This window comes from Heptranchias perlo, chromosome 33 (genome assembly GCF_035084215.1).
Source record: "Heptranchias perlo isolate sHepPer1 chromosome 33, sHepPer1.hap1, whole genome shotgun sequence".
Classification (NCBI taxonomy): Eukaryota; Metazoa; Chordata; class Chondrichthyes; order Hexanchiformes; family Hexanchidae; genus Heptranchias; species Heptranchias perlo.
In genome coordinates, this window is record NC_090357.1 from 14767921 (window position 1) to 14912099 (window position 144179).

Here is a 144179-nt window from a genome sequence, read left to right on the forward strand (position 1 = left end):
GTTATGGTTCATCAGAAATGGAAACTGTTGTCAATCCAATTGCATCAGGAAAACAAAAGGGAAAAACTGCAAATGCTGGAAATACACAGCAAGGTACAGCTGAAACATTGTAACAGGTCTTTTCTCTTCACAGCTGCTGACTGGTCTGCTGTGTATTTCCAGTGCTTTTTTGTTTTTATTTCACAACAGGTTTGCAAATAACCTGAACTGTAGCAACTGGTGGGATAAATCTCACTCATAAACTGAGTAAGTTGTTTAAAGTTTCAATGAAAATAAAATATCACAAGCTAATGGCAATATTATGAACACAAGAACTGAAAAAGAAGATGACGAGTTAGAATTGGTACAAAAATACTGGTCTATTTGCTTACCAATGTGCGTGTGACTCCCTCATTGCCTTTGCCTCTGATCAATTAACTCAGCATAGAACATGCATTGACCTGGGCTGTTCTTAGTATGGCACTATGCCACACTGCCCAGTGCATGCACCTACTAAGCCATTGTGATAGCAGGATATTCAGAGCAGCCCTTAAGGTGTAGGACTTGGAAGTACCATACTGGTGTACATTGCGAGACAATGTCATATCAATGTTCTATCAGTTGAAGCAAGCCATAGACAATGGGTGTCCTGGTGTCTGAAACTCTATAGTACCTTAGTGCATGTGCAGGCATACCATGAATAAGTGCATGATCAGTGGCACTTTGAGTTTCAGAGGACATTACTATAAAACTTACAGCACACTTAAGCATTGTTTAATAAGCCTTGCCTGGTGTCCTGAGGCACCTATAGGTGTAACAGCAGCATCAGTGTTTGGACAATCCCAGTCTGGACATGACCATCAGAAGAAAGTTCTGATATCAGTTTCTAGTCATTGTTTATGAATACCACTCACCACTGAGATATCGCACAACCTGATACTGGAGTGGCTCCCTCAAAAGATATGTTTTGTAAATAGTGTAAATCAATGTCCAAAACATGCTTCGGATTTTCAGTTCCCATTGTTTTATTTATTTATAAATGATGCATCCAGTTATGGCAGGGTATATAGGATTATCCAAACTGGAATTTTCTCTAGTGAAGCTCTCAAAGTACTGGGTATTGAAATGTGTTCAACAAGACCTTTCCAACTCCAAGACATGGTCTGAATTCAGCCTAGAAGTGAGAAGATGAAAGCCTTCTCTTTCTGACAGCTGTAAAATAACTCAAAACAGATCCCAGGGCAAAGACCCACAATAACAGTTTTCTTCAGATTTCACTCATTTTCTCAGGAAATGTTCCTTTTTTATACTAGTTTTCTTTCCTCCTCTCCCAAAGGCACTGCCTCATACTGGGTTTGGTTCTATGATTGTATGCTGCCCTCTAGTACCTCACCCATCCTTCAGCTGGGAGCCCAGGCAGCAACCTATTCTATCGTGGGGAGCACCAAACCAAGCCTAATCCTGCCCTCCCTGAACATTCACACACTTTCCAGAAAGAGTACCTGGAGAAGCAACCCTGGCTAATTTTTCCTTCCATAGCCCAGGAATATAATGGCCAATTGTATTGCCTGTAATCCTGCCCCCACTCAAGTCAATGAACTCAGTATAGAGGAGAGATTTAATCTGGGAATGTTTTGGTCTGTTTAGCCAGGAATGCACAAACAAATGTCTATATTCTGAATTTTAGATGTAGCAATCAAAAATGTGGCTACCAAAAATCCAGACCAAAAAAAAAAAATCGCAAAATACAGACAAAAAGTTAGAAATTCAGATCTCAGAAATCCACAGTAAAGATCACTTTTTGAAGTGATCATCAGAGAATTCCATCTGGTGCCCCTTTAAACAGCCACTTGCTGTCTGACCTAAACTGGTCTAACACTCATCATTCAGCAGCATGCACAACACATTTTACTGCCATAAAATCAGGAAATCGCTCTAGTGCTTATCATGCTAATATTGCCGTGCATTTACTGGTTGAATTTTAGTCCTCGCACGTTCTGTGCAAGATCACTTCAGGCTGGTACACATGGGAATCCGGCAAAATGCATATTCACCAGTTCGTGCTTGCCCATTCTACACCAGTACCACTGCCATCCAGAGTAAAAAGTGTACCCTGATATGCTAACATATTTATAATACATGATAAATATATCTGGGGTAGAATATTATTAGTGGACCAATGTTTTCTCCACTTTAACTCTTGAGTTTAATACTAGACTATAGAAAATGGGATATGGGACTTTAAATGCGCTCCTAGATTCAGAATCCCAGATTAGCAGCACTTCTCCTATAGTTACACTTTCAGGTCCTCCACATAACATAAAACTGTGGCATTATATATACACTTAATCATCCTCACTTACCAACTCATGCTAACAATCACCTCCACTATCAGACAAAAACAACTTGTATGTGTATATCAAACATGCGTACAGTCCCATAGTTTGTCACACCCAGGCTATCCTCCTCTTCTCACTTCAATACACAGTCCTAAAACCGAATTCAATTTTCCACAATGCGACAATTATATTGATATTCCACTGCTCAGCACTGCAGCAATTCCTTCACACTGACATCAATAAACATTCATCCATCCATTAGCAGTACTTCTGCGTGGCACTCACAATATTACACTAAAAACAAACACCAAATACATACAAAACAATTCAAATAACCCTTTTCTAAAAAAAACCCAGCTCCCCTGGAGTATATTGCGATTTTGAGTCACACTTACACAGCTCGCTCATGTTTGTGGTACTAGTGAGTTGTTCAGTCCTCTTCAAGTGTGGGATAAATTCAGTGACTGACTGTAAATGTTCTCCAACCACCCATTGAAAAAACATATTATTAAAGCAACTCACACACAAAAATGGAACAAGAAAACCTCCATTTCTCCAGGCACTGCAAATAAAACCTGTTCCCAGTTGTGACTAGCATTCAAATAATCTGACTATGATTGCTGGATTCTGTGTGTCTGATAAGTATGGAGACATGATTAACATTCCAAACATCTTAAAATTAATACTTTCAAGGTGTGATCTTGATTGATGACATTCCTTGAGCTCAGAAATAAACCAGTAAAATGAGCTTCAGGTGGTGACACACAAGTTAGTTAACAGTCAATTTTAAGTTAATGAAGTCAAAGGATGACAGTGCCAAGGGGTTTAACATTTTTCATCTTCATCCATATTGATATCAAACACTCCCAATTTAGGTATTACTGCTATAGTGATGGCATTTTCTAAGTGATATTACTGAGTTAGTTCCAATCAGTACAAATTTCTGAATATTTAACCATTGCTTTTATTAGAAAACACAAGAAGAATTTAGCCCCACAAGCCCATTTTTAAAAGCTGATCTTAACCCCAAGTTCTCACTGTGTCCTTCTATTCTCTCACATTCTCACTGTGTCCTTCTATCCTCTCATATTCTCATTATCCATCGATTCTCTCATATTCTCACTGTGTCCATCTATCCAAATAAAGGAATATTGATTGCATGATTTTGTTTTAATTTCTGTTGGACACAGTTAAGGAATATAGGGACATTCGGGACAGGAGTAGGCCATTCAGCACCTCAGGTCTGCTCCGGCATTTAATGAGATCATGGGCTCTATTTTAGCATCCGCTATCGGGTGCGTTCCCCGTGGGGGGGGCTCCGAAAATCGGAGAATCCTGGCGCGGTACCGGAGCCCGCCCCGAACCCACGCACTTCCGGGTTCCCCGCTGACGCACCAGCGTGCGCGCGCAGCCCCCGCTGGTGGGAATCCCGCAGGCAATTAAAGCCAGCGGGATGCCACTTGACAGTATTTATGTTTCAAAGACCTTCAAAGCATCCGACGCACTCTCATCCCACGTACTCCCCGTGTGGGAGACTTCTACTGCCTCCCAAAGATACACAAAGCCAACACACCCGGACGTCCTATCGTATCAGGCAACGGAACCCTGTGTGAGAACCTCTCTGGATACATCGAGGGCATCCTGAAACCCATCGTACAGGGAACCCCCAGCTTCTGTCGTGACACTACAGACTTCCTACAAAAACTCAGTACCCACGGACCAGTTGAACCAGGAACACTTCTCACCACGATGGACGTCTCGGCACTATACACCAGTATCCCCCACGATGACGGCATCGCTGCGACAGCATCAATACTCAACACCAACAACAGCCAATCTCCGGACGCCATCCTACAACTCATCCGCTTCATCCTGGATCACAATGTCTTCATCTTCGATAACCAGTTCTTTACCCAAACACACGGAACAGCCATGGGGACCAAATTCGCACCCCAATACGCCAACATTTTTATGCACAAGTTCGAGCAGGACTTCTTCACTGCACAAGACCTCAAACCAACACTATACACCAGATACATCGACGACATTTTCTTTCTATGGACCCATGGCAAGGAATCACTAAAGAGACTACACGATAACATCAACAAGTTCCATCCCACCATCAAGCTCACCATGGACTACTCCTCAGAATCAGTTTCTTTCTTGGACACACGAATCTCCATCAAAGACGGGCACCTCAGCACCTCACTCTACCGCAAGCCCACAGACAACCTCACGATGCTCCACTTTTCCAGCTTCCACCCTAACCACGTCAAAGAGGCCATCCCCTATGGACAGGCCCTGCGAATACACAGGGTCTGCTCAGACGAGGAGGAACGCGATGGACACCTACAGACGCTGAAAGACGCCCTAGTAAGAACGGGATATGACGCTCGACTCATCGATCGACAGTTCCGACGGGCCACAGCAAAAAATCGCATAGACCTCCTCAGGAGACTAACACGGGACGCAACCAACAGAGTACCCTTTGTCGTCCAGTACTTCCCCGGAGCGGAGAAACTACGCCATGTTCTCCGCAGCCTTCAACATGTCATCAATGACGACGAACACCTCGCTATGGCCATCCCCACACCTCCACTACTCGCCTTTAAACAGCCACCCAACCTCAAACAGACCATCGTTCGCAGCAAATTACCTAGCTTTCAAGAGAACAGCGTCTACGACACCACACAACCCTGCCACGGTAACCTCTGCAAGACATGCCAGATCATCGACACAGATACCACCATCACACGAGAGGACGCCACCCACCAGGTGCATGGTTCATACTCCTGTGACTCGGCCAACGTTGTCTACCTCATACGTTGCAGGAAAGGATGCCCCAGAGCATGGTACATTGGCAAGACCATGCAGACGCTGCGACAACGGACGAACGGACACCGCGCAACAATCACCAAACAGGAGGGTTCCCTCCCAGTCGGGGAACACTTCAGCAGTCAAGGACATTCAGCCACCGACCTTCGAGTAAGCATACTCCAAGGCGGCCTTCGAGACACACGACAACGCAAAATCGTTGAGCAGAAATTGATAGCCAAGTTCCGCACCCATGAGGACGGCCTCAACCGGGATCTTGGGTTCATGTCACGCGACACGTTACCCCACCAGCGAACAAATGTTATCTGTTTTTAATATAACGGGTCAGTTGCTGTCTTTACTATGTTTCTACCTCTCTATCTCTGTTTATTTTTGTTTGTTGTTTTTTTTTGGTGATTTGTATATTCTGAGACCTTGCAGGTAACACCTGTCTGTCTGCACACTGATTGCCTTGGCAACGGGCAGTTGAAAAAACTGTCTGTAATCATCAAGCATTGTTCTGTGAATTATAAATGCGATTTCATTTCGAGGATTTCATTTCCACATCGCTCACCTGAGGAAGGAGGAAGCCTCCGAAAGCTTGTGAATTTAAAATAAAATTGCTGGACTATAACTTGGTGTTGTAAAATTGTTTACAATTGTCAACCCCAGTCCATCACCGGCATCTCCACATCACAGTATTTATGTAGGTATTTCAGGTCATTAACTGACCTGATTAAGGGACTATGTGGGATTTTACAACAAAGTGGGACTGTTTCCCACACTGGGGGAAACACTCCCAGGTCAAATGGACGTGTTGCAGCTGTCAGCCTGTGGCAGCTGCAAAGGTCCATTTGACAGGTGGTTGGGGGAGACCCTCACCCATTGCAGGAGGCCACTCTGTCCCTTGGGACAAAGTTTGGCCTCCACCACCCTCCTCCTGACAGTCAAAGTCACCAACCTGCACACTTACCCCGGGGTCCGGAGACATGTACCTACCTTGCGGACCCCCTCAGATGTACATATTGCGGATGGGGGCCGCCGTAGCTGCAGTCATGACCTCCTCGGAGGGCGAACAGCATCACCAGCCTCGCCATCCACACCGTCCACCTCTGACATGTGGAGCTCCACAACAGAGTGCTGTGACACATCCACCAGTACAGCAGGAGGGAGGGCTACCGCAGAGAGAGATGTGTCGCAGAGGGCACTACCCTCGCCACAGGGTCCACAGACCGAGGCTCAGCCTCCTGGACCTCTCTGAGCAGCAGTGCACACGGAGACTCAGAGTCACTCGACATGTAGTCGTGGACATCTCCAGCCTCTTTCATGCCGAGCTGCTCCTGGCTGGCCCGAGCACCATCTTCTTACCTGTCGCTGTCAAAGTCACCACTGCTCTCAACAACTTCTCCTCCGCATCCTTCCAGGGTGCAACCGGGGACAGCGCCGACGTCTCTCAGTCGTCTGCGCAAAAGAGCCCTGCAAATACACCGACACCCACTCTGCAGTGGGTGGCATCAGTTGTGGGTCCACATAGTGATCCTCAGGAGAGGGCATTATTGCACAAACCAGACAGGATTCGCGAAGACATGGCAGTAGTGGTGCCAATATAATATGTAATGTGAGTTGGTCAGAAATTCAATATAAGTAACACCCATGACAAACCCTCAAACACCTTTGTGCATCCCCTTCATGCTCACGACACGTTTGCCTTACGCTGCCTACTGCACATATGTGATGCATGCCCTGTGGCTGCAGCACAGGTAGTGGCAGGTTGAGTGAGGCTGGCCGTGAAAGAGATGCACAAGAGGGTGAGTATGAGAGAGAGCCATGAGATTCTATGAGGATTGGGTTGAGTGGTAGTGGCGGGATGAGTACTGGCGAGGTGAGTAGGTGCAGGTAAGATGAGGATGAGGTTTGAGTGGGTATGAGGGGTGATGTGACAGAGTTGTGTTGGCAGTGCTGAAGGAGATGTGGGGTGGGGGCAGTGATGTGGCAGACGGAGTGTAGGGGAAAGACTACGTGTACTCACTTTGGCTGACCTACTGAGGTCATTGGAGCGCCTCCTGCACTGTATGCAGGTGGGCGATATGTTGGTTGTGCTCTGCCACCTCGAGCCAGGCCTTCCTGGTGGCAGAGGCAGGCCACTTCCTCCCGCACGCCAGGAGGAGGATCTCTGTCCTCCCCCTCCTCCTCACCCCATGTATTGATACCTGGAGTGAGGCATCATTAAATTGGGAGCAGCCTTCCCCCTGGGCTGCTCCATGCTGTAATTTTTGCTATTTGTTGCAGCATCTGTCAGTGGAGGACTGCCCCTTTAAATAGAGCTCCTCCAGCTGACAGATCTTACTGCGCATGCGCAGCCCGCCCGACGTGCAGATCAGCAGTGGGGAACCCGGAGGAGCAGGTAAGTGGATCCAATTAGTGGATTGGATCCTACAATCGCGCGGGAAACTGACTAATTTCACCGGGCGCGTGGGGGCCCCCCCGCCAAGAACCTGCAGAACTGCTAACATCGGGCCCCATGGCTGAACTCCACCTCAACTCTATTTATCTGCCTTTGCTTCATATATCTTGATACCCTTACCTATCAAAAATCTCAGTCTTGAAAGCTCCAACTGGCCCAGCATCCACAACCATTTGGGAGAGTTCCAGATTAATACTACCTTTTGTGTGAAAAAGCACTTCCCGATTTCGCTCCTAAATGGCCTAGTTCTAATTTTAAGATTATATCCCCTTGTGCTTGATTTCTCACCAGAGAAAATAGTTTCTTCATATCTACCCTTTCAAATCCTTTTAAAATGCAAACAATCTTTTTCTTCGGCATTACCGAGCTCGAGGTTATGATTTATCCAATTTCTGAAATGTACTTTGTTTCCGTGTAAAACAAGAAAACACTGTTCCAGAGAATGAATTCTATTTTAATGTCGTTCTCCTGTGAATAATCCGTCATAGATGGATTTAGTTCTTCTATGGTCAGAATAATAATTTTGATTATAATGCAGCCGTGTTAAGTATGCCACACTCAAGACTTTGCTCTCACTCAAAGAATGTGATTGTTTCCTGCAGCCACTTGCTAATCTTCTAAATATGTGATATTCATTCACACAAATCAATATGCAGCACCAAGGCAACCCACTAGCTTTAAACTAATAGCCCAAGCTCGTGTCAGTGGAATTCAAAATGTCACCAATCAGCCTCAAGCAATTGTTCAGTCAATAGAAAACAGAAATAAAAAATAGAAAACTGGAATATGATCTCAAAATCCTAATGAATTAAAGAGAGAAGAACAAGTGTTTTTATTTTTGCGTGGGTGTGAACAGATGCAATGATGATTGTGAGTTGCCATAGGGAGTATAAGGTCAGAGAAATGCATCATCCACCTGTATGTAATTATCCCAGTGAAGCTTTTAAGCCCCCTAATGTTAGGTATTTGGTTAACATCTTATTATTCTCGGTCCCATTGACTATTACCCTTCATAAAGCTGAGCGAATTTTTTTTTCTTTTACAAAATTAATATAAATAAAGGATCTGCAATGTGTTTTTGGTATCAGTTTCAATGCACATTCGTTGTACCATTGATTTGTTTATTTTTTCATGTATTGTGAGTTTTTTGAGAAAGATACTATCATCCTGGTATCTATGTGGCATTAGTTATGACAACTGTTGGTCAGGGAGATGTCACAGCTTCTCAGTTACACTAACCAATCATAGAAAACCTAAAGCTACAAGCTGTAAAGTCTGCTCTGTGAGTCATACGGTTTATAGCCTCTCTCTCTCAACTTAATGATAGAACGCGAGTAAAAATTCTTAAAATACATGTTTTTGTAGCTATGATCCACATTACTGCACTTCTTTACGTATGGTAATGTGCATCCGATGTTCCTCACAAATCATTTTCTTTTAGTTCTCCAAATATTATTTTTCATTGTTTATTCTATTTTTTCTTTTTCCTTTTCCCTTTTTTTCTTCCCATTTTCAAGTGTCTTGAGAGAAAGCATCATTGTTGGTTTGCGAGATAGAGGGAACACAGTTGTGGCCCAGGGAGGGAACATTGCTATATGAATAAGAGGGAGTGAGAGCATAGCAGTGTTGGTGGGAGGTTGTATGAGTAGGAGGGAGAAGGAACATAGTTGTGAGTCCAGAAGGGAGAGCTCATAGCTCTCCATCTGTGAGGGAGGGCAGGCAATACTGCAGGTTCCACAGGGAGAGGGAGGGTGTCAGCCAGTCTGAGAGGGAGAAGGAGTGAGCTGGAAGAGGGAATGTGCTGACTGAAGAGAGGATGACAAACAACCCTTCAAGAAGTATAATGTGTCACAGCATGTGGAGATATAGCTATATAACTGGGACTCTCCTGAATCGTTCTATAGCAGTTGAACTAAAATAAACACCTCACCACAATACAATTGACTCCTCCAATCTCACAGGGGAAATATGGTCAGTAATTGTACCAGTGTTAATGCATTAAAAGTGCTAGTTCTCAGCACAGTACCTCCACATCGGGATATTGCATTTATTTAGTTTGTATACAACATGTAGAATGGAGCTAATCCAACAGCTAAAAGTGATGGGATGCAGCTTGTGGTGATTGATACAGCACCTTTCATGACCTCAGAACGTGCCAAAGCAATTTACAGCCAATGAAGTACTTTTGAAATGTAGTCACTGTTGTAATGTAGGAAACATGGCAGCCAATTTGCACACAGCAAGGTCCCACAAACAGCAATGTGATAATGCCCAGATAATCTGTTTTAGTGATGTTGCTTGAGGGATAAATATTGGCCAGGACACCAGGGAGAACTCCCCTGCTCTTCTTTGAAACAGTGTTATGGGATCTTTTTTGTCTACCTGGGAAGGCATCTTATATTACATTATATTAAATTATATCTTAGGTAATGCTCATTAACTCATTATACCACTCATTTGGAGTGAAACTCAAATTGTTTTTGTTTAAAAATTAGCCCAATTTAAAATATCCTTCCAAAAAATAAACTTAAATGAGTTTTTATTTTGTCTCACTCTTTCTGATCATAAATCTTAACATTTCTCTAATGTTGACAATTCTAGTAGTCTGTTTCCTCTATATTCCCAGAAATACCGTTTCCCTCACACACAAACACACATGCACACAACACACTCAGCGGAAATGGAAGAGTAAGCCTAATTATTATCAACACCAGCCAATCTCCTGTGGCATTACTCATTAGTTGTCTGGGGTCTGGACACCTGCCGCCTCCAGGATACCAACAACTTTTTCGGATCAGGGCAGAACAAAAGACCACTGTTCAAGTAGTCCCTGCAGACAAAGTATTTGTAGCTGCTTGTAAATCAGAGAACAATGTAAATTCCTGCCTTCGGGTCAGGGGAACTTGTCTTGAAATGACTTGCTTACTCTCTCTTTTCTTATATGATTGTTTGGTATTTGTAACACTGTGAGACACTTTGAAATGTGGGGGTAAATTTTCCAGTGGTAGTGTTTTCAGGCAGCCAACCAATGGGGTGCATCGCCACCAGTGAACAAAATGTAGAACAGAAGAAGATTTGCTAAAAGAGAGACAGTCAGTGTAATTTATTTCAATATACAAATATCGGCATCAATCTCTACATGTAATATATTAATAGTTTTTCATATCATGGGTGCTTCCTTTAATTGTCACACTTAATTCCTGCAACACTCCCAGATCCATCTCCAAGGCACATCATGCTGTTCATAGCAATATTCCTACCTTTTTTTTCCTCACTTTTCATTTTCTCGTTTAATTTTGGAAGGACAGGAAACCCAGAGCGGAGCTAAACATGAACGTACCAAATATCGGGGTTTTACCCCAGTGTGACATTCTATTTTAGTTGAGTCTATTTTTCTGCTAAAAATAGCGAACATGGGAATGGTGGATTATGATAGTATTGGGCTTAACTGTGATGTCTTTCATAGTCAAATAGCTCATCAGCACTGACAATCCAGATCACACCTGGTGGGATGATGACTTGAGCAAACCGTCAGAGAACTGTTGCTTCCCGTCAAACTGTCCCAACACTTGTTACCATCTTCAAAAGAGAAGGGTAAGGTGGGGTAATTTTTTTAACATTTTTAAAAAATTACCACCTGTTTATTCTCTGATTACACTTCTGTGATGCACCTTGGAAGGTTTTCCTATGTTAAAGGTGTTATATAAATATTAGTTGTTGTTTCCTAGGATTGGTGACAATTACAGTGTGATATGAATAACAAAGGGACCATCAGGATGATGGAGGAATTCACACTGAGACAGCGTCAAGTGACAGGAAGCAAAGGAAAACCAAGATTTTGTCGTGTTTTCTATCGGTTGTATACTGTTTGTGCTAGTTCTCCATAATCTGCTGAAATACCCAACATTGTTATACCATACTACCTGTCACTTGGTGCTGTGATTCTTCAGACCAGATGTTAGCAGCTGTTATCCTTTTATATGTTTACCATTTTTTCCACCGTTCTCATTTTCCCAATGCTACAGCCTCCGTTAGCCCATCAAAGGAAGCAATTATAAATTGCAAATTACGGGAAAAAAATCATTAGATACAAAAACTGTGAGATATTGACAATCTTCTTGTTCCAGTAAATAACTTCTTTGTCAAATCCTTATCTCCAGTCCTACTAGCCAAAACGCACAGCTGTTAAACACCTGGTGTCCTGGTTTTCCTCACTGCAGCAGGACCCCTCAGTAACACTGGCAGTCTATTGATATACGACACAAAATACTATGATTGCACAGACATTTTCTCTGATGAGGCTTTCCCATCTAGTGAATTCAGCTGACCTTTGATAATACTCATAAAGCAGGTCAGAACATTGATTTAAGTGCTGACCTGCTAAGGACCTCGATCCAGGATTAGTTACAAAGCTAATGGGTCATATTACCAGCATTTATATATGGAATAACAGATTTCAGCAAGTATGATATGATATCAAAGGATTCAGATGATATCACAAATTGTGAGATTGAAGTGTGAATGGAATGAAAGTCTGGGTGGGTTCTATAATGGGCAGGCGATCGGTTCCCCAAATTATCGCCCAGGCAGTGAAGATGAAAATGTCCCCCTGTATATTTACACCCCACGACCTCTCTTCCTCCACATCCTTCAGCATCTTTCCACTGGATGTCTATTCCCATTCCTTGTTTCCCCCACCCCCACTAAAATGCTTCACCTCACACTTCTTCACATTAAATTGTAACTGCCGCCTGTTTGCCCATTCCGCTGACCTGCTCATGTCCTCCTGAAGTTTATTACAGTCCTGTTTGCTGCTCGACAAACCCCTTTCATGTTGTTAGCAAATTTCGATATTGTGCTTCCTACGCCTAAGTTCAAATCATCTATATACACAACGAGAACAGCAATGGACCCAGTACTGACCTTGGGATACACCACTTCCAGCCCTTCTCCGATCCGAGCAACATGGATTAACCGTAAAAATTTGTTTTTCATTCATCAACCGACTTTCTATGATGTTATTACATTTCCCCTTGTAACATATCCTTAAATTTTGTAACAAACCTCCTCTGAGACCTTTTCAAATGCCTTCTGAAAATCACCACAACTACTGCCTTCCCATTATCAATACAATCTGTCATTTCTTAAAAAAACTCTATTAAATTTGTCAAACACAATTTGCCTTTAACAAATCCCTGCTGTCAGCCCTTGATTACGCTGTGCCTCTCTAAATGCTCCATAATTTGATTTCAAATTACGGATTCTAGTTGAGTACAAGTGACAACTGAGGGATTATACGCATTTTCCCAGCAAATTATGGGAAATATGTGACTGTTTTCCAAGCTGTCTGATGAATATGGCAAGGCACAGTCCCAGTTTCCACATTGTCGATGGGTTAATTTTTCTTTCACGGTTCCCTTTCATGGTTTTAAGAGTCAAATTAATTTGCCATTTAGCATCAGATCTGACAGAACTGCTGTGCACTTCAGAATATTTGCATATGCTTGACAAACCTTTTTTGTGTTGTTAGCAAATGTCGATATTGTGCTTCCTACGCCCAAGTCCAAATCCTCCATATATATATATACAAGAGAAATGGACCCAGTACTGAACCTTTGGCTACATCATTTCCAGCCCTTCTCCGATCCGAGGAACATGGATTAACCCTAAAATTCTGTTTTTCGTCTACCAACCGATGATGTTGCTACATCTCCCCTTACACCAAGGGCTCGATTTTAGGGGGGCAATTGCAGGTGGGTGGGGGGCGGGGGGCTCCGAAAATCACGGAAATCCCGTTCGGGTTCGGAAGCCGGCTCCAACCCGCCAACTTCCGAGTTTCCCAGGGATCCACCTGTGTGCGCGGGCGACCCGAAACCGGAAGTCCCGCTGGCAATTAAAGCCGGCGGGATGACAGTTAAAGAGCCAAATGTACCTCATTGAGGTACTTAAGGCATTTTACCTGTGACAGATGAAGTAATTGTGACGATTTTCAACTTACCTGGGCGGCTTGCCCACCGCTTCTGATTCACGCCTGGTGAAACCAGGGCCAGATCAGGGAAAAAGAAACCAAATAAATTACATAAAACACCATAGAAGGAAGTTAAAACACAAAACGAACCTACCTTTGCACCCTGCTCTGAAGTCTCCCTCTCCAATGTCCTCCTCTTCACCCCCCGACGTCACCCTCTTCACCCCCCCCCGATGTCTTCCTCTTCACCTCCCTGATGTCCCCTCACCCCCCCGATCTTCCCCTTTCACCCCACCCCGATCTTCCCCTCTCCCCCCCCACCCCGCAACCCCGATCTTCCACTCTTCCCCCGGATCTTCCACTCCCCCCTCCCCGGTCTTCCATTCCAGCGCCGGATAACGTCTCGCTCTCTCTCTTTCTCTCCCCCCCCACCTCGCGTTGCAGCTCCTGACGGCAACCAGCCTGTCAATCAGGCTGGCTGCCGGGCGCGAAACCCGGAGAGGACGTTAATCATCAGCAATCAACATGCGGTCGCTTCGGAAACAGTAAGTTTTGTTCATCGGGGTTTGCCACGCGCATCTTCACCCCCCCGCTGCCAACCCGCCACCATTGTAAAATCGACCTCCATGTGTCTGAAATGGATCTGTGCAGGATAAGTGAACAGACATTCTTGCCACACAACCTCATTTATTTTCCATGCTGCATAAGTAAAAGGTAATGAAATAGACACCGTGCAGTTGATGCAATAACTAGCTCAATAATTGCTCGAATTCAGAGCCGAGCTATCATCAAAGCAGCAGGTCCCTGGGGTCAGCAGGCTTTCCTCTGACATGTGTAATGAAACCCAGGTCCCCAGATCAACATTCCAAGCGGCTGTGAACTCTCATTGACACAGCACTGGTAGAAACATGTCATACTGCAGTGTGGACTTAGCCGAACTATTGTGGCCTCTACCTTCTCTGGGTCAGAATAATTACCAGTGCATTCCGGCCTATTATCAAAGACGGAGAGGCCAACTGTTAAGAAAAATACATGTTTTTTTTCAAAGGTGGAGGTATAAGTTTTTGATTTGACTATGAACAAGGAATTAATGGATTACATGAGAAACAGAAAATGGTGGAATTGCACAGCAGCTCAGCCACAGAAAGAGAGGTTAACATTTTGGGTGTTCCCACCAGCTCGAGTGAAAGTGTTAACCTCCTTTCCAGCTGCTCACTATGTCTTTGCAGTTTTGTGTCTCAGATTTCCAGCGTTCACTGTTTTTGTTATCTCTACATTGACAATATTCTTTGTAAATATTTTCTCAGCCGTTTGGTTATGGGGTAGATTTTCACTTTCTGCAGTGGCAGATTGATCGCCCATTATATGTCCCGACCGAATTTACTTTCCAAAGGGATATCGGCCGGAGTGTGTAACGGGGTGGTCAAAGCCTATTCTCCGCCCCCGCCAAATGTGACAATCACCCCCTTGTTTCTGACAACAACAACTTGCCTTTAACGTAGTAAAATGTCCCAAGGCACTTCATAGGAGCGTAATCAAACAAAATTTTACACCAAGCCACATATGGAAATATTAGGACAGGTGACCAAAAGCTTGGTCAAAGAGGTAGGTTTTTAGGAGCGTCTTAAAGGAGGAGAGTGAGATAGAGAGGCGGAGAGGTTTAGAGAGGGAATCCCAGAGGTTAAGGCCTAGGCAGCTGCCAATGATGGAGAGATTAAAATTGGGGATACGCAAGAGGCCAGAATTGAAGGAGTGCAAAGATCTCGGAGGGTTGTAGGGCTGGAGGAGGTTACAGTGCACTTAATCTTCTGAGTATCAGTGGGGCCAGCAAGGTCAAACCAATGCTACTAATTTTGTGTCTGCTTTTAACATGCTAATAGGTTGAGTGACAAGCAGCCAATGACGTCATCATCTCAGGGAAAGTGTTATATTTCACTCTTATTGCACTGTAGATTGCTCGTGTATGAACATTTAACCTATTTTTCTGCAAATCCCCCCTCTGCTTTTTCTGCTGATGGCATAACCGATTTAAAATAGGAGAGAGAAAAATTTCAAACAAGCATTAACGGGTTGGATTTCAGCAGGAATTCTCCCAATTGTCTGCCTTAACTTTGGGACAAGAATTGCACTGACCCCGGAGAAACCACATAAAGCCGTTTACGCCACTTTTCTGGGGTTTCCATGAATTTTCCACCAAAATTATGGGGGGCGATTGGGAGAACCCTCATGGAACTACTATCTTTAGGTGTTCACGTGCTAGTCGACATCAGTGGAATTTGAAGGCCCAGGTTTCTTCGTGTCCTTCTGAGAACCTTCTTAAGTTTTACAGTAAAATCAAAATGAAAATCAAGGCGTACATTTTCCCAGAGATCATTTTAACTTGACCGATGAATGATGCATTTTCATCAATAAATGGTTTTAATAAAGCTGTTAAATAAATCAAGTTGAAGAGCACAGGTTAAACCTCAGGATATCACAAAATATCCAAAGAATATTATAATCACTGATACCTTATTTGGTTCTAATTTACAGAGGATGATTATTCTGATAGCATCCAGGTATCGGGCTCAATTTTGCAATGGTGGCGGATTGGCATCAGTGGGGGGGTTGAAGGTGCGCCTGGCAAACCCATATAAACAAAACTTACCGTTTCCGACACGATCGCATGGTGATTGCTGTTGATTAAAATGCTCTCTGGGTTTCACACCCGTCTGCCAGGCCTGATTGATGGGCGTGAAACCCGGAGAGCACGTCATCTGGCTCTAGAACAGAAGATCGGGGGGGGGGGGGGGCGGGGGGAAGAGTGGAAGGTCGGAGTGGGGGGGGGGGAAGAGTAGAAGTTTGGGGGGGGAGAGAGGAAGATCGGGGGGGGGGGGGGGGAGAGGGGAAGGTTCTGGGGGGAGAGTGGAAGATCGGGGGGAGAGGGGAAGATTGCGGGAGGGGGGTGAAGAGGGGGACATCGGGAGGACTTCGGGGGGGTGAAGAGGGGGACATCGGAGAGGGAGGCATCAGACATCGAAGCAGGGTGGAAAGGTAGGTTGATTTTGTGTTTTAACTCCCTGCAATGGTTTTTGATGTACTTTATTTTGTTTCTTTTTCCCTGATCCGGCCCTTCACACCTGGTTTCACCAGGCATGAATCAGAAGCGGTGGGCAAGCCGCCCAGGTAAGTTAAAAATAGTTATAACCAAGTAATCTGTCACAAGTAAAGTGCGTTAACTACCTCACATTTGGCTCTTTAATTAAAGCCAGCGGGACTTCCGGTTTTGGGGCATCCATGGGAAACTCGGAAGTCGGCGGGTTGGAGCCGGCTTCCGAACCCGAACGGGATTTCCGCGATTTTCGGAGCTGCCCCGCCCCCAACGCACCCGCAATTTCCCCGTAAAATTGAGCCCATCGTGTCCTCCCTAGGGATGCAATTGTTCTTGTAAAGTCATTTTGTTCACAGTGGCATAGAGGGAATCTAATGAATAGTTTACAGTAGATTGAGTGTAAAAACAAATACAGGGAGGTGTCTTCCATAGTTCCTTGATGAAAGTTGGGTTTCTGCATAATTGTTCAACTCTGAGGTAAAAATATTCCCAGGCAGTCGTCCGGATATTTCACTGGTAAACTATTTTCCTACTCCACAATACAGTAAACAAACAATTGAGCGGGTCAGCGATGTAATGTGCTGCTCTTTAATCTTTGGGACCTGGGTTCAGATCTTTTCCTAATGCCTGTAGAAACGAGATTTTCTTTGTTCTGTGCCTAGGAGCACTGAATCACTGGAGCGCTGCAAATATCTGAAAATCAGGCAAGTTCCTTTATACACGTGTGCTCCGACCCACCTCGGTTTCCAATATTTGCTGCGTTGCTGCAACCTATTTAAGATTTCAATCCCTCATTAAGATTTCAACCAATCCTGATGGGTGAAGGAAGTGCCCAGCCCAATTGTATCTTACACAGATGGAAAATCAAGCTCGGTGTCATTTAAATGCATTATAATATTTAAATCGATATGGCTCCTTTCCAGCAAGTCCACTTTAGCTAGTCTGAAAGGCCATTGGGCAATAAAGTGGCTCACATCTGGCTTTTACACCTTTCTATTTCCTGCACCATTGGCCCTAGCAACAGGAAAATAAACCCAACAGTATCCAGCTTTGTGAGAATTGCAATATTGGAAAATGACTTTAAAACTATTTGCTGCTTAGTGAGCAAGACTCTTCTTGAATTACCAAAGTGAGGAGGGATGGACGGTGAGTGATCACAGTAGATCAGACACATCAGGGAAAGAAAAATAAATACGTTTAGAAGTAGAGAGTTAAACGCGCCAATGGTACTGGTAAACTAGTGAAATATTTGATCTTTCAGCTCACCAGGGCTGGAAAGTAACTTGTTCCAGGCCAGCTGAAGAGTGCAGTTTAGGAATCTGTGCTGTCAGCCTGATTTCTTGAATAAAACTATGTGGAAGAAACAGGAATTATACCAAGGACATGATGCCCTGAGTGATGGATTAAGCTCAGTAAGTTAGCACTGTCGATGTCAAATTATCTCAGGTCGGTAAGGCCCAGCAGTACCTGCCTTTCGTTGAAAAAGATACACATATTATTTACCAGATTGGCATTCAGGATACATTGCAGCTGGCATTGAGTTATAAGGCAGCAGAGTGGTTTTAATGATGCTATGGAATTCACTGAACCATAAGATTGAATTAGTTTTAAACTCAATAGTAAATATGTCAGTCTATATTTCAAATATTTTTTCTTTGCTTCTTGGACATAAATAAAAGGGTTGTAGTGATGTGGGAGCAAATGCCATTTGGTGAGATCACATAAGCTTTGTTCTGGTATTTTTATGGCAGATAATTCCAGGTAAATAAAATATTATGGAATGGTTGGGTGTGAGTAATAATGTTTAATTTAATGAATGGGTTCAGATAATTTCATAAACTGCAAGATGAAGGAATTCATCCAAACCCAGAATTAAATTACAGCCTTCTATTGCCTCTATTGTGTTTTTTATTTTTATATATGTACACACACACATTATAAATTCCCATGTCTATGTTTATAATGGAGACAGCCTCTGTCCGATTACAACCTTCTATGGATGTGCTGCAGCACCACTGCTGGCAAGAGGGTGTAATTACATGACAAGTTTACATAGGCAGTGTTTGTTCTCAATGGGGACAAGGGAATTTATAATGAAAATATTTTTTAAAAGAACAGAATGTAGGACTTTGAAATGGGGACTAAATTATATTTCCAAACCTCTGTCCAATTACCCTTTTCCCTTTCACTGCTTTTTACCTGAAGAGTATTTTTTTTGACTCCTGTGTGCAATACCACAGGCCATTGACTATTAGATACATATGTATAAATCTTTCTCTCAATGGATATGAAAACACCAATGACAAACATTAGTGCTGAAATTACACTGATTGAAGATCAAGAGGCTATTATGATGCAGTTCCTGCAGAATAATACTGTCCCAGATTTACATGGGATGTGGAAAGTGAAACTTCCTGCAACTCTATCGGAGTTTTCCATTATATTATGGATCTATTGTATTAGCAGCCCTCCAGTATGTCACACCTATGTGACCAACCTTTATGTATAAGCCTAATCAGAGAGTGTCAGGCTATTCAATTGGGGGACATCCTGGTCAAGCTTGTTCCTGTCCTTCCCTGAGATTCAGGTGGTAGGAGTTTGGAACTCTCTTCCGCAAGCAGCAGTTGATGCTAGCTCAATTGTTAATTTTAAATCTAAGATTGATAGATTTTTGTTAACTAAAGGTAGTAAGATATGGGGCTTAGGCAGGTATATGGAGTTAGGTCACAGATCAGCCATGATTTCATCGAATGGCGGAACAGGCTCGAGGGGCGAAATGGCCTACTCCTGTTCCTATGATTCACATGCCTGCACTTTCCAATAGCTGTTATAGGATAGCAATCAGGAATGGGAACACTTGTCTGATTGTCCCTCTCTCTAGCCAAGAGACACTGAAGCTAATGGCAGCATCCATATTGCACCCTGTCCGAGAACAGCTAACTCAGCGCAGAACTTAAGCCTTAAGCTGTTGGAGAGCTGTGCAGGATCCATGAAAACAATTCACTCATGTGATTTATCCCCAAAGTCCACTAATACAAATGAACTATGTTGAATTTCTGATGACAACAACTTTGTTCATTACGACTAAAGTACCGAGCTAGCACTGGCTTTAGAGCTGATCAGTAATAACTGGAATGGCATTGTGCTTTAAATCTTCAATTATGTAACAAGAATATTAAAACTGTAGAGCAGAATTGGCCCCTCGTCTACAATGCATTAGGGCAACATTCTTCATCAGAACAAAATTCATTCCTAGTTATATTAATTAACTGAATTAATCATTAATTATTAATAAATATTTTTAGACATTAAGGGTTGGATTTTCCTCCCATTGGCAGGTTAGTGGCAGGGCAGGACATTTGCTGACCTTTTCCCGAACCTGCTCTAGTTTCCTAAGAAGGGGCTAATTACTTCTGTGGAGTAGTAACGTTTAATTTAATTAATGGTTTCAGATAATTTGATAAACTGCAAGATGAAGAATGTCATCTGAACCCATTGATGACATGGGTAGAAATGCTGTTCAATGCTGATAGTGAGGGAGATTGAGCTCTGCTGCAGCATTTAAAAAACCCTAACCCCAATGTAGCATTTGAAATGCTGCAGCAAACACTTTTCTTTAAATGGAATGGCTGAACAAGCCATGATGACTGATCTGCATGAGGGGGGGGGTGGTCAGTCCCAGGAAGAGCTCTCAGGCTTTGTGATTCATCTATGGATGTGTTATTGCAGAGGTGGGGGCTAGAAGGGACGAACTCCTGAGGACTAAGAACAGGTAGCCGCATAAGAGGGCGGTATTAACATTACAGAGGGGGATTGCTGAGCCAGTCAGTGTACAGCGGAGGAAGAGGTTTAACGATCTCACAAGTTTGGCCAAGATAAGAGAAAGCCGTGTCGCCCACGCACAGCCTGTAACACCAGCCTGCTTTCAGGCCCAATCTCGGTGTTGCGCGAGCAGTGTGCGTCCAAACCAATTGACCCTAGGATCGATAGAAATTGGTCAGCGGCAGTGGCCCTCAGGTATGTCCTGGTTGGGGGGGTTGGAGCATACTCTGAGGGTGGGGGCGCGATTACAATGCTTGTGGAGTTTGGGGGAGAACTCCTGCTCCTCCTCGCTCCGCAGGAAGGATTTTAAAAAAATTTAAACTTAACTTTAGTTGGCGACCATTGCAGAATCCTGAAGGTGTTGGCCCTGCACCGCTCATCGATAATTAATTTTGTAAAGGGGTCGTACAATAGGTGGGAGGCCCCTCATTATCACATTCAGGGAGCCTAAAAGATGGGCCCCACGAATTTAGCAGTGGAACCAATGCTTGCACAGTTTGACTGCAAGCCGTCCCACTGCTAAATCGGCATGCTTTGTGCCCATTTTTTGGGCATTAAACGGGTGCATCAGTTACTGACTTCTACCCCAATGACTTCTGTATTATGGAGGCACAGTGCAGAAGCCTTTGAGAATGCACGTCTTTGTGAAACAGTTCTGTGTAAGGGGAGGGGATGTTCCATTCAGTTTCATAACATATATTTAATGAAACACGGCTGCTGGCTTTCCCTGTCCTTCAGGTGCACCCTCCTCGTAGCGTGGGATAAAGGACCGTCTCACGGCACGGACACGATGGGCCGAATGACCTCCTTCTGTGCCGTAACTTTCTATGATTCTCAATCTTCTTCATCATCATCATCATCATCTCCTTCAACTTCAGGAAGTACTAATCCTTTCTGTATACTGATATTATGCAGAATGTAGCAAGCAATTATGGTTCTGGAGATTTTTACTGGACAGTACTACACGGCTGCACCACACTTATCCAGGCATCCAAAACAAGACTTCAAAATGCCTATGATCTGTTCTATTAAAGTTCTTGTAGTCCCATGGGTCTTATTATATTTTTCTCCTCCTGTCTGCAAAACCCTGACTGGAGTTATAAGTTATGACCGCAGGGGATATCCCTGATCGCCAATTAACCATCCTGATATGTGGTTTTGAGTCATCAAGGCTGCTGTGGTGAATTGTCACATGACAGAATTGTCATGACTGCTTCCAGGGTAGCACGCATTAATGCGCATGATAATGTGATTGGCACATACACTTGCTGGATGCTTATTGAATGCAAGCCTTTCCTATTAATGAAATTGAGGGGGTTGTTGTACAGGACTTTCAATGTCACATGTGTTCTGTCAATTGCTCTTTGTACCTGTGGGAACTCTTCCAATCAATAGAAATTGACTGCTCACTCTCCTTGTTTTGCAGACTCCCTGAAGAAGGTAAGGAGCTGCGAGGCCCACCTGAATAAAACATCAGTGAGATTTTGTCGAACTGATGTGCTGCTGCATGACTAATATGAGAAAACAATCAGACAAGGTTGCCTGGAAGAACACAGTGTCAAAAAAATTCACTGTAACGGTTACTTTCACTGCTTCAAACTGTTCACTGCACACTGTTTTCCTGGTAGAAGTGGGTTGCAGGTATTCAGCCAACAGCCGGCATAAATTCCCAATACCCTTTCGGAGGGGGTGGGGGTGTGGGGGTGGTGGCGGGACTGCAGCCTTCTGGGGCAATGAGAAATCAAAATAAACCCTGTGGAGTAGTTATTGATGTATTGGAAACAAACATCTTCTGTGATGTCTCGCTGTAACAACCTCCAAATTAGCCTCTTCCACATCCTCCTCCTCCTGCCCTTCACTACACAGGGATAGGGAGATTCCCATTTTCAAAATCCATTTCCCCAGTCCAGAAATATAATTTATCAAGCGCTCATAAAACCTGTCAGGAGAAGTCTTCAGAGAAGTTTCAGAGCAAGAACCAACTGCAAAACACTGTAAAGGCAAAGTTCCTTCATGCTTCAGTCAGGAAATCCATAAGAGCCTCCTCAATACGAAAGTCACCTCAGGGATACTGCTGTGCTGCTCCTACTGCCACTTAAATAGTAGTGGTTCTTTGGAAGGTTGGGTTAAATATAGAAGTTGGGAGAGATGGCGCAGGAATGTTGGCGAAGCCTATCTGCCTGCACTTACATGCAGATGGCCGGGCTCTTGTAAGCAGAAATACCAACGAGCGATTTTATTGGTGGAAGATTTTGGTGGCCATTTTTTAGGGTGGGATGGCGGCAATCAGCTTAACAACTCCAATTGATTTTACGCCTCAACATCAGCTGAAACTGATCAGTTTTTCAGAGGAAAATGCAAGTCTGAGTGTCATTAAAGACTAAAGAAACCAAAGCTTTGAAATTGTAGTGACACAGTAGTCCAAATTTTCTGATTGGGATCATCCAATTTGTGTGCACAAGTGGGAGGGGATCCATTTCTGCTTGAAGTCAAATGTAATTTTTTTTTTGGGTGGCGGTGGGGTGGGAAGAGTAACAGAGAATGTCGTCAACAGAAACCCCTTTCTCAAATCGGTGGGAGCTTCAGTTAAGTTTTAATATGAGGAAAGAGATTCCCGACACATTATTGCCTCACATTCTGGTGTGCAGAAAGTCGTTTCATTTTGTGCAAATGTGAAACAGGTATCCAGGGTTGCTAGGTGATGGGAAGTATACATAAGGGCATGGAAGAGACACAGCGATTTTAAGATAAGTGTTTTTCAGCTGTTTCTTCTTTGTTTTTGCTTTGTTTTTATTTTCTGCTGGCACTGAGGTTCACTCGAGCATTTGTGAAAATTGTTTTTATTTTTTTTGCCTCCGTCACCATTACTGGCATCAATAGGCTTCCCAATAGAAAAAATAGAAAGAGCTTACATTAATATAGGGCCTTTCATGACTGTAGGATCTCCCAAAGAGCATTACAGCCAATTAAGTACTTTTGAAGTGTTGTCACTGTTTTAATGTAGGGAACACAGCAGCTAATTTGCAAATGGCAAGATTCCACAAACAGCAATCAGATAAATCACCAGATAATGGGGTAAATTTTCAACTTGCCATCTGGACATTAAAACTGACATTGCAGATCGACTGCCCGAATTAGAAACCGCCTGATTTTTATTTCCATGAACGGAAAATAAATTGAGCACTTTCTACAATGGTCGACTGATCCACAAGGCCAGTTTTATACCCAGACGGCAAGTTAAAAGTATTCCCCACTCTGTTTTAGCGATGTTGGTTGAGGGACAGATATTGGCCAAGACTCCCTTCTTCAAATAGTACCGTGGGATCTTTTACATCCGCTTGAGGAGTGAAATGGTGCCTCAGTCTAACTTCTCGTCGAAAAGGCAGCACCTCCGATAATGCAACACTCACTCAGTACTGCGCTGAAGTAACCTCCTATTTGAGGTGATCTATCTTCACAAAGTGTGGGCCATCAAAGAATCACATGCACAGCTGTGCCATCTGGTGCAAGGACACTTGCAGCTATCATGCAATGCAAGACTGGCAGAGCCAGTGACAGTAACCCTCATCTGTGGCCTGTAACGGGGCACGACTTACTTGCAGGCATGTTACAATGCTGACCTATTGGGATGGTGCCATGGAGTGGTATAGAGGGCAATCTTCCTTGCAACCATCTCATGCAGAACCACCTTCACTTCAACAACTGATAACAGATTGTGGTGTCTTTTAATTCTTTCCAAAGGCTTATAGCATTCTTGGAACACTCCCCTTTAATTGTTCCTATCCCTTTAAATTTCACTTACACCACTAGTATGCTTTCTGCTCAAGTCTAATTTGATTTTACAATTCTCATCCTTTTTTCAAATCCCTCCACGGCCTCGCCCCTCCCTATCTCTGTAACCTCCTCCAGCCCTACAACCCTCCAAGATCTTTGCGCTCCTCCAATTCTGGCCTCTTGCGCATACCCAATTTTAATCGTTTGACCATTGGTGACCATGCCTTCAGCTGCCTAGGCCCTAAGCTCTGAAATTCCCTCACTAAACCTCTCCACCTCTCTCTCTCCTCCTTTAAGAGGTTCCTTAAAACCTACCTCTTTGACCAAGCTTTCGGTCCTGATATCTCATGATGGTGCTCGGTGTCAAATTTTGTTTGATAACGCTCTTGTGAAGCGCCTTGGGATTTTTTACTACGTTAAAGGCGCTATATAAATGCAAGTAGTGGTTGTTGTACCTCTATGCGTAATTATAATTATAAGCTAATATCAGAACATTGAATGCAAATGGCTCACTTCCATTCGTACCAGTGCATAACCTGTTTCTAACCATTCAGGGTAGATGGCACCCATATCGGAAAATCTCCTTGCTAATTGGCTCATATACAAAACCTGTCACCATTCAAAGACAGTACTCCTTATTGAGTTTTTGTTCTCTTCTAACTTTCACTGCTGTTGTTTGTGCACCAGGTATATCATTTGTAATCATTAATCTAAGCAGAAATCAGCACTTGAATAATTCACCGTGTCAACACAATTTGTTCTGGTTGTTTATATTGTTGCTGCAGTACTTATTAAAACAAACTTCAATGAAGAAGATGAGTGGGCTCACACAGAAATAGATGGTCATTACCATCAAGAAGCAGTAAAACAATTATAATGACTTCTATTTAAAGTAAGAAATACACGTATTCTGCACACAGGGTCTAATATCTAGTTATACTTACAGTGAAGATTACTTGTGTGCAAATCCATGCTGTATGCTTATTTTTTTATCTATCTTGATTTATTTATTGTAATGCCTCTTATAACCAAGTCTGGCTATTGTATCTTTTTTGGTTTCGCTCAACTTATTGGATATAACAAGTCTCCAGGGTAGTATCGCTGTACTGGCAGAGAGCTCTACTTAATGGCCTGGGAATGCTATATTATTACAATTCTACAGAGGCCTGGTCTTTATCTAAATAATATTTTCAATGATTCATTTGTTGCCATGGCTATGGCTGAGGCTGTGGAGACTAATGCGCGTACATAGAATCATAGAAAGGTAACAGCACGGAAGGAGGCCATTCGGCCCATTGAGTCCATGCTGGCTCTATGCAACAGCAATGCAGCTAGTCCCACTCCCCCGCCCTTTCCCCATAGCCCTGCAATTTTTTTCCTTTCAAGTACTTATCCAGTTCTCTTTTGAAGGCCATGATTGAATCTGCCTCCACCACCCCCTCGGGCAGTGCATTCCAGATCCTAACCACTCGCTGTGTAAAAAAGTTTTTTCTCATGTCACCTTTGGTTCTTTTGCCAATCACCTTAAATCTATGTCCTCTGGTTTTTGACCCTTCTGCCAATGGGAACAGTTTCTTTCTATCTCATCTGTCTAGACCCTTCATGATTTTGAATACCTCCATCAAATCTCCTCGCAAACATCTCTGTTCCAAGGAGAACCCCAGCTTCTCCAGTCTATCCACGTAACTAAAGTCCCTCATCCCTGGAATCATTCTAGTAAATCTCTTCTGCACCCTTTCTCAGGCCTTCACATCTTTCCTGAAGTGCGGTGTGCAGAACTGAACACAATACTCCAGTTGTGGCCGAACTAGTGTTTTATGAAGGTTCATCGTGACTTCCATACTTTTGTGCTCTATGCCTCTATTTATAAAGCCCAGGATCCCGTATGCTTTTTTAACCACTTTCTCAACCTGCCCTGCCACTTTCAAAGATTTGTGTACATATACCCCAGATCTCTCTGTTCCTGTACCCCTTTCAGAATTGTGCCCTTTAGCTTATATTGCCTCTCCTTGTTCTTCCTACCGAAATGTATCACTTCGCATTTTTCTGCGTTAAATTTCATCTGCCATGTGTCCGCCCATGCCACCAGCCTGTCTATATCCTCTTGAAGTTTATCACTATCCTCCTCATTGTTTAATGCACTGCAGCCTGATGTTGGCTCTCCCAAGCAAATGCCTCTTCAACAATGCTAGGATGTTTGGTGCTTTTCTATCTGTGTCAATCACAGGAGCCCAGATATCATGAACAGTTGAGAAGAACTTGGAAGAATTTAGAAGAAGAATTTAGTGTACGGTAGCATAGTGTTCAACAAATTTCTTCCAGCACCAGGAAAATAACCACGAAACCGCCCAGATTTTAGAAAAACCTAACTAGTTCACCATTGCCTTTTAGGGAATGAAGCCAGCCCTCTCTAACTGATTACACGTGACCTTGATGTGCCCTTACAGGTGTGGAACACCTGCCCCAATCATGTTATTGTGATTCTTTTGCGTGTCTAATTCATCACACTTTACTGCTTTTGAATAATGGATGAAACTGTTCTGACTATACCCCAATCAAATAGGAAATATAAAGTTGGCAGATCCCATTTGGTCACACTCCAGTCCCAGCATGCTAGGGGTGGCCACAAACAACTCCTATTAGATCATTGCCATGCAAGGATGCTTAATAGTAATTATGGCATGTTTGATCATTTTAAATTATGGAACCTGTCTGGTTCTTTTTGATTTCTTTGTTTTCATGTATTTTTTTTGTTGAAGTTTACCAATTTTCTTCCCCTTTCATTAGCTTTTATCGCCAAACAATTCTCCTTCGGCTTCGAGACAAAGTAAGCAGGAATGTTCCCCACAACTTCCATGGTCAAGGTTCAGTCGAAAGGAAGTGTTCTTATCATTGGGAGTGAGGCTTCGTATCAGAAGACCAGCTTAGAACTGATTAATCTCATTATGAGTGTGGGTTGTAGATTTAAGGATTTGTTAGCTGAGACTTAAAAGCTAAATCTATTGTAGTACAATCTCTACACTAATGGACCACAGGCTCTTAATGGGTCTGCGCTGCTCAGCACACATCATGACCAAAGGGCCTTCTAATTAAACTGACTATCAACTTCGTTCAATGAGTAAAATATTGTGCTTATTTAATAGAGTGGTCTCCTGGAAATATTACCAGGGGGAATATGAATTAATAGAACAGGAAAACACTGGGGTAGACTTCCCCCCCTCCTCCCCGTGTGCTATTTTGGCACCACCCCTCTGCTTCTCCTGGCCCCACAAAAATAAATTAAAACATCTTCTGGGCTCATTTTTGGCTGGATCGGCAGTTGATGATGGGCAGAGTGTGTCCAGTCGCGCTCCACCCAGTACTGTCCTAAAATGGCAATCGGAGTCCTACGTACATCATAGGACCCCAATTTGTACATTGAAAGTCTCACTGTCTGACCCAGGTGGGCACTCCAGCTACCTCGCGGTAGGCTCTGGGGAAGATAGGGACGGCCACACTATCAGCAGGAACGGGGCGGTGAGTCCTTCACCACCCATTTTCAAGATGTTAACGCCCCATTTTGCCGGGCTGGAGGCCTCAAAATCTTCCCCCATTGAAGTACTGAAGAGTTAATACCTAGCACAAAGGAAGATGGTAGTGGTTATGGTAGCCAGTCAACTCAGCCCCAGGACATCACTGCAGCAGTTCCTCAGGGCAGTGTCCTAGGACCAACCATCTTCAGCTGCTTCATCAATGACCTTCCCTCCATCGTAAGGTCAGAAGTGGGATGTTCACTGATGATTGCACAGTGTTCAGTTCCATTCGCAACCCCTGCCGTGCCCGGATGCAGCAAGACCTGGCCAAATCCAGGCTTGGGCTGATAAGTGGCAAGTAACATTCGTGCCAGACAAGTGCCAGGCAATGATCATCTCCAACAAGAGAGAGTCTAACCACCTCCTCTTGATATTCAACAGCATTACCATCACCGAATCCCCCACCATCAACATCCTGAGGGTCACCATTGACCAGAAGCTTAACTGGACCAGCCACATAAATACTTGGCTTCAAGAGCAGGTCAGAGGCTCGGTATTCTGCGGCGAATGACTCACCTCCTGACACCCCAAAGCCTTTCCACCATCTACAGGGTACAAGTCAGGAGTGTGATGGAATACTCTCCACTTGCCTGGATGAGTGCAGCTCCAACAACACTCAAGAAGATTGACACCATCCAGGACAAAGCAGCCCACTTGATTGGCACCCCATCCACCACCTTTAACATTCACTCCCTCCATGTTACACCATGGCTACAGTGTGTACCATCTACAAGGTGCACTGCAGCAACTCGCCAAGGCTTCTTCGACAGCACCTCCCAAACCTGTGACCTCTACCACCTAGAAGGACAAGGCAGCAGGCACATGGGAACACCACCACCAGCACGTTCCTCTCCAAGTCACACACCATCCTGACTTGGAAATATATTGCCGTTCCTTCATCGTCGCTGGGTCAAAATCCTGGAACTCCCTATCTAACAGCACTGTGGGAGAACCTTCGCCACATGGACTGCAGCTGTTCAAGAAGGCAGCTCACCATCACCTTCTCAAGGGCAATTGGGGATGGGCAATAAATGCCGGCCTTGCAGGAACGCCCACATCCCATGAATGAATTAAAAAATAATCAATTCTGAGAGGGGCAAATTTTACCATAGACCAGAAAGTATGTCTGAAAAGCTATCTTTTACAGCACAAAGAGCAAGAGAGCTCGAGCACTCAGGTGAGACAAATAATTTTAAAAGAACCAAAGACACTAATTCCCAATAGGGGAAAGAAATCACTTCAGTCTTTCAAACGACAGCTAATGAATATTCATTACTGTGTCCAGCTCTAATAGAGCAATGTACATTTATCACCTTCATCTGGTTGCCAGGGCACAGTGCGTGTTGAGTCATAGATCTAAATTAAAAGGGACAGAACACTTAAGAGGCATGACCTATATCTGCTATTCAGTACAATTGTCTTCTCCCCAGATGATTTAGGACATTAATGTAAGGGATGTAATACTTTTAAGAGACATTTATTTCTATTTGTTTCCTCTTTCTTTCTAAGCATTTTGTAACTATATTACCTTTGAAAACATGTGTCTGTGACAACAAATTTTCCTCCAGCTTATAACATCAGTGTCCTGAGATCAGTGGGTGGTGTTTAGTGAGTATAGATTTGAAAAAGAAATGACAGTGTGTTGGCTGGCAGTCATTTTATGAATCTTTATTAAATGGGTGGCAGTACGAGTGACTGAATCATACAGTTCTCGTAACACTAATTGAACGTAATTGGAATAAATTTCATTTATTTCATGTATGATTAGGACAATGATTTGAAAATATCTGCTCAGAGAGTGAAATTCATCAAAATTTCAGTCATTGAGGATCAATGGATAAATACTTGAAGGGAAAAAATTTACAGGGCTATGGGGAAAGAGCGTGGGGATGGGACTAACTGGATTGCTCTTACAAACAGCCGGCATGGGCTCGATGGGCCAAATGGCCTCCTTCTGTGCTGTAACCATTCTATGATTCTATATAGTGCTCAGAATCTTGCAACATTCTGAAAATATAAATAGTCTGTTTTCATTTTTGTTAATCTAAAATGCTTGGAACATAATTAAGCTGATCTAAGAATATCAATTAGAACCCTGAGATTAATTTAAAATGCTCAGAAATCTAAACCTTGTTAAAAATGTACAGCTTGGACAATGACTGTAGCTCTCTGCAAAGATTTTAGTGCACAGGGGAAATGATAATCTTATTGGTAGTTTGAGGAAACTGGTGATGCATCAAACTCTGCTCCTTGAGCACTGATGTCACATGATGAAAATAAACAACCGCTGATTAGGCCAGTCAAAACATCATTGCTTAAAACAAACCACAATCCTGGCATAATTGTACACACAACATCAGCTCAGCAATATAGCAGTTAAGCTGTTTCCTTTATACCACTGTGATTGTCGGTGCACTTTCATATGATGTCTCCCTATCTCTGTTACCTCCTTCAGCCCTACAACCCTCCGTGATCTCTGCGTTCCTCCAATTCTGACCTCTTGCGCATCCCCGATTTTCTTTGCTCCACCATTGCTGGCTGGGCCTTTAGCTGCCTCGGCCCTAAGCTCTGGAATTCCCTCCCTAAACCTCTCCTGCTCTTGACCTCACTCTCCTCCTTTAAGATGCTCCTTAAAACCTATATTTTTGACCAAGCTTTTGGTCACCTGTCCTATCTTTTTATGTGGCTCGTGTCAAATTTTGTTTGATAACTGCTCCTGTGAAGCGCCTTGAGATGTGTTACTGCGTTAAAGAGCTATATAAATGCAAGCTGTTGTTGTTGTCTGATGCGCCTCACATCAGTCCAGCTGTTAGGTGCAATCGGAGAACTGGAAAGGGCCATTGCAGTCTTAAAGGTCAAAAAACCCCATTCCTGTAAAAATATTTCTTATGTCTTTTAATTACTTGGCATGGCAGTTAAAGTTCATAGGTAAGAACAAGAGTGAGTATTTTAGCTAGAGAGCACCAATTATAAATCTGAAGTTGCACAATTTCAATAGAAGGTGACACAGATATTAATGTTTAATACTTTAGTGGCTTAAATCATTTTATAAAAATGTTCTCACTAGAGGAAATGCCCATGTTGAGGGTTCATTAATAAGTAATTCTACTCTATTAAACTATTCTTTAATAATATAAATGCAACTTTGAAAGTTGCCCTTTCTGGAGTACCTCTCAGTGGGCTGAGAGATGTTGCATGTAATATGTTGCGGAACAGGTATATTAGGGAGTGCCTGATATTGCAGCGTCCACTTGAGCCTCTGTAGAACTGATAACAATTGTCTTTCAGATTGGGAGGCCAGCCACAGGTAAGAGTGTTCCTGCTATTAATTTTTTAAAGTACAAAGTGCATTATCCCTTAGACTGCCAGCATGTCTAACGAAATTTCAGTCTCCCTGAGGCAGTCAGGTTTTCAGCTCGCATGTCATGAAATAATTCCTCAAATCCATTCAAATCTTGAGTTAATTTATAACTGTAATACTATCTCTATACAACTGTGTACTCAATTTTAAATGAAAATAAAATATATTTATTTTTGCTGACCCTGGATTCTCCTTTTCCTATTTTTCTCTTCTTCATTATTGTCTCCCCCTTTTATTATTTTAACTTTACTTTTAACTAATATAACCTATTTTAACTTTTTAAAGCATTTTTCTCAGATAGGAGCAATACTGGAGAAAAAAAATTAAAATCTTATTACCTGAAAACCAGCTCCAAAAGTTGTTTTTATCAGCCAACTAAAGCCTCAAATTCGGAAGATTGTATTGCTCACAGCTTTGATGTGACCAACTCATCTGTGTCAAATAGAGACCCGCTATCTCTGGTGGATTATTTTCTCTGTGCTACCAGCAACATAATTACACTTGAATGGGATAATGCATCCACAATACATTAAGATTTTATTTTAATAAACAGTTATGGTCTTAAAGAGCAAATTCTGGGTCCACCATTCCTTCCTTCCCCAAAAAAATCATAATAAGGGAACTGCTAACATAATCGAAGGAACACACAGCATCGAAATGTGCAGTTCCTGGGATTGTGATTTTGTTAAACCGTAACAATAAACTAGCAGCCAATCCGAACAAGCCTGCATGATGGTACTTAAAGATTTCTCAAACATCTAATGAGTCAGGTTAACTTACTCTAGCTGTGGAATGCACATTTTTATATAAAATGGCTCAATGAAATTTAAGAAATGCACAATTTACAGAGAAGGATTTCCATAGCCAATACTGGTATCCATTTTTATGGAGAGCACAAAGCGGAGTTTTTGGTGGGGAAGAATGGGTTCTGAATACCAAAAAAGTACCAGGTTCGTCAGTATGTCACCCAAAGGGTAAGCTCACTGTTATCTAATATGTAGACCTGGATAAACATTGATAAGAAGTTGCAGGACTTAAAGGAGAGTACGAAGGTAAAGCATAAATCTTACTATAAAGTAGCAGTACATAACATATATGGATGTGAAGGAAAATAGCAGTTATTAAAGACATCTGCAAAAAAACATTACTGACACAGAAAAATGTTGGCAAGGATGTAGCAAGCAAGATACTAGAAGTGAAAATTAACATGGTTATTCAAAGTATAAGTGTTACAATCAGAAAGAAAATATACTATAAGAAGGAATTTTAATTGACCCAATCACCATGTTTCAATCCTCACTGCTCTTCTGGCACATAACAGAAGATCATAGCATGACATAGGTAATGGACCAATCGACTTGAAATGGCTGATTTTATTCTTGAGGGAGTCTTAAAGACATTGCAACTATGGAGGTCAGCAGGGTGTACAAACCTACTGGTTGTAATGTGGTAATCTGCATTTCTCATAATTACATTAGATCAAAAAGCCATTGATCAATATTGAATGGATTTTGATTATGGGAAATATGTTTGTGATGAATATCGTGACCCAGGGTGAATTAAATAATTAACACTTTAGACAACCAATGGTGTCTGCCCCAGAAACTTGCACCTGTGGAGACCTCTCCAGTCAACTTGTCTGCTCTGAGCTGATGGCTTTTCTGTTGAAAAGTACACTGTGTGACCTTGTGTGTAAATACCTTATTTGCTTTTTCTTGCAATAAAAAAACACAAGTTAACAACTCAACACAGACAAAAAGTATATTTATGCTACATTCTACAAGCTGAACCTAAAAAGCAGCACACACACGAGCACTAACCATCACCACCATTATTTGAGGCAGACACCAGCACAGATACACACACACAATGGGAGAAGTAGCTAGTGATGTTATGGAGTAAGCACAGGGTAAGTCACTGAACACTAGGGAAAAGGGGATGGCAATAGTGGTGATTGATGACAAGCCACCTAGTTCAGTGAAAAATGGGGCTACAGCAAGTAAATGACTCTCCTCATTTGTATGGAGATACAGACCTTAAAGAGTTTGATTTCAAACAGAGACTTCTAGAGTAGCAGAACCTTACTGCAGAGTCTTTGCCTCCTTGTACACAGCACTGGAAAGTGGACCTTCACAACCATTGAGAGATGGTTGACTGTCCTTGCAGGTTTTCTAGTATCAGGTGGCGTACTACAGTGCCAACCTGTCCTATAATCTTCAGACTCCTCATTTACTGCTCTTCCACTAAGCTCAGGTAGCTGATTCTGTTGGGGTTATACCCACTACCTGGGGAAATAAGTGCTGCAACTTATATACTTGCTACGCACTCTTCTCCTGCCCTATATTAATACCTAGAACAGTTACTACACCCGTGCTTTCAGGCAGAAAATTCCTTTATTGCTGTGGTGATATATCGGGGTCTCTGAATCTGTTATAGTGCATTCACTAGTGTATTCCTTTAACTGTAATTTTCCACTAATACTGAATGTTTTGGTACACAATAATACTTTGTTCTAAATTAAAGACAGATATTAGGGAGGATTTCCCATGTGCTATGTGTATAAACCCATTGGTTATAAATAGGTTTATGATTTTGTTACATAGAGAACAGAGGAAAACTCCCCCAATAAGGTATAAGGTCATTATTTTATTATCCCCTATTTTTATTAGACCATGAGTATATTGTGAGCCTTTTATTATGGGACAATGGGAATGGATCAGGTACTAGAGACATTCAATGGGATGGAAAAAAAACATCTTTATATGTAAAACAATATGCATTTATCAGAAACTTAATTTAGCAAAGAAAGGAGACATCTTCTGTGCACAAGTCAAAATAACTTGCCTGAATAATTTGCCTGTATCTAATTTAAAATCTATCCACTATAACATCAGTAGATCACTCACTCAGAGGATTAACCTTGTTTGAGTACTAATTTCCTCAAAATGAATACGTTGGAGTGAAGTAAGAGTTTGAGTTAATTTGCTATTTTCCTTCCATCTTTTACTGTCCTCCATTGTCTAGCTAAACCTATGTAGTGAAGAGATCACAATTACTGTCCTCTCCAACAGCCACTCAACATGAACAATGAAATGTCATATTTTTTTTGTGAGTAATTGCTTGAATTTCATTTTTCAATCAGACGGCTCAATTGGACAGCATGGACTCGCAAAGCACAGACTCTGACAAGACTGTACAGCAAAAATGGGAAGCTGGACCTTAAAGGCAAAGGAAAATCCAGGCGACAGCTTTGCATTCAAAGAAATCTCACAATATCTAATTAGGGAAATTATAAATACAAACATTTGTCATTATTCCAACTTGCTAAAATTTTTAGAGTTCATATAGACCTGTAACTTGCTCCTAGGCCACTCAAGTGACTTCATCACCTTTGTTCTGGAGCATCTCCATTAATGGAGGCTGCCACTTCAGACCAGCTCAGAGGCTGATTTGGAAGAGCTCTACCTTGGGAAAACATGAGTAGGCTGTATACTCTGCCAGGTTGTCAAACACCTCGTGCGCTTCTTTCCTGGCATTGTATGACAATGGCAGACACTTAAGCTGCTGTCCCAGTGCTGAGGGTGATGAAACATCAGGATTTGAACCTATCAGCATTCTATAAATACAGTGTCTGTCACCAGGGGCCCCAGTTTATAATGTGCATTGTGTGCAGAAACACGTGATTGGAGAGGTTATCTGGAAATATTGTAACGCATTCAAAACACATTGCCAAATACACTGTTATTTCAATACTAAACAAACACTGAATGTTTACTTGCAGCCCTAGTTAGAAGGTCAGTTGGGACCAACTAACTCTCATACCCTGGTGGGTGACAGACTGCTGTTTGTGGTCAGAACTACAAGATTACAATGTTAAATTGCATATTATTTTTTTAAATGTGCTTCTTATATTAAGTAATTTAGTAGGAGTCAATAAATTCTTGATGGTCAGTCAAGGGTTATCTGGCTCATTTGTGAGTTTACATAAGAAACATAAGAAATAGGAGCAGAAATAGGCCATACGGCCCTTCGAGCCTGCTCCGCCATTCAATAAGATCATGGCTGATCTTCGACCTCAACTCCACTTTCCTGCCCGATCCCCATATCCCTCAATTCCCTTAGAGTTCAAAAATCTATCGATCTCAGCCTTGAATATATTCAACAACTGAGCATCCATAGCCCTCTGGGGTAGAGAGTTCCAAAGATTCACAACCTTCCGAGTGAAGAAATTTCTCCTCATCCAAGACTTAAATGGCCGACCCGTTATCCTGAGACTGTGCCTCCTAGTTCTACACTCTCCAGCCAGGGGAAACAGCCTCTCAGCATCTACACTGTCAAGTCCTCTCAGAATCTTATATGTTTCAATGAGATCACCTCTCATTCTTCTAAACTCCAGAGAATATGGGCCCATTCTGCTCAATTTCTCCTCATAGGACAACCCTCTCATCCCAGGAATTAATCTAGTGAACCTTCATTGCGCCACCTCTATGGCAAGAATATCCTTCCTTAGGTAAGGAGACCAAAACTGTACCTAGTACTCCAGGTGAGGTCTCACCAAAGCCCTGTCCAATTGCAGCAAGACTTCCATACTCTTGTACTCCAACCTCTTTGCAATAAAGGCCAACATACCATTTGCCTTCCTAATTGCTTGCTGTACCTGCATGTTAACTTTCTGTGTTTCGTGTACAAGGACACCCAAATCCCTCTGAACACCAACATTTAATAGTTTCTCACCATTTAAAAAATATTCTGTTTTTCTATTCTTCCTACCAAAGTGAATAACCTCATATTTCATCTGCCACCTTCTTGCCCACTCACTTAACCTGTCAATATCCCTGTGCAGACTCTTTGCGTGCTCCTCACAGCTTACTTTCCCACCTAGCTTTGCATTGTCGGCAAACTTGGATACGTTATACTCAGTCCCTTCGTCTAAGTCATTAATATAGATTGTAAATAGCTGAAGCCCAAGCACTGATCCTAGCGACACCCCACTAGTAACAGCCTGGCAACCTGAAAATGACCCGTTTATTCCTACTCTCTGTTTTCTGTCCATTACCCAATCCTCTATCCATGTTGATATATTACCCCCAACCCCATGAGCCCTTATCTTGTGTAACCACCTTTTGTGTGGCACCTTATCGAATGCCTTTTGAAAATCCAAATATACTACATCCACTGATTCCACTTTATCTACCCTGCGAGTTAAATGCTCAAAAAACGAATAGATTTGTCAAACACGATTTCCCTTTCACAAAACCATGTTGACTCTGCCTAATCATACTTTGATTTTCTAAGTGCCCAGTTACCACATCCTTAATAACGGATTCCAGCATTTTCCTGAAGACTGATGTCAGGCTAACTAACCTGTAGTTCCCTGTTTTCTCTCTCCCTCCTTTCCTGAATAGCAGTGTTACATTTGCTACCTTCCAATCTACTGGGTCTGTTCTAGAATCTAGGGAATTTTGGAAGATCACAACCAATGCAGCCACTATCTCTGCATACACCCCATTTAGAACCCTAGGATGAAGGCCATCAGGTCCAGGGGATTTGTTGGCTTTTAGTCCCATTATTTTCTCCAATATGTTTTCTTTACTAATACTGATAGTGCTCCATGCACTACAACCCCCATCACCCACATACCAACAAACTCTTTCCATCAGTACTCAACCTTCTCACCCTGACACATTACAACCGTTGCAAAATTGTTAAAGAGGGAGAAAATAGAATATGAGACTAAACGAGCAAGAAATATAAAAACAGATTGTAAGAGCTTCTACAAGTGTGTAAAAAGGAAGACAGAAGCAAAAGTAAATGTGGGTCCCTTAAGAGGCTGAGACAGGAGAAATTATAATGGGGAATAAAGAAAAATGGATAAATCCCCAGGCCCGGACGAAATGTATCCCAGGCTACTGTGTGAGGCAAAGGAGGAGATTGCGGGGGCTCTAATACATATATTCAGAACCTCTCTGGCCACAGGGGATGTGCCAGAGGACTGGAGAACCGCTAATGTAGTACCATTATTCAAGAAGGGGAGTAGGGAAAAACCGGGGAACTACAGGCCAGTGAGCCTAACATCAGTGGTAGGAAAATTATTGGAAAAAATTCTGAAGGACAAAATTAGTCTCCACTTGGAGAAGCAAGGATTAATCAGGGATAGTCAACATGGCTTTGTCAAGGGAAGATCATGTCTGACTAATTTGATTGAATTTTTTGAGGGGGTGACTAGGCGTGTGGATGAGGGTAACGCAGTGGATGTGGTATACATGGATTTCAGTAAGGCCTTCGATAAAGTCCCCCACAGGAGACTGGTCAAGAAGGTACGAGCCCATGGAATCCAGGGTGCCTTGGCACTTTGGATACAAAACTGGCTTAGTGGCAGAAGGCAGAGGGTGATGGTCGAAGGTTGTTTTTGTGACTGGAAGCCTGTGGCCAGTGGGGTACCACAGGGATCGGTGCTGGGTCCCTTGCTGTTTGTGGTCTACATTAATGACTTGGATATGAATGTAAAAGGTATGATCAGTAAGTTCGCTGATGATACAAAAATTAGTAGGGTGGTAAATAGCGAGGAGGATAGCCTCAGTCTGCAGGACGATATAGATGGGTTGGTCAGATGGGCGGAACAGTGGCAAATGGAATTTAACCCGGAAAAGTGCGAGGTGATGCACTTTGGAGGGACTAACAAGGCAAGGGAATACACAATGAATGGGAGGACCCTAGGCAAGACAGAGGGTCAGAGGGATCTTGGTGTGCAAGTTCACAGATCCCTGAAGGCGGCGGAACAGGTAGATAAGGTGGTAAAGAAGGCATATGGGATACTTGCCTTTATTAGCCAAGGCATAGAATATAAGAGCAAGGAGGTTATGATGGAGCTGTATAAAACACTGGTTAGGCCACAGCTGGAGTACTGTGTGCAGTTCTGGTCGCCACACTACAGGAAGGATATGATCGCTTTGGAGAGGGTGCAGAGGAGATTCACCAGGATGTTATCAGGGCTGGAGCGCTTCAGCTATGATGAGAGACTGGGAAGATTGGGTTTGTTTTCCTTGGAGCAGAGGAGGCTGAGGGGGGACATGATTGAGGTGTACAAAATTATGAGGGGCACAGATAGGATGGATACTAAGGAGCTTTTTCCCTTCGTTGAGGGTTCTATAACAAGGGGACATAGATTCAAGGTAAAAGGCGGGAGGTTTAGAGGGGATTTGAGAAAGAACTTTTTCACCCAGAGGGTGGTTGGAGTCTGGAACTCACTGCCTGAAAGGGTTGTGGAGGCAGGAACCCTCACAACATTCAAGAAGCATTTGGATGAGCACTTGAAATGCCATAGCATACAAGGCTACAGACCAAATGCTGGAATATGGGATTAGATTAGACAGGGCTTGATGGCCGGCGCGGACACGATGGGCCGAAGGGCCTCTATCCGTGCTGTATAACTCTATGACTCTATGACTCTAAATGCAGAGATGTTAAACAAATATTTTCTAAGTGTCTTCACAGTAAAAGACGCAAAAAACATACCAGAAGTAATTGGGAACATAAGGTCTAATGAGAGTGAGGAACTTGAAGTAATTAGTATTGGTATATTTTGCTGGTTTCTAATACTCTCCCAATCCTCAGGCTTACTGCTCTTCATGGCAACATTATAAGCCTCCTCTTTTAATCTAATACTACCCTTAACTTCTTTAGTTAGCCACGGATGGATCACTTTTCCCGTGGAGTTTTTGTGGGAAAAATTGGATAGGGCCTGTTTTTGGGCGGGAGTAGCACGATCTATTATTACCCCCTGCCCAATGGTCCCTGCGCAGGCAGGACGAGACTTTTGTCAGGCCTGAGGACTGACCTGCAATCTGTGTTGGAAATCAGCGTTGAACGAGGATTCCATGCAATTTGCACTTTCCACCAGCAGGGGGAAACTCCAATCTCTTAAAGCCAGGCTGTCTGTTAGAAATCTCTTAAAGTACCTGTTATTTGCTGAATATAACAGCCTGCTGTCTGCATGGAGTCTGAATGGAGATCAGACATTGCACATGTAAAGCACAGATGCAGGTCCCATTCCTATTTTTATATACTGATGAGTTATGTTAAAACATTGAATAAAGGTTGCGCACCACTAAATCCCACATCCTCCAATCTGTCGATCTGAGACTCTGTGCACCAAGGTTCTCTGCTGATGCATCAGAGACCTTGGTGCAAGATGTGGACAGAAAGAGGGTCATCCTACATCCACGGTGGGGGTGGGGGCGGAACAAAAGGCCCTCCAGACATACACCCAAAAGGTAGTCGGGGATGAAGTTGATGCCAGGCGCACAGCATCATGAACATGGATGCAGAACAGGAAGAAGTTCAATGCTTTGACATGAGTGGTCAAGATGAGTGAGGTCAACTGTCAAGTGGCGTCTCCTACCAACTACACCACGCACTACACCCCCCATCTCCCACATACCAACAAACTCTTTCCATCAGTACTCAACCTTCTCACCCTTACACATTACCACCGTTGCAAGCCGCCCACCCACAACTAACAGGCCACACACACGGGCAGCTATTCAACCATGACAGGCACATCACCCAGACACACGTCCCGCTTTCTTGCAGGAGAAGCTGGCACATATCAGGAGCCAGAAAGTGGCGGTGGCATTTTGCCCCTCAAGCCTGTTCCACCATTCGATCAGATCAGGGTGGACCTGTGACCTAACTCCATATACTCGCCTTAGCCCCATATCTCTTAATACCCTTGGTTCACAGAAAACTATCAATCTCAGATTTAGAATTCTCAATTGAGCTAGCATTAACTGCCATTTGCAGAAGACTGTTCCAAACTTCTCCCACCCTTTGCGCGTAGAAGCATTTCCTAACTTCACTCCTACACGTCCTGGCTCTAAATGTTAGGCTATGTCCCCGCGTCCTAGTATTCAAGTGTAGCAGACCTCCAAAAACAGGTACAAATGTCTCGGCAGCCAGAAGCAATAATCCAGCCACAAACTTGTAAATCCCTTTAAATAGCGCCAGTGGGGGGTCCTCCAGGCACTCTAAGACACGTTCAGATGGTCGGAGTTAGTTCTGTGCGTTGAGTTGAGCGTTAAGTCGTAAAATGGTGTCTATCACTTTAAATCAGCCTTGCACACTGATTGAAGCTATTTTCTTCCTACTTTACATGATTCCAGCGTTCGTTACCTACGCCTGCGCTAACTCCTATACCAAAATGGCGCCTGGCGCACGTCACGCTGGAAACGTACTTGCGCATCCAAGACGCCATCTTGGATGTTGAAGAGGTCGTGTTGCGCTGTACGGGCACTACGCGGCCCAATTTAGCGCCCAGTATTTCTCAATGGAATGTATATTTGTTGAGAATTATGAAATATTTCTTTAAATGTTCGCCATTACTTATCTACCGTCATATCTTTTAATTTAATTTCACAATCAATCTGAGCCAACTCACCCCTCATACCTATGTAATTAGCTTTGTTTAAGTTTAAGACCCTAGTTTCGGACTTAGGTACGTCACTCTCGAACTCAATGTGAAATTCTATCATACTACGATCACTCTGCCCCAGAGGATCCCTTACCATGAGATTACTAATTAACCCTGTCTCATTATACAAGACAAGATCTAAAATAGCCTGATCCTTGCTTGGTTCTACTACGTATTTTTCTAGGAAACTGTCCCGAATGCATTCCATGAACTCGTCCTCCAAAATACTTTTGCCAATTTGGTTTGCCCAGTCTATGTGAAGATTAAAATCCCCCACGATTATTGCATTACCTTTGTTACAGGCTCCTCTTATTTCTTGATTAATACTCTGTCCAACAGTATAACTACTGTTAGGGGCCTATAAACTACTACCACCAGTGTTTTCTGCCCCTTGTTATTTCTTATCTCCAGCCATACTGAGTCTACTTCCTGATCTTCCAAGCCAAGATCCTTTCTCACAACTGTCTTATTGGTGCTTTGCATCTAATTCTCATGCACTCATGTTAATACTTTCTGGTGCTCTGGGTAAGCCGGGTGAGGGGGAAGGGGGCCTTATTGCCTAGTGGTTATTAGACACCATGGCCTAGAAATTCGGCCATTTAGCGCCAGTTTTTCAAGAGCTAAGCGGCCTCCTAAGTTCCCAAAATGGCGGGCAGGAAGAGCATGCGACCGGAAGTGTGCCAACCGCTATATTTGGTAAGGACAAACAAGAGGCGTTCTTTACCCACGCCTGAAGCAGGCATAGCCTCTTTTCATGTGCAAATAAGGGGCCTAATGCCTGCTTGAGGTCCCCACTGCAAGATTGGTTTGCCTCGAGGCAGCCAATGCCATCGCCGGCTGTACTCGGGGAAACCAACCCTGCAGAATGCCTACATCAATAAAGGTAAATTACTTACCTGAACATGGAGCTGGGAGGAGCAGGAGTGCTCCTTCTGACCCCACACTCAACCCCCTCCCGATCAGCAGCACTCCTGGACCCTCCGGCTCAGAGACCCCCGACCTCCAGGCTCCCCGAACCCCGATCTCGCTTCCTTTCAACTCCAGCCTCCAGGCACCCCAATTTTCTATCTCCCTCCCACCCAGGCCCACGACCCCCCCTCCCAAGGCCCGCAATCACCCCCGAACTTCCATCACTTACCTTTGTGGCCTCCTCCTGCAACGTCGTTGAAATGGGAATGAGGTCCAAGGACCAATATAAGGGCCCCTCGGACCTTACCATTCATGTGCAGGCCCATACTGTTTGATCCCTAGTTATTTATTCTTAAGGCTTTTGGATGAAAAACTTGGAGGAAAACAAACAGCCTGTAAAACAGTAGAATAGTAATTTGTGGGTGTTGATTTCTTCAAACTGAGCATAATGGCCGATGCTGGTTCAAGATTTTGGCTGCATATATACTCCTCAGCAAAGCACCCAGACTGGATTTCAAATCCACTGCCAAGTCCAGAGTCAATCCAAGTCAGAGCTGCTGTTTTTCCCTTCTCTCCTACATGACTCTTCAAACTCCAGACTCAGGTATATAATTTAGGAGGAGGGGAGAGATGAAGAACTGAGACATAGGCAGCATGATTGATAAGATAATGCAAGATGCACAATATCAGTACTTCATCTTGTATAGCAAAATTAATCTTTCCATCATAGAGACCGATATGAACTCTTTCATGCACTCAACTGACTTTACATGGAATGCCTCCAAATCACAGTCTAAGCCTTTCATTGAAACCATTCATTGTGTGTTTTAATTGAAATCCTTTGATTCTTTAATCAATGCCCAACATCATTAGGTGAGGTAATGATAACAAAGAACAGAAAGACAGAAGTAATAATTGATTCCAAATTTGTATCCTAAAAAAAAATTCCAATTGATTTATTACTCTATTTAGTCCATGAATTCTTACAGCAAATCGGTTTTATTTTGAAGTTGATAGCCTAGTTCCGATCAAACTGGCCTCTGAACTTAAGGCTGGCTTTCTAATTACCACCTCACTCGCCTTCTGAATTCCTTTGGGTCAGAGTCTCTGCTCTGTTCAGTACGGTTCCTACTGGTATAACTGAAAACATTTGGGTGAAGAGTTAACGTCCATAAATGAGGAAAACCTTAATAAAAATGTTGCTCAGATTTATTTACGTTAGGTGTGTGTTGGGTGTATGGTGTCTAAAAGAGTGATAACTGAGCATGCTCTTTCTCTATGCAGGGGCACAAAGTTGGGCATAATTGCTTCTGGTTGACTTGCATCCTTATGTAACAGAGGCTCCTAATTCCTGGGCACCGGGAGCGGGAGTGGAAGATTTATCCCTGGGGAGGGGGGCAGGAATTTGAGCAGAACCCAGCTCGGACAGGATTCTGTCCCAACAATGTGTGTTAATCCCAATTTTGCTACATCAGTTCTAGGAACTGGATGAAGACATCTCCAAAATCATTCCGTATAAAACCCTTAGAGAGAGGAAGCCTTTATATCTTCAATATTGGCTGGATTTGTACTCCAAGAGTACAAAGGCAAGGACCTGACAGATTGCACCAACACTTTCATGTTCATTATATGATTAGTTAGTGAGTGGATTAGTAACTAATCATATAATGAATATGAAAGGCTTTTATGCATCATGATTTTGGGGACGTCTTTACCCTGTTTCTAGAACTGCTGCATTAAATTTGGGATTAACACAAATTTTTGAGGCAGCATGGAGGGTTGTTTACTAATCCATTACTATTTCAGTATTGGAAGTGGCTGATTTTGAAACTGAGTAAGAAAAATGCAAAAAAATGTTACATTGCCGAATACTGATGTCCTTAACTTCATAGAATCATCGAATCTTACAGCACAGAAGAAGGCCATTCAGCCCAACATGCCTGTGCCAGCTCTTTGAAAAAGCTATCCAAATAGTCCCACTCCCCTATTCTTTGAGGGAAAACTTCACCACAAATTCACTTTATCAATGATTATTGTTTTCTGCCTTGGCCTTTTGGCAGTAGCTGACCAAGTCCAGTTAGTGTCAAGTCATCAGCAATTTTCCAAAGCACTGGATGCTAATTTACTGCTGACAGTAATTAAAAAAAACCATTGGGAAGTTGGTTGAAATTATCCAACTTACAGTTCCGACAACTGGAAATAAGCCACCTGACCTGTGCAAATGAGCATGACTTACACCACTGTGGCAGTAAAAGGCAGAAAATAACAACCCAGTACAAGTTATGGTGCAATCATTTCTGAAAAATGTAATTATATATTCTGCTCAAGAAATCCATTAAGCTAAAACATGCACTTTTATGACAGAACAGCAGGTCACCAAAAGGCCCAGACTGTTACAGTTGAGAAAGGCAAGCAACCCTCAAAAGTATTTTGTGCTGTAGAGGACAGTGGGAAAGGAATCAATGTTCTTCATCTTGATGATAGATTTGAAATTACACACAATAAAATGGAGCATGGTGCAGATAAACTGTCTGTCCAAAATTCTCCTCCTAAAGTCTTTAGTTTCTGATAAGAGGTAAAAAGGGGAATAATTACACACGTCTGAGAATAATGGTTGGAAAATCATGGGCAGTGCATACCCAAACTTCCAATTTGTACTGTGGGTGGGCAAGGCAGACCACTGGTATTCCAGACTTGCAACATTACCCCTAAACTATCTTACTTTACCAATATATACAATAAACAAGAACAAATAGTCACAATGTTTGATACTTTTGTATTATTCATGCCAACAACAAGTAGCAAGGTCCTAAAAATCTTACCTATGGTGTTCTTTAGTCTTGGGATTACATCTTTATGCTATCACACAAATGTTGGTATCCCACAGAGCAACTTCAAGGCCATGAGCCACAATCACCTGCTGTACATAAAATATATAAATTGGAGGTTTACAGTCTTCTGGAACAGTTTTATTGCATCAATATCTTTAATTCATCTATAGTCTGAAAACAGTTAATATCATGCTAGTAAATTTTAACACATATGCAGGAATGTTAAAATACATAATTTATATTGTACCATGACAAATTGGAATACACCACTACAATTTAAACAAGCATTTTAAGTGGAAAATTCTGCCATAATTTTTTAAAAAGCATTGCCTTAAGTCTGTCACCAATAATAAAACCTGGTTGGATTGTGATTTACAGCAACATGAGAAAATGGCAGATCCTTTTGTAATCTGCCCACATAATTGGCTAAATTGGTGTTTTTGGTTCACTAATCCTGATCCGTTTAATGGTGCATTAAACCCACATCAGAAAATGCAGACTAATAATAAAAGTACAATTAGTAAAGCCTACTAACTAAGGTGTTATTTTACAATCATTGTTAAGAGGATAATAAAATCACTAACAGTTCAAAAGTGACTTGAAAATGTTTGCATTGCACACTGATCAAACTATTTTTATGTTCTTTTATTCTGCAGTGTTTTAAAAAGAAAACAACTTGGGCTTTTTTGAACCTACTGAAGGGATTATTGAAAGAAGTGCACTTTGCACTGATTTGCCTCAACCTGAATTGTAACAGACCTACTGAACTCCATCACTACCTCACCAGCAAACCTGGGGAGGAGAAAGTATGAGGAGGGTGAAATCCAAACATAAATCTAAAACACCAATGACAGTTATTCTATTGTCAACAAAGTTGGAATCAAGAATTGATGTCTTCATTTGTATTCAATAGAAATTTTCCGTTGCATTTTATATGAACATCCTGAGGACTAATGGTGCCAGGATTAAATCCAAGAAATTAAAAGAGTTAATAAATTGCCAGACTTTTCTTCTAATATGAAATGTTAAATTGCTGCTTAATGTTTTTTGTGCCAGATGTGTGCTTTGAGTAGCTTTGAAAAATTAACAAAAGCCAATAGATGAGACTGAGGGGATAGTCACAGTATCTTTAATATGCATTGGCAGTGGCTAACTAGCAGTGTGAGACTGATATAAAACAAACTGGAGCTGTAGGCTGGGGTCTTCTCCCCTCCCTCCACCAACTTTTGGGAATAACTGAGGCAGGTAAGAGTGGACAGGGATGTACTCGACTGTCCCTGTCCATTTAATGCCCCACTGGTCATCTTCCATACACCCACCTAAACATGGATGGACCCATTATAATATCAAAATGACGGGATACGTCATATGTTCCATCATTTATACCATAGCACCGTTGGACAAAATTAATTCCAAATTGTATAACAGAGGATCTGTAACTATATTTTTGTATAGGGTACATATATTTATCATAAAGGAGATGCATATCATTTATGGGTCTACTGTACCTATTAGAAACAATTTTACAACACCAAGTTATAGTCCAACAATTTTATTTTTAATCCCACAAGCTTTCGGAGGCTTCCCCCTTCCTCAGGTGGGCCACACCACCTGAGGAAGGGGGAAACCTCCGAAAGCTTGTGGGATTAAAAATAAAATTGTTGGACTATAACTTGGTGTTGTAAAATTGTTTACAATTGTCAACCCCAGTCCATCACCGGTACCTATTAGAGATATTGGTCAATTCAATCCCAGTCCAATAATTGCTCACAAAGTTTAGAGCATACAGTACAGGAGCTGACTCTGAGCTACATAGCAACCATATAGTGCTGGATGTAAGTAAGATATTTTAACTTTTACTTGTTGTGTAATGTGCTTTCACACTTTTGTCCGACCAACCAAATGCGTACACTTTAAGCAATATGTTGCTTTATATTCAGTTTTAAATAACATGTTGTTCTGTAAATCAAACTTTTAATTGTGGTATCTGTTTCTTATTTAAGCTCATTGAGCAAAGCTGATTTTCAAATGAAATGTTTATTTTTTTCTAGAGGGTAAATTGCATGGAACTATTTAGTTTGTTTGTATTGGCAAAGGACTTCAAGAGTAAATGTATCACTTTAATACCAACATAATGGGCAAATGTGCCCACTCATTTTTAATAATTGATTTTGGAAAGACAAATCCTTCTGATTGAAAATCTTAAAGGTATTAGAGTGTACGGTTTTAAATAATGCAGGTGAGCATTCTGAAGCTAGTTGCTACTTTGGATGTAGGGACAGTTAAATATTTTAAAAACTAATAGAACATATAAATGGAAGACATCCATGTATTGCAAATTAAATGAGACAGATTCTATGATCAGAATTCTAATTTTCTTAAACTATATTATTAAAAAACATCAAAATGGCAATTTCTCTCCTTGCTTTTTTTAATGAAATCAAACTGAAAGTTAAAAGAAAAAAGCCTATCTTTGAGGAGAAAAGATGTACAATTTGGTAAGTATTTAAGACATTTTTGCTTTTGTAATATGCTGCTGTTGGTAGAGTCAAGATAGCTCATTGCATCCGACTGTGAATGAAAAAGCTCATGACAGTAATATCACATTAGGCCTGTCCTGCAAGTTGTAAGCCTGATGATCATGATCTGCAGAATGAATTGAGTATTGTACAGCTTAAAATTAATCATGGGAAAATCAGGATTGTCATGAATGAGGCATGCTGACCTCCACACTCATACCTCTGATACATTGCTTCAGTTGAGCAATGTTCCACTGTGGGAACAGTGATTCGCTAAATTTACCCTTACAAGTATAATAGCATCTACTGATGTTTTCCAAATAGAATACTGTAATAAGTTTAACTTCCATATATAGTCACATGGCTGTTACTGGAAGTTGCATTCAACATTATGATAAAAAAAAGAATCGTTTCCAGTCAGAGCAGATTTTCCTTATGTTTCCGTAAGATGTGCTGTTGAATTGTAATAAAATTATTTTTTTTCTGAAAGTTATGTTTTCTTAATTAATTTTACATCAGAAAAACAGTATATACATATATCTTCTGAAGTTACTCAATAATTTATCATGTGGCACACAGGAATATATTGGTACACAGTGGGGGTAATTGAAACATTGTGCAACCATTCAGAACAGCAGTGTTTGGGGGTCCAGATCATTTGATGATAGGATTTGGCTGGATCATGAAGCATCATGGGTCTTACAAACATTATGATGGGCCTTGTAGAGTTTGGGTATTGTCATTCATGTAGCAAGAGGATGGGGGTTGTTAGTTTGCAGCAATATTTCACTTAACAGTAAAATTATTGACACCTTGACTATCTGGCCAAATTCCTCACTACAGGAGACAGTTGTGGGAAAACTGTAAATCACTATCTTCCATTGCTCTTAAAAACAGTCAGTCGAGGAAGGTGGTTTTTACATTTTTGGCTTTTGTGTTTGATGTTCTACTCGGATTCAGGACTACCCTACAATCCAGGGTGTGCCTCTACCTGCCTAATATCTACATGGTACAACCCAGAGATTGATCAGAAAACCCTTGCCACTTGCTTTACTGGAAAGTACCACAGGCCGCCATGTGCGTCTTCCTGGCTTCAATAGGTGGATTGAAGATACATTCGATCAGACTGAGGTTCAGGTTATAAACCAACCGACATTTATTTAACATAGAACAGGTAAATGAACTGTATTCAGTACAAAACAGTGTGGAGCAGATTTTCCAGTCATAAACCTGGGCATGTTGGATCGTCTGGAGAAAGCAAATAGAGGAAAATTGGGCAAGGAGATTGCATGCCTTTAAGGGAGCCCACCCAATTTTTCATCCACTCATTTAAATGAATGAAAAAATCAGGATAGTTCCATTATGTATGGACTTCCTCGCTTGATTTCTCTCTGTTCACTACTCCCAGATCATCCAATGTGCTCAAACACAGGAAGATGAAAATCTGCCCCAATATGTTACAATAATTGCAAAGTTTACTATTATTGCTGTTATACATCAAAACAATAAATATTTTTCTCCCTGATCTATCTCCCAATATACATTGAACCTTGAAAAAAGATGCTCGCCTCTTAAATGGCAAAGCACTACTACTGAGTCACTAACTTAGTCCAGTATCTCTGCAGGCCTCAGACTGACTGGACACTCACAACCTTAGATATACACACACTAAAAACTTCCGACTACAGCCTGTCATTTACCCTGTCCCTTCTCACAGGTCAATCAAAACCACTACTCTAGTCTAGCTTGGTCCTTTTATCTGTTCTAATTTGAATGATTATGATGTCTGGCAGTTAAGATGTTGTCCAGCCAACGATCAAAGACACTATTCAACAAAACTACATCCAGTTGACATTAATATAGTAATGCCAACTTTGCTTGACAGAATCCAAGTACTCAAACACATATTCATTGACTTTGACCTGCCAGACTGAAATGGGTTCCTGTACCTGGCAGAAAAAGCTAAAAGAGACCAATATTAACCTTGCGTGTTCTGTATCTAACAGTAATGAAAGCAATCAATAAACTAACACAGCAAAAAATGCTTCATTTTTGTTGCAGTAGTCATATCGTGATAGGGAGAAAAATAGAAGTCAAAATAAATCTTAGGAGAGTCGGCCAACAAACAGTGAGTGAATTGAAGGCTGCCCTGACAGGAAATTACTTTTCACTGATTCCTCAAACTATACACTGGGACAACAGATGGCACTTTAGAAGATATGAGTGTCATATGTTCTGGTTCATATGTCTTCTCTTCCAGCTTAGCACAGGGTAAGATGCTATGAAGATAAAAACACAAAATGAATCTTGTTTTACTTATTTACAGAGTGCACAGCGCACAGACGCACCAAGCAGCACTAATGTGGTGACACAAGAAGAATTTCATTCTAAACTCAAGCAGTATTCAAGGGTATTCTGCGGCGAATGACTCACCTCCTGAATCCCCAAAGCCTTTCCACCATTGACAAGGCACAAGTCAGGAGTGTGATGGAATACTCTCCACTTGCCTGGATGAGTGCAGCTCCAACAACACTCAAGAAGCTCGACACCATCCAGGACAAAAGCAGCCCGCTTGATTGGCACCCCATCCACCACCCTAAACATTCACTCCCTTCACCACCGGCGCACCATGGCAGTAGTTTGTACCATCTACAGGATGCACTGCAGCAACTCGCCAAGGCCTCTTCGACAGCACCTCCCAAACCCGTGACCTTTACCACCTAGAAGGACAAGAGCAGGAGGTACATGGGAACAACACAATCTGCATGTTCCCCTCCTAGTCACACACCATCCCGACTTGGAAATGTATCGCCGTTCCTTCATCGTCGCTGGTCAAAGTCCTGGAACTCCCTACCTAACAGCACTGTGGGAGAACCTTCACCACACGGACTGCAGCGGTTCAAGAAGGCGGCTCACCATCACCTTCTCAAGGGCAATTAAGGATGGTCAATAAATGCTGGCCTTGCCAGAGACGCCCCATCCCAAGAATGAATAAAAAAAAGGCTATGACATGGAGTCACTTGGTTGCTACACTGTGGATTGCTTAAGCAAGAGCCATAACGGGGTGGGATTTATAAAGAAAACAATTCCATTATCTGAAGACTATGGGGTCGATTTTCAGATGTCCGAGCGGGTGCGTTCGTGGCGGGGGGGGCTACTAAAATTCGGGATTCCTGGGGCGGGTCCGGAGCCCGACTCCAACCCGCCCACCTCTGGTTCCCCAATGACGCGCTTAGATGCGCGTGCAGCCTCCATATGCGGGACTCCCACCAGCAATTAAAGCCGGTGGGATCCCACTTAAACCAATTAATTTGATAGTTCAGGTCGTTTGCAGACCTGATTTGTAGGATATTTTAGGAGGGTTGGGATTTTCATCTCAACTGAGCGTGTTTCCCGTTCTGGGGGAAACACTCCCAGTTGAAACAGATGTGTTGCAGCCACCAGCCTGTGGGAGCTGCAAATGTCCATTTGACAGGTTGGGCGGGGGGGGGCGGAAGAGGAGGGAGACTCTTGCTCATTGCAGGAGGCCACTCTGTCACTTTGGACAAAGTTTGGCCTCCACCACCTTCCCACTAACACTTAAATTCACCAACTTGGAACCTCAACCCTGGTGTGCAGACACATTTACCTACTTGCGGACCCTCTCAAATGTACATCTTCCTGATGGGGGCCGCCATAGCTGCAGTCATGACCTCCTTGGAGGACAAACAGCATCACCAGCCTCGCCGTCCACCTCAGACACGTGGAGCTCCACAACACAGTGCTGTGACACATCCACCTGCACAGCAGGAGAAGGGGCAACCGCAGAGAGAGATGCATCGCAGAAGGCACTACCCCCACCACAGGGTCTACAGACCGAGGCTTAGCTTCCTGGACATCACCGAGGAGCAGTGCATACAGAGGCTTAGAGTCAGTTGCCAGGTAGTCGCGGACATCTGCAGCCTCCTTATTGATGAGCTGCTCCCGGATGGACCGAGCAGCATCTTCTCACCTGTCGCTGTCAATGTCACCACTGCCCTCAACTTCTTCGCCTCCAGATTCTTCCAGGGTGCCACCGGGGACATCGCCGGGGTCTCTCAGTCATCTGCACACAAGTGCATAAGGCAGGTCACCAACGGCTTGTTCTGCAGGGCCACGCACTTTATCAACTTCCCCATGGATGACCTCAGTCAGACGGAGAGGGCAGTGGGATTCCACGCTGTGGCTGGCTTCCCACAGGTGCAGGGTGTAATCGATTGCACCCATATAGCAATACGAGCACCTCCACACGAGCCAGGACTGTTCATCAACGGGAAGGGCTATCACTCCATCAACACTCAGCTCATCTGTGACCGCCGCAAGAGATTCCTTCACGTGTGCGCCAGGTACCCTGGCAGCTGCCAAGATTCCTTCATCCTCCGGGAGTCCAACGTCCCGCCCCTCTTCCACGCACCCAACACCCACAAGGGCTGGCTCCTCGGGGACAAGGGATACCCCCTGCACACGTGGCTTATGACACCTCTGAGGAACCCCACCACCGAGCCACAGCGTTGATATAACGACAGCCACATGCTATAGGGCTGCTTAAGATGCGCTTCAGGTGCCTTGAACATTCTGGGGGAGCGTTTCAATACGCGCCAATACAGAGTGGGACGCATTATAGTCGTCTGTTGTGCCCTGCACAACATGGCACAACAGAGAGGGGTGCCGCTGGAGGAGGCCCCATCCACATCTGCCACACATATTGAGGAGGAAGAGGCCGAGGAGGAGGAGCAACCCATGGCTGCTCGTGAGGCCAGGGAGTCACTGATATGTGAACGGTCCTCCTAACATCAGACAGTGTGAAGAGTCCAGTCCTCATCACCTGGACAGAGGAGCGGCCACACCAGCCCCCTCCCCCACCCCCTGCACAAAACAGTGGTACAACTACACCTACACCCACTGTAGGGTGACCCAATGGGTGGCATCAAGTGTGGGTGTTCATGGTGAGCTTCATGAAAGGGACTTGTTGCACAAGCTAGTCAAGAATTGGCAAGATGTGGCAGTAGTGGTGATAATAAGAAGATTTATTGTAAATGTGAAAGAAAACAAATATAAATAAAAAACATGACAATTCGTCAAACACCCTTGACCATCCCCTTTGTGTTCACAAAGCCTTTGGCCTTACGCTTCCTGCTACTCCTACCTGGTGCTTTCTCTGTGGCTGGAGCAAAGGTAGTGGCAGGTTGCTCTTGTTCATGCCCTGAGCGATTAGATGCTTTGCACAGACGCCCTCTGGGTTTCAGTGTCCGTGAGGACCCCTGCAAACACTGCTCCACCTGCACCTGTGCAGGGGCAGACTCGACCACCTGGAGAGGAGGCAGCATTGAGGGTACTGGTTGAAAGGGGGGCAACGGGTGAGACGTGGAAGCGTTTTGAGTGGCGTCCCCACTTCCATGTCCCCTTTCGCCATCAAACCTCTCCTGGGTCTTCTGGAATCTCTTCTCCTATCAAGGCAAAACACAGAGAGGCGTGATTGAGTGATGGTTGCATAGTGACCCCCGCATGCATTGGTGTGGGTGGGGGTGACCGTGAGGGAGATGCATGGGAGGGTGCGTGTGAGACATAGCCATCAGATTGTATGAGGATTGGGTTGCGTGGTAGCGTTCGAATGGGAACTGGGGCGGTGAGTACTTGCAGGCAAGGTGAGGATGATAGTTGAGTGGATGTGAGGAGTGATGCAAGAGCGTTGTGGTAGCAGTGCAGAAGGAGTTGTGTGGTGGTGGAGGTGATGTGGAAGACGGAGTGTGGGAGAATGCGTAAGTATACTCATTTTGGCTGACCTGGCTAGGTCATTAAAGCGCTTCCTGCACTGGACCCAGGTTTGGGAGATGTTACTGCTGCTGCTGACCTCCTCTGCCACCTCGAGCCAGACCTTCTTGGTGGCAGAGGCAGGCCACTTCCTCCCGTTTGCTGGGAAAAACGTTTCCCTCCTCCTCCTGACCCCATCGGTCAGAGTGAAGAGTCTGAGAACCTTGGAGCAGACTTGCCTCTGGGCTGCTCCATGCTGCCAATTTGGTTCTTTGCTGCAGGAGGAGCATTGGAGGACTGCCCTTTAAATAGGGCTCCACCTGCTGTCAGCCTGTGATGCGGGTGCGCAGTGCGCCCACTGCGGAGGTCTGGAACGGGAAACCCGGAAGCACGCGTAAGTACATTCAATTAGGCTGCGATTGCGTGCAGAGCACCCCGATTTCACTGGGCGCGTTACCCACGCGCCTAGTCGACCCCCCGCTGCCAACCCGCCTCCCTCCTAATATCAGGCCCTGTGTGTGCATGTGTGTGTGTGTTGTGTTGGGGGGGCAGGGTGGTGATGAAAATGGGTGGCATAACAACAAGGTGCAGCTGAAGAAAACCAAAACATCTCCTAAATTTGACCCTGTGGTAGCTGGGAGGACAAAATCATTTACAGATTCCCCACGGCTTGGTGCATGCTGCAACAAATCTAGCTCAGCAAATTAAATGCTCATTGTGAATTTTAATTCCTGAATGCAAGGTTAGAATTGCAGGTGACAATATTGTCTGGGAGAGAGTGCCACAGACACGAGAAATGGTCTGTGAATCTTTGCTGATACTATTCTGTTCAGATGTTTTTGATTGCTATCAGAATGTTGAGGTGCAGGTACAATTGCAGTCAATCCTGTGTTCCTTAAGTAAACATAAAAAAATCATTAAATGCCAACAACTCTTCTGCTGCTGCTGCAGCAGTCACTGTCTTATTGAGAATCAACAGGCTGACCAGATGTTTCTGATGTTATAGAGGATGCACTCTGACATGAATCAGATAGCCCTCATGAGGCCTACTAGTCTACATGGCCTCGTACTGTACTGGTGCTCTAGTGCTAGAGAAAAGTCTTTTTCTCATTCTTTATCCAGCTTTTACTCAACGGAATTATTCATTTTGTTTTCTCAATGCTGAACACAATACTTGATTTATCAGCTTGTCCAATTCACTCTGTATCTGCCTGCAATGATCCAATCACTACTTTGGTTTCAGCTGGGGTGTTGACCAATCTGCTGTAGGTGGTGGCATCAACTAAGAGAACAAGGTTAGCTTTAAAGACATCTCTACCAGGTCACTCATGAAAAAGAGTGTCAAGGACATTTTCTTGAGGAAACTTTGTTTGGTTCTGGTGATAAAAAGAACATTCATTTATCACATTGTTTTCGTCCTTCAAGGGAATCACACAGCCACTTCAGCAACTAATCAGACGTGCCACAAGTGGCTAACTTCTCAATGAGGTTGGATATCATGCCGTACCAAGCCAAAGAAATGTCAAGAGCTACTACTCTGACTTTATGCCCGCCATAAGAAAAATCACATTCTGCACCATGGTGTCGAGATTTTCTTAAGTCAACCAATTTTCTTTCAAGCCAAATTGAAATTAAGATATTAGGTTGTTGTAACTGAAGTTTGCACCAGCTTCTCATTCACTGTGGCTTCTATGGTCTTTGACACGATTGGTAGTGGGTCTTACTTGTACATATTCACTAAGGGTCAGACTTTTATTTACCCACTTTCTGAGAGGGACAGTGCTTTCTGCTCAGATAAAAAAAACCAATGGACAAGCACATTTGAAATAAATGAGCTACTGCAAGAACTAATTCCTATGCCACAATGACCAGAAGCTTTTCTGGGACCAATGTTAAAAGGAGATGATTAACTTGCTTTTATGTGAACACAACACATTTGATTGGGTTGCTGCACATCAATGTAACTTGGGTTTCAGATGACTTTTAAATGATGTCCAACAGCACCGCCTTTTTTGGAGCGATGTATGTTATTGCATCCTTCACAAAGGGACGGGTGCTGGAGATTATGGAACAGATGATTTTTGCCGCAGTATTATTGGCAGAATTCAAGCTTGAGCTACTTTAATGAAAATAAATACCTTGAGTTTTCCAATAAAAATCAGGTCCCTTGTGCATTTTTTTTTTAATTTACTGGATTTATTTGCCTAACATTTCAAGATAAAGGGCAGCATTAGCAAAAAATCGAAAGGAAATTATATTGAAAAGTTCTGTATTCATTTACTTTTTGGTTAAGGCTTCATTATAGTCTGGTTAAAACCTTGATTCTGCAAAACATTTTAGTGCCAGTTTAATTCTAACTGAACTGTGACTTCAATTAAAATGAATCTTGCAAATGTGATTTTGATGCTTGATTTAGGTATTGTTATAATTCAAGTATTATGTGGAAATAATGAGTCATGACTGGTGTTTGAGTGCAATTTATTTTAAGAGCTTTGATGCCCACTTGAGGTTTAAGCTGTTGCTTAAATCCAGTTTTCTGATGGTCTCTATCCATAATTGGACATTGGCGGGGGGGAGTGGGGAGAATTAGAATTTGCGCCCATTTTTCAGACAAAAATAGAGCTTTGGGGGATGAATTTCCAGCCACAATCTCTCGTGCCTGATCTCCCCCAGAAGTACGCTGGCAACCAAATTGGAAGCTGGTGACTTCATAGTGTCCAGGGCAACTGCCTGAAACAGGCTACAGGTGCCTTGAATATGGAAATCAAGGTCTGACGCCTGTTTTAGGGACCCTGGCACGTGCTAATTTACCAGGTCTGCAGCGACATAACCAGTTGTCCTTAAAAGGACAAGATGGTAATTAACTTTTTTATACTTTCATTTCTGTGGAGCCAGGGGAAGCAAGAATGCTCCTCCTGGCTCCACAAAAAAAAACTGGGGACCGCTGTCGGCCCGGGCTCTCCCCCTGCCTACGGTTCGCCTCCCCCCCAAAATAACCTACCTGCAGGCCGCCTCCACGCTGGAGCTGGCCAAATTTCCGAAGGCCCCAAGTGGCAAGCTGCATCGGGACGTCCGATCGGTGTCCGCAACTCACCGATTTTATGCGGATGAGGCCAGAGGCCCAATTTCCAGGAAGTCTCACCCCGACCTTTTCGGACGCGCGTTCCAATCGCGATGCCAATTTTGCGGTGATTTCTGGCGCTATTTACATTTCTTGGCTTCGGTGACTTCTTCTGGAAGGGGCTTTTGGGGACAAGAGCATCCCCTTGAACCTTGAGCAACAACTTGAGAACATAAGGTGATATAGAATGAAAAAGGTCATTCAACCTTATAAGACTCTTCCTTCCATGGTAGAATTTGTTCCGTCATGGACTCAACTCAACGTATACACTCACCTGAGGGACAGTTCTTTCAAATCTTTCCTTCGTCTCCCCCAAAAGTTAAGAAAGCCTGCAGAATAACAATCTGACCTTACAATCTGCATTATTCAACTGTAACTTGGAGCTTTCTGTAACCACTTTTGCATGGTCTTAGCAGCACAAGAGCCATCTGACCATCCCTGTCTATGCTTATGACTATAGCCTTCAATTCTATTCCTAATCTGATAGTTATACTTTTTTGTTTCAAGAGTAGCTTATCAACACAGTGGTGACTGCTTTTGTTGTGGTTATGTACCCATTACTCATAGTCTTTAGACTTATCAAGGCTTGATAAACTTGTATTCACATGCTCTAGTTCTTCACAAGATAATTACCGATGAGGAAGTCCATTCGGCCCATCTTTTTTCATCCATCCAAAATGACCCTAAAGTCTCGCCTCCAATTGATTCTCAAATGATTCCAGGATTTTTGCCTCCACGACCTGTTGAGGGAAAATCACCACTCGGAGTCAGACTTAAAGATTCAACATGCAGTTTATTGGACAAAGCTTTGGGAGAACAGCTGGACACTCCGCAGTGTACGCAGTCACCTTCTCAACTTTAAAATGGTCGTTGAGCTTCTTTTATACTTTACAAGTACAGACATTCAGCAGTTTATTACATTATTAGCCTTGCTTAGTTACACATTAGCCAATTAGGCCCCGACAGCAACAATTGACCTCCAATCACATTAAAACAACTGTTATCAACTTAAGACAGTCTGGTCTTTGTCTGTCCTGTAGTTTTATCATTTCGTTGTGCTAAGTCAGCATTTTTAATGTATTTTCACAGAGTCCATTTTGTTGAGCAGAGTCCATTTTGTTTAGCAGTACACTAATTTGTTAATCATCATATGTTATGTTTAAGCTTTTAATTATGGTTAGTCTGGTCCGCGCAAGGCGCATTTCAGTGTGGCCTCGGGGCAGTGACCGCAGCCACGCACACACTAGTCGCCTAAGGTCATCTTTGCCTTTAACCCAACTGGGAGTTCATTCCATGTGTTGGCCACTCTTTATATGAAGACAAATTTCCTAATATCATACCTAAATCTGCCTTTGACTAGTTTGAACCTGTGGCCCCTTGCCTTATTCTCGCAATTTAATTTGAAGTAATCGGAATGGAAGCCAAAGAACCTGCTTCCCTTGACATCACCTCTGCCTCTCATCAAAACAAGTTCAGTTCTGTGTGGCTTTTTTTCAGAACAAAAAGCTCTGATTCCTGAAATTATGCTCATTCCCCTTCTCTGAACTATCGTCAGTGCATCAATATACTTTAAAGAACGCAGAGTGCCAGCACTTTGAATTCAAAATGTGGCCTCTTTCACTGGTCTGTATAAGTTGAAAATAACATAAAATGAAATGCTCATGATGCACGCTGAATGCAACCAGACTTCTTGATAATAACCCCGTCATAAAATTGACATGTTCACTGATTGCACAAAAACAGAATGTGTTAATACCGATCACTTCCAATACTTTCGGAAAAGGATATTGGGTTCAGTTGCATTTGCCTTTCTACCTGCCAGACCTGAGATCTGCTACATTTGCCAGCCTTTGAGAAGCTTTTAATTCAGTATGGATGAGAATCATCTCTGATGATGGAGAAGAATAAGTTTTTTATATACTGACTATGTGCCAACACACCTAGTATGAGTATTTTGTGTTGTGCTGATTCAGGTACAGTTTTAAAATAAAACTTTAAACATTTTCTGAGTCAACTTTCATTGATACACTCACAACCCTGATAGGTCCTGCATGATGCAATCGTGTCACTTTTCAGAGTTTTGAGCCTTGATAAGTTGAGAAACACCCTACGGAGCTTGTTTTCAGCCAGTTCGATGTCATGTCTAAAATGCTAATTAGGAACCAGAACGCACTGAATAAAAGTTCTGAAGGCAAAGTGGAATACAGTCAAGCCCTCAGAATTAGTCTACTCAAATCAATTCACAGGAAAACATCAACACTAATGTAAGTGACTATAATCTCTTCACCAGCCCCTTGTAATAATTAATAATCTCTTGCTATGGCATCAAACTGTCAATTTGGGTTTGCTATGTGATTAATTTAGTGATCAACTGAGGCTATTGTATGATGCACTGACCTTTAATTTAAGGGTTTCAATCCATCCCAATCTAGTTCTCTCTCTGTGACGACAGTTAAAAGTTCCAAGTGAAATGAAGTTGGACAGCCTCTAGTGGATGTGAGTTTTCAGCAAAAAACATATACTTAGAAATTTGACACTGACCTCCAATATGATTGGTATTAGAAATGAAAACAAAATTTCACATTGATGTCACAGGGAGTGTGCTTGCATGCTTGGCTTAAAGGCAAACTACTGGGGAAGTGAAGAAGTAGCTTTAATCTGTGTTATATGATGATACAAGATACATTTTTATTCCTCAGAACCATCTTTAGAAACCCAAAATTCACAAGCAATTTTTTTTGAAGAAGCTAAATTGAGTACTATGTATCAAATTGAAATGATTATTGATTCACAAAATGTCATTCAGCTTTCCATTCACTGGACATAATAAACTAAAAGTGGCAGGGCAAGGCAAAACATAGGTTAATGCCATCCTGAGGAATTTTCTTCAAAGCTACATCTACATTTGTACTATTAATTCACAACCGACCCACAGATCTGCTGTACAGTACACAGCAGTTAAAGGGCACTTTATTAATGGGAATGTTCCTTTAAAGGGAATATTTGCTCAGGCATGAACTCTGTCTCCATTATGGATAAAATACTGATGAAAAGGAACAACCAATTGAAAGGCAGCATTTTTCTTGATGCTGGGTTTTCACATTAGGAGTCTTTTCTGGTCCTGTAATCTAAAGAAGGACACATTGAGCCTTTCCTTACCTACTTGTTTATTGTAGCAACAAATAAAAAAAGTAATGTTCCCATTTTTCAGGAATGCTCCCCTTGTGCTGAAGCCATCTGAAGTTTCTGAGCTGGGAGTTATTCATCCATGCAACTTCATTGATAACTTTACCCTTGTTTCCAGCTTCTGAATTACTACAAAAATAATTAATCATGAAACACCTTAGGACACAATTCAGAATTACAGTAGCAGCGGACACATATTTAATGGAAAGGAAATACATTTTCCATATTCCCTCAAGCAACAATTTATCTTCAAGTTCCAGTCTCTACTCTGAATCAGACATCCATTTATTAATGCAAATATTGATAGAAATAATGGAAAGGACTATAACTTAAAAACACTGGTTAAAGCCTGCAGTGATTTCACTATTTTACAATTCTTTTGACAGTGTATTCCTCTTTTAAGTTATACCACTGCTGTTAATCTGTATTTAATGCTTTGGTTCCAGAATTTCCTTTACAGTTCTAAGATCAGTGGATCTATTACTTAATACTCCATGAATATGTTATCAATTACAGTCCTAAACTGAATATGAAAATGAAAAAGGAACCCAGCATATATAATGCTTCTTTTATTAATCCTTTTCAAAGTATTTAATGGAGTCAAATCACATTGATATAGTAAATAGCAATGAGAAATTTTCTCCAAGGTTTTAGTGGGCTAGTGTACCATGAAGCTCCAATATTTGACAGTAATCTGCGCTGAATTGAATCAGCGTGGTAGGCGGGGCACTACAGTTCACTTCAGCATGTCTGGGCATCAAAGGGAAACAATCTGACAGGGTTTCTGTTCCCGATTGCTAGCCAATGGCTTCTGCTGGAAGTGTATATGATGACTGCTTGGTGAGGACAAAGCTGGGCTCAGCTGTGATGAGCCCAAGGACTGACTAATCCGCTGGGTTTTAGTTTAATATCTCATCTGAAAGGCAGCACCTCCAACAACATAGCTTTCCCTCAGTAGTACACTGAAGTGTCAGCCTAGATTATGTGCTCAAGTCTCTGGAGTGGGACTTAAACCCACACCCTTAGGACTCAGAGGCAAGAGTGCTGCCACTGAGCCAAGACTGACACTCTCCCACACAATCATAATTGGACTACTGGTAGTTCTCACTCACTAAAGGTAGCCCCTGATCATTGTAAAGCTTCTGAAACAGATTCTCTGACAGTGCAACTGTATTAGAGAAAAAACTAGGCGTGGTCACCACATTACAGGAAGGATGATATTGCACTAGAAAGGGAACAGAGGAGATTTACGAGGATGTTGCCAGGACTGGAGAATTTTAGCTATGAAGAAAGATTGGATAGGCTGGGGTTGTTCTCTTTGGAACAGAGGAGGCTGAGGGGTGATTTAATTGAGGTGTACAAAATTATGAGGGGCCTAGATAATGGATAGGAAGGACCTATTTCCCTTAGCAGAGAGGTTGATAACCAGGGGGCATAGATTTAAAGTGATTGGTAGAAGGATTAGAGGGGAGCTGAGGAAAAATGTTTTCACCCAGATGGTGGTGGGGGTCTGGAACTCACTGCCTGAAAGAGTGGTAGAGGCAGAAACCCTCAACACATTTAAAACGTACCTGGATGTGTACCTGAGGTGCCATGACCTACAAGGCAATGGACCAAGTGCTGGAAAGTGGGATGAGGCCGCGTGGCTCATTTTCGGCCGGTGCGGACACGATGGGCCAAATGGCCACCTTCTGTGCCATAAGCTTTCTATGATTCCATGATTCTATGGACCCTGGCCCATTGAATATAGAATCACAGATACCTATCAACCAAGATGTAAAGACTGTGGCATTTCAAAGTGTTCACCCTTGAACTCTGTTGTTGTGCATATTATACACTGAGCTAACCGGAGTGTGTGGGGAATTTTACCTCTCCGCACTCGGCGAGAAAGGAGTGGGCGAGCAGTTAAAATGGGGTAGCTCCATTTCTGTCGATCTCCAATTTTAAGTGCCATTGGTTTTGGCGGTGGAAGAGGCGCCCGCCGGATTCAGGGTAGGACAAAGAGGCAATGGTGTTCCCCATGACATTGCTGCTCTTGTCCTTCATAGTGGTAGAGTTCACAGGTGAGGGGATTGCTGTCAAAGTAACCTTGGTGAGCTACTGCCATGCATCCTGTACATCGTACAAACTGCAAGCACAATGTTTGGGAGGGGGCAGATATTGAGTCACGTCATTTATGACCAGTTTATCACAACAAGTGCTCAAGTAAAAGAATGTCTTAGCATGCTTTATGGGGGAAGACGTGAACGCCCAGTGGGAATTTGAGGCATGGGAGCCCAAAGGCATGGTTGAAGAAAATGATAGTTAGAAGGCTATTGAAAAAATTGAGAGAAGAAACATCTCCCTTTTGTCCCAATCTCTGCTCTTTGCTGGTTCAGAAATCTGCCCATTTTCCTTTTGAGTCAGCATTCAGCACATGATGGCTGAGTACTGCTGAAGTTAACACTTCTGGCAGGTTGGTTGGAACGTGCATAATGCTGTCTGTCCCCTTCCCCCATCCACACAGTGACAGGATCTCTGACTAAACAGCATATTGTTAGATGGAGGAAAGATAAGTTTTTAATTGCCCCATTAACATACACTGATAGGAGGAATACTTGCTGTGTTTGCTATTTGTAGCAAAATCACAAATGCCTTTATTAAGTGTTTCATGATTTTTCCACAATTAGCGACCAGAGCAAGTCTTCCCCCGTCGAATCCTATGGACCCGCAACCTCTTTGCACCATGAGAAAATATTGTGTAAAAATAAATAAGGAGGCTGCTTTTCCCTCTTCTCATTGCGGCGGTCTTTAAATGACAAAATGATAATGATAAAGCTGTCCACCGCATCACACTAACATGATCTGTTCACATGGACACAGGCTGCAAAATTGGTTTACTTGCAGAGGCTGACTGAATTCAGAGCAAAATAAGACAGAAAAAACTGGAAAATTCAGGACTCAGTGCGAAGAAGCTATTCTTTAAGTTACACACTGGACAAAGTTTCCTTCACTTGTAATGATGCTGTTTTTGCAGATTGAGCCACCTGACTCATACAGTGTTTTATACATTGTTGTTTTGCAGTGTGACTAGTGTGTTAAGTGTTTTATCAGTTGTAGAAAACTAAACTGTTTAAACTTTCTATAGTCTGCAATAAACACCAATACATTTTTGCCAATCAGTTTTTTTAAGCAAACTGTATTTATCATTGAAAATGAATGGGAGTTTAAGCTTCCTTAACTTGTTGAATGTGTGATGCCGTTACCAACATGTGAAGCAGTGACAGTCATTGCAATATTGTACCTAAATGCGGCTTACTTTATAAACCAGGAACACTACACACCGTTACCCGCAGATCCGACCAAAGAACACACCCACCAGCTCAACAAACTGATCAAGACCTTCGATCCAGACCTTCAAAGCATCCTACGTGCTCTCATCCCACGTACTCCCCGCGTGGGAGACTTCTACTGCCTCCCAAAGATACACAAAGCCAACACACCCGGACGTCCTATCGTATCAGGCAACGGAACCCTGTGTGAGAACCTCTCTGGATACATCGAGGGCATCCTGAAACCCATCGTGCAGGGAACCCCCAGCTTCTGTCACGACACTACAGACTTCCTACAAAAACTCAGTACCCACGGACCAGTTGAACCAGGAACACTTCTCACCAGGATGGACGTCTCGGCACTCTACACCAGTATCCCCCACGATGACGGCATCGCTGCGACAGCATCAATACTCAACACCAACAACAGCCAATCTCCGGACGCCATCCTACAACTCATCCGCTTCATCCTGGATCACAATGTCTTCACCTTCGATAACCAGTTCTTTACCCAAACACACGGAACAGCCATGGGGACCAAATTCACACCCCAATATGCCAACATTTTCATGCACAAGTTCGAGCAGGACTTCTTCACTGCACAGGACCTCCAACCAACACTATACACCAGATACATCGACGACATTTTCTTTCTATGGACCCACGGCGAGGAATCACTGAAGAGACTACACGATGACATCAACAAGTTCCATCCCACCATCAAGCTCACCATGGACTACTCCTCAGAATCAGTTTCTTTCTTGGACACACAAATCTCCATCAAAGACGGGCACCTCAACACCTCACTCTACCGCGAGCCCACGGACAACCTCACGATGATCCACTTTTCCAGCTTCCACCCTAACCACGTTAAAGAGGCCATCCCCTATGGATAGGCCCTGTGAATACACAGGGTCTGCTCAGACGAGGAGGAACGCGATGGACACCTACAGACGCTGAAAGATGCCCTCGTAAGAACGGGATATGATGCTCGACTCATCGATCGACAGTTCCGACGGGCCACAGCGAAAAATCGCATAGACCTCCTCAGAAGACTAACACGGGACGCAACCAACAGAGTACCCTTCGTCGTCCAGTACTTCCCCGGAGCAGAGAAACTACGCCATGTTCTCCGCAGCCTTCAACATGTCATCAATGACGACGAACACCTCGCTATGGCCATCCCCACACCTCCACTACTCGCCTTTAAACAGCCACCCAACCTCAAACAGACCATCGTTTGCAGCAAATTACCCAGCTTTCAGGAGAACAGCATCCACGACACCACACAACCCTGCCACGGTAACCTCTGCAAGACATGCCAGATCATCGACACAGATACCACCATCACACGAGAGGACACCACCCACCAGGTGCATGGTTCATACTCCTGTGACTCGGCCAACGTTGTCTACCTCATACGTTGCAGGAAAGGATGCCCCAGAGCATGGTACATCGGCGAGACCATGCAGACGCTGCGACAACGGATGAACGGACACCGCGCAACAATCGCCAGACAGGAGGGTTCCCTCCCAGTCGGGGAACACTTCAGCAGTCAAGGACATTCAGACACCGACCTTCGGGTAAGCATACTCCAAGGCGGCCTTCGAGACACACGACAACGCAAAATCGTCGAGCAGAAATTGATAGCCAAGTTCCGCACCCATGAGGACGGCCTCAACCGGGATCTTGGGTTCATGTCACGCTACACGTAACCCCACCAGTGAACAAATGTTATCTGTTTTTAATATAACGGGCCATTTGCTGTCTTTTCTATGTTTCTGCCTCTCCCTCTCTGTTTTTTTTTTGGTGGTTTGTATATTCGGTGGCCTTGTAGGTAACACCTCTCTGTCTGCACACTATGATTGCCTTGGCAACGGGCAGTTGGAAAGACTATCTGTAATCACCAGGTATTGTTCTGTGATTTATAAATGCGAAGGGTTCGAGGATTTCATTTCCACAACATTCACCTGAGGAAAGAGGAAGCCTCCGAAAGCTTGTGAATTTCAAATAAAATTGTTGGACTATAACTTAGTGTTGTAAAATTGTTTACAATTACTTCATAAATAGAATAGAACTGCATGTCATCAATACAGCCCATTAATCACACGCATCAACAGTAATGCTCACTGGAATGGATAAGTTCCTCAACCAGTTAACCCAGTAAAAAAAGACAAAGTTGAATGAAAGTTCACTTGAATAAATCACCCTCTCTTCATTGTCCTTTTGGTAAATCCCGTTTGAAAGCTTGTCTTTTTTTGTTGGGCAATTTGATATCAACCAGCGTCCAGGTCCCAATGTCTTACTGTTTTGTAACTGAACAGCGTAAAACCAGATCTTATCAGCAATAAATCCAAAGTAAAATAAACTACGAACACTTCGAAAAACGGCTCAAAATGCATTGACTTCGCTTTTGATCGGCATTCACCCAATTTTTGCACCCAAAGGAAAGAAGACGCTCCCTCAATTTTGAAAGCCTGATCTTTTGTCGAGTTATCAGTGCTCGTATACAGGCAGCCAGAGCATCTACTGCTTCCTTGGATAATAACTGTAATACAGGAACTGCTCACAAAAGAAAATGCCTGACTATAATTATCTGCCTGAGAAGAAAGCTAGGCTTCAGAAAGCTGGGTGGTCGGCATTTCTGTACGATAACTGATGCCAGCATCCTTGCACGGATTGATGTAAACAAAAGTCAACCAAATAGTAAGTGTCCTTTCAGCCCATGTTTATAATTAGGATTCGGTTCCATTTTTGACAAATGAACGGCCTACTGTTTCAATCACTTAAAGGTTAAAAAAATAACCTATTTAAAATGTCCCTCATATAATTAGGAAAGAGAAATACTGGCAACTTGTAAAACTTTCTACATGATCTGAACATAACGATTACTTACTGAATCTTTTAGTGTTTACTGAATTGCATCTTTATGCTCAATACTTGTTGCATTCAAATTTTACTGAATGTTCTTTCCCCTTGTGAACTTGAACCTTAAGCCTGTATTCAGTAATTCCCAGTGTTTCAAATGTGTCTGAGACGACGACAAATTCAGTGACTGTAATGGAAAAGATAAATGAGTTCTTTCTCCCTTTGAGTTAGTGCGGCATTTACTGTGAATCAATTTATTGAGAGTTTTATGTAGTACAGTACTGGGAATTGTATGCATTCTTCAATTCCTATCATTTTTTAACCTCAGAATGAGTCAATCTTTAGTTGAGATGGTTATTGAATTTTTATTAATCAGTGTCATAAATTATTGGCGTAAAAAATCAAATCTTTTTAAGTGTGTTAGTTAAAGGTGGGATCTTACGTCATTGCTAGTAAATGAGTCAAGATAAATGGATCTTTTTTAAAAATGTCATATCTGCTACTTAAAAGAAAATAATTCTTAGGCCTTGAGGTTTCAGCTGGAAATGAAAATTTTAAATTGATTAGAGAATGTTTGGTTTCCCTGATCTAAAAATCACCAAACTGTTAAAATATTTTAAATGACTCCCTCTGAGTTTGCAGATTATATCTAAAGATACAGCCAATTGCACATCTTTTACACTTTTTCTGATTTCCAGAGTACTAAGTTTTGAACGTGTTTCCGATTTTTCTAGAAGTACAGACCAGAGGAAACGTTCCCACATTTGTTTGTGATGTGGATTACAGAGTGAATGGAGCAAATCATCACCACAAGCATTGAAAAATGCAGTTGCGTTTATTGTCGTTAATGGTTATTTGATATACCTGCACAGTAATTGTTGCGGCCCAACCAATTAGAATGCTATTTTTCACTTTTTTTAATATGATAATTTACTGACAACAATAGGTTAACCTTAATTCCCGAGCACAACATAAAGAGTCATATATCCCCCTGTTTACTAGGTTAAAAGTATAGAATGGGGCAGATTTTAACTCCCTCTCTCCAGCTGAAACAGGGCAGTAGCTGAGTTAAAATGGAGGTGGTAGATTTACTGCCCCGTTCCTGCTCCACTATTTCTTCCGAGGGTTTTCGCTGAGCTGCCCAGTCACCAACCTGAATTAGGCAGGAGCCTCACTAGACTATATAAATCGGGGTCCCTTAGCGTACCTAGGACCCAGAGGTCGTTGGGCATTCTGCTCGGTAAAATCTGGCGTTACAGCAGAAAAGGGCCAAAATTATTTTCATGGGGCCAATTGGATCAAGAATGCTCTCTGGGCTCCACAGGAATATTGTGGGCTACTGCCACCCCTGCTCCCACCCCAACCCCCCAATACTCACAATCCCTACCCCCACCCCCGGCCTCCTTTTTCCCAGACAAGTGGGGCTCTGGGCCGTGGACATTGAGCAGGTGAGCTCCATTGGGTTGCCAGTGTGTGCAGTTCATCAATTTTATGCTAACGAGGCCCGGCCCTCAAATGGGGTCAGGCCTCCGACCAGCGCTATCGGCCGGCCAGCTGGCATGCTCCACCAATCAGCCATCTTCTGGTTAACATCTACCCCAATGTGTGTGAATCGGGAGTACTGCCACAAGAATGATCACGCAGGCTAGTCTGCCGTATTTAGCGTTGCTCTGAAGATTGTTCCTGCATCAGGGAAAGGAGAGGAAAGAACTTGCATTCATATAGCACCAGATCACATCCTCAGGACATCCCAAAACACTTTACAAGTAACGGATTACTTTTGAAGCGCAGTCATTATTATGTAGGCAAACACGTCAGCCAACTTGTACACCAGAAGGTCTCACAAATGAAGGAATGACCTAATGATCTGTTTCTGCTGGTGTTGGTTGAGGGAGGGACCCCCGGAGAACTTCCTGCTCGCCTTCAAATAGTTCCATGGGATCTTTTATATCTACCTAAGCAGGCAGACAAATCATTCAAAAAAGGCACCCCTTACAACACAGCAATCCCTCAAGTGTAACCTAGGTTATGTGCTCAAGTTTGTAGTGGGGCCTGAACTCATTGCCTTCTGATTCAGAAGTAAGAGTGTTAGCAAATGAACCAAGCTGATTCATAAAATGTTAAACAAAAAACACTTCCTGGTATCCCAGTAAAGGTCAACATCTTTAGTAGAGGATGGGGAAGGAATATTGAAAGAACGGAAGGAAAACGAATGCTGATTGTTCATTAAAGTTTCTGAACTAACATTGGAACAGAGAAGGTTAAATGGGAATCTAGTAGAGGTTTTCAAAATTATGAACGGTTTTGAGAGGATAAATAGTAAAAGATTGTTTCCACTGGTTGACAAATTGATAACAAGGGAGAATAAATTCTGGATCATCACTAGAGAAATAAAAGGGGAATTGAGAAGAATTTTTCACACAAGAGGTTTATTAGATTGATCTTAAGTGGCTAGTGAGGCAGAGACTACGACCTAATTTAAAAAGGAATTGGATAAGTATTGAAAAAGAATATGGAAAAAGGGTTGGGTAATGGGATTAAGGTAGAGAGCTATAGTTGAAGAGCCAGCATTGGTGCAAGTGCAATGGGCCAAATGGTCTCCTCCTGTGCTGTATTTTCTATGATTCTATTATCTATTTTCTCCAAATAATATAAGCATCACTGGAGAATTTCACCCTCTAGGGAAATCTTAAGTGCAAGGATCAATCAACAGTTGGATCTTAAATTGATCCTCCATGTCAAAAGTGAGATATTAAAATGAACCTTCCGGGTGAGAGTTCAGTAATCTAAAATTACAGATATGAGAGCATGATATTTAATGGGAGCTGTACTTGCACTATGGAGCTATGTTAATTACACACCAGTTTTGACCAGTTCAAAGAGGATTTGCTTGAAATAAAATATTTCCTGTGTTTAACTTTATAAAGCTCAAATTAACAAAATACTCACAAACCCAACCAATGTACCACAGTAACATTTGTTACCCCAAGCTCAGGAAAATCAACAGAATAGCTCTTTTTGATCAAATGTTCAGCTTATCCATGTTTGAGCTCCTTTGCAGATTATAGCAGAACTTTAGCTGGAACTAGGGAAGTGGAAGGATTTTAATAACAGAGTTTGTTATAATTAGGTTTGTACCGTAAGGCTGATTCAGTGATAGTGTGCTTTATAACTGCACCTATACATTTCAGGACTGCGAATCCACGAGTCGTGAATTACCCTATTCATGCCACCCCAAATTTAGTGAGGCAAAATCTTTCAAAGTTTTTGGAGGCCCATTACAGCTCCTAGTTTAAAGTAATCTTATGCATATTAGTCACATGCCAAAGTCACTGGGGGTAAATTTTGACTTTGTGCGATGGTGTAAAACAGGTGATATCGAGTCATCTCTCCCCGATTTTATTTCCATTGACTTCAAATTGGGAGAGATGTAAAAAGGGGCTGCCGATTCGCTATCACCTGTTTTACACTATCACATAAAGTCAAAATCTACCATTTTCACCATTCATTCCATTGCCATCGCTTGGCCAAAGTAATGAGTGCTACTGGGATTGGCTGCTCTGGCCTTTGGAGGTTTACTTCTTAAAGGTATTGACTGCTTAGTGTTATCTTGAAAGGTTTATTTATGTTTTATGGATATCTGTATCTGCATTTTGCTAATCGGATTGCTTCCTGCTGGTGTTTAGCTATGTTTTTCTTTTACATTGTAAGACTGTTTCACTCAAATCCTTGTCCCCCAAGTCTTGCTGACAGCTGATATTTCAGTTGCAGCAAACAAATTGCTCAGCATGGGAATTCCTTTGGACATTCCTTTGTTCCTTCAAGATTTGAAGGGAAGAAAGGCACATGCAATTGTACCTAATACGTTGGCCGTCCACCTATTCTTGTCCCCGGAGTCAGGTGTTCAGAGCTAGGTACATCTCACTGGCTATGTCAGAAGAGATCTGTCTTCATTACCTATCCTTTGAGAGGGAGGCAGTCACCAAGTTATGTCAGTTCCTCAATTCTACCCTCCCAACAGCTTCCACCACACGGACAGCTCTGCCCATGGTTCTAAAGGTAATCACAGCATAAACCTTTACCCACCCAATCCTTCCAAATCACAACCAAGGACATTTGCACAATTAATGAGTCTTTTGTGCACAGATGTAGCAAACAAGTGACTGTCACCTTGATGTCGAAGGGATATATGTTTATCACTTTCCTTATGTAAGGAGGTAGCGTGAGAGGGCACTGCACCTTTACCAGGCAGCAGGTTTCCCAAAGGTGCAGGTTTGCCACTGATGTGGTGCTTAACAACAATCCCATACCAACATAAATAGGAAAGGCTTCTGTTCTATTAAGACTGCAAGAACTGAATAATACAAGTGAAGGAGTGGGCAGATTGAACAGTTAGCTATTAGGGTACAATCTTAACCATTGGTACAGAAGGAATCGGAAGCAGATGAGGACGAAGTGGTTGAAGGTGACTTGGTACCAGGAAGAACATTACCTAGAAATTCAGGCGTGCTCATTTTTGGGTGCAGGGATAAATTCTTGTGCCTGAATGGTGAGGCCAGAGTTACACCAGATATTGGCCCTAGGGCCTCGTTACCATCAGGGTGTTCAAGTGTGGATAGTAACAGGCAGCTCGCCAGCGAAGCTGGAGTGAAGATCAGGGCACTGCGACACCAGCAGCAACCCTCAGGTAAGTGATGAAGGAGAGCAACCGGGTTGGGAAGGGAGGCGATTGGGTCAGGAAGTGGGGCAATTGGGTCGAGAGGTAGCGGTGGGCGGGTGCAGGTAGTGAGTGATCGGGGTGGGGGGGAGGGGGAGCAGTGACCGGCATTGGCCAGCGTTCATTGAATGTGAGGTCAGGAGGAATATTCCTGCTCCTCCCGGCTCCACATTCAGGAAAGTATATTTCAAAATCTTATCTTGATGGTTGCGGCCTAATAGGCAGTCGCTTTAATGAATGTCTGTTTGGCCGCATGTGGACCTGATTTTCCTGAGTGCAAACCAATCTAGCAGTGGGCACCTCAAACAAGCATTAGGCCCCTTATTTGAATTTGGAAAGGGCCTATCACCTGTTTCAGGCGTGGGCACTGCACGCCGATTTTTTAGCCTTTACCAATATGGTAGGCGGCACACATCTGGCTCGTAATAAGTCTGAGCTTTCTGCCCACCCTATTGGAGGCCTAGGGGGCCATTTAGCTCCTGAAAAACAGGCACTGTGCGGCCAAATTTCTAGGCCCAGGTATCATTGACTGACAGGACATTTGGCTGTATGTAATCTGACTCTTACATGAACGGTCGTGTTTTATTGTGCACCATACATTATCACTGTAGGTGCTCTGAAAGGCCTCAAATGACAGCATGATGCACTTCCATTCATTAAGGAACTCCTTTGAATAGGCAGTTACCATAAAAGGTGAGGATCACTGGCCCCTGCAGCTGAATAAATGTCTGGGGCTTGGCCTCTGTGCTTCCTGCTTCTCAGCTGTCATCTCCATTTGTTTCTCCCCATTAATGCTGTGAGTTTCACCACATGCTACCTCCTGACCCTGACTATTTAAATTCCCCGAGGTATCTGGGCTGGTACCCGTGTGATTCGAAGTGTGTGATGACGTTAATGAAAGAAAGAAAGACTTCCATTTATATAATGCCATTCACGACCTCAGGACGTTGCAAAGCACATTACAACCAATGAAGTACTTTGGAATTGTAGTCACTGTTGTAATATAGGAAACATGACCTATGGACATGGGAGACAGTATTGACTCAATCTACCATCTCCTGTCATTTTAGCTGCATGTAGGGCACTGAAGAGGAATTAGGGAAGGGAAGCTGGCCAGTCCAGTGAACGCTCAATAATCCTGATGCCATTTCAGTTGGAATCACTGAATCTGCCCTTTGTATGGTAGAACAACTTCAAAACACTTGCTTTCAAACTTTCAATCGTCAAGTGGCAGGAAAATAAAAAGGAGAAAAAGCGAAATTTGGATGGACAATTATTATGACTTATTTTATAATTTCTGTGTGATTAAATTGTTTACAGTGGAGATAATAGGCATTTTTTCATATCATTACTGTACAAGTAGTCATGCTTACTCAACAAAATTATAAATAGTAAATTAGCCTGTGCCATCTCTCGAGCTGTCATTATAAATTCTGGAAACATGTCAGAATCAGGCAGAAAGCAGTGAGAGTCAAAGCCCAGTTGATCAATGATTTGTGGTTTGCTTTTCATGTCCCTGCAGATATGGAAGTGTTGAATAAACTAGACTTAAGAGACAAGTGTTCAAGAGGCAACTATATGGTTGAGGATATAGTAAGAAGGTAGAAAGACTTGAAAAGGAAAAATTTTATAGGGCTATGGGGAAAGAGTGGGGGAGTGGGACTAATTGGATAGCTCTTTCAAAGAGCCGACACAGGCACGATGGGCCAAAGAGCCTCCCTTTGTGCTGTATGATCCAATGATAAAGACATGGGTTTAGTTGGGCTCAGCACCTTTTCCTGCTCTTAAAAGTTCTGATGTTCTGAAAGATGTAATGTAATTAAAAATGAAAAATAAAACAAGAACATTTATTCATGACAATGAGGACATGTTGGTATAAATAGATACAAAGGACCTCATAGAATAGGAGTGATTTTAAATGGCAATCCGGTGTATTGCACTGCAGTGCTCGGGTAGGCTTTCAGTGGCAAGTTCCTAATGTCAGCTGGGTCATCTAGGGAACATATCAATTGAAGAACTATCAGAGGGAGAAAGCAAATGAGATGGTGGGTTAATCCATGCTACTCTTACAATTGGTTTGAGAGGCCTTGGAACAGGCTAGCTGTCAGCTTTATCAGTTGTACACCTCTGTGATTTTAAAGAAAGGGCGAAAACATCTCACAAAATTGTTTGGGTTGAGGTGCGAGTATGAACTGCTTAAATTGACCAGAACTTTTAAAAAAAAATAATATATATTCTGTTGTGAATTGATAGTGAAACATGCAATAGATGTAGAAGGTAAATGAGGATTACAGATTATTACAAGAGTAAATCAGCAGCTCAAATTATCTCACAATTTTGCCATTATCTGCTCCCTTCACATAACCCTGATTCGTTTAAGTCAGAATGAAATTGCTTCTTATGACTCTATGGCTCTGTGTGTGAGGTAGTCCCATTTACAATTCAGGAGTAGTGACACTATCTCTGTGGCATTATTATTGTACTGACTCAGGTGTCAGACTACCTCGACGAGTGGTTAGCTGTTAATACAAATGTTTTTGGACTTGCTAGCAGCCCTAAATGTGGCATCAGACACACATTTTAGCCTTTTCTCATTCAGTGATTTTCTCAAATGGTTTACCGGATTAGTACACTCCCAGAATCCAACCAAAACAAATATAATTTTTAAAAAGTGATTACAGTATCGTCAGTACCGGTGCACTGCGAGAATGTGAAATTGAACGTGAACATTACATGTAACTGGTGATGAAAAACAGCAACTTATCTGTGATTGTTGGAAATCCATCTGTTTCCACATTGGGGAATTGTGCGTTGGCTTTTTTTCATTGCACTAAATGAAAGAGGATTATTAAAAATAATGGACCGTCAAGAGAGTGCAACAGCGCAGTGACATAATCAACAGCTTCACATGATGCCACAAACTGTGAATGGAAACTTGATCAGTTCCTACAAATCATCTGCCCACCCACCCAGATTGTGCTGATATCTAAAATTCCATTTCAATTATTTTTAAATATGGACATTGGACTTCATGCAAATGTCATAAAAGGTGATTGACTTGTTGGTCTTGAGATCAGTCTTCAATATTGCTGAGCTGATCGATGTCAGTGAGTGTACACAGTAACTCTTGAGGTAAATAAATGAGATACATTGGATCATATGATTCGCATCCTTGTTAGTGAGATTCCAGATCATTCACTATCTTGAAACTGGATGCAATTGGTTAATAGATAACGAGGTAATATCTTACAGTAATATGTCAAGGGGTTCAGATAGCATCATAAAGTGTGCCGACAAAGCTTAAGTGATTTATAAATGCCATTTAAACCCTTTGGTACGTCCCTGTCTTTAAACACCTTGGGATAGATTTTCATTTTCGGCATCGGAGGAAAATTGATAGTAGCGATCGGCCGCTCATTGTACAGCCCGCCCGATTTTCCTCTCCATTGAAATCCACTCAACACTCTGCCCATTTGTCCCTCAAAATTGCAACCGCGGGTCTATATATGTCATCGGACCCTGATTTGCATATTACAAGTGACCTCCTGCCTGAAATGGACGCCCTTCTTAGGACCCTAGCCAAGATGGCGGCAGCATAAACGGAGCAGCAAGTGACCATTTTCAGGCCACTACCAGTTCGTTTACACCAGGCGGGGTCACTTAAAATCAGTCCCATTGTGTTGGAAAGGCCTTTGATTCCCATCTCTCTTTGAAATGAAAGATTAAAAAAGAGACGGGCATACAGGCAGAGAGAGAGGCTTTTTAAACAGGAAAGACTGAACAGGCTGAGATTCATTTCTCTAGTAAAGAGAAGGCTGAGGGATGACCTAATAGAGGTCTTTTAAATTCTGAAGGGGTTTGATAGGGTAGACATAGAGAAGATGTTTCCACTTGTGGGAGATTCCAAAACTAGGGGTCATAAATATAAGATCGTCACTAATAAATCCAATGAAGAATTCAGGAGGAACCTCTTTACCCAGAGAGTAGTTAGAATGTGGAACTTGCTACCACATGGAGTAGTTGAGGTGAATAGCATAGATGCCTTTAAGGGACAGCTAGATAAGTGCATGAGGGAGAAAGAAATAAAAGTATATGCAGATACGGTTAGATGAAGAAGGATGGGAGGAGGCTTGTGTGGAACATAAACACTGGCACAGATCAGTTAGGCCCAATGGCCCGTTTCTGTGCTGTAAATTCTATGTAATTCTATATAATTCTACGAAGGCTGTGAAGGCAGTCAGATTTGTTAAAGGGAAAATTGTGAGGGCTTTTGCTGAGGTGAAGAGGCTAGAAATACTAGAGTTTAGTTGGAAGTCACGTCGTTTACATCAAGTAATATGAGTTAGCTCCCATAAAATCAAGACACATAGAATGATACCGGGGCTATAAGGGTTAAAATATGAGGACAGTTGCAGAGACTAGTCTTGTATTCCCTTGAATATAGAAGATTAAGGGGTGGTGTAATTGAGGTATTTAAGATGATCAAAGGAGTTGATAGGGTAGATTGAGAGAAACTATTTCCTCTGGTGGGGGAGTCCAGAACAAGGGGGCATAACCTTAAAATTAGAGCTAGCCGTTCAAGGGTGATGTCAGAAAGCACTTGTTTACACAAAGGGTTGTGAAAATCTGGAACTCTCTCCCCCAAAAAGCTGTTGAGGCGAGGTCAATTGAAAATTTCAAAACTGAGATTGATAGATTTTTGTTAGGTAAGGGTATTATGGTATATGGAAACAAGGCGGGTAGATCCAGTTAGGATACATATCAGCCATGATCCAATTGAATGGCGGAGAAGGCTCGAGGCACTGAATAGTCTATTCCTGTTCCTCTGTTCCTCTGCATACGGGAGCAAATGAAGCCACCAAAGCCGAGAAGGTACTTACAGCAGACTCGAATTTGGAACACACCTACCGAGCCTCTGTCTATATATTATACTACTCGTCCATCTCCCATGACATTGCAGGCAGGGAGTTGAGACCAAGTGGAGTCTTCACATCAAGCAGGTTAGAGGTGGAGGATATCTGGACCAGGGCATGCAGAAATAATTCAGTCCCCCTTTTTAAAGTCGTACATTTTGTTCTTATGTTTACAAAATATATTAATTTGATATTACTTATTGTTAAATAGCAAAACTTATGGCAATTTGGGAAACAGAGAAGTAGTTGGTTGGAGCACAAACGTTTCTCTGCAGTTATAGGCTGATGAGCTTGGAGTTGCAAAACTGAGGTGCTAGAGTGTCACCACTGGCAGAAAGATGTCATTGCAGTGCTGGAGGTTTCCATTTCTAATGCAGTAAGTTGACACAAAAGTGTGAAAAAGGATCAGGCAACAGGCAGTAAGGTTTTGTAAACAGGATGTGCAAGCGGATGTGAGATTTTTAATATATTATAGATATTAAAAATAATACCTCAGTGTCCTTCCCATTGTCATGCTTGGTGACAGATGCAAAATAATCTGAAAATGTTGGCTGCCTGAGTTGCAACCTGAAAGTGACAAGCACATTCCACTCTGCAAAGTTCTTGGAGCAAACAACAATTAAACTCTGAGTGATCGCAGGCTAAATGTTTACTTTTAGCAAATAGACTTTCTGGCCATAAAGAGATAGATGATATTAAACATAGCTTCACCTTAGCAGCAGAATAACGCATTGTGCATTACTTGATCTAATACTCTTGTCATTATTAAACACGGAAACACTGAATTTACAGTGAGAAAGAGCATGGGAAATCCACTAATAATATATTATAAATGATATGTCCAGCACACATATCACACTCCAGACATCTCCATTCATCACACTTCATTCGTATATCACACATCAAATCTTTAAAGTGACAAAACAATCTTGAGATACTGCTTGGTGTCCATATTTGCAATGGTGTAAACTTTGGCTTTCCTCTGCTTTTTGGTGTGACATTGCAAGGCAAATTGATGAAGATTGTTACATTTCCTGTACAGTTAATTGTATGATGATCCCATTTTCTTTTCATTGTTGCTTCTTCTGCCCACCGTACTCATATTGCTGCATTGGTAGGTGCTGTCGTACCACTAAGAGAGTCTCATTTTGTAGGCCTACCATCTCGCCTTCTGCTTTAGAACGTGGACTATGACTGAGCTCTTATATGTCTATTGTGTTCTTTCAAGAGTTCTGAAGCTCTGCACAGTTGAACATTTCACTAAATCTATGTCTGTTTTCTGAAGGAGTCCATCCACAACCCTAAATTCAAATATAATCCTGTCTCTGAGTTTAACAGGTAGCTGCTGAAATGTTGAATTCAGTATCATACTTCTCCCATTGCTCTCTTACATTTTGGTTATAGGTTTAAAAAATCTGTAGTGGTCAGTTGTCAGATGCTCACAGTATCTTTTTCAGGATATGATATAAACCGCTGAGGAATGTGCAACTGTCAGATCTGAGTGTGTATCAGGTACAAGAACATTTCAAGTCTCATGTTATCATCTGTCAGTCATTGCAAGTTCCATACATAACTACAATTGCTCTTTCCAATGTTTCCAGAGCTGTAGGAAGTCCGTTGTCTTGATTTCTAACTCTTCTGTTCATCTTAACTGCCCCATAGCTGGAGGCTCCTGGTAGTTTTATCAGGCTTATCTCAACCTGCTTTTTTATTTCTTAATTCTACTGAACTTTTATAGCATGCAGTGGTTAAGAAATTGGTTCCAAGAATCATTCTCAGTATTTTTTTTTGCAGCTGAGAGACAATTAGGTTGAGAGATTAGAGTTATCAAGCTTCAAGATAATTTATTGTTTGGCTGTACGGTAAGTGCTTGAGCTTGGACCCAGTGATTTGCAATTTTGCTTCGTTCAATCTGTTCTCCTTTTCCGTGACTGTACATAATCTGGTACCGTGTTACCTCTCTGGTTCTTTATACCAACAATAAGAGGCTGTATTTCTGAAGGTGATTTTATGCTGAAGAGCTTTGCTGTCTCAGGCAACAGGGGCTGCTAAGGGCATGTGAACACTACAAATTATTTAGCATGTAGCAAAACCTACCAATAAAAGAAAGGGAATTAGTCAAATCTCTCCAAATATTTTATGAAAATCCTTTTGACTGCAATTTTGATTTATCCAGCAAGATGAGATTTACTCCTGGAAATTTGTACATGAAGACATGAAAAAATACAAAATTTAGAAGAAATTGATTAAACCTACCTACACAATAGTATTATCTGTGTTTGAAAAGTAACAATGTTTTCCATCTGAGGCCTGTGCCTCTCTGAGAAGCCTGCAGCTTGAGTTTATGGGTTTCCCACAGCTATCATTGTCAGTTGAAAAGAGTCAGGTTAAAAGGAGAACAGATTGAAAGGAGAACAGATTGAAAGAACTCCCAAGAATTCATTTTATGCCAGCAAGACTGGCCATCATGGTGTCTGCTGGACTGCTCCGTTGAAGGAGCACTGATGACTGCAGGAGAGCAATTATTCGATGCAGTCTAGGTCATTTGATTTGATTTCTTGTTTGTATAAAGATCAAAATAACAAAACATAAACCTTTAACGGGAAATCAATGTAAGTTACATACGAACATACGAATTAAGAGCAGGAGTGGGCCATTCGGTCCCTCGAGCCTGCTGTGCCATTTGATAAGATCATGGTTGATCTGATTGTGACCTCAACCCTACTTTCCCGTCTACCTACAATAACCTTTGACTCCCTTGTTAATCAGGAATCTATCTAACTCAGCCTTAAAAATATTCAATGACCCTGCCTCCAACACTCCCTGGGGAAGGGAGTTCCACAGACTCACGACCCTCTGAGGGAAAAAAATTCTCCTCATCTCCGTCTTAAATGGGAGACCCCTTATTTTTAAACTGTGGCCCCTAAGTTACTTAAGTAAGTTCAAGAGATTGTTTAATTAGCAAATATACATGTAACAAGTGAAATTTTGCAATTCAAAACGTAAGCATTTTTTATATATATATTATATATCTGTAATAATATATCCTAAATGGTTAGGAAAGTTGGCATTTATGTTCTTTGCTTCTGAGAGAGAAGTCAAAGAGAACAACTGAAAGAATGGTGAATTCTGGAAGGACTGTGCCATTATTAAAATTCAGAACAAATTTTTGGATAAATATTTGGAATTTAAATATATTTATTTAAACAGAACTATTTAGTTACGCTGAGTACGATCACAGAAATAATTGATAAAGAAAGATACAAGTTGGTTTAAGTATTATATTTCTTGATCATCACTATTAAAACTCATACCCTAAACATATACTTGGCACAGCCTGCCCATCTGATTTTGTAGATTATGGAACTGTTTTTGAAAGGAAATATAATTTACACTATTTTTGCTCAGAACATTGTATTTCATTCCTTTAACCATAAAAGGAAATATAGTTAGAATTGTAAGACAAAGTACTAATGTTTAAAGCTGTATTTAGGGGAAAAAAATGTTTTTTATAAAAAGGAAGTAACCTGCTTTGTGTGCTTTAATTTATGTAATACAAATCAGAGAAATGTAAATTTTTATATACTATCTGTGCAGAGGTTTATTTATGTGTGGGGAGCAAAATGTATTTATCGATCTGTTTTGGGCAATAAAAAGATTAAAGGGCAGAAATTCAAATCTCTGCTCCTGGCACAAAGTCATGTTAGATGTGATCTCACAATGCAGAATGGAGGCGATAATGTTATCATCTAATTCCTGACTGGTGGTCACACTTATTAGCAATGGAGCAATTTCTGCCTTTATTTTCATGAACTAATCAAGAAAGATTTACGTTACATTCTTTGATCAGAACTCTTACAAATTGCTTTCAAAATCCTTTCAGTGGAGATATGCAGCCCTTCCCCACTCCCATATTGCAGCATCCACCTCCTTGCAAAAACATGACCTCTGACTTACTGTGAGCAAGGCCACAGGCCAGAGGTCACTAGTGCTGTACCATGTGATTTCCTTAGGGTATAAATTTCACTTCCCAGTTTCCAATAGATTCAGTACCCGATTGAGCAGACAAATTGCTGTGATGTTATTTAGAGTGCAAAGATGTTTGTTTGGGATTAAATTCCATTAATTCTTTATTATCAGTTATTTTTATTTGTTCTTGGGCTGTGGACGACACTAGTAAGGCAATGTTTATTGCCCATTCCTCGTTCTCTTGAGAGCATAAAGACTCATCGATGCAGTGTGGGATTGGAGTTACATTGAGGCCAGACTGGATAAGGGTGGGAGGACACCCTCGCTGAAGGACACTAGTGAATCATTTGGGATTTTACAATCCACCAGCTGGCCCACAAATCAAAAGATTTATTGAATTCAAAAAACAACTTGCCATGGTGGGATTTGAACTTATGGTATCAGGTGTCAGCTATGGCTCAGTGGGTAGCAATCTCGCCTCTGAGTCAGAAGGTTGTGGGTTCCAATCCCACTCCAGAGATTTGAGCACATAATCTAGGCTGATAATCTAGTGCAGCACTGAGAGAAGAATGCTGCATTGTCAGAGGTACTGTCTTTTGGATGAGACGTTAATCAGAGGCCCCATTGGACTTAAAAGATCCCATACTACTATTTTGAAGAAGAGCAGGGGAGTTTTCCTCAGTGTCCTAGACAAGATTTATCCCTCAACCAACATCTAAAACAGAGTATCTGGTCATTTATTTCATTGCTGTTTGTTGGACTTTGCTGTGTGCAATTTGGCTGCCGTGTTTCCTACATTACAATAGTGACTACACGTCAAAAGTACTTAATTTTCTGTAAAGCAGTTTGGGATGTACTGAGGTCATGAAAGGCGCTATATAAATGCAAGTCTTTCTTTCTCATGAACTCTGGATTACTAGTCTATAACTACAAGGCTACCATACTCAGTTTCATGACACTAGCTTCTATTTCATTTAAAGCAAAGCGAAATGATTGTTTTTTTTAAATGTACGCTTGCATTGATTGTATAAATAAAGATTATTACTGTGGAAACATTTAGCGGGTCCCCTCTGTGGTAACCAAAACATCCCAATTATCTAATCTTGAGTAAGTCCCATATCAATAATAAGGTCTGAAATCAGGAGAAGAGTTTAATATTCATTCACGTTGAGTTGCTAATTGCCTGCTGCCATTCATTTAGAGGAGCAATAACATAAGTAATCATGCTCAATTTAACAGCCACCAGGTACATGTAATGGATTGCTAAATGCATGAAAGAAAGATTCACGTTGAAATTAATTTGCTAAACCTAGTGGGAAAAGGATATGGATACATATAAAATAATGGTGTGGAGGTGTATGGACCATACAGTATAGATCTTTGGCTACCTACATCTGTAAGAAGACAACTCAATTAATTCTTTGTTGATACTTTAACTGACTATCCCGCAAGACCTTAAATGTTCAAAATTGATAGATCAAAAGAAAGTGAACAAATGTTATTCTGTCTGCGCTGTTCAAGAGAAACCAGGGTTCTCAGAGTCTGGGCTTTGTGCCAGAAATTCCTCCACATTTTTGCAGAAGATCAAAGAATATGGTTTTACTCTGCATAATCACCTTCAGCCGAGCTGGCATTAACATCATGTATGTAGGTGGATCCTATCTCTTTGAGTTGTTTTTATACCCTGTCAAAATCTATTCGGGCTTCTTAGAATCTGCTGAAAGTCTAAGGATAATGGACAGCCTTTTTCATTCCTACACCCTCTACAAGTCACGGGATTCATTACGGATAGCCAACAGGGAAAGCACAAGGGACGTTGTGCTTTTAAGATATTTTGATGTTGGTGAGGATCTGTTTGGCCTTCCCTTCCCACGCTGCACAAAGATTCCACCCCTTCGAACAGGCCCATTGCTCTTTTCCTACTCATTGGCAGATGAGTCACTCCCACATTTCAGCTTTGTTTCAATATGGTTCTGAATGCAATTTAAGATTCTATTATACAAGTGTTTTAAAAGTAAGAAAGAATTTGAGTTTATATAGCATAGACATGCACACACATTCCATTATTAATTCTAGCTGTGTTGTGTAAAGTTACTTCACTTCGCTGTCTACCAGAACCAAACTATACTTTTATCCTGTCATTTCGTAGTGTGCAAAAAAAAACACTCAGCCCACTTTTTAAACACTTGTTAGTTCACTCACATTACACCTCTTCCTTCTTTTTCCTATGGCTTACATGTACTGCTTTTAATTTCATGCCAAGAGACAACTGATGCTGCTTGCTTTCTTTTGCCAAGTTATAACGGTCAGGCTTGTGGGAGGTAAATTATGCCCGTCAGAAAAATTAGATGCACCACGTCGTGGACCAAAGTGGCATGAATATATAGGATGAGAAAAATGTGTTTGGATTTCTTGGATGAAGCCTGAATTCAGTGGAATTTGGAAAAATTGTATCTCTGTGGAATCAAAAGAGCTGATCATTCCAGCAACGTTAGGAGCAATTGTGGCAGACCCTTTACTCAGAGAGCGGTTGGAAGGTGGAACTTCCTACTGCACAGAGTAGTCGAGGTGAACAGCATGGATGCATTTAAGAGGAAGCTAGGTAAGTACATGAGGGAGAAAGGAATAGAAGGATATGTTGATAGGGTGAGATGAAATATGGAGGGAGGAGGCTCGTGTGGAACATAAACGCCGGCATGGACCTATTGGGCCAAATGGTCTATTTCTGTGCTGTAAACACGATGTAATGTAATACTATATAAAGACGTTGGTTGGACCTGATTGGAAAATTGAGCAGAGTCTCATTACCCCAGGTCTCCGCCCACTTTATTTTGTGGGCGATTTCCCATGGATGGGAGCGCTGGTATTGGAAATACCTCACTCAAACAGGTAGGAGCTAAATTTATTCATTTGAAAATGGGGACTTCCTGCATGCTATTGCCCAGGCTTCAGCTCCAAGATAGCTATTCATAATGAGATGGGCTTCCAGGTTGCAAGGTAATGCTAAGTATATGAAGGAAACTTAGGTTTGCATGACGCGTTATGCCAATTGTTTTAATTTTTTATGCTCCAGCATGGTTCTGACACCAATAGGTTTCTCAATGGGAATCCCCTGTCTGATGTGTTTGTAAAAGAAATGGAAGAGTCAATTATGGAATGCCATACAGGTTAGGTTGCACGCGCCAGTGCCTGCCCACTTGCATCTTCATACAGGGCAGGTAGATTCCATGTTTGATCCCCAGTGTATGCTCAACTAGCTGATCTCAGCCAATTGACCTCAGTAACTCTGAGCTAGGGGGAGGAAAATTGGCCAAGATTCTTGCTCCTGATCACTGATCAGTGACCCCTGCTGGAAGTGCATGTGTGGCCGTCTGGTGATGACAGGATCGGGTTTGGATATGATGCCACTGGCACACTCCACCCGGGTTTACATGTGGAAGACGACATGGGCGAGATAACAGAGGATTACTGTCCCCCATGGAACTATTCCACAACATTGAGCCAGATCTTGCTGGAGTGTGGCATCTCGCTGAGCGTGCTGTTAGTTAGACTTTTTCCAACACCCTTCCAGCTCAAAAATGTTTTGCGCTATAACTTGCTGGAAGTACGAGCTGATAATGGACAACAGGGAGTCTAGAACCTTAGTGAACGATGGGACCAACAGTCTATCTCCTTAATCAATGAGATTTAAGGATTGAGAAAGAAACAGAGGAACAACGGAGGAGGAGAGTGAATTAGAGTCAAATCAGGAACAGAAAAAGAAATAAAGAGGGAAAGAAAGATTGAAAAAAAGAGACAGAAAGGAAACGAAAAAAATTTTAAAATATAAAATTTGACATTTTCAAAATCTCTAAGAAGAATTTACTACATGCAGGAACGAGACTCAACAGTTAAATTGTTCCCTTACTGGGCCGGAGAGATTGATTGGCATTGAATTAACAATTATCAAGTTAAAAGGGTACTTATGCTGTTAATTATGAGCCCTACTTTCTGCAGCGAGTTTAATGGGCAATTAATATGCAAATCCAGTAAGTTCTTAAAAATAACGGGGAGACTAAGGGTGAGATACCATTTGTGCGAAGCAAACAGCGGGGCAGCGAAAATTGACCTGCAAATTCTAGAGAGAAAAAATTAACGAGACAAATTGCGTATAAGAAATAACCGATTGGTCTGGTGGAATTCTTTTTACAGTTGGTGTTTTGTTATGATTTATTATGGTTCCATGAGTGAACCGTTGCAGAATCTTTTTTGTGAGTTCTTTGCAAAACTATTTCTGCTTCTAGTCTAAAAATTTTCAAGTAAATGCACTCACTTCATCTCATTGTTCGTTAATACACATTTCAAAGATAAGGTTTCAAAGTGACCTTCATGGATAATCTTTCTATTCAACTTTACACAGTGAAATTCCTCAGAGGCAAAATAGTCTCCATTCTAAAGTGGGGAATCAGTTGTAGTGACATTTTGCACTTTAAAGATGACAGCAGCTTGATAAATAATACATTGTTGAACTGGATTTTTTTCTCAGGTAATGTGACATTGTACTGCATCAAACACAATGGAAACATTGCCAAGTGGCTTTGAATGAAAACTTTTTTTTATTTAATGGAGCAATGGTGGACACAGTAGGAGTATAGTCATGGGGATTAAAGTTAAGATTGGCAGGGGCTCCACGTCACTGGCCTTGCTGGGTTCATCACCCACTACAGGGCTTCCTCCACAGCACCCTTACTTTGATCATATGAATCCAGATGCTTCCTGTTATGGTGACAGAAAACTAGTAGAGAGAAACCTAAAATAGGGTTGTTTTTGGCATATATACACTACCAGTATTTTTTAAAAGGGATAAATTCATCCAGATTTGAAGTCGTCCAAAATGAGCCAAATTTGGATCTGTACAAATAAACCTGAGATAATATAACTGGGATACCAGTTGTGTTGTGCCCATGCCTTGATCTGCCATTTAATGTTGGTGCTGCCAACTTGTTAGTCAATAGTGCAATAGAATGAAACAGCAACAGAAAATAATCAAAAATTGACAAAAGACTTAAAACAGGCAACTAAAAATGAAGAAACAAATTAGAGCAGTGGACCATTTTCAGCCACAGATACTGTGTGTGTTAGGAGTGGAATGGAGAGATTATCCCAGATACTGTGTGCATTAATTGTTGTTGAGGGCGCTAATGTTAATGCTGGCTAATGCTAGCTTTGTTCATCAATACCTGCCTCCTAACTACTGAACACTCATACCATGTCAATGAAAGAAAACAGTCCCTGTAATTTAGAGTTGTAGGTGTAATTATACATGTCTAGCTCTAGAATGTTGTGCTATGTAATATATGTATAATTCTATAAAAATATAGTCACAAGATACATACAAGGAAAGTCTGCTGGTCCAGCTCAGTCATCCAGGAAGAAACATACTGTTCCTCCATCTCAAAATGCCTTACAATATAATAGGTGAATATGTCACAACCACCTTACTGATGTCTTGAAATCTCTGAGGAACATAAGAGAACTGAGACAAGCATTTGAGCAACAGAGACTTGTGTTTATGGAAAAAAAGCAAATCATTGCTATTCATTACAAATTAGTATGGGCATCGGTTTTGAGCTTTGGGGTTTTTCTTTGTTGAAAAAATTAATTCTTACAATAAGACAGATACATTGAAAGATCTTTAACTCTTGAACAGGCGAGATAACTTTCTACTCCTCTGCTGTCCCTTAGTTACACACTTTTCTTTTTAATTGACCTTACTTTCTGAGAAGGACGGTAAAGACTGCTCCAAGTGTTGGCAACACTCTCTGATCTAATTTAGTTGTCTGGTCTTCTGCCCAGATGTTAATAGGAAATTGTCATACCAGGCACTGCACAGGCAATTTAAAAAAAAACAACATTCAGAGCTCAAATAAGCCCAGTCCATGAAAAGAAACAATGGCAAGATGAAGCACTTACAGAGGGAACTTATGTCAATTTTCTCTCTCATTGAAAGCTATGAGGCAAGCTATATTTTCCCTGCACTTTGGCTATTCCATTGTTTGCTAGTTGAAGTACATGCATGGATGTGTTATAATTGCTGAAATTACTGTACTTGTGTTCAGGTTTCCAAGAACTTTTGTATGACTGATCAATTGCATGAAAAAAAATACAGCAGGGTAATTTTCCTCTTCATTTTAATGCAATGGACGATCATCATCATGTTGTTGGCATTCCATTTTTAGCATTCACTTCAAATACAAAAAGTACTTCAGAGGTTTTGGATGCAGTAATTATAGCGGTTTCACCATGAATTATGTTACAGCAGCACTGAATATTGAATTCTTTTCATTCTTTTTTGCCTTGTAATTTCAGCAGGGTTTCATGGGTTACAAAGTTATTGCCCTGAAAAAAAACTTTTCATAAGCATATGTCTAAAGTCCTTTTTTTGCTGTGATTGAATTAAACTGTTATAAAATATACTGAAAATGGCATTTATTGCTAGCCTGCTTCCTAAGAACAATCTTGCAATACTGCGTATGATGCCGCATAACTTCAGCTGCTGTGTTACTATCAACTTCACTATTTGTGTCAGCACCATCACTAAAACAGATGATCTGGTCATTTATTTCATTGCTGTTTGTGGGACCTTGCTGTGTGCAAATTGGCTGCCGTGTTTCCTACATTACAACAGTGACCACACTTCAAAAGTATTTAATTTGTCTGTAAAGCACTTTGGGACATCCTGAGGTTGTGAAAGGCGCTATATAAATGCAAGTTCGTTCTTTCTTTTGCTACATTACACTTTGATCAGCCTCAGCATATTTACCACATGATTGCTGGCAAAAATCAAATAACTTTCATTAATGCATTATTCATTCTGTAAATAATATATGCAATAAGAAACACTGGACAGGGACTTAGCATGACAATTCAATCTCAATGTCCTGTTGCTGTTCATAAACCACTTCGCGATCGCTTGCAGTGTTTTTGTAACATCAAGAAAAGCTTGTCTTATAGCTCAGTACTACTTAGTCTACCACTTCCATTTATGTTTAAATGTGTGGTGTGATTTATTCAGTTAACAAAGCTATGACAGTTGTAACAAAAAAAAACATTATGAGGTAGAAATTTGTCTCGGGTCAAAGTGCATAACAGGCTATATTCCCGCCTGTGAGACCCCTCGCCTGAGATGACATCAATGGAGCTGAATATCGAGTGAGGAGTACAACAGGCAGCCGGTGCTTTGCTGCCCGTTTTGTCTTACCGTCCGAGACAAATTTCTACCCCCATCAGTACAATTGCGATTCCATAAGTTTTGGAGAGAAGTTCCTTAGATATAACAGGTGGAACGTTCCGAACCCCTGGAACATCACAGTGGGAGGCTGAACAGAAGAAGTGCAGGTGCATTGCCCACGATATTCCTCCCATTATTGTCAATGGATAGAAAACTCCAGCAAAGCACCTGCAATTTTCCGATAAGCTGCCCACTGCAGGCAAGACCCAATGAATCCTACATGTCGAAGTGTTGGGCATAATTTTTATTCCACAATCAAAACTGATAATATTATTGCCTGTGATGCTGGTTTACTTCAACTACAATTTACACTTAAGTAGTGCACTTAATGGAATAAAAATGTCCCATTTTATGTTTGCTGAAGGCAGATTGAACACCAAATAAGGAAAGAGGAGGAGGTGAGGGAAAAGAGACCAAAAACATGAATGGAGAGACAGGTTTTGAGGAGGTTTTTGAAAATGGGGAGAGACACAGCAAGGTGGAGTGGTTTTGGATGAGAATTCCAAAGTGCAGGACCATGTTAGATGAAGGTGCCGCCATTGATGGTGGAGTGAAGGCATACATAGTACTTCGGATTCAGTAAAGCAGAGGGTGTGAGTGGGGTTAGTGGTGGTTGCAGAGGTAGGGTGGAGTCAGGCCATGGAGAGATTTGGAAACAATGATGATTTTAAGCAAGCCGAAGCAGGCATATATTTATATATTTAACTTAAACTTTTGATTCTTTATGTCATTGCACATTGCGTCAGAGCCATGATTAGATCAACATTCTCTCCATCTTTGTGGTCTAAAACATTAAGTAACTTGTGCAAAGCTGGTTGGTATCTGGAATATGGCAGTAGTACAACTCATGAGACCTTAACCATCATTCCTTTCATTTTTGTAATTATCTTTGAAGCAAAATGGAATTATAGTTCCAAAGTTAATTATACATGCATTTTATGAACCAAGTATTTTGGTAAATGTAACAGGAGTTATAAACCACATTTGCACATAAAATACAACTGCTCACTTTTACACTGAAAATAGCAAATGACACTTTATTTGTTGACATTTTTGGTTTATTGAAGCTGTATAACAACAGCAATGGGTACGGTAGCATAGTGGTTATGTCACTGGACTAGTAATTCAAGAGGCCTAGACTAATAATCTGGAGTTATGAGTTCAGATCCTGCCACGGCAGCTGGGGAATTTAAATTCAATTAATTAAATAAAATCTGGAATTTAAAAAAAACTAGTTTCAGTAATGGTGGTCATGAAGCTACCGGATTGTCGTAAAAACCCATCTGGTTCACTAATGACCTTTAGAGAAGGAAACCTGCTGTCTCGACTCGGTCTGGCCTATCTGTGACTCCAGACCCACAGCAAAGTGGTTGATTCTTAATTGCCCTCTGAAATCGCCTAGCAAGCCACTCAGTTGTAAAATCTCGCTTTAAAAACGGCATAATAAGAATTAACCGGACGGACCACCCGGCATCGGACCACTAGGCACTGGACATGACAAAGGCAAACCAAACCCAGTCGACCCTGCAAAGTCCTCCTCATGAACATCTGGGGACTTGTGCCAAAATTGGGGGAGCTGTCACACAGACTAGTCAAGTAACAGCCTGACTCACAGAAGCATACCTTTCAGCCAATGTCCCAGACTCTTCCATCACCATCCCTGGGTATGTCCTGTCCCACCGGCAGGACAGACCAACCAGAGGTGGCTGCACAGTGATATACAGTCAGGAGGGAGTGGCCCTGGGAGTCCTCAACATTGATTCTGGACCCCATGAAATCTCATGGCATCAGGCCAAACATGGGCAAGGAAACCTCCTGCTGATCGGTCAGTCCTCCTCCATGTTGAGCACCACTTGGAGGAAGCACTGAAGGTAGCAAGGGCACAAAACGTACTCTGGGTGGGGGACTTCAATGTCCATCACCAAGAATGGCTCGGTAGCACCAGTACTGACCGAGCTGGCCGAGTCCTGAAGGACATAGCTGCCAGACTGGGCCTGGGCCAAACGAGGGAAAAATTTACTTGACCTCATCCTCACCAATCTACCTGTCGCAGATGCATCTGTCCATGACAGTATTGGTAGGAGTGACCACCGCACAGTCCTCGTGGAGACGAAGTCCCGTCCTCGCACTGAGGACACCATCCAACGTGTTGTGTGGCACTATCACCATGCTAAATGGGATAGATTCAGAACAGATCTGGCAGCTCAAAACTGGCCATCCATGAGGCGCTGTGGGCCATCAGCAGCAGAATTGTATTCCAGCACAATCTGTAACCTCATGGCCCGGCATATTCCTCACTCTACCATTACCAACAAACCAGGGGATCAACCCTGGTTCAAAGAGGAGTGTAGAAGAGCATGCCAGGAGCAGCACCAGGCATACCTAAAAATGAGGTGCCAACCTGGTGAAGCTACAACTCAGGACTACATGCATGCTAAACAGCGGAAGCAACATGCTATAGACACAGCTAAGCGATTCCACAACCAACGGATCAGATCAAAGCTCTGCAGCCCTGCCACATCCAGTCATGAATGGTGGTGGACAATTAAACAACTAATGGGAGGAGGAGGCTCTGTTAACATCCCCATCCTCAATGATGGCGGAGTCCAGCACGTGAGTGCAAGAGACAAAGCTGAAGTGTTTGCAACCATCTTCAGCTAGAAGTGCCGAGTGGATGATCCATCTCGGCCTCCTCCCAATATCCCCACCATCACAGAAGCCAGTCTTCAGCCAATTCGATTCAATCCACGTGATATCAAGAAACGGCTGAGTGCACTGGATACAGCAAAGGCTATGGGCCCCGACAACATCCCGGCTGTAGTGCTGAAGTATTGTGCTCCAGAACTAGCTGCACCTCTAGCCAAACTGTTCCAGTACAGCTACAACACTGGCATCTACCCGACAATGTGGAAAATTGCCCAGGTATGTCCTGTCCACAAAAAGCAGGACAAATCCAATCCAGCCAATTACCGCCCCATCAGTCTCCTCTCAATCATCAGCAAAGTGATGGAAGGTGTCGTCGACAGTGCTATCAAGCGGCACTTACTCACCAATAACCTGCTCACCGATGCTCAGTTTGGGTTCCGCCAGGACCACTCGGCTCCAGACCTCATTACCGCATTGGTAGAAATATGGACAAAAGAACTGAATTCCAGAGGTGAGGTGAGAGTGACTGCCCTTGACATCAAGGCAGCATTTGACTGAGTGTGGCTCCAAGGAGCCCTTGTCAAATTGAAGTCAATGGGAATCAGGGGGAAAACTCTCCAGTGGCTGGAGTCATATCTAGCACAAAGGAAGATGGTAGTGGTTGTTGGAGGCCAATCATCTTGACGATCCGGATTCTTTCCCCTCAGTCTGGTTCAGTAAAAACTGAAGTCGAATACATTTTAAAGTTCATCACAACTTTAATAGCAGGGTTCTTAGTCTGCAGCATTGATTTGGACTCCTGATAGAGCCCCTCTATGCTGGCAGAGCAAGAACAAGAAACATACAGAAATCCACACGTTTTTATACAAATCAATAGGGGTTGGAACATACTTAACGAGGGTCAACACCAATCATAAGCCGGGCATAGGTTGCCATGCGAGGTTACATTATTGCCGGCCAATCATAGATCGTCCATGTGCTGATCATGCTGCTGTTAGACATCAAAGGGGATACTTCCTCACCTTCCAACCTGGAATGTTCTTTCCTGTTCCTTCTGTTCCTTATCTCCCAACCTGGAATGTCTTTCAACTTTGGCTAAGCTCGTTACCTATATTGATCTTCCATAAACATGGAGACATTCAGACCAGTCCTTGAATCACATCAAAGACTCTACATTGATAAGACAATGCAAACCTGCTGACTACGCAAACATATGGCCCAGCAGGAGGCCAGGCCACCTGTACCAATCTCAGTTACTAACTAATTAACCCTTTCTAACCATTTTGCATTCTGCTTCTTTGCCACGTAGGCATTTTAATATTTTACCGAAAACTGACCACGTAGGGATTCTCAATCTCAGCCCCAGGACATTGCTGCAGAAGTTCCTCAGGGCAGTGTCCGAGGCCCAACCATCGTCAGCTGCTTCATCAATGACCTTCCCTCCATCATAAGGTCAGAAATGGCAATGTTCGCTGATGATTGCACAGTGTTCAGTTCCATTCACAACCCTTCAGATAATGAAGCAGTCTGTGTCCGCATGCAGCAAGACCTGGACAACATCCAGGCTTGGGCTGATAAGTGGCAAGTAACATTTGCGCCAGACAAGTGCCAGGCAATGACCATCTCCAACAAGAGAGAGTCTAACCACCTCCCCTTGACATTCAACGGCATTACCATCGCCGAATCCCCCACCATCAACATCCTGGGGGTCACCATTGACCAGAAACTTAACTGGACCAGCCACATAAATACTGTGGCTACAAGAGCCGGTCAGAGGCAGGATATTCTGTGGCGAGTGACTCACTTTGACTCCCAAAAGCCTTTCCACCATCTACAAGGCACAAGTCAGGAGTGTGATGGAATACTCTCCATTTGCCTGGATGAGTGCAGCTCCAACAACACTCAAGATGCTCGACATCATCAGGACAAAGCAGCCCGCTTGATTGGCACCTCATCCACCACCCTAAACATTCACTCCTTCACCACCGGTGCACAGTGGCTGCAGTATGTACCATCCACAGGATGCACTGTAGCAACTCGCCAAGGCCTTTTCAACAGCACCTCCCAAACCCACGACGTCTACCACCTAGAAGAACAAGGGCAGCGGGCACATGGGAACAACACCACCTGCACGTTCCCCTCCAAGTCACACACCATCCCGACTTGGAAATATATCGCCGTTCCTTCATCATCGCTGGGTCAAAATCCTGGAACTCCCTTCCGAACAGCACTGTGGGAGAACCTTCACCACACGGACTGCAGCGGTTCAAGAAGGCGGCTCACCACCACCTTCTCAAGGGCAATTAGGGGTGAGCAATAAATGCTGGTCTCGCCAGCGACGCCCACATCCCATGAACGAATAATAAAAAAAATATTTGTTGCTTGAATGACCAGGGTAGCTTTTTTACTGTTTGTTAGTGGATTTATCTTGGTGATACTGTAGATTAGGTTTGAATCCCAACACAACCCATTTCTGTTCAGTTCTGAGAAATGTTCTTGGACAGAATGTCCCACAATGGACTCTTCAACTTGTCCTATTGCAACTTTGTCCTTTATGATAAAACTACAGAAGTTTACTGCACAGACGGTTCTGTGCTGGCTCTTTTCTTTAAAAATCCAAAGATAATCCCACTGCCCTGCGCTGTCTTCTATCAACCCAGGCTTCAAATATTTTTTCTTGAAAAGATGCAATTGGCTCTGCCTCAATTATTCCCTGTGGCAAACAATTCCGTGCTCCAACAGCTCTTTGCATAAAGAAATTTTTACCAAGATCTTTCCTTCCTTACTTCGTAACATGTGAACAATCTTACAACACCAAGTTATAGTCCAACAATTTTATTTGAAAATCACAAGCTTTCGGAGGCTTCCTCCTTCGTCACCTGCTACTTGTCCCCTGATTCCACATGTTCTGACCTTAGTCATGAGTCTACTCTGTGATACATTATTGAAGGCCTTTTGAAAATTCAAATATATTACATCTACTACATTACCCTTATCTACCCTTTCTGTTACTTCTTCAAAGAATTCAATAAGGTTCGTCAAGCATGATCTTTCCTTTTGAAATCCGTGCTGACTATTCTATATTATCGTTTTGGTTTCTAGATGTTTTTCTATTACATCTTTGAGTAAAGATTCTATTATCTTTCCTACCACCGATGTTAAGCTAATTGGTCTATAGTTCCCTGGACTGGTTCTATATCCCTTTTTAAACATAGAAATCACATTAGTTGTCCACCAGACCTCTGGCACTATTCCCTTTTCTGATGAATTTTTATATATATGTAATAGTGAATTTGTATATACGTGTAGTAGTGAATTTGTGTGTGTGTATATGTATATATATATATATATATATATATACATATATATGGAATACAGAACTTGTTCTTTGCAAAGTCTGATAAGCATCGGGGCATTTGGATGAAACAAATGCAATGTTGTACATAGACATTGCAAATTCCTGTTCCTCCCTCGTATTCGCATTCCTTGCCAGAACTAAAGCTAAGCAATTAGCGCTGTGATTTATGCTGTAGGCGTTGTTCATGTTAAAACCCTTTCCGAGATAGCAACATACTGAGAGTTTAACAGATTTCACACCTTGTGGGGTGTAATGTTAATAGATGTTTACCACTCTCTCCCTACATTTCCCTTATTGCCTCATCAGTCAAAGAGATAGAAATCATCTGTTCCATTGTCTAGTCAATCGCATGTGTTAACATTTCAAATTAACAGCTCCAACCACTAAGCAACTTTTTCCCTAAATTAATTCTGAACAAAGGCATTGAAACAAATGAAGAAAACCCATGTAAGACTGCTTTTTCCCATTGACTATTCTGACAGTGCCTGATTACAGGCAACCAGTTACGTGCATTGGTCACCATGGCTACAGAACAATGGTGTCCTCCCAGCAAAACAGCTAATTGATGCTATTTCTCAAACCCCAAATATTTGACATCATACAAAACAAAATAAAAGACAATACAGAAATCACTCTATTTGTCACCCAGGAGACAGGAAGTTTCAGGTGGAGTGTTATCTTTTCACTAATCTGTTCAATCAGTGATGGACCAACATGTGCAATGACTACTGAACAGGTTGACCATGGGTTGAATTCATCAATTCATCACCCTATCTTCAGTTTAGCCAAGATAAGTATTGAGCCCATTAATGCTGTACAATTACATTTTGACAAATATTTTTGCGCCATTTCACAGCAGCTGAGAGGACAAGAAGATGTCCTGTTCTAGGGCTTTGGCAGTGCTGCTGTTCAACCAGCTGGTAGGAGGTATGCAAACTACATTGGGATGGTTTGCTATCCAAACGCCAATGCACCGTGCCAGCCTAAGATGTTGACAAATGTGTGGATATGAGATCAACGTATTCTCATTAAATTCAACAGAACTCAGTTCAACATTAAGGACACCTCTGAGCAAACCAGTTTCAGCTATTCTTTCAGGTGTGATTAGATTACATGGCAATGGTCTCATATGCATATTGCCTTGGCAGGATGAGCATAAAGTAAATCAGTGAAAATTGAGGCTGAATGAGTGAATGTACAAGAAGTACATTACTGCCATTTAATTATATCTTAAAAGCAATGTTAAAAAGTGCAATGTAAAAATGTTTAATACACTTACCAATCACTCAGCTACCTATATATTCCTTTAGGTGCCCGAATTTGAATCCATTACAACATCATAATTTCACTGTCTTCTAGGTATTCTCCATCGATCTCAACCGTATTCTTTCAAAAGGTGGAAATTCTCTTCCTGCCAATCAGCGAACAACAATTCATACACTCAGTTTAAGTTTAATTATATTTTAGATCTCTCGAAGGTGCCAAGAATCAATTTAATCCTGTCAAAAGAAACTATTTCTTTGGCAAGTCAACCCATTACAAACGTGAAGGTAATTTATTTCAGATCCCTTAACAAAGACAGTTTCTATAAAAGGATAGCATCACATTTACTTGTAAGTTGAAGCACTTCCACAAAAAGATACATAGCAGATATGCTTACTGCCAAACATGGCAGGTAACTATAATTTCACAAAATTGTTACAATTATTGTCCTTTCTTTTAATTCAAAAATAAACTTAGCACAGTACGGCAATTTTCATTTGTCACAAATTCAAGTTTCTGAAAATGTCAAGAGAAAAACCCAAGAAGATACATTTCAAAATGTTTAACCATTTTGAAAAGTAAAAAAAACCCTTTCATTTATAAAGTGCGTTTCACAACCTCAAGATGTCCCAAAGCGCTTTACGGCCAATGAAGTACTTTTTAAGCGTAATCACTGTTGTAATGTAGGAAACGTGGCAGCCAATTTACGCACTGCAAGGTCGCCACAAACAGCAATGTGATAATGAACAGATAATGTGTTTTTGTAATGTTGGTTGAGGGATAAATATTGGCCAGCACATCAGGGAGAAATCCCCTGCTCTTCTTCAAAATAGTGCCATGGGATCTTTTATGTCCACTTGTTTTAGTGTCTCATCCAAAATTGTGCTCAAATTTCTGGAGTGCAACTTGAGCCCACAATCTTCTGACTCAGAGGCAAGAGTGCTACCACTGAGCCACAGCTGATGCCAATAAATATGAGTGTATTTAATATGCTAGACTAATAGAGGTGGACTTTAACCTGGAGTGGATTTCGGGGGAGCTGGGTGAGACGAGCGTGAGAAGCACTTACTGTTATAAATTTCAGACCAAGGATATTTTAATCCCTGGATCTCATTAACATTTGATTGGTGAGCTTCCCACCCAATTGTGTCGGGATTGGGGAGCCCACCCACTTTCTGGGTGTAATTACAATTTTGAACACATCGCGAGGCCACACTTTATTTCATAACACAACCAGGACACGATCCAGATCTTTGAAATGCTGAGGCCACATTTTATTATTACATCCAGTTCTGGTCACCATGCCTTCAAAAAGCAACTGGTGCAATGGAGAATAATGAGGATGATTTCTGGACTCAAACCTGGAGTAAACACATCAGAAAAAGAGGCATGAAGGCTGATATATTCTGTTTTTACAATAAAAACAGTTTGAGTTTATATCATCTTATCCTATTGTTGGTGTGTCTCAAAGTTCTACACACAGTGAATTGCTATTCATGACACCAAATTCAGTTAATACTGTATCAATTGCTTTCCTTCAAAAAGATCCCATCACATTTCTGACACAGGAAAGGACAGAGGGAAATGGTTTTAAATATTGTGAAATGTCAACAGAGCACTTATGGGTTTAGTCTCCATAGAATAAGTTGGTGGACTGACAGTGTTGCTAAAGCATTTCCAAATTCTCAGGGTAAGCTTGATGGATAAAATGCGATACCAAAACATGTTCTGATTGGTTTAGATTGTTCAAATAAGCAGTCTCACCCCTCTGCTGAAATAATATTCACTGAAACAAATGAAAATATTGTTTTACATTTTAATTTCTCTGGTTTCTTGAATATTCTGCAGTGAATGATAACGAATAGGCTTAAGGTTAAGTCAGTACTGAGCAAAGTTAAATGCAAAGAAACACGAATCAATCTGAATCATCATAAGTTTCTAATACAGCAGAAATTAATGGGAAAAAGAAACCTAATGAATAACTTTACGAATGAATACTGGCTGAATGTTCCAATGATATTGTGTATTGATTTCTTGTTCATAAGACATAAAATAAATATGATGAAAAATATACCAATGGAAGGCAAGTTAATCAAATCAGCATTAGGTGGATGTTTCTTGGAAATATGTGATACACTGTGGGCAAAAACATTCTTCATATCTTAATCTTGCTTGAGGCTCGTTCTGTTGTACTCAATGCCTTTGGTTCTGTAATCCAAGAAAACACTTCAATCATATCGACATTATCTATCCCTCTCAGCATTTCAAAGATCTGGATCATGTCCTAGCTGCATTATGAAAGCCAGATAGCATCAAGATCGCTGCAAGCATCATTCTCTAGCTCCTTGCACAATAATAGAATCATTTAATTCATTTCTTATATGTTGTTTAAATCAATGGATTGTGTTAAAGAACTTAACCCTCAATGAACAAAAGGCCCCCTCCTCTTAATGGACTCTCCCAACATTTGACTGCTAATATGGGCCCCAACAATATCCCAGCCGTAGTGCTGAAGACTTGTGCTCCAGAACTAGCTGCGCCTCTAGCCAAGCTATTCCAGTACAGCGACAACACTGGCATCTACCCGACAATGTGAAAAATTGCCCAGGTATGTCCTGTCCACAAAAAGCAGGACAAATCCAATCCGGCCAACTACCGCCCCATCAGTCTACTCTCAATCATCAGCAAAGTGATGGAAGGTGTTGTAGACATTGCTATCAAGCGGCACTTACTCACCAATAACCTGCTCACGATGCTCAGTTTGGGTTCCGCCAGGACCACTCGGCTCCAGACCTCAATACAGCCTTGGTCCAAACATGGACAAAAGAGCTGAATTCCAGAGGTGAGGTGAGAGTGACTGCCCTTGACATTAAGGCAGCATTTGACCGAGTGTGGCACCAAGGAGCCCTAGTAAAATTGAAGTCAATGGGAATCAGGGGGAAAACTCTCCAGTGGCTGGAGTCATATCTAGCACAAAGGAAGATGGTAGTGGTTGTTGGAGGCCAATCATCTAAGCCCCAGGACATCGCTGCAGGAGTTCCTCAGGGCAGTGTCCTAGGCCCAACCATCTTCAGCTGCTTCATCAATGACATTCCCTCCATCATAAGGTCAGAAATGGGGATGTTCGCTGATGATTGCACAGTATTCCGTTCCATTCGCAACCCCTCAAATAATGAAGCAGTCCGAGCCCGCATGCAGCAAGACCTGGACAACATCCAGGCTTGGGCTCATAAGTGGCAAGTAACATTCGCGCCAGATAAGTGCCAGGCAATGACCATCTCCAACAAGAGAGAGTCTAACCACCTCCCCTTGACATTCAACGGCATTACCATCGCCGAATCCCCCACCATCAACATCCTGGGGGTCACCATTGACCAGAAACTTAACTGGACCAGCCATATAAATACTGTGGCTACGCGAGCAGGTCAGAGGCTGGGTATTCTGCGGTGAGTGACTCACCTCCTGACTCCCCACCTGACTCCCCAAAGCCTTTCCACCATCTACAAGGCACAAGTCAGGCGTGTGATGGAATACTCTCCACTTGCTTGGATGAGTGCAGCTCCAACAACACTCAAGAAGCTCGACACCATTCAGGATAAAGCAGCCCGCTTGATTGGCACCCCACCCACCACCCTAAACATTCACTCCCTTCACCACCGGTACACAGTGGCTGCAGTGTGTACCATCCACAGGATGCACTGCAGCAACTCACCAAGGCTTCTTCGACAGCTCCTCCCAAACCCGCGACCTCTACCACCTAGAAGGACAAGAGCAGCAGGCACATGGGAACAACACCACCTGCACGTTCCCCTCCAAGTCACACACCATCCCAACTTGGAAATATATCGCCGTTCCTTCATCGTCGCTGGGTCAAAATCCTGGAACTCCCTTCCTAACAGCACTGTGGGAGAACCGTCACCACACGGACTGCAGCGGTTCAAGAAGGCGGCTCACCACCACCTTCTCAAGGGCAATTAGGGATGGGCAATAAATGCCGGCCTCGCCAGTGACGCCCACATCCCATGAACAAATAAAAACACAATATATTGGTAGTGAAGGAACAGTAGAAGGTGGACACAATGGGCCAAAAATTCCAATAGTGCTGTTGTACCGTCAGAAGTGAAGTGGGATGGGACTTGCATCCATTATGAAGTCCCAGGGCTGGCCCCGCTCTAAATGGCAAAGCCAGGTAATTTGCACATGGAGGATCATACCAGCTGTCAAATCCAGCCAACAATGCCTAAGATATACTTTTATTTTGAGGGTGGGGGGAAAGGTGGAAACCTCCTGCAGAGATGGAAGTTAGACCTAGAAAGCACCCTGAATAGCTGGCAAAGGGGGCTGGAATGGAGCCAGGAGAGGTGGAGACCTTGTGCAGCATTGGAGGAAGCAGGCAATGTGGCCAAGACATATGGCAGCCGGATTGAAGAAACAAGCAGCAAACTTCAGGGAGGTGCATATCAGGAGGAATAGGCTGTTTGTATTTGAGTGCAGTAAAGTGATGAAGAATGTTGTCCTTATGCTGCGGTGGGAGGTGGCTGTTGCAATGATTGCCATCTCCTTGACCCCCAGGACTACTTTGCAATGCAGCAAGATGTTTAACAACCTGAACAGAGTAGACATGGTGAGCTACCTGCTTCCCTGATTCCTTCTTGCAGTCTCTTATGTGTAGCACTCCTTCGTTCATTACCCTCAGTGCTGTAGGACTGTACTCTGTGCCACTGATCCATTCTCTCTCCTTGTTTTGCTTGCGACCGAAAAGTACACCCGCCCTCATTGGCATGAGGAAGCCTCCCTAATTCACAACACCTGTCCTTTCTTACATTTGTTACAAACTTTTGGATCAAACTGTTGTAAAACTCTTCCCATCCTTCACTGCTCTACTCGTGTTTGCTCTTTGCTTTTTTCACCACTGCTGTACGTTGTGCTGATGGTTTAAGAATGTCTTCCACTAAAAGCCTCTGTTCCCTCTCCTGCAGACTGTTCCCATTTATTTTGCACTCCAACTGTTTGTTTCTCTTTCTCAGCTTTGCATCTTCTACACTAAACAATACCTCTCACTTTTTGACCCAATCCCCTAACCTGACCAAATTCTTCTTGCCCCTACTATTTACAACCCCTCCTGATTTTTTATCATTGGTAAACTTGAAAAGCCTTGTTGAAGTTCCTGGCTCCAAATCATCAATGTACATTTAAAACCATAAAGTCCCCAGAACTGATTTCAGTGGTGTCCAAGAGTCACTTCTTTCCATGTTGACGCTGCTTTCTATTATTTTGCCAAATAGCAATGTTAAGCTCACAGGTCTATCATTCCTTAATTACTACCCTTTGCATCCTCTGATTCAACCAATTAGTTATCCATTTGAAGAGCTTCCTCCCCTTTAAGTGTCTTTTTACCTTGTAAAGTAATTGCCTAAGTGTTATTTGTCAAATCCTTTGCTAAAGTCTGGCGGCTGGAAATTCAAATAGTTTCAGCAGGGATTCCACCTCACGTTTTTCATTGGGAGGTAGGTCTTTCTGTGGATCTCCCACCTGCTCCTCCCCCCACCGCATAAAGGGTATGTGTCTTGGGAGCTGCACCCACTATGCCTGCCTATCGAAGCTCGAGTTCCTTATCTTTATTACCGTTGTGTCCTTCCCGGTCATCTCTTCCATCCTCAGAGCAGTGCTATGTCACTCTGATTTTCCTGGCAGCATATTGGGGCAGGTGCTGCTGATGAACCCTTATTTGCATGGTCTCCCACCCCGTGTATGCTAATAACCCCATCGTCACCCCCGTAACGTTGGGCAGAGTCTGGGCCTATCCGTTTAGGTGGACTCAGGGCTCACTCCCCACTCCTTCACCAGTAGAGCAGCCCTATTGGAATTTTGAAGCCTCGGTATAGTGGGCACGATTTTAACATTGAAAAACAGGTGGGTTGGGGGCGGGGTGGGGGGCATTCAAACTTGCAACCATTTCAGACCCGCCCCCAACCCGCCCGTTTCTGGTTTTCATTGGGGCGGGCGACCAACCAACCAACTCCCAGGAGGTGGGTTGGTGACTAAAACCGCTCAAGGAGGCCGCGGGCCTCCATTGTTGCAGATTTTGCAATTTTAACCCGTGGGGGCCGTGATTCTCGGGCCTTCTCCTTCACACCACATGAAAGGAGGCAAGAAGGCCCGAAACTGCAGGCAAGTGCCTTCCTGGCATGGCTTGTGGGCCTGGAGGAGCAGGAGTGCTTCCCCCAGGCCCAACAAGCCTACCTACAATGACTCCCCAACGATCGTGAACCAGCCCCCCGATCTCTGACACCGCCCCCCCCAAAACGATTGCGGACTCCCGCGATGACCCCCAGCCACTCCCCATGATCGTGGACCCCGCAATGACCCCTGACCCCAACACCACCAGCATCCTCCCCCCCCATGACTGACCATCGATCCCTTCCCCCCCCATGAATGACTCCCCCCACCATGACCCCCATGCCCACCAGTGCCCCCATGCCCCCCCCTCCCATCCATACAATCAAAGACTCACCTGAACACGTCCTTTCCCTGGCTGCTCTCCCGTCCGACTGAGGCCAGCCTGTCAATCAGGCCGGCCAGTCGGATGGCAAACCAACAAAACAAAAAGACGTCCTTGCGTCAAAATCGCAAGGACGTCCGAGAAACCCGTACTTCCGGGATTCCCGTCTGCAATTTGACCCCCTTCCCGGCTCGGGGTCAAAATCATGCCCAATAAATCTACTGAGTTCCCCTTTCCAATTAAATGCACTATACCCTTTAGTGGATTAATCAAACAAGATCTACCACAGGGTTAAGTCTGCAATCCCACACTTGAAACATGCCTTACTTGCTGATCGGGTAAATCCTGCAATCCCATACTACCATACTGATTTTGCTGATTCCTTACTATTTTCTCTTTCAGAATGCTTTAGAATCATAGAAAATTTACAACACAAAAGGAGACCATTCGGCCCATCATGTCCATGCCGGCCGAAAATGAGCCATCCAGCATAATCCCACTTTCCAGCACTTGCTCCATAGCCTTGTTGGTTACGCCACTTCAAGTGCATATCCAGGTACTTTTTAAATGGATTGAGGGTTTCTGCCTCTACCACTCATTCAGGCAGTAAGTTCCAGGTGCCTACCACTCTCTGGGTGAAAAACTTTTTCCTCAGCTCCCCTGTAATCCTTCTACCAATTACTTTAAATCTATGCCCCCTGGTTATTGACCTCTCTGCAAAGGGAAATAGGTCCTTCCTATCCACTCTATCTCGGCCCTTCATAATTTTGAACACCTCAATTAAATTATCCCTCAGCCTCCTCTGTTCCAAAGAAAACAACCCCAACTTATCCAATTTTTCCTCATAGCTTAAAATTCTCCAGTCCTGGCAACATCCTTGTAAAGCTCCTCTGTATCCTCTCTAGTGCAATCACATCCTTCCTGTAATGTGGTGACCAGAACTGTACGGAGTACTCAAGCTGTGACCTAACTAGTGTTTTACACAGCTCTAGCATAACCTCCCTGCTCTTATATTCTATGCCTCGGCTAATAAAGGAAAGTATTCCGTATGCCTTCTTAACCACCTTATCTACCTGTCCTGCTACCTTCAGGGATCGGTGGACATGCACTTCAAGGTCCCTCACTTCCTCTACAATTCTCAGTATACTCCCATTTATTGTGTATTCTCTTGCCTTGTTTGCTCTCCCCAAATGCATTATCTCACACTTCTCCGGATTGAATTCTATTTGCCACTTTTCTGCCCACTTGGCCAGTCCATTGATATCTTTCTGCATTAGGGATGGGCAATGAATGCCGGCCTCGCCAGCGACGCCCACATCCCATGAACGAATAAAAAAGTCTTCACTTTCCTCCTCACTATCACCCACAAGGCCAATTTTTGTATAATTTGTATTATTTTGCCAAATACTGATGCTAAGCTCACTGGGTTCACCATTCCCTTGGTTATTCTCCATCCATTTTTTAACATTGACACCACATTCATCACTTTCCAGTTCCTTGGTACAACTCCTGTATTCAGTGATTCTCTCAAAATATCCTTCAGGATGTGACCGATTTCTTTTGCTGCCTTCTTCATTGCTGATTGTAAACAATTTTACAACACCAAGTTATAGTCCAGCAATTTTATTTTAAATTCACAAGCTTTCGGAGACTTCCTCCTTCCTCAGGTAAATTCTTCATTGCTGTATTACGAAGTCTGTCAGGCTGGGTGCCTCTGTCTCTTTCAGTGTTCTTAATCTGTCTATCTTTCCTTTGTTGGTAGTATCATTGGACCTAATGCAGGAGGATATTGGGACATTTTAGAACTGTAGGAACGGGTGAAATATTTTGTCTTGAATATAGAACATTGCTCTCGTCCATTTCACGTGTTGATAGAGATGAAAGGGAGGCCAGCTCGCCAGTCACTTCTGGACTGATTATCTGCCGCCTATTCTTTGCATGAATTAGTTTGTACAAAAGGTCTGCAAGATAGAATTAAATAAACTTTTATAGTCACAGTTACAGGCTACATCTGCCACATGGTTATTACTCTGTGGTCCCAACAGTTGCACCTCATTACTCTCAGTTGTGGCTTTTATTTGCTTTGGCTAATGATGATGATTGCTAATGCAGCCTACAGGACGTGTTAAAAACAAGTAACCAGAGGTTGTGGTATTTGCACAATACTGTTGTCCAGTATGTCTCCCATGAATAAACCACAGACTAATTACTCAGTTACAGTTAAAATATCCAGCAAGGATGGGAATACAACATGCCAAGTGTACCTTGCATAAAACAAATACGCTTTTGTGTAACTGATAGAAACAAAATAAACTTTTAAAAAGGCAATTAGTCAATGTATATTTAATAAATCCATTCAATTACATTCCTATCAAGAGTTGATCCACCACTAAGAGTGTACAAACAGTACCTCCTTAATACTATAGCTCACATTGGAATTCTGCTCAGGAGAGAGCACTGCTGTTAACTTTTAAATATTTTGAGAGTGTACGTGGGAGGGCCCCCACTCTCTAAATCAACTCTGGGCACGTTTATACAGCTATCAGGAGAAGCCCGAGCACTTTATAAACAAGGTTTATCACTTGCATTACTCTTCATACAGGGTTGAGACTACCTCGTCCAGGGGGCCTCACACTGTTCCCTTCCGGAATTAGATCACAATCCGACTCCAAACTTTACAATTGGAAACCACTCACAGAGACACAAAAATTGTAGTATAAATGCACGTTAAAGGGTCACCCACCCCTGTATTTCTGAATTTTCCTTCTTCTCTTCTAAATTTTACATGCCTACCTCACAAGTTACAAGTAGCAATTTATTTATATCACATCACTGTGTGTGCTAATTAATATTCCTTGTGTTCAAAGATGCCCAGTTTCCTCCAAAGTGGTTGCAATATATGTCTTACTTGAATATCCATTCTGATTTCAAATCACACTGAGGTTGTACATTTTATATCCTGACTTTATGAGGACAATCTTAACCTTACATGCACAGTGGAAACCAGTGGCGGGAGAAACGAGGGGGATTTTAAAATCGGCCAAGTTACTTACCCATCAAAAAGCTGGCAGGACCCCATCATACAGGATTTTGAACTGCTCTCACGAGAAGGTGGCAAGATCACCCACCCAAAAACCGGGGTCTTTCTTTACATATGCATGTTGGGTCCTGATGAAGTCATCAGGTCCTGACTGCAATTTTAACTGAGGCCTGAGTGGGGGGGCTACCCACCCAGCCAAAACCCGCTCGGAGTTAAAATCGGGTCCCATGTGACAGGAGGTCACATTCGATTTTTTTAAAGTATATATTTTTCCATTTGCACAAATCAGACAGTGCGGTTGAATTTCAGCCGGGGTCTCCTGATTGTCCACCATAACTTTGCCAGAAGATCCACAGAAACCCCTCGGGAACGGCTTAAAAAAGTGTCGATTCTGTTTCTTTGGGGTTTCCGTGGATCTGCTACTGAACTTATGGTGGACGATAGGGAGAATCCTCATAGAAATTCAACCCAAGTTCGCTGCCACAAATCCACATTGTGCTCCATTTTACAAAAAATTAAGGGCCAAGAATTTCCTCGGAGCTGATCCTCCCCTGTAACGTTGCAGGAAGTGCAGCAAAGCGTGCGGAAAAAGGGTTTCCTTCACACTCCCGACGAAATTACGGCGGTTGAGTGTGAGCAGCACCAGGGAATCTTTGGGCCAAGGTGTTCTTAACTGAATATCACACTCAGCCTAATAGATCTGATATTCGGGAATCACCAATTGAAGACCACTTACTTGTTAAACTACTTTTTTCCATTACCCAGAGGTACAAATCCTCATACTATCTGCGGCTTCCACAGTAGCTCTTGATGATTCTTGTGCTGATATTAAACAGTTAGAGCTTGGGATTATAAAGATAGAGTTGCCATGACTAACAAAAATGGCTCAGTGTGTTGAATGGCCAATTCCGGTTTCTATTTCCTGTAGCAGGTAATGAATAGAAGTGTCATGCATTTCAATACTTGCCTATTATTATTGTGCTCTGATGAATATGGGGATCAGGCGGGAAAGTGGAGTTGAGGTCGAAGATCAGCCATGATCTTCTTGAATGGCGCAGCAGGCTCGAGGGGCCACATGGCCTACTCCTGCTCCTATTTCTTATGTCCTTATGAAAATGTTAAATGGTCCTCACACATTCTAGCACCCAGTTTGGTTGAAATAAAACTTAATTTAATCGGTTTGATTCTGATTGAACAAAATCAGTCATTTGAAATTGTTTCTCAGTAATTGGTTCTAATAAGATTCTAGAAACATTCACTGCATGTAAATTACTGAACTAGATTCCTCGTATCGCACCACCGGCCTAAGTTCATAAAGAAATGTTTTAATTTATTTTTCTATTGCCATTACAGATTTCATATATATATATACACACACATTACAATTATGCCATAATTAATATCAATTTTTATATGTTCTTCTTACATTTATGTAAAAACCCTCTCATTAAAACTTTCACTTTCCATCCCCTTCCTTCACTATTTGTGGTCCCAAAGTTCTTTCTTTATTTCTCCTCTTTTTCTTTTCTCCTTATATTTTCCTGATTGGCATGCCCTTTTACACAATACCTACAGGGGTGCTGCCGACTTTCACATAAGATACACTCAACCCTTCTTCTACGCTACTAATTGCATCCGTTTTTTCTAGTTGTGCTATTTCCAGTTTTGTAGGTTCTCACAGAAGAACTGCTGTAGTCGCAGCTTATGTGCACTCGTCCAGCACTGGAGAGCTGTGCCAGCAGCATTAACAATGCAATTAACATCGCCTCATTATTCAGCCATAGCTTCACTGGCAAAACTCCCAGGATTATTTGATGGGGAAGCGGATCTAATTTAATTTTTCTTTTCTTGATTTTGTCTAATATCGCTTCCTTTAAGACACTTTAGGCCTGAGCACTCTCACAGTATGTTGACAGTATCCACCTTGTCCTCTTTACATTACCAATAATATGCATGCAGCACTGTACTTACCATCAACATATCTGCTGGGTAATGCAGTACATAACTGTAGCAACACAAGTGGCTATATCTTACAGTATTCGATACATTTACAAGGACCGACGATAAATCGGTATTAATGTGACCACATTTTTACATTCTACTGTAAATGAATATTCACAGTAATGCAATCCAGATAAAGACTTTGTTCCCCATCCTGAAATTCAAATATATATTGCTTTAAAGTTTTTGTTAATCCCCTAATCAAAAAAAAAACAACAGCTAGCTAAGGCCACCAGGAAATTTGAACATACCAGGAGAGACCTTTGGGTTGGGTCTGAATCGGCGTTATATCAATGGTGTGCCCACTTTCAGGTTTAGGCCTCATTAACACTTTCTTGGTGAGTTGTGGGCACCAAAGGGACACGCTAATATAGTTTGCCAGTTCTGTGGAGGAAAATCAGTAGCCGGCCGGCAGGTATGGTCTTTTGAGGGTGGTGGGGTTGCAGATGAAGATGGAGGAGGTGGGGGGTGGGGGGAGGTGACAGTGGGCATGAGAACTGATCCTGGCCCCCAAACATTCTTATAATAAAACAAAAAAATTTACCCATTTGGGAGAGGACTCTGTGGTTCCTTTAAGGGCCACCTCTTTGGCCCATCGATGCCTGCAGAGCTGGGACTGACATGCACTGTTCATGATTCACCAAATTCCCCTTAAAGATTGCAATCAGGGTCCTACAACAGGCGTAGGACCCCTATTTGCATATCTAAACAGCCTCCCTTCCTGATTTGGGCGGGAGTGCTGGGCACTCCTTTAAAGGCCCGCCTGAAAGCTGATTCAGGCAGGCAAATGGCTGCACACGGTCCCCACCAGATTTTCAACTGCCGATCGCCCATTTTCCAGATGAGAAACAGGCTGCTGGGGTTAAAAGTCTCCACCACAATCCAACTAAAGAGCAAGGGAGTGGCTGTATTAGAGTGCCAAGGATTTTGTTACATGGCATTTCCGATTACGTCAATAAGGAATCAAACAAAAACCATTCATGAATAGTATTCATATCCACCCCATGCTAGACTGGCAGAGATTTGGATGGATATGCTCCATTAAACAAATAGGGATTTAATTAATTCCTCACTAACTGATGGGATTTGGATCTTGGATTCATACCATTATTAAAGATGCCAAACACATATGCCCATTGGACTACCGGGGACCTAGTAAAATTCCTCAGCTAGAGTGCTAGGAATGTCAGATGCATTTCACTACACCATTGGGGAATTGATGACATGCAGCCCAACGATACTGCTAACACCTCTAACAGTGAGTTGATGCACAACTACAGAATCTTTTCCTTTCATAGCAAGGCTTCCACCACAGTTTTTTTAAAGACTGACTCATACTTAAAAACATGACAGCAGAAAATGGTTAAGAAACTCCATTATGTGGTCTGGTGTGTTTATTTTGGTCCCAGAGATAGTAAATATATTGTTTAAAGGTCTAGTATTTCTATCATTGTTTATTCATGAGTAATTTTGCCTGCTGAGGTTCCTGTTTGATGTTGATGTTCTTCCAGCAGTGTGTAAGAGTTTAAGGTGATGTTGCTAATGACACTGCTCACCTCCCCCTCCAGAACAAGGGGTATTAGCCTTAAAATGAGAGCTCGGTCGTTCAGCGGTGAAGTCAGGAAGCACTTCTCACACAAAGGGAATTCTCTCCCCCAAAAATCTGTTGAGGCTAGGTCAATTGAAAATTTCAAAACTGAGATCTGTAGATTTTTGCTAGTTATTAAGGGATATGGAACCAAGATGAGTGAATGGAGTTAAGATGCAGACCAGCGATGATCTAATTGAATGGCAGAACAGGCTCGAGGGGCTGAATGACCCACTCTTGTTCCTATGTTCCTTTTAACTCATCATTCACACAGTCAATCATATCATTATTGACCACACTAAAGTCTGTAGGACCTTAGAACATAAAGGAGTAGATCTTCTAATGCCTGGAAGTGGGAGCGCGGGGGGGGGGGGGGGGAAGAGGACTTAAGGACATAAGGGCACAACTGACTATTACAGTCACCATCCATGCTCTAGTGCACATTAGCTGCAGTTCTCCTTGCAGCAGATGGCAGATGTCTGTATCTGGCAGTTTGCTGACCTGGAGTTAGTGTAGCCAGTTCCACATGGTCATTGTCAGGTAATGTCTGTAAACATCTCAATGTGAGTAACTGACAACTAGTAGGCTTTTCGGGTGCCAGCACACAAAGTGGATGGGGCGCTAAGTGGTAGAAATCTGATATAATCGACCGTTAACCACTTTTCTGATGGTTACGCCCATGATACACCCATTAACCAAATGGAACTAATTAGAAAATCTATCATGAGAACTCAGCTGAGGAACCCAAGTTAAATGTCAAAGCTCATAGTGCAGAAGACCAACGAGATTGAAAAGAGTAAACTGAAGTACTCGCCTTTTCTGGTGTCTTATCACACATATCAGAAACATCTCAGATGCTTCACACAATGAACTACTTTTTGGACTGCAGTGAATTTTGTTAGATAAACAAATTTGGCAACCATTTTGCACACAGCAAGATCCCATAAACAGTAACGAGAGAAGAGACCAACTGATCTGTTTTTTTTGGTGGTATTATTTGAAGGACAAATGTTGGCCAGGAAATCAGGAGAACTCCCTGCTCTTTTTCAAATAATTCCTTGGGATCTTTAATGTCCACCTGAGCTGCCAGCACAGGAAGTTGGAGCCTCGGTTTAACATGTCGATTTAAGGATGTCATCACCGACAATGCAGCACTGCACTGGAGTATCAGCCTAGATTATGTGCCCAAGTCTTCAAGTGAGACTGGAGTAGGAGAAGAGATAAGGTAAATCATGAGGTTGTGGCTGTGAATATATGACTATAAATGAGCTGTGAAAAAATTAATGTCATATTATTTGATAAAACTAATCTCTGAACTGAAGCCTGTTCATTATGAGGAATTTATACAGAAATAAATTTAAGGCATAAAAATGGCAGAGATAATTTAAGGCAAAATTAATGCAGTCTTACTTTAAAGCTGTATTTTTCTGTTCTGTATATGTATTGACCTATATCTCCTATACAATCTTTTCCACAACCAGGCTGCTTGCAGCTTAAAATGTGCTCCTCAATGTTTATATGTCAATAGATTAATAAATGAGTTTCTCATAACTTCTTGATAACATTATGTGAGTAGATGGATGTCATAAACATTTCTCCACAGTTAGCAGAAGATTTAATTGGAAGGTGCATTTTTTTTTATTAGCCTTGGGCAAACTTCATTCAGTTTAATTACAATTCTCATTTCCCATATTTCAATACCCCAATACTATCTAGTGTAATGTGTTTGCCATGACCAATCTCTGCAGGGCTTAAAATACACTGCTCACTTTTAGTGTGTAAATGGGTTAACAAAATGAACTTCTCTTTCGAAAGAAAGACTTGCATTCATATAACACCTTTCAAAAGCTCAGAACTTCCCAAAACGCTTTACAGCCAATAAAGTACTGTTGTAATGTAGGGAAACATGGCAGCCAATCTACGCACAGAAACATCCCACAACCAGCAATGTGATGATGACCAGATAATCTGTTTGGAGGGATAAATATTGGCCAGGACACGGGGAGAACTTCCCTGCTCTCTTTCGAAATAGTGTCATGGAACCTTTTGCATCCACCTGAGATGGGGTCTCAATTTAAGGTCTTTTCTGAAAGACCTCTGACAGTGTAGCACTCCCTCAGTACTGCACTGATATGTCAGCTTAGAGTTTGTACTCAAGTTCTGGAATGTGACTTGAACCAAGAACCTTCTGACTCTGAGGCGAGTGTGCTACCACTGCACCGCGGCTTTAGCTCGGAAATGCCTGTAGGCGGTATTAGTGGAGATGTTAACCTATTTGTATGACATTCCTGTCCGCTATTTTATCATATTTACTTAAAATGGGTTAACACCTCAACCAAAATAATGGGCAGAGGAATGTCATGCAACAGCATTAAGTGTTTGTCCACTTATATTACCAAGTTATTTCGAGGCTAATATTTTCATGCTAATAATATGAGCATCACTGAATACAGCAAGTGTCTCCTCAAAGTAACTAATAGATATAATGGCAGGGCAACTTATTTCTGAGCTTGTCATGGATAAAAGTTCATTACTTTAATTAAGGTTCTCCTTTTCTGCATTTCAACACCTCCTTCTACGTTCCACTGATATCTCGTGCAAGATTTGTCCTTTATGACTTTAAATGAGCCATGATTTTAATGTGGCAATGTGCAAATAAATTAGCTTTGACATATTTTTAACATTTTACACAGGTAATCACGAACAAAGATAATTAAGTTTCATTGAAGTCATCATCTAAAATTAGTCATATATTAATCTCTCAAAGCAGTTATAAAATTTTAAAATTGCTACTGTGAAGTATTATGACTTATATTACTAATAGTTTATTTTTGTGATATCATCATACAAGTAATATTTTTAAAAGTCAGCTAATGGGTTAATGTTTTAATGGATGTGCATTGCTGCCATTTCAACAGGACCTCTGAAACTTGAACTTAATCCGATCTGAGTGAATTGGTTATTTTAAAATAAATTAAAATTAATTACTAATGCCCTTGTTGGTACAGTTTGTTATAAATTGGATAGCCAAGTGGTGAAGGATAGAATACTAGAACCAGGTCTTCAGTTGCTTCCAAGCCTTTATTCACATGTGAACAGTTTTGATCTCCTTATCTAAGGAAGGATATACTTGCCTTTAGAGGTGGTGCAACAAAGATTCACTAGATTAATTCTTGGGATGAGAGGGTTTTCCTGTGAGGAGAGATTGGGTAGAATGGGCCTATACTCTCTGGAGTTTAGAAGAATGAGAGTTGATCTCATTGAAACAAAAAAGATCCTGAAGGGGCTTGACAGGGTAGATGCTGAGAGGTTGTTTCCCCTGACTGGAGAGTCTAGAACTAGGGGGTATAATCGCAGGATAAGGGGTCAGCCAATTAAGACTGAGATGAGGAAGAACTTCTTCACACAGAGGGTTGTAAACCTTTGGAATTTTCTTCCCCAGAGGGCTGTGATTGCTGAGTCGTGAATATGTTCAAGGCTGAGTTAGGTAAATTTAGGGGAATCAAAGGATATGGGGATCGGGCAGGCAAGTGGGGTTGAGGTCGAAGATCAGCCAGGATCTTATTGAATGGTGGACCAGGCTCGAGGGACTGTTTGGCCTGCTATTGCTCTTATTTCTTATGTTCTTAGATTCCCCTTATACACACATACACCACACCCAAGAAAAGCTCTCATTTCAAAAGGATACAAGAGAGTCCCCAATTGACACACACCATCTAAATACAATTAAAACTAATCAATAAGTCACATGATACAATTAACAGAGTTATGATGAAATATTATGGAATTGTTTAAAATTTATATTAAAATCCAACCTTTTAGTTTTGAGGTTATATTAGGTAGAAACTAAGAGTGACCAGGTACTCCATGGTATACAGTAGTTTGTTGAAATGGGAAGGAGATTATCTGGATAGCAAGCCAGAGTTGAAGACTGGAAGAGGGAGATATCAGGACAGATGGATTTTCCACATTTTGCTTGATAACCTCTGGAATCAGAGAGTATTTACAGACTTTCCCTCAAGAGATTAAATGGGTAGGGTCCATTTGTGGCATGCTGTTGAAAGGATAGACTCAACAAAACATCCCCCGTAGGATTTTACAGCTAGGGAGATTGCCCATGGTATGTGGAGGAGAATGAATGAAGAACATAACTATCTTTTGCATTTACATGTGCAAACAATGTGTACATTCTGTTCTGCAGACTTCTCTCTGTGGAAATAATGACAGCGCTGCCTGCAAGGTGTTGACTGAACAGTATCTTTTGTGAGAAGCCTCTGGTTATTAAGAGATAGCATAAAACAAAACATTAATCCTACAATTATGGTCAGCATGTTACACACAGATACTGAGTAAATCTTTAACTGTGGCATGTGTTTTCATTCATTGTTAGAATCGTCTATCTCTGCCATGGATTCAATCTTTGGAGGTTTCTCCAATACAGACACCTAAATGTGGTTTGATTGAGGGAGAATTATTTTCAAACATGTAAAGATATTACTACGAATAATATTAGCTGGATTTTACCAATAAAAATCAGATTGAAATCACCAGCTGATAAAATCAACCTCAGAGATGGACAGTCATTTTGTAATTAATTTTGATAGGTAATTTACAGAAAAACTTTCTGGTCACCGCACTTTAGGAAGGATGTGAAGGCCTTAGAAAGGGTGCAGAAAAGATTTTACTAGAACGCTTTCAGGGATGACGGACTTCAGTTATGTGGAGAAGCTGAGGTTGTTCTCCTTAGAGCTGAAAAGATTAAGAGGAGATTTGATAGAAGTGTTCAAAATCATGAACGGTTTAGATAAAGTAAATAAAGAGAAACTGTTCCCATTGGCGGAAGGGTTGAGAACCAAAGGACACAGATTTAAGGTGATTGGCAAAAGAACCAAAGGCAACAGGAGGAAAAGCTTTTTTAACGCAGTGAGTAATTATGATCTGGAATGTGTTGCCTGAAAGGGAAGCGAATTCAACCATGGCTTTCAAAAAGGAATTGGATAAATACTTGAAGGGAAAAAAATTTGCAGGACTACGGGGAAATGAAACTAACTGGATTGCTCTTACAAAGAGCCAGCATGGGCTCGATGGGCCAAATGGCCTCCTTCTGTGTTGTAATCATTCTATAATTCTCTGATTTTACCCATGATCAATAATTTTCGATTGAGTTTTTCAAAATAAAACGCATAACTGAAAAAGTCATTGCTTAGATTCACACTTCATTGGAAAAATTCCTGTTGCAACCAGATCTTTCTTCACTGGATCAAATAGACATTTCACTTCCTGAAACACATTGGGCCGAATCTTGCTGGAAAAATAATGGCATGTTTACGATGCACACCGTTATTAATGCACAAATTGGCTCGCAAATTCAGGGGATTAAGAAATATGCCTTGAATTGCGAATCTCCAGATTTTGCTGGTTGATTTCTGCCGCTCCACCATTTGCTTCACACAAACGGTATCTCGCCCTTAGCCTCCCCATTATTTTTAAGAACTTGCTGGATTTGCACAATAATTTCCCATTAAACACGTTGCAAAAAGTTAGAGCTGGCGATCAAGACCGTAAGTACCCTTTTAACAATGTGATAATTATTAATGCAATGCCAATCAACCTGTCTGGCCCACAAAGGGAATAATTAAACCGTTCAGTCTCATTCCTGCATGTAGTTAATTCTTCTTGGAGATTTTAAAAATGACAATTTTTAATTTTAATTTCTTTTCTTACTTTTCCTTTCTGTCTCTTTTTTCATTCTCTCTTAATCCAATCTTTCCTTCCCTCTCTTTCTGTGCCTGATTTGACTAATTCACCCATTCTAATTCACCCTCCTTCTCTGTTTCTTTCTCAATCCTTAAATCTCTTTGGTTAAGAGGATACACTGTTGGTCTCGCCGTTCACTATGGTCCCAGATGGCACGTTGCCATCACTGCGCTGTTACCGGCTCGCACTTCCAGCGAGTTACGGCGCAAAAAATATTCGAGCTGAAAGGTGCAGCAAAACATCTAATTAACGGAGCAGGCCGCGAGATGCCCCGGTCAGAAAGATCTGGACCACAATGATATCAACACAACACTACCATAACTATTTAAAAGACTCAATGTCCATTCATTCAGTGTGAAGCTCAGCTTATTTAACATTCTGTTCAGGTGCATTTGCAGTGACTGTTACTGCTCAGTAGGTTCCTTAAAACATACAGAAAAAACACATAAAAATCACAAAAAATAAAGTGTCTCAAACTTGTTCTCAGTCAATGGGAATCAGAATATTAGGATGCCGATGGTTTGCTATTAACAGTAATATAGCAGATGGCTGGAATTAAGAACAATTTCCAGCAAATGGCATAATTCAGTATGTGCAAATTACCTACTGTATAACAGCTGTATGGAAAGATTCTGCAAGTTTTCCCTGATGGCTGTTATGAAGTGGAGTGTGAGATGCAATGGATCTTATTTTTCCCTTTGGTAAAACTGATTTAAATTCTAGCAGTCTAGAGACTAGTGCTTACGGACAAAGTCTATTTTTGTTCCAAAGATGCACGGGGTGATCAGAAAGGATTATCAATACCGAAATGAACTTGACTTCCGATGCACTTTATCCATCACTTCAGTATTTTTGTATTAGAATTGAGAGAACACAAAATACACCCAAGGGGAGAGATTTTAACAGCCAGCTAGTTTCCGGCCAGAGACATCTGGTTTCAGTTAGATTCACGCCCACTCACGGCAGAATGAGGCCACGTTGATTTTAACTGTCAGGCCTGATTAGCATGCTGCCCTGAATGGGTAGGACGCAACTACCAGCATGTGAAAATGTGGGCTGCGCTTGGCTGCCTGCCAGCACTCAGTGTGGGGATTGCGGTTCCGGGAGTGGGGGAGGGGGAGGTTCGTGGTAGGGCAGGGAAGGCCTAAACGTTCCATGTGGGGCTCCAGGAGCAGCACTCCTGCTTCTCTTGGCCCCACAAGAGAAAGTAAACACAAACGTATCCCAAATGGCCTGTGACGTCTGAACCCTTTTCTGGCTAGAGTTTACCTGGCGTGAAAGCAGCAGTACCTTCCCCACTTAGGTCAGAGTTAAAATGGCAGTCGGGCCTGATGACTTAATCGAACCCTGATCTGCATGTTTAAAGGAGAACCCTGCCAGCTTCAGTCGGGTTCCTTTCCCACCTGCTCAGAAGAGCAGGTTAGATCAAAGATAGCGGGGCTTTGGCGGTTAAGTCACGCAGTCCATTTACATGCCTAGTTGCCCAGTTTCCACCAGCCAGGTAGGGTTAAAATCAACCCCAAAGTCTTATTTTTTAAATGACTGTTTCTTTTTCAATTGATGACACCAACATTGTGAAGTAAAAACATATACATTTTCCTGTCTCAGTGTGGATGGGAGTCCATCTCTATTCAATGTTGATTAGTCTTCCTCCTCTAAGGATTGTATTGGTGTATGTGGGTGGGATCGAGATGTTTTGACTGGGATAGCTCCAGCGCTGAGACTAGGTGCTAGAGAATTTGCATGTTTTTCTACTTTTATTCTATTTTATTATATGTGGTCTGAGTTCTTATTCTACAGAGCTGAAACTAGCCACTTAAGGAGAAATGAAAGAAAACCCCCAATGGCTGCATCCATCAGGAACAAGTGATGGGAAAGCCAATTAAAGATTTTGCACAGGACTTAATTCGCACTTGCATGTCATCACTGCTCGCACGCAGACATACCTCCAATCTGTTAGAAAGGATTTAGAGAACCTCCACATATTTTCTGGTCTTGTCCTTCCATTAAATTGTACGGTGTTGTCAACCTTGAAGGGCTCAAAATCTATAACAAGTATTACAATGGAGTTGGATCATAATTTCTATATTTTGGTAGTGCCGGTGAATATTGCCCCAGGATCCATGATTTGGAAATTGATTGATTTTCTGTGTGTAGCCCGATAGTGTCTGTCAGTTATGTGGCATCAGGCAGTGTTCCCTTCACAAGCTGCTTGGATACAGATGCTAAGAGGCATTTACACAGTTGAATCAGACCATATGTTTGTTTTGTCTCAATCTAGTGAAGTTCCTTAAGTCTTGGTTTCTCTTCCTTGAATACTGCAGCCAGCAAGCTGTCCGTTGACTGCAGCTCCCATCGGAGGTTTCTGAGACCTCACAGAGAGAAGTGGCACATAGGCCTGTGAGTACAGTTTTCTCTTCCATGTATTCGCCATCTGTCTTCTCTCTCATTCTCCTCTTTGGTCCTCATGGTGATATCTAGAGCATTTTTTATTCTGCTCGCATATCTTGCTGACTGCCTACTTTATTTCATGCTTGTTTTTGAAAACTGACGAAATACCTCTGGTACAAGTAAAAAGCAAATTACTGCAGATGCTGGAAATCAGAACATTCTAGAAACACGCTATACTTGTGATTCCCTTTCCATTAAAACTATTGCAAGTATTGTTCAGCTGACATACCTCAGAGGCTACTTGACCTCATGAGAAAAAAATGTTTAGCCCAAGACTCATTTACCAGTGCAAAGAGTAGAGCACAAAGCAAAATTGAGGACATAAGAACTTTTCTTTCTTTGCAAGAATATGTGTGAGATTGATACAATATTCTTTCCAAGGCAGGCGTCTACTGTTCAGACTGAAAATTATTTTTCTCGCCAGGTGATATTGATTTGGAGGCAATAAAATGAGTTAGCCAACTAATCCTGTCAATTATCAAATGCCACAATGAGCTCAATAGTAATAAGACCAGAAATACAAGAGCAGACATCTCACTTATTCCAGTATCCAATAAAACACATTCTGAGTCTGAGCTGCAAAGACATTATGAACGGTCATTATATGTATATGCTTGTCAAGCACATGACTATTAACCCTTTCAGCACTGAACACTATGGGGTAAATTTTAACAGAGAGCTGGAAAGGGAGCAGTTGCGGGGGGGAGATGGGAAGATTTCCAGGTGCGAAACCCGGAAGGTAAGTGGGAAGATTGTGACCACAATGAGGCCAATCAATGGCACTTTCGGGTTTCGTGCCTGATTGACAGGCTGGCTGCCTGTCGGCAGTGAAAGGAGCTGCATGTCAGAGAGCGGTGCAGGAGGGAGAGAGAGATCATCGGGCTTGGAAAAAATTGGAGGGGGGTGGTGGGGGGACGTGGACAACATCAGAGGGGGGTGGGGGGGTCAGCTGAGTTGGCCTGTTGGCCAGGTGAGCTTGTTGGGCCTGGATGAAGCACTTCTGTTCCTCTGGGCCCACAAGCAGTGCAATAAAATCACTCACCTCACGGATCCGGCCCTTCCCACCTGCTTTCACCTGACATAAATGGGAAGCGATGGGAAACCCGAACAGATAAGGTTCGGTTTGTTTTATTATTCCAATACACAAAATATTACGTACCTCAAGTATCTCATTGAGGTACATTGCCCTCTTAAGTATCGGCCAGCCAGCTTTAAATGGCGGTGGGACTTCTTGGTGTCTGCTCTCCACACGTACACAGACCTGCCTGGGTTAAACCCAGAAGTCGGCTTATGGGAGCAGAGATGCTGTCCCACTCCAAAAACTTAGCATTTTCACTGCCCACTGGCCCCCAACCCACCTGTTCTTGGGGGTTGAAATTAACTTGCAAAATATGGCATTTTCTTTTCATTAGCTCAATATTTAATAAGGAAATATTACAAGCTAGAATGACTCAATTTCCAGATCAAGTCATTGTGTAATCATATTTGAAATCTGATTTCCCCAACTTGTGCTCTTTCTCTCTCCCTCTCTAGCCATACGTGTTTCCTTGCATTGCAATCTGTTTATCCCTCACTTGCCTCTTAATGATTTCCTGAATGATTATTGTCACCTCCTCTGTAGTTACAGCTGTCATCATTTCATCTGTCTCTTTCAGAACCTTGAATACTTTATTATTCATTTTATTTGTCATGTTTATGTGGCTATATTTTCCTTCTCTAGAAATTATATTTCAGGTATTCCTGTTTCTGGTTCTGTGTGTTACCTGTCCATCAAACTAGCAGGTGCATCTCTGCTTCCTCCAATCAGATTCCTGCTTTGCAATCTTAATAATCTCACCCAGCAGAATCCAGCCAATCAGCACATACCTGCACCGATGGTTATTTTAATATTTCTCAAGCAGTTAAAAAACTGATTGAAGAAATAAATTGCATTTATTTAGCACCTTTCATGACCTTGGGATGTCCCAAAGTGCTTCAGAACAATGAATTGCTTTTTGAAGTGTAGAAACTGATGTTAGGCAGACAAATGAAGCAGCCAATTTGCACATTGACACGTCCCATAAACAGCAATGAAGTGAATGACCAGTTAATCTGTTTCGGAGGTGTGGATTAAGAAATGAGTGTTGGCCAGGACAACAGGATAACTCTGTGCTCTTCTTTGTGTCTGCTTGAACAGGCAGGCAGGGTCTTGATTTTACATCTCATCTGAAAGTGTTTAAATGCAGCACTTCCTCGGTATTGCACTGAAGTGTTGAACCCACAACCTACTGAGGTGAGAATGGTACCATTGAGCCTAGTTGATACTCAACTCACTTAAAGTATCAACCTTTCTGAATGGATGATAAATACAACTGTGGAGTGAGGAAATCAGAATGCTCAGGTAACAATTGTTTGCACTGTTCTGAAACCCTGGTTTTCTAACTATGATCTCACCATCCTTCTTGACGGACTCGAAGAAAGGCAGAGAATGACCTACGGGCTAAACTCAGGTCCAGCCTGCCCACATAGTCGACAATGTGAGTTCTGTGCCCTACACAACTGGATTCTAGGGTAACCTTCCCAAGCAAGGACATCCCAGTAACTCAAGCACAAGCACTGTCTGGAACTGACAAAGAGACATCAATGGTAGTTGTAACTCCAGTGAGAAGGAAACCAGAGTCTTAGGAGCGGACATCAACTTCTGGCCCCACATCTAGAGGATTGTATAAATCACAGCCACAGACACCATAGACAACTCACAGGTGGTGGTAAATAAACTAGAAAAACCCATTGAGGCAGTAACTCATGTGCATTTAGAGGACACGTGCACATACATATTAACACATACAGAGATCAGTTGATAATGACTGTCTTTGGTTCCGCCGCTGCTGATCCTTATTGAATGGCGTTCCTTCTCATCTCCTCATGAATGAAACAGTCCTCTGTGTAGTGGCTATTTCTAGTCAAGTCTCAAATGGATGTCAGGAAGATGCGGGTGGCATAGTTATTCAGAACAGTTATTACCTTAACTTCCACCAACAGTGCTCTAGTGACCTTGGCTGCCGATCATCCTTCTCCAAGCAGAACAACTGTTGACAGTTTCTTTCCTCAGCATCATTAAACAGTGCCACTTTGGCAGCTCCAAGTAACTGTACACTGCATGGAAGTCTTGAGCGGAGATTGTTGGTAGGTATAGCAGTGAGCCTTGGATTGAGAGCAGGCATAGGAATAGCAACATCTGTGCCCTTAATTCTCCCTTTCAGTCTTCTACCTTGTCATTCGCAATAGGTGATGCACCCATTATGTTGCTACTGAATATGTACAGTACATTATCCAGAAATCCTTAGCTAGATCTATCAAATACTATTCCTTATAATTAGAAGTGCAGCAAACTGTGTAAGGTACTAAATATATCTGTACAGCCCAAAAAAAGAGATGATCATTGAGATCTTTACATTTTATTGTGTGAATTGCTATAAGAACGTGAGTTCTTGTTGCTGCTGTTATTGTCGATGAATCAAACACTCAAATACTGAAGCTTCAATTACTCCATTGAATGAGTACTTGTTTCATAAAAATTACCTTTACAAGTTCAAAATAGAGCTTTGCTATCCAAAGCAAAAATGTGTCACGTAAACTTCTAAGTGCCAAGGCTTCGAAAATCCTTGGACCTTTGATCCTGCTGGAAGTGCTGGGGTCCTGGGATCAGCCCACCGATTAAACCCCCCCTCCCCCAAGTATCTGAGTCAGGGCGAAGTTCCCTGGGTACCTGCGCCACTGGTATGTAACTCAAGGAGGCCGGGTATCGATGCACTAGGCATCCATTCATGCATATGCCAGCGCCACCAGCATAAAGAAAATCTTTTGGGGAACACTGGCCCCTGTGCAAGGGGATGGAAACACTCACAAAGGTGGCACTTTTTCTTCAGAGGTCCTGGCCTAGACCTTCAGGTCTGATCAGCTGGTGGGCTGGTGGCCTTCTTGCCTTCTTGCTCTCAGCATACCAGCCATTCAGTGGGAGGCCAGCTAGGTCTGGGAAAACTACCAGCCTAGGAGTTCTTTACCACCCTGTTTCACACAGGAAGCCATTTTGGGGTAGACTGAGGTTCTGTACCAAACAGTTCACACGGATACTCGCAGTGGAGGCCAAGGCCTGGAATATCCAGATCCTGGCCAAATTTGCAGGCCTTCCACTGCACTCTTGTCTGACTTATGACAGGAGTACACTGACAGGCCCAAAGATTTTCGAGGTCCAATTCTTATTGAGTGGAAGGATTATTCTCCCATGCAAAGAAGAATCTCTGTTGGAAATAAAGCAAAATAGATTCAATAGTTCACTGCCCAAGAATGTTTGTGAAAGTGATTTTTGTGATTACTTAAATAACCTTTGTGGCACTAATACACACCCTCTTTGCACTATACTACAAGCTTTTAGCACCGGCAAAATTTATTCCATCTGCTTTTATCCACAGACAACTGAATTTGTTCCAGATAGTTTTTGTGGACGATTTAAATCATGCTTATTGGTTAATAATTGACCTGGCATCCACTCTGTGTTGCTGGATCTTGCCAATCACTGCATAAGGAATTAACAGCACAGAACAGATGTGAGTACAATTTGCAAACAGCACACATGCTTATAAATCTCAGTCTTCGCCAGAAAAAGAAACAACCCAGCTGGAAAGGGCAGGATGGTCAAAGACTGGATTGTGTTTGAGGTGCACTGATGGGTGTTAGTGCCTTGGACACATCTTCTGATCTTCTCCTTGCAGAACAAAGTTCCTTTGAACTTGAACCCATTTTTATTCTGAAACACTAAGCCTGGAATTATGACAGCACTAGCAATGCATGTTGCAGTAGGGTCTCCATGGAAATCATTACATGTTTTCAGTATCTTATTTTCCTGGCTTAAAAAAAAGATTGCATCTTTGAACCCATACAATTCCTTCAGATTCAAATAATGGTATCTATAATATACGCGTGCTTTCAGTATTTTTTTTAGTTTGTACGAGAAAACTAAGATGAAAGGCCAAAACCCAAAATGCAGAACATCACCAAGGTTGAAAAGAGTCAACTAAATCAGGATGTTGCAAGCAGATGATACCACACTTGGAATTTAAAGGTATGTAGATTCTGGGAGACAAGAAAAACTGAGCAAGGCAAGTGTTCCACAATCTTGAGGTGCTAGGAAAGAATGATGCTGAATTTAGATTTCAGCACACTGAGAATATAGGAATGAGGAAGAGGTGGTAGCTGTTGGCTAAACTTAAGAGACATGGAGAAGCTGTATTTTTGAAGTTCTGAAGAAAACAAGGTTTTCATTGTCCCATCAGAGAACATATCTAGGTATAATTATCCAGTCAATGCACCAAAGGCATGTTAAGAATGAGACTGATGAGTGTAGAGTAGAATCATCAGTAAAGGAGTGGGTAGGATTGGATAATGATTGAAGGAGGTCATTGATAAGAAGAACCAGACAGAGTGAGATAGAGACCATGCCCTGAAGAACCCAAGTTAATGAAAAAAGTCAAAACCATTAACTATCACACAGAGTGATTTCAGTATAAAGCAAGCTAGCCATGATCATACTTCTGGTGGGAAACATATGATAGTAATTTTATTTAGAAGTGCACATGGTGACGCAGGAGATTTCCAAGGCAATGTTAAATGATTCATTAAAGTGTTCAAGAGATTAATTCCAGAACTATGTAACAAAGGCAACAAGACCAACCATGCTGAAAATTACATTGTCGATCGTGGATTTGGCCAAAATGTTCAAGGTGATGAAAAATTTGAGAATTAACAGTTCCCATAACTTCAGATTTTTCACACAGTATCTTCATGCATGTCTGAGTGAGACTGACTAGTGCCTAATTTTGGGAGGTTTTGTATGATAGGCTTACACTTGCTAGAAACTAAACCAAGTCTGCTCAAACTCATTTCACCATGGACCCTTACTGGCTGTCAGGCTGATGGAGGAGACTTTCTCCTCATGTGCTTGAACTGTTATCTTGAAGCCAGATCCCAAAGGAAAAAGGTGAAAAGACAATGTCCTAACACCTTGCATTGTCCAATCACTGTACATTGACCTTTCCAAGATAACTTCCATACTTCTAATCCAATCAATAACTGCTTAACTGAACCTCATACTTGTTAGAATTTGTGATTGTTAATTTGTAATCAAAAATGAAAACAAATTATGGAGAAATAACAGTCTTATGACTCACAACAATATGCTCAATATGATTAACAGCGATGTTTACTGTTCAAAGAGCCTTTTCTGTATCTGCTTAACATTTGGAAATTACATTATTTTGCAATTATTAGGAACATTAACATCTAGAATGAAGACAAATGATTTTCATGTAAAGAGCAAATACAAAAGGCACAGCCAGCATTTGAGAGTTATGGGTGTTTATACCTGGGGATGATTACCTCTGGCTCATTGATGAGGTGTCTGATCTATCGACTTAACACATTAGCCCAAAAAGCCTTCTGCACCAGAAGTATTCATAACAACTCATCAGTCCAGTGATACGCTAAAATCTGTATCTCTTTTCTACCTGAAACATCTACAAAAATTAATTTCCATCAGTTTTGCAAGACAATATGTTGCAACTAACTAATTCTAAAAAAGGGGTACAGTAGCCAAGTGGTTATGGTACTGAACTGGCAACCTAGAGGTTATGAGTTCAAATCCCAACATGGTAAGTTGTGAAACTGAACTCAAAAAATCTAGTAATTCATGACAATGAAAGCTGCCAGATTGTCATAAAACCAAATTGGTTCACTACCGTCCTTCAGGGAAGGGAACCTGGTCTGGCCTACCTGTTCCGGACAACGTGGTTGACTCTTAATGCATTCAGGGCAACTAGGGATGCACAATAAATACTGTCTTGCTAGTGTCGTCCATATCCTTGTGCTGACACCATTGGCTGGTGAAGATCGCTCTTCGCTGGAGACCCTACTTTCTGATATCTTTCCGTCCTCTCCCCAGTCTGGCGTAACACAGAACTCCAAGACATACTTTCCATCTGTATATTCGATTACTTCCAGCAGGACCTGTTCCAGTATCTGGTGATGCTTCCCAAACTCCAGCAAGAGTCAGTTCCCCCTAGAGCTAACCTCCTCAACCCCAACGATACATATAGAGACATTTCTACCCTGTAGCTCATGGTCATCTCCAAGACTTCACAGAAAGCCTGATGGAAGCCTCACAGTTAGACTTGGGCCATCTTATAACTGAAGTCAGACATCAGGGTTAAGAGAAATTTGGTGTCAAGTCCTGACTTGTGGGAAGAACAGTTCAAACTCATACACCAAACATACCACATGCCACAGAAGTTCCACCCCTCCCTCAATGGCAAGTGCTGGGGTGGCGGCAGACACCTTCTGCACCCTGTTTCCAAATCCAACCATTCTGTATGTTAGTACAGGACACCACAAAGGCTGTGAGCAACACTCTGATCCCACCATACTCACTCTTTAGCCTGCCCAAGGGCTCCCATGATGTACAGACAAACAGAACTTTCACTACCAGTAGAGATAAAATGCAGCCTGCTGCTAAAACATATGGACTAGATATCTGCGAGACATAAGTTAGTTAGACTGACTGATGTTTAGCCTTTGTCTATATTTGGAATTAAATGAGCACACTGGAACCACTTCCTGAAGGACTATACAATAAGATCCTCTTCGTCAGCTCCACGGTACACCCCTAATGGGGGAATGGAAAGAGAAGATGATAGAATAATGAAATGTTAACATGTTGCATTGCTGCAGGCATCACAACAATAATGACCCAACCCAATAGCACATCAAGACAAAATAGGCAGTCCCTGCACTTTCCTGCATAGCTATTTCCCTTTCCTGCCCCCCATAGCCATGCCAACAAACTACTCTGATCTTGATGCACACTACTGTACCAGATTTTTCAAAGCTAACAGATTTATTAGCCTGGATTTTCCAATTGGATTCATTTGATTTACAAACATTAATTGGACAGAGCTAATTGGTAAGGTGAGCAGTAATCTGTTACTCTAGATATTCACCCACCATACACATCACCTGAATTTCTGGGGGTAGGGAAAACCAGCAAGAAATGCACCCCCCCCCCCTAAAATTAACTTGGGGTGGGCAGCATCCTGCATATTATTTCCTGATGTTCTGACATGCAGAGTGGTGATTCTTATTTATGCCGAAGAGAACTTGGGGGGAGGGGGTGCTGGGGGCAGTTACTAGGTGGTAGTAAGTATATGGAAATTCATTTGAAGGACACATCATTGTTAATAAAAGTGTACTTTAGCCAATTCTTGATCATTTTTCTTATTTTTTTTTTCCTGCTGGCTCTTAGCTTCTTGTCTGACGTGTTTGGAAGAAGACGACGACAAAGACCAACTGAGGAATGCCAGGTAAGTCCTGCCACATGACAAATAATCTATGTCCACCTACATCTGCAGATAGAAATGGTCATCCCTCACTTTGGCAGATAATTGGCTCAGATGGAGGCTGCTATTCCCCAAGGAGCGAAACACAGCAGACCTAATGGTATCATTAAGAGATTTGAATGCTTGACTCACTGTAATGTTGGATGCTTTCTCAGCAACACCCCTTGTCTGCCACTTCCCCCTAATTGTCGCCATCTCTTTAAATTTCACCGACATACTGTACGTGCTCCCCCTACCTCTGCAAATCTGCACCAGAACTTAAGCTAATGAGCTGACCTCTGAAAATTGGGAGCATACAGCTCACTCTCACCTAGGCTTTTGCATCAATGTATATTCCTGCAAATATCATGTTAGAAAATTGAACAAGAGGCTTCTAAATCAATTTAGAAATGTAATTTTCTTCCGTAATTCAATCCTTCAAATGTTTGACTTTTGCAAAGGAGTCTGATTCGTGCACCAGGATTTTGCTTCAATCAGGATTTCCATAAACTGCCTGAAATTGGACTGTAGATGAGGCTTATTTAGTGCATTGTGCAATAATAAATGATAATTAGAGAAAATGACATGCTTAGATCAGGTATTTTGTGCAATGGAATTGAATCATAATTGGTTTGGCATATTGGAATTCTGTGCAGGGATATTAGGATGCTACTTGGAACAGTAGTGCATTAATCTGGTGAATTGATGATTGTTTTATAAGATGCAGAATTGCTACTGAAGTCCTTGAAGGGTTAATCGTAAATTATCATGATAACAGAGTTAATCAATCTATTAATACGAACATTTAAAATGTTTTGAGAAAATCCAGGCATTTAAATCAACGTCACCACATTAAATTACATTCTGGGGAAGCTGTCAGTTAGCCATGTTAAACTTCAACAGAAATAAGCAAATGTGCATGGTGTATGTCAATAAGCCTGACCTTCAGCCCTGGTACCAACAGGAGGATGGATCTGCAAATGTTAGCAAATATAAACTCCTTAAAACCATCTAACCTAAACTCATTAATTATTACATTTTTAATACAGGACTGGAACACTACCTTACAACATTAACTCAAAATACAATCTGTCAGTGGATGTTTCCCTCCAGGAATTTGTGTCTGATTATTTGGTTCTATAATTAACATGAATAAATAAACAAATACAGCATTTCTGAAGTTAAACATATTGGTCCATGATTTTAATATTAGTGTTAATATTTGGGTGGATTTAATAGCAATGGTAAAACATTTTTTAAAACCAGGAAATACAGCAGTTCTGTAATTACATTCAGTGCACATTTTCTGTCCCTCATTAATGTCTAATGGTAGTGTTTACTGCTGGAATCATTAACAGCTAATTAGCTCCATAATCCTTAACTTCATAAGGGACAGAATGACCAAAATTCCCCAGGAAACATTTTCAGTTCTAAGTTCTAGTATTAAATACTTGGTTGTATTTAGACCAATTTGAAATTAGGCTTGTAGCAACTTGGAATCAATTAAAGATAATGAAAATTAGATGTTATAAATGGACAATCGAAAGCTGGTCACAGAAAGTAGCAAGAGAGATCCAAAGAAATATTATGATTCAGGGTTTCAAAGGTCTGGAACACATTATTTGGAGACAATATTCAGGGTTTGGTACTTACCATCATTGGTTTCAAAGAGGTAAGCAGTTGCTGCTGAAGTTCACAGCTCCAACTGATGATGCCACCATTCAATGTTGTGGTCAAGATGATGGTACCAATGTATTGACACATTTTATGCTGAGTTAGCTTATGAGGAGTTCTTATTATCTGCTCTTCCATCCAGGGAAGGCACAAGCCTACATTTTTCAGTTATCTAATCACCAACTGGTGAATATTCTTTTGGGGGAGAAATAAGCAGCCTCTCTTTGTGATTGAGGTGGTTCCTAGATGATACAGTCGGTGATGGAAGATTGGAATCAAATCCACCTTCTGTGGCAAACTCAGTAGTCCGATACATGAGGTAACCTGGCTCATTAATGGGACTTTGAGGGATAGACCTATTAATGGCGGTTGTGATTCTTCCGACTAGGCTCCAGAGATCCTTCCAAGTCAATGCTCTGTGCAGGGTGCTCCTAGCTAAACAAGCTTTTGGAAGCTACATAGTTTTAACTGGTTAATTCTAGAACTACTCCTGTGCACAGTTGGGTGTCCCTAAGCCTTGGCTGTTGTACTTACCAACTTAGGTAAGGGAGTATGTGCTTATAGGGGAAGAGAGCACACTGCATATTGAACTGCAAACTTTACCTGTGTGAATTTTCAGTGACTTGGTTTGAGAGTCTTAAGCATAATGATGGGTTTCCACATGTTTTTGGTCAGCTGGATGTCTAACAAGAAAAAGTGACAGATTGGATTGAACTATTAAGGAGGGTCAGGAAATGACATATGTTATGATATGTTCTAATGAATGAAGGCTTTGGACAAATTCTACATACAGTCATTTTTTTCCACAGGAATCTTTTAATTCATGTAAAGATCAGCAAAGTAAGTGTTAGGAAGAAACACGGCAATGATAAAGTGGCATTCTCAGAAACCTCAAAGAAATGGATTAGACTTTGGTTAATATTTTAGGAGCTGTAACTGAAGACGAGAAGATCATGAATTTTATGTGGCTTTTCAAAAAAAAGAGGGATATATCTGAATCATGGAATTATAGACCAGTTAACCTCACATCAAGTGCAGGGAAAATGCATTTTATGGGGGCACGTTAGTTTTCAAACATATTCATTCATAAGAACTGATATATAGTCCACAAGAAGTGATCAGTATGTTTTTTATTAAGTAATATATGGATCATGCTCCACAAATCCACTAGAATTACTTGAGGTGGTAACTAAATTAATGGAAAAAAGCTATTGAGGGTATTTATTTCAGAAGTATGTATGAAATTTATAAAGAAGATTAAAACTTGTGACAAATTAGCCAGCCAGATCGAAAACTGGTTTAACCATAGAAACTAGAAGATAATAAATGACAACACTTTTGTCCAGGGTGTCAGCTTGGTTCAGTAAGGTAGCACCTGCACCTCTGGGTCAGAAGGTCATGGGTTTAATATATCATTTATCTCATTTTCTGTTTGCGGGACCTTGCTGTGTGCAAATTGGCTGTTACGTTTGCCTGCATAACAGCTGTGACTGCAATTCAAAATAATCGCTTTGGGACATCCTGAGGATGTGAAAGGCACTATATAAATGCATGCACTTTCTTTAGGGTGACTAGTGTAATTCTGCAGCCTGGTTTGGGTATCGTATTGTTGATACCACAATGCAGAGGAGGGTATTTCTTGTAATATAAAATTTTCTTATGACCCCAAGCTATGCAGTTGGGTGACTAAACTAACAAGAGTTAATATCATTCAAAGGCAATTAGAGAAATTAAGTATTTGCGCGCTAACAAATGCTGGTACATTGCAACAGGAAATGTAAAACAATGATAAGTATTGAGTGGGTATCCATTAGAAAAGGTGGAAAATGAAAGGGATTTGAGTCTGGCTATTGACTATTCATGGAGAGTATCCTATCAATTTTAAGTTATCAACAAGACTAATCAAAGCAAGATCATTTAATTGCAAACCCAAACATGTTAGTTTGACCCTATATAATTCATTGATAGGTCCACATATAGAATATTGTGTGCCTTGTCCAGGAAAATGGTTAGGCCCTTCATAATTTCATTAGGAGCCGGGGCAATGGCCTTCCTTTTTGAAGCAGTAAGGTTTAAAGGCTAAAAGTTGGCCTAATTCTTTGATGATTTGGAAGATGCTAGGGAAGGAAGTGTTGGGATTGCTAGCATAGAGCAGGATGTGGTCTGTTTAGAGGGCTTGTCCTCCACTCCACTGGCCTATATTCTCTGGAAGCAGAGCTCGATTCCAATGGTGCAGCTAAGGGTTCCATGATCAGAATAAAAAAAGAGAAAGGTAATGACAGCCATATCTAGTCCCACTAGTTTTCACTGAGGATGAGGAATGGGAGTAAAGAATTTTGATCCATTGGCTGATTATATCTCCAAAGGTCATCTACTGAAATACAGAATGCCAGATACTCCACTTTATCTTACAATTGCCTGAGGTTATATGCTGAGGGTTGTCCTTGAATGAACCTGATTTGGTTTGGCTGGTTTATTCCAAGAGTGACTGAAAACACTCTGAAGTCAGGAATTAGGTAGTACTTTATAATTGCAGTTGAGAAGGGTATGAATCCAAAGCACATCCTGGCATTGGGAATATTGCCCTTTTGGAGTGACCATTGAACTGACTGCTGAAGAGGCAAACTCAGCAGCCTGCTCAACACCTGCGGGGAGTCGATGCTGTCCTGACTCAAGATCTAACTGACAATATTGACTCAGTGAGCTCCTTCTATGCAGCTTCCACCTAAGATTTTACTTGGGGTGGCCGTTAGTCCAAGTAGGACCAACTCATCCATATCAAAAGGATTAGTTTTGAAAAATGTATCCTTTGTGCTATTCTGAACAGTCAGCTTTCCTGCCACCACCACCACTTCCATTCACTGGCCATTTGCAGTCCTTTAAAAGCTGATGCCTCACTGGATTTTGCATCCCCCCAGCCAACTGTGCTATAGACCAAGTTCCCTTGGCATGTTGACATGTGCCAGGACCATATTCAAATTAAGGGGAGGAAGTAGAAGTTCAGAATTCAGTCAGGTCAGCCCTCTGAGTTGCCAGCATGGGTATGCCGAATCCATGGAGCAGTTCAAACCTGAATTTGCCATTGTGTCAAAATCAGGATTGTTATCTGTCCAACAGAATTCATCAGCTAAGAACTAGTGATCTTGATATTCAAGATTCAAAAGTCAGGTAGCTGAGGAGGTATAGGTTCAACGGACATGTTCTGTCTGACATGAGAGGAATTAGAGTGACTTACAGTCTGTAATTTCCCCTGCCTTGCAGGAGTTATGAAAGTCACAGCATCTATTAACTTCCATGGTACAGACTCCTTCCAGACAATTTCTAAGGATTGCAAAGAGATCAGTCAGGAAACCATGATGTATTGTACACAACTTGTTGAAGTTGCAGTGCTTAAGAAAGCGTATTGTTATATAGGCTAGATCATCAGTAGCACTGAATGCTGTTGATTGCAAACATGTTGAGATAAATCCACAAATTGTTGGAATACTCAAATTGCAAAAGATTTAATTACATGAATATTCAGGTGGCCTGTGATGTCAAAAAACTTACTCTGGGATTTCCTCGGGGATTCTTCCGATCGGCCGCCGTTAGTTCGACAGAAAATTGGCGGAAACTCCATTTACGTGGTGTATCTGGGAGTTTCTACTGATCTTCCACCAAATTACACCAGCTCTATTAACAACTCCCTCATTCCTTCTTGTCCTGAATGTTTGAGATAGGTGAAAGTGTTTCCTTATGAGTAACAATGGCCGTAATCCCAGACTAGGATTTCCGTATGGAATCCTTCCTTTTAAGCACAGATGTAAGCATGTGGCCAGATTTAATCACGTTTGTACAAAATATACAGATGTCTTGAAAGCTTGGGGTGTTGTTCCATATGTTATTAAAAAGATGTTCAAATGTTGTGCAGTATGCACACAATTGCCATTAAACTTGCCGTTACAGTCGAAATTTTAGAAGTGCAGCTACACACTTTGACTGTAGAAGCCTATGAACGACTGCAGCCTATAAGTCAGAGGTGAAGGCCTGCAACAGGCAGGGCTACGAAAGACTATGGCCCCGATACTAACGGGGAGGCGGGGAGGATGCAGGGAAACGCAATAGTGAGCGATAAACCCGTCAAGGTCAGGGACAGGGAGGCCCAGTCGATCTTAATGGCAGGGCCTCATTTAAATAAAAGAACGTAGAGTCCTGCACCAAAACAGGCCAGGTTGACAGCCTGGCCGGCCAGCGGCAGCAGGTGTTTGTGGCAAGAAGCCGTAGCCGACCCATGGGAAGGTTCCCTAGCAGTTAGTGGGGGGTCTGGGCGCAAACAGAGGCTCTGGCCACAATTGGGGGTGCAAGGGAGGCCCAAGGTTTCCACCAGATGGGAGCAGTTAAAATTGGGGCCTATATTTCCAATAATAAAAAGGATTCAGAACAGTTAGCCCTGGGGTCCAAGTGGCTCAAAAACGCTTGGATAAAGATACTGAAAATCCATAAATGTGTAATGGACAATCACAATGCAAGAGGTGTCATTACAGCTGTTAAGTTGAACCTAGCATACATTAATAAGATATATTACTACAGCAAGATCTTGTAACCTCTCCAAAGATTCATACAGGGTTGTGAGAACACCTCACAATCTGGCATCCCCATCAAAAATTGAAATCATGTGGATTACCAAGAGGAATATTTTATTTAATTCAGAATACACAAGATGAATGTTGTGTGAAATAATTTTAACAATTGAAAATAATTTGTGCACTGAAACTTACTTTTAATTATTTACCTTTAGACTGAATTCTTCTCAGTTTATTATCCTCTGCTCCAATACCTCATATTTGCTTTTTGTGGCATTACAGATGTAGGGGTCAGAGCTAGAAACCTGTACAGAGTCTGTTGGCCTGTCCGCTGGTTTTTAATCCAATGTGCATTTATAACATGCCTTGAATGGAGTAAATCGTCCCAAGGCGCTTCACAGGAGTGATTAGCAAACAAAATTTGACACCGAGCCACATAATAAAAGCTCAAGGAAGGAGCAAGCATCATCATTCCCTCTCGCTTAGTGTCTGGTTTGTGACATCTTGAATGAAGGGGTTGACCAGTAAGTCAAAATCCTCAGGAACTAATTCCAAAGCACCCTGTCTATTTGTTAACAATCAAGGTGAGTCCAGTCTATCTGGCATCCACATTTTAACATGCAAACTTGGACATCCTATCTTGCCAGTCCACATGGCTCCATACAGTTTGGTTGTACCAAAGCATCTTGGAAACTTTCTAATACAGTCTGCACATCTCACCTTGCATACCCCAACATCATTTTGAAATGCACTCTAACTCCTGCAGCTTCAAACTGTTCTTTGTAAATGCAGAATCCATTAACTAATCAATTTTTTTTCGCTTCAGGCTTTTGCATATGCTTCCCTGTGGATCTTCCCAAGCCTGATTTCTCCTCCTGCTGTGACTAGCTGAGCAAAAAACTTCATCTTATGATGTGTTTGCATGTGGTAGAGAATTGCGAGCTTTTTACCCAACTGTAGACGCAGTGTTGCTATCAATTTGTGTGGCTGCTGTTTCTGCTATTTGAGTGAGTTCAGAAGGTTTTAGCATATCTCTACGAATAGAAAACGGAACAATAAACAGATTAATGTGGATTGAGAAAAAGCTGCTTTTCAAAAGAATTCTAACACGATTGATGGTTATAGCATTAATGTAGGATTGTGAAATGAGAAATTTTTCAGAGACTAGGAGGGGTGGGGAATTTTTAGAGTCACTTTCACTTTATTGCCACTGAGCTGACAAAGTCCCATCATACTGATACCATTAAAAATTTAACCCCCCAATTATCAGACATCAGGATTTAACCATAATTAGGCAACTAAACAAAATGCAAATGAAGCCTCGACCCATAAAACAAAAACACTAATTATGTTCATTAAGAAGGAAAGAGCTTGTTAATATAGCACCTTCCAAGTCCTCTGGGAATTCCAAAGCACTTCACAACTAATGAATTCATTTTTTGCAGTGCAGTCACTTTGTGCACAAAGTCTCACAAACAGCAGCTGACTAGTTAATCTGTTTTGGTTGAGGGACAAATGTTGGGCAGGACAGCAAGAGAACTCCTTCCATTTTTAAAAAAAGAATCTTTTACATCCACCTAAATAGGCAGATAAGGTCTCAGTTTAACATTGCATCTGAAATGCAGCGTTTCTGACAATGCAGCAGTCTCGGTACTGCACTGAATGTCGGGCTGGATTATATGCTCAAATCCTGTGTGTGGGGCTTCAACCCACAATCTTCGGATTCAGAAGTACGGATACTATTACTGCGCCATGACGACTCGTGTTAATATTAGATAGTGAATCTAATTAAAGTAAGCCAATTTGCACATTTTTGTGATGCTCGTGTGCTAAACATCTGCTCCATAAGCTATATCAGAAGTTGGGAAATGTTTGATCACACGTTTGCATGTATATGCAAAACTGCTCTGATTCCCAGAATTATTGAAATTTATTGTCAACCATGATACAATCAGAGAGAAATTTTACAATTTCCAAGGAATGTGAATTCTTTATAACCTAACCTCAGAATATTTTATTGGGTTTGATTAAGGGGCAATAACCGTTTTAATGATCGAGCTTGCTCTTATTGCCTTTTCAATACTTACGAGAAGCTCAACTTCTCTCTGAAGTGCTATGGCAAAATTGCAGTGCCTTTATTATCTGGGCATTCATTCTCTTATTATATGAATGTGGAAGGTTGGTTATTTTATGCCAGATAAAGCCCTACAGTCGAGGAAATTGTACTGAGTTCCAAAAATGCTATTCTGATGCTGAGTTCCCTCACTTCTTATACTGCGAAATTCCCTATTTATAAACGGTCAATGGCCCATTCCTAGCTCATAAATAGGCCATAAAGTTACTGCATAATGACAACAGCTGCGCGTATTAGTATCTCAACTTCTTCCATCTCAGGCAAATAAAATCTCTCAACTGGCACATGCAGACTCCATGGCCAAGTCATTCAGTGGACAGTATGCTGTGGATCCTTGCATGCCTTTTGTGAATGTTTTGGATTGAAGTAGAACGCTGAAGTGCAGCTATGGCTGTTCTTATGTTTTTGGTTTAACAATTAGTGACCCTTGTGGATTGTTTCAGTTGTGGACTTATGGAGGATTGACAGCCCAGGAAAACCTATGACATTCTGGCCACATCTCACCAATGCTGTAAGAGGTATATTTTGACAGAGTTGCCCATCCTCATCAAATTCACACAGTTTTTAAACCTACTTCAGTTGTCTCTTGTAAAACTATATAGTCTTGATTGGTGAAGGGCAGTTATAGGTTGGCTTAGGTTAGTCAGGTCAACCCCCAATAATTTCTTCAACTGGCATCATACTCATTATGTGCTTATTTGTAAAAATTCAGAGCTTGTGATGACTAAGAATCGTAGTGTGAAAATAAAGTATTTCAGATAGGATAATTTCACCCACTGCATCTTGAAATAGTCGTTGGAACTTGATTCGTGGAAATCAATGGAAAGGATAATCCGGCGGAGTGTATAACGGGCGGCCGATCTGTTTTACACTTGTGCTGAAGCTGGAAGTTCTGCCCAGTGTCTTCTATAATATAATGTTAATTACAAAATTAAGTTTAAAAATTTGTAATTTAGCTTTGGAAATCTCAACCAACTTAAATCAGCTGGATGTAACACATAGAGCATATTATTTAGAGATTACTCTTGGTGATATCAGCAGACCATAGAATCATAGAATTTGAAGCATTTGGATGAGCACTTGAAATGCCATAGCATACAAGGCTACGGACCAAATGCTGGAATATGGGATTAGAGTAGACAGGGCTGATGGCCGGCGCGGACACGATGGGTCGAAGGGCCTCTCTCCGTGCTGTATAACTCTATGACTCTATGATACAGCAAAGAAGGAGGTCATTCAGCCCATTGTGCCTGTGCTGGCTCTTTGAAAGAGCTATCCAATTAGTGCCACTCCCCTGCTCTTCCCCATAGCCCTGCAAATTTTTCCCCTTCAATTATTTATCCAACTCCCTATTGAAAGTTACTATTGAATCTGCTTCCAGCACCCTTTCAGGCAGTGCATTCCAGATCATTACAACTCGCTGCATAAATTTTTTCTTCCTCATTTCGCCTCTGGTTCTTTTGCCAATTACCTTAAATCTGTGTACTCTGGTTACTGACCCTTCTGCAACTGGAAACAGTTTGTCCTTATTTACTCCATCAAAACCCATTATGATTTTGAACACGTCTAGCAAATCTCCCCTTAATCTTCTCTGCTCTAAGGAGAACAACCCCAGCTTCTCTAGTCTATCCGTGTAACTGAAGTCTTTCATCCCTGGTACCATTCTAGTAAATCTCATCGGCACCCTTTCTAAGGCCTTGACATCCTTCCTAAAGTATGGTGCCCAGAATTGGCCACAATACTCCAGCTGAGGCCTAAGCAGTGTTTTATAAAGGTTTGGCATAACTTCCTTGCTTTTGTACTCTATGCCTCTATTTATGAAGCCAAGGATCCCGTATGCCTTTTTTAACTTGTCCTGCCACCTTTAAATCCTTGAGTACATATACCCCCAGGTCTCTCTGTTCCTGCACCCTCTTTAAAATTGTACCATTTCGTTTATATTGCCTCTCCACAAAATGACCCACTTCACACTTCTCTGCATTAACTTTCATCTGCCATGTATTTGCCCATTTCACCAGTCTGTCTGTGTCCTCCTGGAGTCTGTTAATATCCTCCTCACAAGTTTCGTGTCATCTGCAAACTTTGAAATTATTCCCTGTACACCCAAGTCCAGGTAATTAATATATATCAAAAAGAGCAGTGGTCCAACACCGACCCATGGGGAACACCACTGTATACTTCCCTCCAGTCTGAAAAACATCCGTTCACCACTATTCTCTGCTTTCTGTCCCTTAGCCAATTTCATATCCACGCAGCCACTGCACCTTTAATCCCATGGGCTTCAATTTTGCTGACAAGTCTACAATGTGGTACTTTATCAAACGCCTTTTGAAAATCGACAGACACATCAACCCCACTACCCTCATCAACTCTTTCCATTACTTCATCAAAGAACTCAATTAAGTTAGTCAAACATGATTTGCCTTTAACAAATCCGTGCTAGCTTTCATTTATTAACCCATATTTTTCCAAGTGCCAATTTATTTTGCCGTGGATTATTGTCTCTTAAAAGTTTCCCCACCACCATTTGGCTGACTGGCCTGTAGTTGTCAGGTTTATCCCTTTTCCCCTTTTTGAACATGGGTGTAACATTTGCAGTCCTCCAGTCCTCTGCCACCACTCCCATATCTAATGAAAATTGGAAGATTGTGGCCAAAGCCTCTGCAATTTCCACCCTTACTTCCCTCAACAACCTAGGATACATTCCATCCGGACCGGGTATCTTTTCTACTTTGAGCGCTGCCAACCTTTTAAGTACCTGCTCTTTATCTATTTTTATCCTATCCAATATCACTACTACCTCCTCCTTTACATTGACATTGGCAGCATCCTCCTCTTTAGTGAAGACAGATGCAAAATATTCATTTAATACCTCAGCTATGCCCTCTGCCTTCACAAGATGATCTCCTTTTTGGTCCCTTGTTGGCCCCACCCTTCCTTTCACTCTCCTTTTTCAATTTATATGTTTATAAAAGACTTTGGGTTCCCTTTTATGTTACCCAAGTGAATGCTTAACACTTTCATAGGACATTCCTTTGTCTATTATCCATTTGTTCTCAAGAGTTAATGCTAAGGTCATGTCAATACATTAAGCATTTGTCTGCTAATATCGCCAATAGTAATTTCTAGACTGGTCAGACAGTAGAGCGGATAAAAGTTTTGCCTTGTATATTAAATTAATAGGCAGGAGATCGTTAAACTGATTGATCCGATAAACACTTCATTCAGTGTTAATGACTGTTAGAGAGACAACAGAATGCAGCAAAACATTACGGCCCCAATATTTACAGGGAGGCGGGGAGGGTGTGGCGGTGGGGGGGGGGGAATGGGGGGACCTTCATTATGTTAACGAAGTGCCCCGATTTACATGACACAAAACTTACCGCCACAAAAATGGCTGTGGGCGCATAGTGGCAGATTGGGATGTGTTCTCCATTTTTAAACTCCCACTCTCTTCCCTCCTGACATGTGGGCGGTTAAATATCAAGCCTTGTGTCTCAGTAAAGAATTATCCTTTCATGTAAAAACAAAAGAAAATATTGCAATAAAGTAGCTCCAAACTAATCAATAAATGGATGGAGTTAGCATTGAACATCTTGAATTTAGTTCAGTCTTATTAGAACACATGTACAAATGGGGGCTAAATCTGAAACATGACAATTTAAAAAGCCATGTGTGTGTTTGTTGGTGTAGCCTATCCTAAAGGCTGCTGCCCTATTTTAAGGATTATAACTATGTTACTATACCGAGAATGGGCAAAATAAGGCCTTCAGAAATTCAAGTGAAAAACTACTTCATGCTCTTTACAGCTTCAGATTGATAATACCAAGACATGAAGGCTGTTGTTAGCCATATAACTTATACAATGACTCTTATGATGAAACTAAGCAATGAACTATCTGAATGGCAGTTATATGCACATAAGGACTATCTATTAGATTTGCCACTCAATGTCATGATCATGTAGCAGGGCCTTTGGGTAACTGACTCGACAGTGTATTGGAAACAGCAAAGAGCATAAAATTCTAATGATGTATCTGAAGGCTAACTAGCTCTTTAATTAGTGACTTTCCCTGACAGACTGTTAAGACAGTTGATGGCAAAGGGTAATACTGGCAAGATAATAGGCAAACTATAAAGCTGAATGTCAATGGTTGTCAGGTTTTCATCTGCCCAAACTCTGACCATTGGCAGGCACCCAAGGAATAATAGTTCCACAAAGTGGAGGATTTTTGTAGAGAGATATTTTTGGCTAACATGATCACTAATGTTCTTTTTGTGAAGGAAGGAGGAAGTGTAGAACTGGACCTCAAGCTTGGAATTAAATTAAATGGTTGATGGATCAAACAAGTGTGCTTCAAGAATATTGACTCTATTCTGTGAGTAACCCAACCATGTAATGTGAGACTACGTCCCTCGATGGTAAAATTCTGAACTAGACCAAAATGGTTTAGTATAGATACACAGAAACTAGGTTTGGCCAGCAATCAACTTCCTTATGCTAAAAACTTACCTTCTCAATTATAAGATATGAAATACAAATCAAAACATCCAATCAGATAAGACTGTTACAAAACCAATCATTTTTTTAAATTGAGGAACCAAGGCGAAGGACCAAGGCTGGTAATGCAGGACACCACAAAGGCTGAAATGAATCGGGCAGAAGATTCATCTGGAAGTACTGATTATTTTTATTATTTGTTCATGGGATGTGGGCGTCGCTGGCGAGGCCGGCATTTATTGCCCATCCCTAATTGCCCTTGAGAAGGTGGTGGTGAGCCGCCTTCTTGAACCGCTGCAGTCCGTGTGGTGAAGGTTCTCCCACAGTGCTGTTAGGAAGGGAGTTCCAGGATTTTGACCCAGCGACGATGAAGGAACGGCGATATATTTCCAAGTCGGGATGGTGTGTGACTTGGAGGGGAACGTGCAGGTGGTGTTGTTCCCATGTACCTGCTGCTCTCGTCCTTCTAGGTGGTAGAGGTCGCGGGTTTGGGAGGTGCTGTCGAAGAAGCCTTGGCGAGTTGCTGCAGTGCATCCTGTGGATGGTACACACTGCAGCCACAGTGCGCCGGTGGTGAAGGGAGTGAATGTTTAGGGTGGTGGATGAGGTACCAATCAAGCGGGCTGCTTTATCTTGGATGGTGTTGAGCTTCTTGAGTGTTGTTGGAGCTGCACTCATCCAGGCAAGTGGAGAGTATTCCATCACACTCCTGACTTGTGCCTTGTAGATGGTGGAAAGGCTTTGGGGAGTCAAGAGGTGAGTCACTCGCCGCAGAATACCCAGCCTCTGACCTGCTCTCGTAGCCACAGTATTTATATGGCTGGTCCAGTTAAGTTTCTGGTCAATTGTGACCCCCGGGATGTTGATGGTGGGGGATTCGGCGATGGTAATGCCGTTGAATGTCAAGGGGAGGTGGTTAGACTCTCTCTTGTTGGAGATGGTCATTGCCTGGCACTTATCTGGCACGAATGTTACTTGCCACTTATGAGCCCAAGCCTGGATGTTGTCCAGGTCTTGCTGCATGCGGGCTCGGACTGCTTCATTATTTGAGGGGTTGCGAATGGAACTGAACACTGTGCAGTCATCAGCAAACATCCCCATTTCTGACCTTATGATGGAGGGAAGGTCATTGATGAAGCAGCTGAAGATGGTTGGGCCTAGGATACTGCCCTGACGAACTCCTGCAGCAATGTCCTGGGGCTGAGATGATTGGCCTCCAACAACCACTACCATCTTCCTTTGTGCTAGGTATGACTCCAGCCACTGGAGAGTTTTCCCCCTGATTCCATTAGATGCCATTAAACTTAGCTTCAAAAAGCCTGCAGGTCATGGAAGGAAGGAAAGACTGATAAAACCATGGGCCTCCTTGGCTCGGAGGTAAGAAGTAAACAGTGAGGCTGATAATGTGATCAAGGAGCAGGTGCCAGTGAGACAAACACACTGTGGGGCTTATTATGAGTCTGAGAAGTGCCCCTGATGACTCTGACCTCGCAGGCATGATCTGGTGAGAAAATCACCTGCCTTATTGAATGAGATGATGCAAGCTGAATAGCGTTGCAGATTCTACAACCCACTTGGGCACTGTTGTGAAGCAAGATGCCTCCGTTCTGCCGACTGCCATTGAGCAGCACGTAGTGTCGGCAACAGCTGCAGTGGAGACTTTAAGCACTCGGTACAGCTAGAGCATCTGTTAGGGCTGCAGTTTTTAGCATGCCTGGAAATGCACTGGGGACAGCCATCAAAGAGGAATTCAGAGACTTCACAGCAGTCTAACGGTCTCTGTTCTCAGCAATCAGTGGCTGCCGTTAAGACTCAGCCTGCAGCAGCACAGGAACAGGCAGGTGGATTTCAAGTCCCTTGTCAGCGCACACCTCTGGGAAAGTGATGGAGAAAACACTAAAGCATGCAGGCCATCATAGCCAGAATAGGACAGCTTTATTCCTGGCACACAGAATTAGGTACCCAGCAGAATCACAAGCAGGCCCACAGGAGATCCCGCAGGAATTCTCCACACCTACTGCTTCCAACGGGGCATCTCTTACGAGTCGCGGATTAGTACATCTTGCACCAAATGCACAACACACTATACACATGCACTCTTACATTAATAAAAACAAATGCTCGTCCAAATAATGCAGTTGTTATTTATTTATTAAAGAAATTGTTTTGTACATAGCACTGAAAAAAAGCTTAGCCTGCTGCCAAAAAGCAAACCAAAAAAAAACTGGAGAAATTAAAGGCAACTTTTGTTAAAATATGTATGTAATATTTTGCTTTCCCTTTAGAAAAAAAAAGAGCCGTATACAGGCCTCAAGCCTACAAACTGTTGATGAGTGTCTGAGCTCTGTCATGTCAGGCTGGTGCTACTGTGAGCAAGTGTGTCCCTCCTTCATTTGCAATACTGTGCAACATGCAACATACCACAGTTACTCTGCCAACTCAATCTAGATCAGACCGAAGGCACCAGAAGAGTTGTGCAAACATAAGAAATATGGCTAGAAACTCATCCTGGGCAGTAGTGTGAAGCGGCCGGTATTGCACTGAAGTCAATGGGACTGAATATCAGGCGGGGAGTGTAACGGGCGGCCGGTGAGATAACTGCCCAAAGTGAATTTCTACTCCATACATTTTTTAACAAGCCACAAATCTGGTCAATTTCTTTCTGCCTCTTGAATGTTCAATGTTGTATGTCCTTTCTATTCGGATCTGGGGTTCTACAGTCATGTTTGTGTCACACGAGCCAACCTTGTATTCCCTCAAACAATTCCAGAATCCCTCAAGATGTGTGCATTATCAACAGTCCCAGAGAATAAACCTTAACTTGCATAATTTGTTGCTGCTGGTTGCATAACATTGAATGTCACTCCTACAGGTACCTGAATAGTGATGTGAGCTCAATCAATGGTGGCTGGTAATCAAGAATGTCACACATTTGAGAAAAAATGAGTTTGCTTCTCCAGCTTATGCTGCATGTCACTGTTAAACACAATATATGCAGGTGCTTCAGAAAGATGGCATCTGTTTTCTTTGATGAAGCAGTGAACTGCATACTGGCAGATCTGAATGATGTCTCATGCTGCTGCCTGGAAGAACCCAGTGTCATGGAAATTTAGTTCTGAGGTAACTTCCACTGAGAGTCTCGTCTGGAAGTCCCTGCTTCACTGCAGGTCTGGGTCCACGAACTGACACAGGCCAGAGACTGCATTTCTGTCAAGGCACAGTTTCCTTATGCCCTGTCCCTCAGATAAGTAGCATATCTGGGTAGTAGGAAGCCCTTAAAATCCACCACCTATGGCCTCAAACCTCCTGGTCCACAATCTCCTGCTGTTCTTGATGCTACTATTCTAAAGCTTCTCGCAAAAAGAGACTTAACCCACTGCCCATAGTGCTGAGCTCATCAGAAGACTCATCTTTGACCATTTCCATAAACTACCTCCTGCAGCGCTCTACCATCAAACTGGACCTACTCCTTCTAGTGCTTTATATCAACTTCAACTGCATAAAATCAACACAATATGTGAATCAAGAAAATCCTGTATAAATTTACACATTTCCCATGAATTGTTCCGTAACAAGCACAAGTAATATTAATGAGGCCAACAAAATTATTATACTTCAGTGCACAATTAGCACACAGACTAGATCTAATGATAATTAAACCCCTCTGTAATTTAGTTTACTAGTAGCTGTAGCTTGGATAATAAGCACAGATTATTAACAACCATAACAGTTCATTCACAGGTATCTTTAATTATCTTTTGTAATAATTGTAGGTAGGTTTACATCTGATTAATTGTAACACCTCAAAAATTAAAAAAAATTAAATCCTGAATCATACAACGTGGAAACTACAGTGAGTGTTCTATTTACCATTTGACTTGTCAATATTTTAAAACTGGAAACCTTCTCGTCTGTTCTGTACAAACCAAGGTTTGTGACATTACTGCTCAGTAGTCTCTGTGCTATTGCAGCTGACATCAGTAAGTAGAGAGGAGGGAAAACTTGACATAAAATGGCTGCTCATTCAATCATATTTAACAGTTCAGTCCAACTAAATGGTACAATTATTGAACACATAAACTGACATTCTGTTTTATGTCTGGCTTCAGTTTCATACGTAATTTCTCCCAGGAGATTTTGGTTTGAACCTTCTTTAGCTTTCTACTGCTGGGATCAGATCTGCACTTAATGATTTTTACATTTTTTTTTATTAATACTCTGGACTTTTGATGCATAACCTTAAAATCTGCTTCATTAAAGCTGTTGCATGTGAATGCCCTCTCTCTAAACACACTGTGTGCTTTTGATATCTGCACCTCTCCTGCTCTCCCAGCTCCTTTAGCTGTCACCTGTTATGTACTAGGTGACAATAGGGCTTAGTTTGCTGAGCTAGTTTATCTTCGATTCAAGATGGTGCTGTTGGTTAGAAGCGTTCCATGAAGAGAAATTTGGAGATAGATGAACTTGAATGTCAGTCTCCACATGAGAATCCGGTGCACTGTGGTTAGATACTATGGTTAGGGATGGGCAATAAATGGTGGCCTCGCCAGTGATGCCCACATCCCATGAACGAATTTAAAAAATACTATGTTTATATTTTGACCATTACCACATTTAAGAGGTGCTATGCACTGACATTAATCCAATCTTACTGAAATCTAATATTCTACAAAATAAAAAAACATTTGGCTTTCTCCTGGAACTGGAAACTGCAGTGGGAACAATGTGAAACAGCACCTTTAAAAGGGAACGAATTGAAGGTCAGGAATGATTTGGAATTCTGATTTACAGTTCTCTATTTACCTCCAGCAGGACTGTGTAAACCTATGATTGAGAGTGTGGAACAATGAGATGTGAGATGCTGCTCTATTGTTTATCAGGAACAAGATGCCATTTGCTCACACTCCTGGCTACATTTTTTAATTGAACAACACCGGTTCACTGCTGTGTGAAATTTTGAATTAAATGGATTCAATTCAATAAGAGCTTTAGAGAAATGAAAAATGCGTTGTGAGAGATTCACAGGGGAGTGCAGTATTCAGTGAGGATATGTAAATAATGAGAACCCAGTGTTACTCTTAACGGTCGCTGCATGGTGAGAACTGGGGTTAAAAGGTTAGAGTGTAAGTCCATTGCTTATGGTCACACACTATTAAAAAAAAGCAGATATTGCTAATTCCTTTTCAAATAGAGCCACTTTACATAATTGCTGTTATTTTTTTTTTGAGTGTCTTATGTACGGATGAGTAAAATGAAAAACCTGACCCGCTGACCTCACTGTGTACCAACGAGGTGTATCATGGGACAGAAGGACATGGCTTTGCACGCAACTTTCCTCATACAGCGAATTACATAGAATGTACAGCAGAGAAACAGGCCATTCGGCCCAGCTAGTTTATGCTCCACACAAACCTCCTCCCATCCTATTTCATATAACCCTCTCTGCACATCCTTCTATTCCTTTCTACCTCATGTACTTATCTAGCTTCCTGTTAAAGGCATCTATGCTTGTCGCCTCAACTACTCCATGTGGTCGCAAGTTCCACATTCTAACCATTCTCTGACTAAAGAAGTTTCTCCTGAATTCGTGACTATCTTACATTTATGGTCCCTAGTTTTGAACTCACCCACAAGTGGAAACATCGGCCTAGATTTTTACTTGGAGCCATGTTAGTGGGGTGCAGGGGGGAGCATTTCCGGACAGGAACCCCGGAAGTACAGGTTTCTTGGACTTCCTGACTCTTTTGACATCAGGACGTCTTAAACTTTCTCAGCAGGTTTCCCGCCTGACTGGCAGCCAGATTGATGGACTGGCTGCCTCTGGGGCGGGGAAAGCAGCCTGGGAGCAGATGCCAGGTAAGTCTGACATCAGGGACTTGGGGCCAAACATCAGGGAGTGGGGTTCAGTCGTCGGGGCAGGGTTTGGACATCGGGAGGAGTGGGGACATCGTGGGGTGGGGGGGGGGGGGGGGGGGAAGAGAGATCGGTGACATCGTGGTGGGGGGGGGGGGGGGGAGAAGGTCGGAGCCAGGGAGGTCGGACATTGGAGGGAGTCGGGGGTCAGCCGATCGCATGTGTCGGATCACGGCAGGTAAGCTTGTTGGGCCTGGAGGAAACACTCCTGTCCCTTCTGGCCCACAAGCAGTGCAATAAAGACACTCACCTGTTGATCCAGGCCTTCTTGCCTCCTCTAACGTGGCGAGGATCAGAAGGCCCGGGATTCCCGGCCCCCAGGAATTAAAAATAAAAAAGCTATTAAAATGGAGGCCCACTGACCCGCCTCCTGAGAGCAGATTGCTTGCCTGCCCTCCGACCCGCCTCCATTAAAACCGATTAGAGGGAAGCTGAGGAGAAATTTATTCACCCAGAGGGTGATGGGGTCTGGAACTCACTGGAAGAGCGGTCGAGGCAGAAACCCTCAACTCATTTAAAAATTATTTGGATGTGCACTTGAAGTGCCGTAACCTACAGGGCTACGGACCAAGTGCTGGAAAGTGGTATTCAGCTGGACAGCTCTTTTTCAGCCAGCATGGACAATGGGTCGAACGGCCTCCTTCTGTGCCGTAACTTTCTATGATTCTAAGTGGGCGGGTTGGAAGGGAGTTGGGATCGGATTTTACATTTTACAATTGTTACCTTCCCATCGTCCTCAACGCACCCATCCTTGGGGGTTAAAATTGCCCCCATTGTCTCTACGTCTACCCTATCAAACCCCTTCATAATTTTAAAGACGTCTATTAGATCACCTGTCCGCCTTCTCTTTTCTAGAGAAAAGAGCCCCAGCTGGTTCAGTCTTTCCTGATAGCTAGAACCGCTCAGTTCTGGTATCATCCTCGTAAATCTTTTTTGCACCTTCTCCAGTGCCTCTATATCTTTTTTTGTAATATGGAGACCAGATCTGTACACAGTACTCTTAAGTGTGACTCCCAACAGGAGATTGCATAAAGTAGAGGCAGAGCATCCCTTGCAGAGAGACAGAGTGAGTGAGTCATCCTGGGAACACATTAGCTACCTGCCCTCTCACTCAGGGCGAAACTGGGGAGTAAAGTAATTTTAAAATGTCAGGTGAAATGGAAAATTATGGTAAAAATTTTAATAAAAAGTGTATATATTTTCCACATTGAAAACACGTCAGTCTGCTCACTCATCCTTAATTGTACAGGAGCTCAGCACTGACCTTGAGATGCTTAATAATTTCCCAAGGTACAAAATGGGCGATGTTCCATTTTACAGTATTCTCATCCTTCACCTTAATGGATTCCAACAATCAGTCTGTGCCTAAAAGCATAGCAACGTGTGTCCTGTCACATGCGCTGATAAATAATGGTAAATATTAGGATAAAAGAAGAGACTGGGGAATATTTTTAAATTCTTTTTAGCTAGTCAGTGAGTACAGAAAAAAAATACAAATTTTGTTAGGTCTCCTAAAAAAAAAGTGCAATTGGGAGAAAATAAGTTTCACAGCCTATTAGCAACAAAAATAGAATTTTCCCAGATGAATGATACGTTAAATCGGAGGTTTGGGATGCAGCAAGAAACGTAACGGATTGGACGACCTTGAATTTGCTCTTGGGATGAAATAAGCAAAGTGATAACAAAGCATTCGATATGTAAGGATGAAAATGCAGAACAACAAACACAAAACCCATTAACATAAGCTGTTGGAACAAAGTGGCACATTGTAAAATAAATAACGGGGCTCGCAAAGAGACAATATTTCATTAAAGATAAAGCAAGTGATTTCAGGAACTATAAGCTTTGTCTTGTTTTTCAGTCAGGGGAAAGCTGTCGCAGTTTGCTGTGTTTTCCTTCCTGTCTGTAATGTTCTTTTTAAATCATGCATGGCTATCAGTGTGAAATTAGCATCTGAGCATTACATGTGCATTTCTTCAGTGTGTTATTGTTTTGTAATACAGCTGCTTAACCAAATCAGCTCAAACTGGCGTTTTTCACTTAACTATCCACACAGCGAGATAATTTTTAATCATCTTTTCCTTAGTATTGAATATCCCTGCCAGTGGAAACACAACACTTGCATTTTGTTACAGTCAATTACTGATGAATTCTTTCATGTTTTAAATATAATATACATATATAAAACTGATTCATGATCATCGACAACAAGCAATATAAGGATTGAACCTGGAACCTGTCTGGCAGTGGAAACACTGACAGCAGATTTCTGCTGGTTGGTCTCTTTACACGATGTGCACTGACTGGAAACCAGATGTGGCATCTTTACTGGAAGCATAAACAGACAC

General features: G+C 42.1%; 1 long non-coding RNA gene across 1 annotated transcript; it reads right to left on the bottom strand.

The window, feature by feature from the left end:
- Window positions 1–44390: 44390 nt before the first annotated feature.
- LOC137301313 (uncharacterized) lies at window positions 44391–93446 on the bottom strand. Its single transcript, XR_010958270.1, has 3 exons — window positions 93320–93446; window positions 56436–56542; window positions 44391–44482 (listed from the first exon to the last, which is right to left on the bottom strand). It is a non-coding gene; the product is annotated as an uncharacterized lncRNA (long non-coding RNA).
- Between the last annotated feature and the right edge of the window lie 50733 nt (window positions 93447–144179).